Source organism: Vipera ursinii (assembly GCF_947247035.1).
Source record: "Vipera ursinii genome assembly, chromosome: 2".
Classification (NCBI taxonomy): Eukaryota; Metazoa; Chordata; class Lepidosauria; order Squamata; family Viperidae; genus Vipera; species Vipera ursinii.
In genome coordinates this window covers 231242293-231365452 of record NC_139513.1, presented here as the reverse complement: position 1 = coordinate 231365452, position 123160 = coordinate 231242293, and the positions used below count along the sequence as shown (strand labels likewise).

At 38.6% G+C, this 123160-nt stretch overlaps 1 protein-coding gene across 1 annotated transcript; it reads left to right on the top strand.

Moving 5' to 3' along the window:
- Positions 1-4048: 4048 nt before the first annotated feature.
- Positions 4049-96903, top strand: FRMD3 (FERM domain containing 3). Its single transcript, XM_083356525.1, has 14 exons — positions 4049-4255; positions 36493-36597; positions 46595-46637; positions 56623-56701; positions 67771-67868; positions 68711-68834; positions 72968-73055; positions 74250-74338; positions 75050-75113; positions 76793-76881; positions 78255-78329; positions 79425-79493; positions 80890-81011; positions 94416-96903. Exons 1-14 carry the CDS (start codon positions 4106-4108, stop codon positions 95009-95011), a joined length of 1791 nt encoding a protein of 596 aa, XP_083212651.1. The 5' UTR covers positions 4049-4105; the 3' UTR covers positions 95012-96903.
- The last annotated feature ends 26257 nt before the right edge of the window (positions 96904-123160 follow it).

Here is a 123160-nt window from a genome sequence, read left to right as displayed (position 1 = left end):
ATCAATCCCAAAATAGCAATACCATCAAAAGTGGTTCTTATTTATGAATTGTATAAATTTTGTTGGAATAAACATTGAACACACAATTGAATAGCCAAATATAGAGATACCCTCAAAGACATTTTTAAGCATGCAACACATTGATGTTTCTGGTATTTTAGCTGAAAAATCTTCATGGGCCCTCAAATTGCTCTTCCAGAGTCAATACAACAGAAAGTTTTCCATATGTTTGAAATAATATATTTTAAAACTAACACTACTGTAAATAGTTACACAGGGAGAAGATATTGGTTTTTATTTATTCCGCTATTCTCTTTCACTTTTATTCTGCATTTGTCAGGAATATTTAGATCTTGATTGACTTACAACTGTGTGAATACTAAATACTAAAGCTCGGCTTTCAACACCATTTTGCTGAGCATTCTCATTGAGAAGCTGACTGACTTGAAATTCTCCCCCGCCATCTGCGATTGGATTCAAGACTTTCTTAGGGACCGGTTACAAACAGTGGGAGTCAGGTCTGCTTTGTCCACCCCCATGAAGCTTTGCACCGGCTTGCCACAGGGCTGTGTGCTTAGCCCCTACCTGTACTCTTTATACACATATGACTGTGTATCATTTGACCCATCCACTGCGATAATTAAGTTCGCAGATGATACAACTGTGGTGGGTCTCATTACAGGTGGGGATGAGACAGCATACAGGGCGGAGGTACAAAAACTATCCACATGGTGTAGTAACAACAACTTGCACCTGAACATTGGCAAGACGAAAGAGATGGTGCTAGACTTCCGGAGGAAAAAGGAGGAACCTGCCCCACTTTACATCGGGGAGGACTGTGTGGAGAGTTTCCTCCTTTAAATTTCTGGGAGTCTACCTCTGCAAAGATTTGACCTGGAAAGTTAATACAACCCAGGTGGCTAGAAAGACCCAACAGAGGCTTCACTTTCTCAGGGTCTTGCGGAAGAACAGGGTAGAACAACGGCTAATGACCCTCTTTACCGGTCTACTATAGAGAGCGTCCTCTCGTATGGTATTGTGGTTTGGTATGCTGGTCTGACAGCCGCAGATAGGAAAGTATTACAGAGGGTGGTGAGTACAGCACAAGACATTGTGGGCTGTCCCCTGACACCACTGGATGACATCACCAGGGCTTGTTGCCTTGGAAGAGTGAGGAAAATTCTCAGGGATGACACACCCTGGACGGTATCTCTTTATTCTCCTACCATCCGGTAGGAGATATAGGAGTATAGCCAGCCGCACCAACAGGCTGAAAAACCAGCTTTTATCCGTGGGCTGTTAGGCTTTTGAATGAGAAATAACTTTTGTGAATTTTATGCAGAATTGACTTGGGAGGCCGGTGTGTGGTGTAGTTGGTTCACATGGTGTAGTAAGATGGAGGGTTTGTTGTCACTGTGTGTTGGGGGGTAGGAGCACAAAGGGAGGCTCAGCTAATCTCAATGTACACATAGTTGTACTTTGACAATAAAGTTTCATTTCATTTCATTTCATTTCATTTCAAATGTTTATGGAAGGGCTTAATAATTATTTAGCATATATTTTCCTTTTGTATAAGATGTGGGAAAGTGAACTAAACTAAGCATGATTCTTCATCCATACTTTATATTCTAACCCTTTGCCATTCACAATACAATGCTTTGAACCCATTTACCGAAGCCTGATTTGGGTGCCAAAAAGGCGCCAAGAAGCTAATATTATCAAGATTTACATCCTCCACTTGGCAGAACAAGACATTTTTAGGAACTGGGAAAAGCTTGACCCTGACAGTTGCCAAGCGTATTGTACGTGATATCTGTTAAGCTGCTTCTTGGATACATAGACAGGGAGAAAAAAACAGAAGAAAATGAAGAACAAAGAAGGCAAGGACAATAAAAAACCAGTAAGAAAGTTAATGTTATATTTCTTCCAATAAATTGCAATAGCCATTTTCTTTTAACAGGCAATTAAAATCAATAAAAGGGTTAAAAACTATCTAGCCACAGGGAAATAATATCAAAAATTAAAGACCTGCAGAAAAAAACACACATAAAGGATAAGGGAGGAAAGCTAAGAGAAACAATATCCAAATTATGGATGCTAGCTGAAGAAGGGGCTTAAAGTATTTCACAAACACCATCTACATTTCCCAGTTTTCACAATGCTGTTTCTAAAGTGACATAGTTGAAGAAATTTCACAATATAGCAAAGGGGCTCTTTTCCCCCCCTCCAAGGTCCAATCCTCATTCCCTGGTAACAAATTTATTTTCAGCTTTGTTCCCAGGATGTTGCCTTCATTTCATTCCATGTGGTAGCCAGGCTTAAAAAGGTAGGAGTATTTTCTCATTTATTCAAACACCATACAAAGGCAGCCTCAAGGCATACCTTTCAAGGAGGTTGGAAGATTTCAATAATCTAAAAGAGGCAATAAAGGCAGGATAAAGATCAGTCATGGCCCACCAAAGCCAGGTGGCATATTCCAATGTTCAGTGCTTTTTTTGTAAAAGAAAAAGGTGCTGGAACTCACACGTCATACAACCCACCTTGCCTACTCTACAAGGTTCCATCCAAAAAAGGTGCCGGAACTCCGTTCTATGAGAAAAAAAGCCCTGTCAATGTTAATTCATGAATGGTTGGATCAGTAGATTGACAGCTCTTCAATTCACCAGTGCAGAATTCTCCAACTGATAATCAGAATAACAACTTCCCCATTCCCCCCCCCCCTTTAGAAACTCCGGGTCCTGTCCCCTCTTATAATGTACTCTGCTCCATTTGGCATTATTGTCCCACCTACTTTCGTTCTTAGGGGGGGAAAATGACAAAAGGCAAGAAGGAAAATAATAATTAGAGTCATGATCTTCATCATCTCATAAAATTATGAAGAAAGAATGTGAGGGAAAAGGAGGAAGAAGAGGCAACCGTGAAAGGAAAGATCCTTCTATGGATAGATGGCACCTTGCACTATCAACCAAAGTCCCTCCTGCAGGTGGGCAGCTATGCCATATTTCCTTTTCAATCCACGTTTGTATTAAGAAAAAAAAAGGATAGACGGTATAAGAAAGCAGGCAAAGATTAAAACTTAGTAAAATTAAATTAATGAGTTACTGCAACTGCTCTTCTTTGGAAGCACCCAAGTGACAAGCAAATGGAGCGAAAGAAGAAGCGGAAAGAAGAAAGAAAGGGAAAATAAGGGATATTTCTGTGATAGAAAAGGTGAAGAAAAGCACTCGGAGGCCAGGGAGAGACGCTAGAAGAAAGATGATCAGAGATTTTTTTTTATTTTTATTTTAGGTAAGCTACTACGATAACGGCGTACTTGTATTCCATCTCACACCGCCGGATTTTTTTTTAACCACGCAAAGATAAAAAGGCAAGAAGCGTGGGTATATATACTGGTTACAAATGGAAGGCAAGGGCTGTCTGGACCCTCCAACCTTTCGTGAATGAAGCTTCGTCGGAAAGCACCCGGACAACTGGGGAGGGAATCGAAAGAAGGCAGCTAAGGGGCACATGGAAACGGGGGAAAGAGAGGAAAGCGGGCAGGCAGGCAGGCAAGCAGGGGAAAAGCGCGGGAGGTTGACGAGAAGGCGGGAGAGAATGCGACTGCGGGAGGGGCAGCGGCGAGCCGAGGATGCTGCTGAGGCGGGAGAGGAGAGCAGCGCAGAGCCTGACGCAGCCGCGCAGTCGGCAGGAGCCTCGACAGCCCGTCGCCTCTCGCGCCCCCAAGCGTCTCCCCCAACACCCCCCCCCCACACACACAATCCAGAGCTTGCGCGTGCCGCGGCCACGCGCCTTCCCCAGCGGCAGCTTTACGCGGCGGCGGCGGCCCTCTGTGGAGCGAGAGGTGGACTGGCCGCCTTCGGGCGAGGCAAGCGAAGCGAAGCGGAGCGGAGCCTCCTCCTCCCCCCCTCCCTTTCCAGCATGTTCGCCCAGCAACAGCAGCAGCAGCAGCAGCTGGAGCCGGCGCCGCCTCCTCGGGGCTGAGTTGTCCGCCGGCCCACGAGGCAGGCGTCGTTGTCGCTCCCTTTTTCGGGGTTTCCCTCCCGGCGAGGAGGGGCCGAAGGAGCGGCAGGGCTGGTCTCCGGCCCCCGGTTCGGGAGTGCGGTGCATGTTCGCTCCCTGCGAGTGCGTGAGGCGAGGGGGCAGAAGGACCATGAAAATGATCCGGTTCCGCAGCTCGAGCATCAGGTCGCTGAGCCAGGATATGAAATGCACGATCCGTCTGCTGGACGACTCGGAGATCTCCTGCCACATCCAGGTGACTCGACCCTTCGGGAAGCGGGGGGGGGGGCCTCACCCTCACGCATCCCCCCTCCCGCCTTCCTTCCTTCCTTCCTTCGCGAAAGGAAAGCTGGCTGGCGTTGCCCGCCGCCCGCTCCGCTTCAGTAGCATCCGTGCTGTGTCACCTGCCCAGCCGCCCAGCTCTCTCGCGCTGCCCCGTCCCCGGAGCGTCCGCGCCCGGCTCTAGTGCCAAGTTGTTTACGAGCGAAGCGCCAAGCGAGGCAGGGCTGGTTCCCCGCAAGGTCGTGGCGGGACGGTGGAAGAAGGCGAGAGAGCTCGTGTGGAACCGATGGGAGTGTGTAAAGGTCGTCCTCAACTTAACGACCGCAGCTGAGCCCAACGGTTTATGTTGTTCAGTGAGAAATTTGCTGCCGAGTGAGTTTTGCCCCATTGTACGACTTCCCTTGCCACGTTTGTTAAGTGAATCCCTGCAGTTGAATTAGTCCCGTGGGTTGTTAAGGTGAATCTGACTTTTCCCCATTGACTTTGCGTGACAGAAGGTCTCAAAAGGAGATCATCATAAGTGTGAGTCAGTTATTATTATTATTATTATTATTATTATTATTATTATTATTATTATTATTATCATCATTATTAATTTTATTTGTATACCGCCCTTCTCCCGAAGGACTCAGGGCGGTGAGCAAGCGTCCGAGTGTAAATCGTCTGACCATGGGGGAAATGCTACAATGGTCGAAAGTGTGAAGAAGGGTGCCGTTGTAACTTTGAATGGTCGCTAAATGAACTGCTGTAAGTCGAGGATTACCTGTATTGAAGACCCCAGAGTGTTTTACCACACAGTTGCACAGCTGTGAGCATAAGTTATGTGTGAAATCCAGTTGGCACTTTCTTCAGGGGAGGTCAGGCTCCCCAAGGGCGGGTTTGTTTGGGTTTCAATGAGAAAGTATCCTGACTTGCCTTCCTAACATATTTATGTGCACAAACTAATCAGAGGAAAATAGGGGAGTTACAAGTGGAGGAAGCTGGTGTTGCTTTGCCTTAGAATCCCAGTATTTTCCCAGAGTTTAAACAATGAAGTTGATGCTTTCCTTCTCCAGATGGACGACTTTTGTGATTTGGAGTGCTATCTGGAATTTGGCTGAACACTGTGTACAAAAGACATATTACTGCACTGTTTATTTAATGTAAAAAGGACAACTGTCACATACAGTAAGGAAGTAATCTCCTGGTCCCTGTTAACTGATGCTGGTTACTGTAGCTCAGGGCCTGAGAGTTCAAGACCTCTCAGTTTATATATGAATATATATTTCCACTGTAAACTGAAAAACATAAGCACTCAGTTTTTTCCAAAGAAGGGAGTGGCAGTAAACAACATATGGAAAGAATCAGGAGTTGCACTAATAAAATTATATGATTAACAGTTATATTTTGGATTATGTTTAGACAAACTGCTGTGTTTTTTTTTATTCATTCTTCAGAACAATCTTTGAAGTGATTAGGGAGATGAAATCCAGAGGTGCTTGAAGTGTCTTTCTGGAGGGGCAGCCAGAGGTGCTTGAAGTGTCTTTCTGGAGGGGCAGAGAGATCACCAATATTTGTGTTTTTGTGTGTGTGTGTGTGTGTGTGTGTGTAAGGGGATGGGAGCTGCTGCATTTGAAGGTATTTAATTGCAACCAATCTCATTTTGATGGAAGGAAGAGTGAGATGGCTCATCACTACACAAGAGGTTTCCAGTAAATAGGGCTTTTTTATCTCTGTATGATTTCATCTGGTATCTTTAGCACAGTCAGCATTCTTGTCCTGTAGAAAATTAGTGTATTTTAATTTTGCACTGCTACATCCCGAAGGTTGACACTTAATTGAGTGCTGACCATATTTGTGTGGTATTTCTGTTATCTTAGACCAATATATTATCCAACATTTGAACTGTAAGTTAAAAACATCTAAGCTGCTAAATAATATGAGGGGAGAAAGGGGGGAGAAAGAGATATATTTCTTTATTTATTATAGATGCTTTATCCTACTTCCATCATCAACACTTTAAATGACCTGTCCTATATCATATATTTTAAGCAAAAGAAATAATCATGACTATCTGAGTTAAAATCTGTAATCAAGGACAAGTTTCATAACAAAGTTAAGTACTGTATATTGCAATGTTTTTGTGCATATTTTTTCAAAGCTTAAATATGTTTATTTTTGAAAAAATAGCACATTATTCACAGGGATAAATGAATGTCCATTTTTAATAGTTTTTTTCTTTCATTAACTTCACCAGAACAATATGAAAATAATAATCACATTTTAAAAGCCCTTATATTATTAATGAATAAAACCTCTAACTGATTTCTCTTCCAATTAAAAAGATTAGAATTTTTAACTTTATAAAGTTTCTATTTAAAAGTTATTTATGGGCACTAAAAATTAGAATATATTAAGTTGTTTCTTTCTTTAATTGTCAGGACTTTTGCTCCAAAAATATTGTGTACTCTTAACGTGGTTGCAACAAAAGGAAATACAGTTTAGACAGTATCTATGGAGTATTTTTATCAAATCCCAGGAATGGTTTCTCTTTATTTTGTGTTAGTTAGACCTTATTGTGGATATGGTGTACAGTTTTCAAGAAGGATTGAGATAAAGTAAAAAAAAATCAGAAAAAATCATGATCAAGGTTATAGAAATAATTGAAGAATGTAGCATTAAAAGAGAAAAATAAGAATAGATATGACAGCAATCTTCAGATATTTTTTTAAAAAGTCACACATAAGAAGATCAAGACCTGTTTTTTGTCACCTCAGCATACAAAAAGATCCACTTAAGTTATGGGAAGGTTGGTTCTAGTTCATTATTAAGAAATGTACGGTAATGTAAGACCGATTTGATACTGACATATAGAGATAGTGGAGTGCAGAGATTTGCCAGTCATCTTTTCGGAAAAGCATTATGAGCTTTACTGTCTCATTTAGTGATTTTTGCAGTTATGACCAGTAATGAAAAAGTAACTTTAACCAATCTTCACAGTTACAGTCTTAGCAACCACTTTGCTGAACAGCTGAGTTGCCAGTCCCAATTATGGCTGTTAAATGAGGACTACCTGTAATTTGAATATATGTTTTGAACAGATGCTGGGTTTAATTGTTAGCTGCCACCTTCAAATCTGTGATTCTGCGATCAGTGACTTTTATTGTGAAGATTTTTGTAGCACGTTTCATCCAATCAGGGATAAATAATTTTTTTTGGCTAGCTGAAAAAGTTATGGATTTCTCTCAGAAATTAAGCTATGTTGTATGCAAATAAAAACATGCTGTCCGCAGTGATTTAATAGATGTTCAAATGAAACATCTGAAATCATTAAAAAATTGTTAATGTATTACCCATTCTTAAGAGTAGAATAGGTAATATAGGATATTTAAGATTGCTTAGGCCCAGCAGATGGTAGAGTCTATGCTGATAAAACCTAGCACCTTTATAAAAGGATATTTTAATAGAAGCAGCTGTTCTCATGGTCTCAGATGTTATTAAATATATTAAGTGGTGTATTGTAATTAACTAACTTTGGTTATATAGAAAATCAAGTTATATATAATTGTTCTTAAGACAGAATTTAAAGAATAGGCAATTCTGAATAGTACCGGTAGCTGGAATTTCCTACAACACATTATATCAGAGTTTGGCAATCTTCTCAGTTCCAGGAGCCAACTGCTATATCAGAGGCTGCACATTTTCTACAATTATGCTGATAAACACAGTAAAAAGCTTACTTTATCCCATTCATCCCATTTGAGATGAATCCAGTTCAGTCAATCAGTTCAGCATCCAATTAGGATCCGCTTGTGTACTTCATTTTGGTGCTCAATTGAAGGAGCCGTATGTGTGTTCCCATAGGATGCAAGGTAGATGCACTGAGCAGTTACATTGATAGTGTTGCAAAGCCTGTGCTCCATCTAACGTACAAGATAAGTTCATCTATCAGTCTCATTGTTTCAGTTAATGTTTTTAATTTCTTTAGACAGAACATAAAATTGAAGAACACTATTTTTAAGTGGTTTCCATGCTTTCCTATAACATATTACAGGTAGTCCTCAAATTACAACCACAATTGAGCCAAAAATGTCTCTTGTTAGGCAAGATAGTTGTTAAATGAATTTTGCCCCATTTTACAACCTGCCTTGGCATAGTTGTTAAGTGAATCCAACTTTCCCCATTGACTTGTCAGAAGGTTGCAGAAGAAGATAACTAGATCCTGGGACACTGCAACAGTCATAAATACATGCCAGTTGCCAAGCTTCCAAATTCTGATCATATAACTACAGGGATGCTGCAACAGTTATAAATGTGAAAAATGATCAAAAGTCACTTTTTTCAGTGCCATTGTAACTTTGAATGGTCACTAAATGACTGGTTGTAAATCGAAGGCTATCTGTACATCAGAGTGTGAGACGTTTTATATCCAAATATATTTCATTTTTTATACTGTTTACATCTTCCCCCTAAAACAGTGATGGCGAACCTTTTAGAGACCAAGTGCCCAAACTGCAACCCAAAACCCACTTATGTATCGTTGGGTGCCGGGTGGGTGTGGTCCATTGGGTGGGTGTGGCCCATTGGCTGGGCGTGGCTGCAATGGTAACGGCAGACTGGGTGGGACTAAAAAGTCCGATCAATCAATTCCAACTTGGAGAGACCTTTTCTTCCCCCGCAAGAAATTGAAATTGATTGATTGATTGATTGAACCTTTTTTTTTTGCACACAGCGGCGGAGGCCTAAAGCGAAAAGGTTTTATAAAACCCAGCTGAAGGCCTAGGACTGGGGCGATGGTGCACGTGCCCACAGAGAGGGCTCTGCGTGCCACAGGTTTGCCACCACGGCCCTAAAACATTAACAGAATCCACATTGGTCTGAGAATCAGAGTCTCCACTAGGTTACTGACAGTCAAGCTGAAACTAAGATAATCAACTAAAATTAGCAAACTTCCTCAAATAGGTTAACCAGACCTAATCCACGTTAATTAAAGGATAATGTCTGCAAACACAGAGTTAATTAAATTAGATCTCCCAGATGAACTGCATATTCTCAAGAATAAATATACCTACACACACACACACACACACACACACACACACACACACACACACACTCCTCCAGTGTCATTCTAGAGTCAGCACATGCCAGACAAGCTCCCCCTATAAAAATCTGCTGTACCCCATTTCTCTGCAGCTTGCCTCTGTTTTGCTTTAAGGAAGAAATATTCTTTCCTCACAGCTGTTGGGATCTCACTTTTATTTATTCTTGTGCAACCGCAGCTTAGCCTCAAAGCTCAAATTATTCTTCTGGCAAGATCTTAGCAATCATATACTGTTCTGTATGATACAATAATCTATGCAGATATTCACCATTTTCACATTGAATGTGGTTAAAATAACATAATTTTTCTTAAACATATTCTGAGGTTCATGTGGATACACATGTCTGTATGTGTACCACAGACTTGTGTTATTTACACTTCAGGATAACCTCAGGATATTTTTACATGTAATAACTCAGGTCTAGATAAATGCAACTGAATGTTACTTAATCTGCTGCTGTTGATGAAATGAAACATTTTTGCTTCTAAAACTATATTGTCCTTTTAAATATATAGTCCTCAACATACGACCACAATTGAGCCCAAAATTTCTGTTAAGTGTGACAGTTGTTAAGTGAATTTTGCCCCATTTTTTGACGTTTCTTACAGTTGTTAAGGGAACTACTGCAGTTGTTAAGTTAGTAACACAGTTATTAAGTGAATCTGGCTTCCTCATTGACTTTGTCAGAAGGCTGCAGAAGGGTGATCATCTGACACTGCAGTCGTCATAAATATGAACCAGTTGACAAACATCTGGTGATCATGGGGATGCTACAATCATCATAAATGTGAAAAACAGTCAAAGTTTTTTTTTAAAATGCTGTTGTAAGTTGGATGGATGTTTTAATTTGTTTTACTGGTTTACTGTGGTTGATTTAATCTGATAAGATATACCAGAGCTATTAACTGTCAGAATTCGAGTGGATTACAATAAAATGAAAGTTTAATAAATATGTGTAATTTTTTAAAACTATGTTTATCATAATTATTCCACAACTGATCAGTAGTGATTTTATGGCTTAAATGAACATGTGATCATAAATATCCTTTATAATGTTATTAATGAAATATGCCTGGAAAATCATAGACCCTAAATATGAGATTCAAAACAAGGGGGTTCATCAGATGAGCAAGTATGGTAAAGCATATTAAATTGTGGGCAGATTCATGCTGATTGACATGAGCACAGATTTGGGGATTCAATTTACAAAAGCTGCAAATGAATGGATTTGTAAGAGTACAAATTTATTTGTTTCTACTTGGTAAAATGTTGACTGCCAGCTGTTGAATATAAACAGAATATTTACAGTCCCATAAAATATGATTAAAATATGATACTGTATTTCATTGTGTTAGTGGGCTTGCTGAGGATGTTTCAGTATGTCATTAAAATGATCAGCAGTAGCTTCAGGTCAGTTAGCAACAGTGTCAGAAAACACTTTTCTTTTACACCAGGGGTGTCAAACTCAATTTCATTGAGGGCCACATCAGCATTGCGGTTGCCCTCAAGGGGCCGGGTGGGTATGGCCTGGGTGGGCGTGGCCTACTGGGTGGGCGTGGCTAGAGTGTGTATGGCCTACTGGGTGGGCGTGGCCAGCTGGGGCCTGGGCAGGAGTGGGACAGATCTGAGGGTCTCTGGTAGAAGGAGGGTCTCTGGGCCAGGGCTAAGGCAGTGGGGGCCGTTCCCTCACTGTTTCCAGGATGGCTTTGTGGGCCGCATGAAACCACTTCGCGGGCCGGATCTGGCCCCCGGGCCTTGTGTTTGACATGTCTGTTTTACACCTTTATTAGCCAGTTCCAGAAGCATCACAAAGAATTATTTCTTAGGGCAGGGGTCAGCAACCTGAAACAGTGAAAGAGCCACCCAGAACCGGTTCCCTCACAAAAGAAAAAACTGGGAGCCGCAAAGAAGAATGCGCATGCGCGCGCATGTGCAAAACAAGAGGCTTGACAGAACAGTGGAGCCTAAGGGGAGACATACAGGCGCCCTGCCCCCTCCGCTCTCATTCACTCACCTTTACTTGGAAAAGTTTCTCTCTTGGTCTCATTTACTCATGTTTTGTTTGCAAAAGCTTCTTTCTCGCTCTCTCATTCCCTCACTCTTGCTCCAAAAAGCCTCTTTCATGCTCTCATTCACTCACACTGCTCAAAAAACGTTTCTCTCTCGCTCTCACCAACTCAAAAGGCCAGCCGCGGCGCCTCCATTGACTTCCATGGGGACGCTTGGCAATTAAAACCACTCCCGCTACTGCTGCTAACTTTTTCACTTGCTGCTTGGTTCCGATTTAACCCGCAGAAACAAATCCCCGAGCCGGCCCCCATGGCAGCAGCGAGCCCCAAGGAGCGGGGCGGCCCAGTGTGCTCACCGAGACGCTGGAGTGAGATTGCCCCCAACAATCTGAACACGACATCGGCATTTCTCAGCCCGCGCTGATCTCGCGCTCCTTACAATCTCCATCTCTTTGTTTCAGTTTGCTTTCTGCATTTGGGATGAAGACTCGAGATTCGGTGTTTCTCCGCGCCCGCTGATCAGCGCGTGCGGAGAAATGCCCATTCCCTCTGCTGAACCATCCTAGTTACTTCCCTGGAGCACCTCCATATCTTGCAAGGGCGCACAGGGAATCCGTGTTTCTCCGCGCCCGCTGATCAGCGCATGGGGAAAAATGCCAATTCCCTCTGCTGAGCCATCCCAGTTGCTTGCATTGCAGAAGGCAAGTATTTGGGATGAAGACTCAAGATTCGGCGTTTCTCAGCCCGTGCTGATCTCGCCCTCCTTACAGTCTCCTTCTCTTTGTTTCAGCTTGCTTTCTGCATTTGGGACAAAGACTGGAGACTCGAGAGAGGGAGATTGTAAGGAGCACGAGATCAGCACTTTCTGCATTTGGGACAAAGACTCGAGATTCGGCGTTTCTCAGTTCGCGCTCATCTCGCGCTCCTTACAGTCTCCCTCTCTCGAGTCTTCATCCCAAATGCAGAAAGCAAGCTGAAACAAAGAGAGGGAGACTGTAAGGAGGGCGAGATCAGCGCGGGCGGAAAAATGCCGAATCTCGTGTCTTCGTTCCAAATGATTGCCTTCCGCAGTGCAAGCAACTGGGATGGCTCAGCAGAGGGAATGGGCATTTCTCCGCACGCAGGAGAGGTTTGTTAGGGAGGCGGTGGTCCGGCGTTGTTTACCTCCTTCCTGTGTGTGTGTGTGTCAGACCTGTGGGGAACAGCTGGTAGAGGTGGCCGTCCGGCGTTCCCCCCCTCCTGTGTGTGTGTGTGTCGGGCCCACAGAGAGATGCAAACACCAGACTGCCACCACCTCTACCAGCCGTTCCCCGCAGGTCCGAGACACACACACATTGCTATTTAGCAATTTACCTCCATTAACTGCTAAACATTTATTTGTAAGACAGCTACTTTAGGAGGAAATTCTGTGGAATAATGCATGCTTTATTTTTATTCTTTTAAAAATATGTAGTAGTGGCTTCTTGTCATTCATGTTGCCAATTTTATAGTGTTCCTGTGGAACTAAAATTGGCTATTAAATTTAGTATGAATTCAAATATTCTCAGATACCTAGAAAGAAAATAGTGTACAATTGTGGTTGCTGTATAGAATTGTTCAGTAGGCTGAGTTAGATGAGTCATGTAATGGGGAATTCTACGACATTAGGCTAGGCATTCATCCAACGTTCAAACTGCTTTTTCATCCAAAGGACTTGTTGATGAAACTTCAAGTGAACGTGGCCATTGGAGCTGAAAAGAATCAAGACTATAAGCAAAAGATTTACATATTTTTAAATGTACATACACACACACACACACACACACACACACACACACACACACACACACACACTGTAGTGATCACCTTTTGCAATCTTCTGCCAAGCAAAATCAATGGGGAGGTCAGATTCACTTAATAATTGTGTAACTAATTTAACAACTGCACCGATTCATTTAACAACTGTGGCAAGAAAGAGAAGATGAGAAGGATAATAATAATACTACAGCCATACAACATGGATAAATATACTTAGACATAAGACAATACTGTGAGTATTAGGTGTTAGCAGAATGATGGCATGAGGGAAAAAGCTGTACCTGTGTCTACCGTGTTTCCCCGAAAATAAGACCCGGTCTTACTTTCTTTTGGGCTCTGAAATAAGCACTAGGATTTACTTTCAGGTAGGGCTTACTTTTTGCTTGTACCAGTAGGCCGTGAGTGCGTGGGGGTGGGGCAGGGCATGTGCATGGCACGGAGAAGCAACTCAGCGATGAGAGCATGGTGGCGGACCAGGTATGGTACCGGGGCAGGCTGGGCGTGTGCCTTTCCTGTGCCAGGCCAGCCCCTGCAGCCCCGAGGTGGCCATACTGGGCGGTGGCAGGAAGGGCACCGAGGTGGGGGTGGCCAGGCTGACCAAAACAGCAGGTGGAGCGCCAGAGGCTTTGGGAGGGAGGGTGGTGAAACAGTTGGGCGTCCTGCCGTTAGCACCCATGCCAGCTGCCCCTTCCCCATGGAGCTGGAGAGCTTGCCACACCACCACCCAGATGCTCTTGCTTCCCCCAGGAATTGCATTTCTTTCCTTACCTGACTTCCAGCCCTGTGCCATTGCTCCTTCGCAATCTGCTGCTGCCGCGTGGAGATAAACAAAAGAAGTTTGTGGGGGGGAAAAAGGTCAGTTAATTTCAACTTCTTGTAAAAAAAAGAAAAAGATCTCGCGAAGTTGCTTCTGGCGGCACTGGCAGCAGGTAAGGCGGGGGGAGGTACATGATCTGGCCTGCCAAAAAAAACTACGGTGGGATGGAGTGGGCGGGGTTAAGTAAGACTTACTTTTTGAGGTAGGGCTTATATTAGCCCGAACCCCTCAAAATAAGCTAGGTTTTATTTTATGGCTAGGTCGTATTTTCGGGGAAACACGGTAGTTGTTTTGACCATTCCCATTTTCACTGTTGTAGCACTTTTTATGCGGTAAATTGCTTGGTGTTTGCTGTTTTATTTTAATTTACCAGTTTTCATTTTATTTTATGAATAAGAAATTCAAAGGAGAAAAGAGTTTTGGAGAAATTCAAATTTTGGATTGTTATGGTTTTGCATTAGTTTAGAAACAAGGTGGTCAAGGATTGTATGTGAATATCATATCTTTTATTGTATTATAATTTTTGCAGTGCACTGCAGCTTCCCTAACAAGCTTTCCCACGTTTCAGTTAAATCCCAAGAGAAGGCATTTGTGTTGCTACTGACTCTAGGAAGGACAAGTGTTGCCCTGAAGAAATGGAAGAAACTTTCTTCCTGTGGAAACTTTTATTCCTGAGGGAAGACTAATTAGAAAAGCATACATAATAAACTCTGATAAGTTATTTTATATTAGTGTTTATCATTGGTTTCCATTGTCATTTTGGTAGATTTATACTTTTCGTACAATAATTTGGAGATAAAGATTTTATTTTATTTCATCTAGTGGCATAAAATGTTGCATTTTTTTTTACTTGTGTTCTCATGTTTCTAAAGGGAAAATATTTATGGTATTCTCTGTGCCCCTGATTTCAAGGGTAAGGTTCATGGCAGGATATTGTTCACATTTACTCTACTCTCGGTTGTACTTTTTCTATTTTAATTTTCTATCCTGGTATTGAATAATTGATTGATTTTCTAGCTCTTTGAAAATTTGCCCTAGAACATTAGAGGTTGGGAAGTATTTCAAAAATACATTTAGGAGAAATGTGCAATGCCAGGCAGATCTTTTTAAAAGATAAGATTATTTTTTAAAAAAACTTTTTCATAAAAGTTTTTCCTTTAAATGAAGCTGTATGAATGTTTGACAAAAGGAGACAAGAGCTTTTTAAAAATAAATTGTATGGAAAAGGTTTGTATTAAAAGCAAGAATAAAACTTAAATGAAGTAAATAATGTTTCTCAGCTACTAGTGGATAAGGAAAAAGGGTGAATGTGTGTGTGTGTGTATGTGTATGTGTGTGTAGTAAAAATTCAGAAATTCAGAACTCATAATGAATCATCTAATTGATTTGGAGTATCAAATTGAATGTGATACTTCTCAGGCAATTCAACAGACGTTTGTGTGGGTAGAGTTCTTCCTTTTTTCTGAATCAAATTACCAATGCAAAGTACATCAATAATTCAACTAAAAGCAGGCCTTTACTGTATTTGCATCAGTCTAAATAGACGTGTGGCTCAGTGGGTTAGGACGCTGAGCTTGTCGATCAGAAGGTCGGCAGTTTGGCGGGTCGAATCCCGAGTGCCACGTAACAGAGTGAGTGCCTGTTACTCGTCCCAGCTTCTGCCAACCTAGCAGTTCGAAAGCATGTAAAATTGCAAGTAGAAAAATAGGGACCACTACGGTGGGAAGGTAACAGTGTTCCGTGCACCTTTGGCATCTAGTCATGTCGGCCACATGACCACGGAGACGTCCTTGGACAAGCACTGGCTCTTCGGCTTTGAAACGGAGATGAGCACTGGCCCCTAGAATTAGAAACGACTAGCACCCATGTGCGGGGGAACCTTTACCTTTACCTTTGCCTAAATAGCAATGCTCTTTCCACCTTTTCCCAGTTTGCCATTAAGGTTGGTTGTTGTTGTTGTTGTTGCTATAAAACTTTTATTCATAAAACATGAAACTCAGTCAACTGAACACTCAAATTGACTGGCACTAATGGTTGACACGGGCTGCTGCCAGCATCCTAGGTATCCACCAGGTATCTCCTTAAAATGTAAGATATTCCGAGTAGTGCAGTTTTTTGTAGCTTTGCTGGAGTTATTGCAGGAAGTTGCAATTTCTTGATGTGTTTTATAAAGTTTTTGGACATAGTTCCCAGTGCCCCGATGACAATGGGTATCACTGTTACGCGTTTCATCCATAATCACACAGTTTCGATGGCCAGGTTGCGGTATTTCGTAATTTTTTCCAGTTCTTTTTCTTCGACTCTAGCATCTCCTGGTACAGCGATATCAATCAGCTGTATGCTTCGGTTCTCTACAACTGTGATATCTGGCGTGTTGTGTTCCAAATGGCGATCTGTCTATATTCGGAAGTCCCACAAGATCTTCACCCTCTCATTCTCAACAACTTTTTCCACCCTATGTTCCCACGACTTTTCAGACACAGGCAAGTCGTATTTTTTACACAATGCCCAGTGGATTAGTTTAGCAACTTGGTCATGTCTAGCTTTGTAATCAGTTTGCACGATTTTGCTGCACTCGCATATTAAATGTGAAACAGTTTCAGCTTTGTTGTTGCAAAGTCGGCAATTTGGATTGTCAGTAGATTTTTGTATCTTTGCTTTCATGGCATTAGTTTGTAGTGCTTGTTCTTGAGCAGCCAGTATTAAGCCTTCCGTTTCTTTCTTGATGATTCCCATCTTAAGCCATGCCCATGTCAAGTTGTTATCACATTTTCCTTCAATGTTTTTCAAATGTTGTCCATGCAAAGCTTTGGTTTTCCATCTATTTAATCTATCATCTAGCTGTTTTTCTTTATATTCTGCCTTCATTTCTGTTATTTTGATAATGCTCTCTGTTTTCACAGCCTGCAGCAATTTTTCTGTACTTTGATTCACATAGTCATTTAAACTTCATTTTTCTTCTTCTACAGTTTGGGGGATTTGCAGTAGCCCTCTGCCCCCTATTCTTCTTGGCAGGTACAATCTGTGGATGTTACTTCATGGATTTAGAGCATGGTGAATGTTAAAAAGTTTATGCGTTTTCCGGTCTAGGTGTTCCAATTCAGCCAATGTCCAGTTGATAATTCCAGCTGGGTAGCATATCACTGGGGCTGCCCATGTATTAATGGCTTTAATTATATTTCCACCAGCTTTGATTTTAGTATTTTGCAGACTCTTCTGATGTATTCCTTTTGTGTTGACTCTTTGACTTTTCCATTCAAGATGTTATCTGCTTCCAATATGCCTAGGTATTTGTAACCGTCATCCTTTTCTAGTGCTTTCATAATACTTTCGTTTCCCAGTTCTATTCCTTCTATTTTTCCCACTTTTCCTCGTAGCATGGATAATATAGCACATTTTCCAAGTCCAAAGTCCATTGTGATGTCGCTGCTAAACAGTTGAACTGTATTGAGTATTGATTCAAGTTCAGTGTGGCTTTTCGCATACAGTTTTAAGTCATCCATGAATAGTAGATGGTTTATCTTGCCATGCTGCTTGAGATGTGGTATCCCAGTTTTGTGTTTCGTAATATTATTGTCAATGGAATTAATGCGATGTTGAACAGTAGTGGTAAAAGTGAGCCCCCTTGGAAGATTCCTCGTCTGATGTTGATTTCACCAATGTTCTCCCCATTTGTTGTTAGAACTGTTTTCCATTTTTGCATATTTGCTTTCAAAAATGTACAGATGTTTTTGCTGATTTCAAAGTTTTCCAGACACGCATTAATCCAACTGTGGGGTAATGAGTCAAATGCTTTCTTGTAATCAATCCACGCCATATTTAAATTTGTTTTTCGTCATTTTGCATTTTTAAGTACCATTTTGTCAATGAGCAGCTGATCTTTTGTTCCTCTTGATTTTTTATAATTTCCTTTTTGTTCTGCTGGATACAAATTGTTTTCCATCAGATGATTGAATACTGAATTTGCCAGTATTCTTGTAAAAAGTTTGAACGTTGTTGGAAGACAAGTAATTGGGCGGTTGTTGCTTGATTCTGTGCTCTTTTCGGGGTCTTTCATTATCAAGTATGTTCAACCAGCTGTTAACCATTCTTCACTTGTGGCAATTTGAAGCATTTCATTAAACTGAGTGGCCATGTGGTGATAGAGACTGGTGAGATGTTTCAACCAGTATCCATGCAGCTCGTCCAGGCCAGGTGCGCTCCAGTTCTTGACCTTCTTTACTTGTTTTGCAACCATATCAGTGGTTATTACAATATTCTCCATTTTGTTTTGTGTTGCTTGTTTTTGGATATCTTTGATCCAGGAGGCAGTTTTATTATGTTCCACTGGGTTTTCCCACAGTTCTTTCCAAAAGTTTAAGGTTTTTTTCTTTACATGGTAGAACAGTAGTTTGGACTTTATTTTCATCAAGTGACTGATAGAAGAGGTGCTGGTTTCTTCTGAACTGGACGTTTTCACGATATCGTTTTATTCGTCCTTCATATCTTTCAATTTTCTTTGCCGTTGCTATTACACGCTGTTTTAGGTTTTCCATGATTTCTGTTATTGTTTTTTTCCCTCCAGGTTATATTTTTTGTATAAACTATTTTTCAGCTTTTCGTTTTTTAGTTTTTCTTCTTTCAAGTATTTCAATTTGCTGACATCTCGTAGTTTTTTTGTTTTATTTTCAAGTTGAATTTTCCACTTTGGTGTTCCAGTGGGTTTCTTTTTTGGCATTTTATAACCCAATTCTGCAGTTATAACGGCGGCTGTACTGTACATTAGTTGGTTTGTTTCATACAGTGTACTGGATGGGTTGGAAGTTAAAATGTTGTTCACAGCATTTAGTAGTTCTTTCACTCGTTTGCTATGTACTTCAAGGATGGCAGGCAGTCTTTTTCTTTCTGTTTTCTTTGATGTGGTTTTCAGTCTTTTCTTTCAGCATTTTTGCTAGATTACTTAGCTCTACACTTTCGAGTTGTTGCACAGGGGAATCTTCATCCTGTGTGGTGGCTTCTTCCGCTGGTTAGTCAGTTTGTTGGTCAGTTTGTTCAGGTATTGGAACAATTTCTTCACCCTCTTCTTCATCATTGCTTGTTGTTTTCTTTTTAGCCAATGTTCCTAGATGTTGAATTTCCACATCTGTAAAAACTTTATTACGGATGATGAAACGTCTTTGATCCATTAATTGTTGTTCGGTTACATCACTTTCCGGATGCTTTTCCTTCCACAGTTGCATAATTCTTTTTTGAAATCCCCTGGCTGTTGGTTCTGCCTGGTAGTAGCATTGGATGATTTCTCGATTTTCTTCGGTTGTCCAGGTTTTGCGCTTTTGTTCCAGTCGCTTTACAGTTGTACGCTTTGGTTCCCCAGCAGTAGCAACTGAGCCCTGTGGCCCATTTTTAGACAGATGTCCAGGAGCCATGGCATCTGACACGGTCCTTGTTGACCCGGGCGAAGACCGATTCAGTATGGATTTTTTAAAATTTCTTCTCATCATTGGTGATGGGAGGTGCCTGGGTTGGTTCACGGTGGTTAAGCCACTACCAATCAGAAGACCGGTAATCCCATAACATAGGGACCGTACCTGACAGCTGTCCAGGCCCAGCCACGGGTATTATTATTGTTGTTGTTGTTGGTAATATTCTGATGATTGTAGAATGATTTCAATAAAATGTAGAGCACCAGTCTCTTCCTTTTGGGAAAGAAAATTATATATCATATAATGGGGTATTATCTTCCGATAGCCTGAGAAACCAGAGCATTTTGTCTAAATCTCAGACAACCCATGTGTCGCAACACTATTACATAATTTTTAAAAGAAACTTGTAAGCATGTTGTACATTCTGGAGGTATTTGAGCAATTAAAATAAATTGTCTCTTTCCAGTTTTGATGTAGTAAAAATGTAAAACAAATCCCAGACCAGAACAGTCACATTCCTAATATAAAACAGAGCAGGAAATGGAGAGCTGCATGCAGCAGTAATCTGTAGGCTCAAATATTCCAAACCGAAAAGAAGCTGGACCAAGATGGAGAATATAGTAGTTGATTTATATAAACTGATTCAGCTCCTACTCCAGATCTTAAATAGAGCACTTAGAAAGTACAGATGGAGACAGATTCTTTTCAGGGCCTGTAAAGAAGACACTTGACCTCCAACCCAACATGAAAGTGCCGGAAATACTCAGTGCCTTTGCTCTGTGGTCCAATCCCCAGATTGTAAATTCTTCGGAAATGTTTTACAATGATATTTTGGTCTGTTCTTGGATAACATTAAAATTCTTCCTTTGAAAATCAGCAGGGTTATCAGTTTTGTCTGGTCATGCAGTCTGAGAGGCCAACAAAAACGTACTATTAAATTTTATGCCGCCAGTATTTTGGATGGTATACATATTTGTATAATTTCCCATTTTATAAGATAGAAATACCTGCCAGGAGATTACTTCTCTTTTTCCGAGACCTTGACATTTGCACACCTTGAGTCCCTTTTTGCACTTGCATCTAAGTGCAGCACAAACATACCCTTCAGCATCTGTTTTCTACTGTGTCCTTTTGGACATTGGTTTCATCAGGATCCCATCTTTTGCCTAAGGCAGCTTTACCGTGTATTTGTGTGTGTGATGAGATGGGATCCTCTAACAAGCATCACATGTGCTAAAATGTCAATATACTGACAATATTCAGGCATAACATGCTTAATGTGAAAGTGAAGAGGAAGAAATTAACACTCTTTCAAGAAATTTAAAGAAATAATAAAACTACCCTACAATAGTTTAGAAAGCAGCCCAATTTGGTTACTAAAAATCTCCCATGTCTTGATTTGCTTCAAAAGGAGGAACGTGAAATTTTAAAATGCCATCTGATGGATGGGAACATTACAGACTGTTGCAATTCTAATGCAAAGTGTTGCAATATGTCTTTTGGATGAGCAATCCTCTCGCACAAATTAAGAAAAATGGTTGCCAGTAATTTTACAGAATGTGATTGCTGGATACTTGTAGTTCTCAGTCTTCAATGTTGTAGTTATCTTTTTTTTAAAAAAAAATATTTTATCACATAGTCTTTTTCATTGATATGAGACAAAGAGCTATTTGTCAGAACATTGAGATCTGCTAAACCTATGACTGTTTTCTAGCTTGTTTCTGTATTCATCTGCAGCTTTTGGAATAATTAGAAGTGTGTTTTTAGAGCATATCTGGGGCATGTTTATAGTTGCTCAATAAAAATTCAGATACTACTTTGCATTTGCAAAGAAATGAAATTGCCACTTCATGTAGGGTTGCAACACCATAACATTCTGCAAGAATAAACATATATTCTTATGGCTTACATTTGTTAGTCAAATCCTCATTTCACCTCCTACCTAGTGGATAATATTCTGATATTTAACATTCTAAAATGGTCAGATATAAATCTTTAAGATGGTTAAAATATGTCCTAGTTATAATGATCAGAAGAGAAGGCATGTAGATTCTTATTTGGCTTTAAAACTATACACTGTTACGATTCGCCCCACTGTAAACCAGATGTTCAGATTGCATTCACATTTTTATCTACCTGTTGAGTCCTTGCTGAGGACCTGGGAGAGTTTAGTGGTATTAAAGGTATTGTTGCAGGTTGTAAGCTGTTCCGAATAAAGTTGCCTTTTGCAATTGACTGATGGTGATTTTGTCAATGCCAGTGGTATTCAAGTGGTGTTCCAGTTGTTTTGGGATTGCACCCAAGATGCCTGTTACTATTGGTACCACCTTTGCTTTCTTTTGCCACAGTTGTTCTATTTGTATTTGCAGGTCTTTGTATTATATCATCTTCTCCAGTTCTTTATCTATTTTGCTGTCTCTACCTATCACAGTGTCCACTATCCAGACATTTTTGTCTTTCTTATTGACAATTGTTAAGTCTAGAATCTTATGTGGCAGGTGCCTGTCTGTTTGAATTCTAAAGTCCTAGAGCACTTTAGCTTCTTCTTCATATTCTATTACTTTTTCTATTTTATGGTCCCACACGTTCTTGCTTGCAGGCAAATGATATTTCTTGCAGATCTTCCAACGCACAGTTGTTGCTACTTTGTCATACCATTGTAGTCAAGTCTGTGTGATCTTCTTGTAGCATCTAACCAGGTGGTCCATGTTTCTTCAGCTTCTTAGCAGAAGCAGAACTTGCTGTCTTCTCAGTTCTGGCTTTGCATGCATTTGTTCTTAAGTCTTGGTCTTGTGCAGCCACAATTAATCCCTCTGTTTTTTTCTTCATCTTTTCTGCTGTCTGCTATTATTAGAATAAGGTCATGCATTTATGATTAGCATGTTTTATATTATTTTATACTTTGAAATACATAATTTAATGTGTGTCCTTATTCAGGGATCATAGAAACAAAATGTTTACTGTTGTTTTAAATATTTAAAATATTATTTTTATATTTAAAATCTTGAAGGTCATAGAATTCTATAAGCTGTTTTCAGTTCACTGTCATGTTAAATCACTGCTAAAATTAATTATTTAGTTTTCAGATACTTTTTTTTACAAATGGGAGTTAAATTCTACAACTCAAAAGTTATGTAAGTACACAAATTCACATAATGCAGGTTTTCAAGTTTTCAAAAAACCTTATTAAAAGCTTCTGATATATTTTTACGAACTTTTAATTAGAATAATCAAGGTAGATCCCAACTATGGAAATTGGAAATTTTCTTAGAGCCAACATCTTTTTCTTTTGTAAGAATAGTTTTTCACCTCCTCCTGGACCTAAATGAATAAAAATTAACAGGTATCATTAATAATTAAAGTAACTCTTTCTTTTACTTCAGGGGTGTCAAACTGCTGACCCACGGGTTGGATGCGTCTCCACGAAACTGCGCCCACCCCATTGCCGGCAATGGGAAAAAAGCTCCGATACATCACGTGATGTCATGTGATGTCACGGGTTTGACATGTCTCTACTTGATTTTATGCCAGTCTTTTCTCATATTAATCCAAGTAATTCATAATGCTGTTCAGGATGAGTTGCATCTTGTTTCTGAATCCAAATGCAAATGGAAGATAATCATACCTTTCTCTTGACTGTGGATGAAAGATCACATGTAAATAAAATAATAAGTATTGTTAGCCTTTGTAGCCTCAGATCCATAAATTTCAAAAAGATTCCAGTGTGTTTCTGAAATCAGAATATTCATAGAGAATATTTGGCCTAGATAGCATTAAAATACTTTTAATTGATGTAAAAGATAATGGCTGCATTACGATCATCCATGAAAAATATGTCTGTCTCTGTGTGTGTATGTGTATGTAGGTCTTCTGGAATCAGTCTGAGGAAATGATTGATGGTTGGTTTTTAGATCTCTGGTTTTCTTTGACACATTGGTTTTATATATTGTTGTTAAATATCCATTCGTATGGTTATACTGTAGACATATGGTTATCACCATTGATCATGGCACTAGAGTTGTAATTCAGCAACCTCTGGATGAACATACATTTCCATATTCTAAAATAAGGAAGATGAGGAGTAACATAAATTTATGATAATTTCACCGTGAATTGTATTCGTAGGATATACAGCAAATATTGTTAATTTCTATATAAAGCGATATTTTGTTTCTGGCAATATCCCTAGTATGTAAGACAAAATAATTCATTATTTCCATCAGATAATGGAACTAGATTCTTTCCTGGCATAGGTTTCATTTTCCATTTAGTGACATTGCCATAGCATTAAGGGTTTGAATTCCTTGGAGGAACAATGAAACACAATCTTTTGTAGAGTGTCTCATTATTGATGGATATCTTTCCGTGATTGCTTTTAAGTACTTCTTATCATAAATTATTTATTATAATAAATAATAATGACCACATATTCACATTTAGAGAAAGGAACTTACTACAATATCTGACAAATGCCCTAATGTTAAAGATGTTCTTCTGCTTTATATAAATGCAAAAAATGTGCTCTTCAGAGATATTGAATTGCAAAGTTCTTTGGAAGATAATATTACTAAAATAGGACAAAATTTCACATTGTTCAGAATTTTTTATACAAAGATGTAAAGGATAGCTACCTTGAAAATGGTTGCATTTGTTTTTTAAATATTTCATACTCAACTAAAACATATTCTGTATGCCAGAATAAATTTTGCCTCCTATCTATTGCTACATTCTTAATACAAGATTTTAGCTGTACTGATATGTAGGATCACATTTTTATATTATGTTTCAGATAAAAAATGTTGCCTAGGCAGGTCCCAAAAGACAAGGGCAATTATAAATCATGTATGAATCTAGTAGAATAAAACACAACAATGGGATGAAAAACAGATTATATTAGGAATACTTCCAGGAAAATGTTGATGGAGATCCTCAGGTCATGGTTGTCCCAAAGGTGCTTTTTTCAGGAAGCAACTGGACTTGTTTTTTTCTTTGAAAACGTTTTGCTTCTCATCCAAGAAGTTCTTCAGCTCTGACTGGATGGTGGGGAATGGAAGGATTTATATTCCTTGCAGACAGCTGGTCATTTACATTCATTTAGAGAGTCATTGAGGCCATTTAGAGCTTTACCTGTGTCCTCAGGGTCACCTGAGCAGTGCAAATGTGTGTGGAGCCTTGATGTTTTCCGCCCTGTGTCCCTTTACTGTTGAAGACAGGTGCAGGCTGTTGGGGATGAGTGTGTTGTCTGCATCTCAAACTGAAGCGCAAATGGTTCCTGTAGTCTGCAATGTTTTCTGGAAGTCAGTTCATACTCCCACACCATTCAAAGGGTGTTCATCCCAAAGTGCATGGCTAAATGGCTAAAGAATGCAAAAGACCAGCTGTCTGCAAGGAATATAAATCCTTCTATTCCCTTCCATCCAGTCAGAGCTGAAGAAGCTTCTTGGATGAGAAGTGAAATGTCTTCAAAGAAAAAACAAAGTCCAGTGGCCTTCTGAAAAAAAAGCACCTTTGGGACTTCCAAGAAAACCATGCTAAAACAAAAGCTATAGTAAAATATATAAATCTGGCATTCAAAGGATGTTTTGTTTTTAATTTGGTGTCTTCCAAATTGCTGAGAGTTGCAGTCCAAATACTTCAATGGGCCCTAAAGTTAAAAGAAGGCTGCACAGTTGCTCTCTGTAAAGTATGCTACTCTACAATTGTAGCGAAGTATTTAATAGGCTGTTTGCAGAGGAATGTAGATTTTGACCTGGATATGGCTCACAGAATTTACACTCTCTAGGCATTCCTGGAGGTAAGCTATTTATAGTTTCATTCATATAATGGATAAATTGGAACGGCTGCAAGAATTTTGGCAGAATACTTAAGAGATGAGCCTGAACTTCGATTTCTTTTTAATCTTAGATTTTAATTTAAATAAATGCTTAGACTCATGAAAGGAGACCTGGCTACGGCAGTCCTAAGGTAAGAAATTCCCCGAAAATAAGACCTAGTGCCTCTTTTAAAGGCAAATGTAGAAGACAATCTTAGAAGATAATCTGTAATACATTGTTGGGTGGTGTGGAAGGTTAGAAACTTGAGAATCAGTGTTCCCTGCAGTCTGTTATCAAATTCTGCCAGTGCTATATTAGTTATGTGGAAACCACTCTTAGAATTTGAGAACCATTTTCCACATTTCATTCTAAACGCTCAGCTTTTAAAAAAATCATTTTAAAAAGAGATATTTGTTGACATTGTTTTTAACTTGGCTGTGTATGTGGAGTTTTGTAAATACATTGCAAAATGCAAGCGATAGAGATACTTGAAAGACCATTTAAAATGGAAAGAGTTGAAATGATGCTGAACAGACGAATAAACAAGGTCACATCCTTCTGTTGTTGTTTTTTTTCTTTCCTTTGTACTTTCCTGTTCCTACTTTTTATATTTTGTGTTCCCATTGTGAGTCTGTCTTTGCAGCTTTGGGTTTACTTTTCCTGTATGGCAACACCAGCAACTAGATGTCTGAAAAGTTTTAATCTAGCCATGTCATAAACACCATTACAAGGAGTTCTCGACTTAAAACTAGTTGCTTAATGACTACTCAAAGTTATAGTACTGTTGAAAGGTATAGTACTCAAAAGGTTCCAAGGTACCAGATATGCCCCCCCATATACTGCCACTAGGGATGCGGTGGCTCAGTGGGTTAGGACGCTGAGCTTGTTGATCAGAATGTCGGCAGTTTGGTGGGTCAAATCCCGAGTGCCGCGTAACAGAGTGAGTGCCTGTTACTCATCCCAGCTTCTGCCAACCTAGTAGTTCGAAAGCACGTAAAAATGCAAGTAGAAAAATAGGGACCACTACGGTGGGAAGGTAACAGCGTTCCGTGCGCCTTTGGCGTCTAGTCATGCCGGCCACATGACCACGGAGACGTCCTCGGACAAGCGCTGGCTCTTCAGATTTGAAACGGAGATGAGCACCGGCCCCTAGAGTCGGAAACGACTAGCACGCATGTGCGGGGGAACCTTTACCTTTTCCTTTTATACTGCAGGATGCATAGCTGTAACGTGCTTGTCGCTATTGCATTCTGTGCAGTTGACAGAGGCTTTACAATCTTTAGCAAAATGGTCATATGAAGCAGCACCTGTAGCATATTCCAAGTTTTTGGAGAACCTCTTTCTGCTCTTGAACAGTTTGCTCTAAGCTCACCACATTTCGTAAGAGGGTGAGGTTTTTTGTGAATAGGGCACTGGCGATTAGGATTTTCATCTCCACCACCTGAACCACTCCATTGAGGAGGAGATGGTACAGGAGGTGAGATGTCCGTTTTTTTGTAAACACAGCTCTACGTAAGTCTCTGTGTTGAGCTGCTGTGTTAACATACCTTGGTGATGATGATGGAGCAGGCACACTGGATTCACCGAAGTTGAAGCTGGGATCATTTCTTATCCAGGCTTGGTGGCTGATGAACCTGCAAAAATATGAGAATGGGGGGGAAAGAAACACCATAGCGTCCTTTGTAGTCTGAGCCTTGCTGTGTCCATTTCTCCTCCAGGCCGTATGGCAGTTTTGACACCACTGGATTGACACCATGGGAAGTGTCCAAGTAGCTTAGACCAGGTAGACGTGGGTCTGTTTTTGCCAATTCTATCTCCATGAGGAGATCACTTAGTTCCTGGAGCTTGTGATTGTCTTTGTTGCCTATCTTCGGAAAGTTTTGTAGTCTTTTGAATAGAGCATTCTCTAATGCTTCTGGGCTTCCGAAGGCTTGTTCAAGTCTTTCCCACGCAGCAGCGAGACCTGCGTCTGGAGAGTCAACATATGTACTGATCTCAGTCTTTTAACACGATCTGCAGATTCTGGCCCCAGCCACTTTATGAGTAGATCAAGTTCCTCCTTGGCGGTAAGGTTGAGATCAGCAATTTATTTTTTATTTTTTTTATTTTTATTCCATTTATATCCTGCCCTTCTCCGAAGACTCAGGGCGGCTTATAAACTTAGCAGTAGCCTTCATTCTATGTATATGCCTGCTTATTAGGGCTTTCACATACCCCCCCAAGCGACATTATTACAAAGTCAGCTTAATTGCCCCCAACAATCAAAGCAATAACAGCTTTGAAGGTTGATCTCCAGGATCTGTAGTTCTCTGGACAGTCATCAAACCTTGAGAGGCTAGTGGTGATGAGCTCTCAACGAGTCATGTGTCTGGCACAGGTCTGGTGTCTCACTCCTTGATGCCAAAGAAACTTATGGGACCCCTTGGGCCTGAAAGTTCTCTGGTGAATAAGGGTGAGGTATGCCAGGATAGGATGATGTTGCAAGAGCATTCAGCTGTGGTGATCTCTCACTCCTTGATGCCAAGGAAACCTGTGGGACCCCTTGGGTGTGAAAGTTCTCTGGTGAATAAGGGTGAGGTATACCAGGATAGAATGCTGTTGCAAGAGCGTCTAGCTGTGGTCTAGCCCCTAAGGCTTGTGCTGGCTGTCGATTCAACCGTTGTTTATCGCTGGAAGTTACGCTGTCATTGGCGAGAGGTGATGCAGTTTGAAGTGTTGGCGTACCTGTGTTGTAGTGTTGAAGGGTTGCAGGCCTTTGCAGTTCTGGGGTCTCTGTGTGGTGAGTCAGGACAGCGTTGTTCATAGGAAGTACAGAAGATGGCGCGCTTGTGTTGTGTTGAAGAGGTGCAGGCCTTTGCAGTTCTGGGGTCTCTGCGTGGTGAGTCAGGATGGCATTGTTCGTAGAAAGTACAGAAGATAGCGCTGCATTGTTGCAAACATTATGCTTTAGCACATATTGACTGGTGCGTTCCATCGGATCTTCCACTTCTGTTGGGATGGAACAATCTGGATTGGTGCTTTCCTTCATTGCCTGTTCATAGACCTTCAGCTTTGCTCGGGCAGCTGCCTCCTCCCTTTCCATTCGCAGAATCTTTATATTTTGGATTCTGACTGCTTGACGGGCTTCCGACTGCTTGGCGGGCTTTGCTCTGAGCTTCTATTTCAGCTTCCTTTCTGGCAAAGGAAACATGCACTTTCTTTGCCTCTACAAGTGCTCGGGCCTCTACTAGCTTGTCACTCAATGTTGAAGCTCTGGAACAAGAGGATCTAGCAGAGCGTACTGTGACTTTAGTTGATGTGGATCTATGAGATCTGGTCTCGTGCAGTTCAGCAATACGGATTTCTGCCTTATTCTTTGCATCTTGCACTAGGGAATCTCTTTGCTGGTTTAGTTCATCAATCGTGATTAGCTCTGCTGAGGAATCATCTACATTAGAGTCATTCAAAAAACCTTTGTATTTTGCAGACAGCAGCTGGTAACGTTCATAAGCTGCAGATAGGCGATTTATAGAGCCTCTTAATTCAGCAGGATTATCATTAAGGCTCTGCAAAATTGACATGCAGTGTGCAGTTTTGTCCCATAAGTCTGACAGATTACTGGAAAATTCATTTCTAGTTACCTCATAGTTTTCTTTGAGTTTCTGGGTTGGTCTTATTGTGCGCTTAGATTTTACAGCAGGATCTGCACCATCAGCTCCCTGTATATCTGTGTAGCCAGAAGCCTGAGGCATCTGCCTTGATTCAATGCTAAAAGAGCGCTCTGAGTCTTCTCTAGACATTTTTCAAGTTTTGTAAAAAATAAATAAATAGGTACTGTCTCTTTAAGCAGACGAACTGTAGCTTAGATAGGGTTTATGACAAAGTTCAATGTACAAACAGTTTTCAGCTTTGCACAGGAAATGCCACTGAGCTTGTGCAACCATGTGCTTTCACAAAATGGTGGATTGCACTGAGCTTGCTTGCAGATTACACGCACACGCATGAATTGCAGGCAGTAGGAATTCATGTGCGGGGGAACCTTTACCTTTACCTTTTGTACTGCCACTGTAACTGAATCCACCCATCTTACTACTGGTTGTCTTCTTTCCTTCTACCTTTTCCAACATTACAACCTTCTCCAAAGAGTTGGATCTTCACATAATGTATTCAAAGTAGGATAAAATGAGTCTGATTATTTGTGCCTTGAGTGAGAACTCTGGGTTGATTTGTTTAAGCATATCCTGAGACAAATTAATTTCCAAAAATGTGTGGACGTGTGGGAAAAAACACATTAAGAATGTAACTAATGTTACAGTATATGAGCAGTAGCCACTAAAATACACTTGCTGTAGGGTTAGTTTTTATTTTCCTGTTTACAGCATCTATGGGGATTTGTCTCATGTTGTGATGCTATAACGTTCAGATGTCTTAGCTATTTCCAGCCAGTGATGAAAACTAAGTGGTAGGAAAATGCTGAATGTTGAGATCTCAGATCACAATGTATATTTGAGTAGATTAAAAAGAAAAAAGAATGAGATGATAATTTTTGGCAGCAATTATTTATTTATAATTGTATCTACTGTAGTTTGACTCTGTAGTGTATGATGATCACCTACAGTATAAATTCAGTCTTTTGCTTGTTCTCCGTTTTCCTGTTTTGAATTTGGATGACTGAACAGAAGTTTTGCATTGTTTTTATGCTCACTGGAAATATCTGTGACTCTGATGTCAGTAAGTTGGAACCAAATGGCATTTTGTTTTAAGATAGAATGGCATTTACATTAAGTAATTTTGTGACTGGGACTAAATGCTTAGTATATTTCAAAGAATGCACCCAATTACATGCAAACATTTTTTTGTGTGCATGTGATGGAAGGAGTGGTATAAAAAGAAAGGCAACATTTATCCACTGAATATGCTATGAAAAAATTGTGGAGGCCCTTCTTTTAACATGAGGAATTGTCTAGAATTCTAACATAAAGCAACCTAGATTTGTAACATACAGTATAAAGAAGCATTGGAAAATCTTAGTTCTACAAATGAACAAAAAGCCCCTTAGTTTTCAGCATGAATGGATATTTTTATTTTATTTTTCTTTAATACGGTAATTGCATAATGGACATATGACCCAATTAAGAACTTATCCTAGTTCACTTGTGTATATAAAATATGGAGCGCATCTTCTAGCGCATGGGTGTCAAAATTGTATCCCGTGACATATTGTGACATATCACGATGTTTTTTGCCTTTGTGCAGCCGGGGCGGGCATGGCCTGGGTGTGATGCATCCAATCTGCAGGTCACCAGTTTGACACCCCTGTTCTAGTGTGTTATGAGTCTCTGCTTTATAGCTTTGCTTTTATTTCTTCCTCTTTACAAGCTTGTTTGATATGATTGATGACATTGAGTTTCTTCATTTTACAACCGTTTATTCCTCTTTTTGGTCCTCAGATTACTTCTTTGATTGCTATTTCATAAGGAATGTGTGCATGTCTAGTGCAGCATATTTTGCTAAGACCTAATGTGGTTCGTCTGGTTATGGATATTGTATGTGTTTAGCTATTTTGAAGTGTATTCAAGAAGAAAGGAAGATAAAATAGAATTATTTGCAATTATAATAATAATCATGCTGCTGTGCAAACGGTAGAATATAGTTTAGCATATGTATAACTCTAGTCAATTGTTTATTCAGTAATCTCTGATTAATAAAACAAAGTCTTGCATATTCTATTTAGGAAGCATTGGAGGGTTCCATCTAATGTTATGTGAATAAATCATCTCCCTTTTCTCTTTGTCCCTGCAGTCTTGTGCCTCCAGTTTCATTCAGAAAATTTTGTAACTCTACAAAGCAAATGTCATATTCAGTGAGTGGAGGGGGAGAATTTGTTCCACTAGCCTTGTCTTGAGTGTTAGTGACACTATTATTTCGTATATTTAGAATATTTTATATCTGAAACAAAACCAGCTCTGCTTTCTGAAAATATTACATTGGCTGAATTGTTCATCATGAACATTCTTACATTAGATTACTTTTTTGTCTCATTCACTAGGTATAATATATGTGCTATATATGTTGAAATTTGCAACTATACAAGTGATTTACCTTGTGTCCTTAATTTAGCATACTGTATTGTAGGTTGGGAAAAATGCCTTACTTTTATTATTTGACCTTCTAGGCCTAACACTGGAAAATCAAACTTGAACTATATCTCTCTACATCAAAAAACTATTATGTGACTGTAGGTTATCTGTTAACTTAGAACAAAAATGCAGTTAATACATAATTTTGTTTTATGGATAAAAGATATATCAGTATCAATTGATCCAAGTAGCTATTGTTTTTGTGTGAGTCACTCTATCTCACAGGTCTGCAACCCGTGGCTCCAGAGCCGCATGCGGCTCTTTCAGCCGTCTCCTGCGGCTCCCAGTCTTCTGCTACGTGTAGTCCCCCCCCAAAAAAAGTGGGACTAAAAAAGTTCAACCAATCAATTCAAATATGCAGGGTTGGTGCATATCTCGCCTTGGCTCCACTCTTCAAACCCTGTTCTGCACATGTGCACATGTACACGCATGCGCACACATTTTTTGCGGCTCCCAGTTTTTCCTTTTGTGAGGGAACCGGTTCCGAGTGGCTCTTTCACTGTTTCAGGTTGCTGACCCCTGCTCTATCTGGTAAATCATATTCAGGTTTTTAAAAATGAGAACTTTGATTGATAGCCAGCTGCATTTCTTTCTGAAAGATACTGATCTTAATATTATGATGCATACTCTGGAAACCTCTAGGCTTAACTGTAGTAATGTAGACTCTAGATAGGGGTTACACTTACATTCAGTGTGAATACTTAGGTTGGTTCAAAACTCAGCGGTGAAGTTGGCCTTGGGAAGAATGTGGTGAGACCACATATAATTTGGGTAGGTGTGTTTGTTTCTGGGTGAAATGCAAAGTGCGCTGTGTGTGTGTGTGTGTGTGTGTGTGTGTGTGTGTGTGTGCATACACTCATACATGTGTGCATTTTTTACTATGGGTGACTGCGTGGATTACTTGTAGCTCCTGTAGGTTTTCTTGGTATGGCTTTTTTTAAAAAAATGGTTTGCCATTCCTTCCTTTCTAGGACTGAGGGAGAGTGGTTGGCTCAAGGTCAGTCAGCTGGTTTCATATTTAAGGTGCTATAAGAACTACAATCTCCTGGATTCTAGTCTGATGCCTTGTTCACTATATCAAACTGGCTCTGTTTTTGTTTCTGGGCAAAGAATATATTAAAATATTTTAAAACCCCACGTGGCGCATATCCAGGGTTCTTTAGATAATGTTCTTTCTATAAAAACTTCAATGCTTATTGAGCGTTGTTGTCTGTTGCCAGGAGTCCTTGGAACATACTCCCTGTAGAATTAAGGAATTCTAACATCGTATTTTTTTTCCTAAAAGATCTTTAAAATGTGTCATTTTGTATAGACTTCTAGATGTTGATTTTGTTAATTTTAATTATTTGTTTACTTTTTTGCTTGCTGTCTTAACAATTTTTAATGTCATGGTTTTAAATGTGTTTTTATTGCAAACTGCTAAGAGCAGTGGACAAGAGATAAATTAAGCAAGTAAATAAAACCAAAATTGTATGTTTTCCTGGCAGCTGTAATGGTGAAAAGAAGGAGATACAGTGTAAACAAAAAAGATGATGAATTTTTTGGGGGAGGAAAGAAGAAGCCAGATGGGAACAAAGCTACTGAGAAATTGCAGCAGGATTGTAAAGGAAGCAAAGCAGAAGAATCTTTGCTCTTGTTTCAAATTCCTTCAGCCTCCAAACTGAGCCTACAGTACATATCATGTAAGGCAGGGGTCTTCAAACTTGGCCCTTTTATGACTTGTGGACTTCAACTCCCAGAATTCCTCAGCCAGGCACACTGGCTGAGGAATTCTGGGAGTTGAAGTCCACAAGTCATAAAAAGGCCAGGTTTGAAGATCCCTGATGTAAGGCTTCAGTCCATGTTCCAAAATGGCACAAAGCTATTGTTTCGTTTGGAGATTAATTCTATAAAAATTATCTGGGAGTATCTCGCATTAGTCTCAAAACGCTTGCGTTTGACTGTAAAGGATTCTTTACAGTCATAGAATTACACTATGGCTAGGCTAGCTTATTAGATTCTCATTCTATTTTTTTTTTTTGTCTTGTATTTCAAGAATCTTGATCTCTGTATTCATGTAGTATATTGGCACTGGACTGAATTTTAACTAAATTATCCATTTTATTTTGGAAAAAAACCCCAGCAAAACCCAAAAGCTTCTGGGCTGTCAGAAAAGAGATGTCCAAATGGCTGTAAGGAAAAGAGGCGAAATCTGTTATGACAGCACAGTGTTTTAGGTTTGATTCCAAAAGGGTAAGTTTAGAATACATGGACTCAACCGTCTGCAACTCCTCAAAGCAGCCTCACCTTTTCTGGGATTATGTAGTTTTCTTGGGATAATTCTGTTTGGTTTTAGAGCATAGTTAAGAATATCAAGGTGGATATTCCTACAAAAAGGAAATGTTCTTGGTCAAGCTTGATTTTTGTTTACTTCGGGGACTCATCCATGTAGATTTTTTGGCACCAATACAAAAGTGGTTTTCTGCTACTTTCTATAATGTTTCAATATTTCAGTCTAGTTTGCCATCCAAATCCTTCCTAATCTCCTATCCCAATTCTAACTGGATATAGTTCTCTTTAGCTTTATGAGATCAGCCAAGGTTAGTTAGTTATTGCTACTTAGCTAGCCTTTATAGTGCTTCAGTGAAAAGGCATATTCTCCAGCATGATAGATGGAGAATGCACGAATGGGTTAACTCTGTCTTCCTGCCCAATTAGTCTAAGTCAGTCAAACTTGCCACGCCTGTCCTGGGCCAGGACACCTCCCAGTCATGACTTAGTCTGTGCCCAGAATAGACTTGTGGTAATTTTGGCTCCCAGAATCTAGCTGAGTCATCTGTTATGAGTAATTAAGCAGGTCGTATATATATTTTTCCTCTTCCTGGATTCTTCAATTAGATAGCATTTGCTGTAGTTCCTTTCAGGGTCTTATCTTTCTCTCACAAGCCCCACGCTAGTTGCAGCCGCCATTTTGAATTCCAGCTTACCAGCAGCTGGCTGAGAGGAGGCTCTTCGTCAGAAAGCCTTTTTTAAGTTGCCTTTTTAAGCATGCTGATAGCATCAGAGGCACACAAAGACTCTCAGAACTGCCTGCCTTCTCTCCTAAATTAAGAGGGAAGGACAGGTTGCTTCTCTTTTTGGACTATCAGCAGTAGCGGCTGCCATTTTGGGTGCCACGATCGCATTGCTTTTCCTCTGAAAAGACTTTTGCTAGCTTCTGAGAAGGGTGGGGAGATTTCAGCCCCCCCCAAAAAACCCCCACAGACTTCAAAGGTGCTTACCTTGCCTTCCAGCTCATGGAAGTTGGTCCCTGAGCCTCTGGTCAGTTTGCAGGGGTCCTTTTTCAGGCTTCTCCTCTCACAATCATTGCAGAGGGTTTCGAGTTCAGATCCCTTCTGACTGTAGTACAGTCATTGTTTGCCTTGCCCGAAACCTTTCAAAGTGGATAGTCAAGTACAGGAGGCTTCAGCTGTAGCTCTAGGCCTCAACCTAGCTGTCTCATTGTCCATTCCAACAGAAGATGTGTGCTGGCTGTGCCATTCTTGGCCTCGCTGCCACCAACTAGGACTAGTGAGCTGGCTGTTATCACTGAGGTGATCTGTCGCCACTAGGTTTCTACGTAAGCTGGCTATTATCACCGAGGTGATCCGTTGCCACAATAGACTTGGCCTGTGCTCCAAAGGTGCTTCAACTAGTCTTAAGGCCATCAGGAACTTTGCAGGTGTGCCAGTTGTCCATTAAGTTGGGCCTGCAGCCACCATTGCCATAGAGTACTTATTGATCCCTGGCAGTGGCACACAGCCTCAGATCAGTACTCTGCTCCTCTGTTTGAGATCCCTCTCACTGAGATATCTCCCAATTGTGATGGCAGACAACACCGCACCTCAGGCTTCACACAGTGCCCCCAACAGTCCTGCGCAATCATAGCATAAGTCCTCCAAACCGGAGGCTACTGGAAAGCTCAAGACCAAAGCCAAGGCCATCTCTAGCAAAAGGTCTTCCAAGGCGGCAGAGAAAGAGGCCAGCAGGAGGCACACACCTGGAATACTGCATCCAGTTTTGGTCACCACGATGTAAAAAAGATGTCGAGACTCTAGAAAGAGTACAGAGAAGAGCAACAAAGATGATTGGGGGACTGGAGGCTAAAACATATAGGGAACGGTTGCTGGAATTGGGTATATGTCGTTTAACTAAGAGAAGGGTGAGGGGTGACATAGCAGTGTTCTAATATCTCAGGGGCTGCCACAAAGAAGAGGGAGTCAAGCTATTCTCCAAAGCACCTGAAAGCAGGACAAGAAGCAACGGATGGAAACTAGTCAAGGAGAGAAGCAACCTAGAACTAAGGAGAAACTTCCTGACAGTTAGAACAAATAACCAGTGGAACAACCTGCCTCCAGAAGTGGTGAATGCTCAAACACTGGAAGTTTTTAAGAAGAGTCTGGACAGCCATTTGTCTGAAATGGTATAGGGTTTCCTGCCTGAGCAGGGGGTTGGACTAGATGACCTCCAAGGTCCCTTCCAACTTCTTCTTCTTCTTCTTCTTCTTCTTCTTCTTCTTCTTCTTCTTCTTCTTCTTCTTCTTCTTCTTCTTCTTCTTCTTCTTCTTCTTATTATTATTATTATTATTATTATTATTATTATTATTAATAGAAAAATATTTCTAAGTGGGCTCTCCCTTTCTAAATGTGTTTATTTTAGAGTGGGTTCCTCAGCTTAAGGAACAAGTTTAAGAAAACAGTACCATCCAGAGTGCAGTAAGGTATTTTATTAATCTGCTAATCTGAGATACATGCAGAATTTTTGATAACTTAGATAAGTTTTTGTATTTGATTGAAAGGGAAGATAGAATTGAAACATAAGTTAATCTTAGGTGGATTCACTGAAATCAGTCAAACGTGGTTATGCTTAATCAGTGTTCTTATTCAACGTACAATTCAACGTTCTTATTCAGTGTACAATGTACAATTAAAATAAGATACAACCTATTTTTCTGACTGAAGAAATATGAATAGGAATTTTCCATGAAGAAAGATAATAAATATATAAAGGGTGTATTTAAATTTAATAAAGTTAGCTGTGTGTGTGTGTGTGTGTGTGTGTGTGTGTGTGTGTGTGTGTGTGTATGTAAAATACAGTTATATATGCATATACCTATAGGCTCTATCTATTCGTATTGCCTTTTCTTTTTCAGAGAGAGACCAAAGGCCAGCTTCTCATAGATCATGTTTGCAACCACTACTGTTTGCTAGAAAAAGACTATTTTGGCATTCGCTATGTGGATTCTGAAAAGCAGCGGGTATGTATACAAATTCTCTCATAATTTCTTTAAAGTGATGTTATTTCAGTGAAACTGCTAGCTAGTATACTTTCATTCTCCTGGCACAAATGCTTTAAATAGTGATGTCCGAAGAAATGATAAGTGTTCATTTTGAGCCAAAATATATGTTATTGGTGGAGAATCGGCAGCTAATTAAGGATATAATGTGAAGGTAACTGTGTGTTTACTGTTGTGACACTTCCTCAACAATGACTATTTCAGTGCATTTGGAATGGGATTTCTAAGGAAACTAGTTTTAAGTTATAAGGATTACCATAGAGCACGGGTGTCAAGCTTGCCACATCACTTGACGTGTCGTGACGTATTGCGACTCTTTTTGCATTGCTGGCAATGGGGTGGGTGCGGCTTCGGTATGATGAAACCGGCCCATGGGCTGGCAGTTTGACACCCCTGCCATAGAGCCAGTCTCAGGTAAAGCCTTTTTAGCTTAATTAGAGCTTCAAGTGATACACAATTTTAAGAAGACATCCTTCATCTTAGAATGTACTGGGTTCTGATTACTAGTACTTTTCATGGCAATACCAGAGGCATATCTTGACTGAGTGATAATCTATATTTTGATCTACCTTCACAGGCATTACTTTGACCTGCTTAACTGAGATAATGTAATTAAAAATTGACTTTCTTTCTCTTAATGTACTGTAAGCAGAATGTTTCAACCTGGCTAATATGATTGGATTTAATTTACTTGAATCCAACTCTGGCCAGCATTTTTCATATAGGCAAACAATAAAATATGCGAACAGTGAGTTAGGCAATGCAGTGCAACATTTTTTATTGAAAATAAAATCAGAATCCAAGAACATACTTCTGAAATCAGTTGTTGAAAATTTTCAACTTGCAACCAATCTTCAAATGGCTTCTCAGACTTTTAAAATTATAGCTACCAAATCTGTCTGTTGACATTCTCAGCCATCCAGGTCATGATTATCCCAAACGTGTTTTTTCAAAAGGCAGCTGTACTTTGCTTTTTCCTTGATGACATTTTGCTTCCCATCCAAGAAGTTCTTTAGTTCTGATTGAATGGTGGAGAATGGAAAGATTTATATTCTTTGGAGTCATCTGAAGGAATATAAATGCTTTGATTCGTCACCATTCAGTCAGAACTGAAGAAGCTTCTTGGATGAGAAGCAAAACATCTTCAAGGAAAAAAGTAAGTCCACTTGCCTTTCAAAAAAGGAGCTTTGCGTTGCAGAAATTCACATAATCAAAAGATGACTGCAGAGAGTTAGCATTGCTGTATTTCTTTGTTTCCATCTAATGGCTTTTTGGATTTTTTCAACCTAGATTTTGTAGCCTTATTTAAATATCCTCCTAATCAAGAAACAAAGCTTTCAGTAAAGTAGTATATCTGGCAGATGCACCAATAAATCTGATTTATCTATTAAAAGTATTTGCAGGAGGTGCCTTCCAAAATATACATTTTATGAATACAGCATCCCTTCTCAAAAATTTATGGTTTGACTGTCTATAATTTTGTGTGTGTGTGTGTGTGTGTAAATTTTTTGGCTTGCTAACTAAGGTTGAAATGATCATATCTGTCTCCCTTTATTCTTTGTTAGCAAGCCAAAAAATTTACACAAATATGAGCTGTCACTGCTGTGGCTACTGCCTGTAGATGGCCTTGGGTTAGGCTGAAACAGGAAATAAGATTTGTCCCGTGCTTGGGACCTAAGCAAGTGCATTCTAAATACTTAACAAACATTAACATATATATATGTTATATATATATATATATATATATATATATATATATATATATATATATATATATATATATATATATATATATATATATATATATCCCATCCGTCATCATCAGGCTTTAGCTTCCTTCTTCTGGGAGAAGCATGTGGCTGTTTGTTCCTCTTTTTTAAACTGCCAGAGGGGGTGTGTTCTGTGGAGGTGTGCTCTGATTGGGTAGGGGACCAAGTGTGTTCTGATTGGGTGGGAGTGTGTTTTGAATGGTGGGTGTGTTCTGATTGGGTGGGGGGGTGTTCTGAGTGGATGGGCTGGTCTCAGCTGCCAGCTCCAGACCTGAGCTGGTGAGTTGTGCTGCTTTTGTTCGGCTTCGTGTTTGTGGTGGTGCCATGTTTTTATAGTGGGTGTCAGTTTGCTTATTGTGTGGTTTGGAGGGGTTTAAAGTGGCTGATGTTGCAGCTGTAGTTAGGTTTCTGTTTTGTGGTTGTGTGTCTTTATCGTTGTGGGTTCGGATTTGCTTTTTGAATGGTTGTGTGGTGGTGATGTCATGTGATGTTATCATGAGTTTGGGTCTGGTATCATTCTTGGTGGTTGGGACTCGTCTGTCAATCAAGGCAGGTTTCCAAATGGCTGGTAGACGAGAGGTATCATCTCGTTTATTCATGCTGTGGGGGCGTTTTTCTATCTCAATGGCTTCTCTGATTATTCTGTTGTTAAAATGTTCAATTTTGGCGATAGTTTTGGTTTTTTTAAAATCAATTTCATGTCCCGTGGCTTCAAAGTGTTGGACCAGGGATGAAGTTTGTTCTCCCTTTCTGAGTGAGTTTTTGTGCTCTTCAATGCGTGCACTTATTCTTCTGTTGGTCTGTCCGATGTATGTGGTGGGGCAGGTGGTGCATGGGATTTCGTATACTCCTTGGTTTTCTAACCCAATTATGTCCTTGGGGTTTCTTAGGATGGTGGATATTTTTCTGTCTGTGTAGAATGCTGTTTTGATGTTGTGTTTTTGGAGGACCTTGCTGATTCTGTCTGTGGTCCCTTTTAAGTATGGGAGGAGGGCTTTGCCATTTTCTTGTTCTCTGTCTTGGGTTTTTGTGGGTGTCTCTCTTCGGATTAAGTTGGTAATCGTGTTTCTTTGGAATCCATTGGCTGTTAGTACATTAGTGAGAGTGTGTAGTTCGGTTTTTAGGTGTTGTTCGTCAGCTAGGTGTTTTGTTCTGGAGATGAGTGTCTTGGCTACGGAGTTGATCTGTGCTGGGTGGTGGTGTGAGAGTGCGTTCAGATAGCGGTTTGTGTGTGTTTTTTTATGGTAGATAGTGTGTCCTAGGGAGCCGTTGGATTTCTTGTAGACTAAGACATCAAGGAAGGGAAGTTGATTGTTAGCTTCTGTTTCCATGGTGAATTGTATTTTGGGGTGTAGGCTATTGAGGTGTATGAGGAAGTCATCCAGTTTTTCTTTGCCGTGTGGCCAGATTACGAAGGTGTCATCTACGTATCTGAGCCAGAGTTTGGGTTTGTGGTTGGATTTTTCTAGAGCGAGGGTTTCAAAGTGTTCCATGTAGAGGTTTGCGATGACAGGTGAGAGGGGTGATCCCATGGGTGCTCCTTCCATTTGTTTGTATCTTTGTCCATTGTAGATGAAGTATGTGTTAGATAGGCAGTGGTTGGTCAGATCTAGGATGTGTTTTGGGGGGTTGTATTTATTTAGGATAGCTGTAAAGGCTTCTTTGATTGGCACTTGGGTGAAGAGGGATACAACATCGAAGCTCACAAGTAGGTCACAGGGCTGTAAGTTTAGTTTACTTATGATCTCTATGAATTGGAATGAGTTTTGTACGTGTGAGGTGATGGAATTTGCATAAGGCTGTAGTTGTTTGGCAAGAAATTTGGCTAGATTTTGTAGAGGTGAGCCTATGGAACTGACTATGGGTCTGAGTGGGGTTCCTTCTTTGTGTATCTTGGGCAGACCATAGAGCTTAGGACATCTGGATGATTTTTCTCTGGGAATGATTGTTTTCTGGATCTCTTCACTGATGGGGGTGGCTTTTATTTTTGATTTTGTGGTTTTTTCCAGGTAGGTGGTGGGATCTGTCTTGAGGAGTTTGTATGTGGAGTCTCGGAGTAGGTTGGATAATTTGGTATGGTAGTCAGATGAGTTCATTACCACCGTGGCGTTGCCTTTGTCTGCTGGTAGAATGATTATGCTGGTGTCATTTTTTAGGTTAAGTAGTGCTGTCTGTTCCTCTTTGGGTAAGTTGCTTTTGGGTGGTTTGCTGAGCACACCTCCACAGAACACACCCCCTCTGGCAGTTTCAAAAAGAGGAACAAACAGCCACATGCTTCTCCCAGAAGAAGGAAGCTAAAGCCTGATGATGACGGATGGGATTCCGTCGAAACGTTGCGCCTACATCTTTAGTTCTACGTGGGGAAAAACCCGAAAAACCAAGGATCCACATACAGGCACCCGCGAAAACCTCAGAAAACACACACACACACACACACACACACACACACACACACACACACACACACACACACACATACATACATACATATATATATATATATATATATATATATATATATATATATATATATATAAATGTGGCTCTGTGAGTTAGGACGCTGAGCTTGTTGATCAGAAGGTCGGCAGTTTGGCGGGTTGAATCCCGAGTGCCGTGTAACAGAGTGAGCGCCTGTTACTTGTCCCAGCTTCTGTCAACCTAGCAGTTCGAAAGCACGTAAAAATACAAGTAAAAAAATAGGGACCACTACGGTGGGAAGGTAACAGTGTTCCATGCACCTTTTGGCGTCTAGTCAGAGACGTCCTTGGACAAGCGCTGGCTCTTCGGCTTTGAAATGGAGATGAGCACTGGCCCCTAGAGTCAGAAACGACTAGCACGCAGTTAACGAAGAATGTGAGTGCTTTGCTTCTTTGTGCTAACACTTTTCAAATGCTTTGCCCTTCTATATGTTTACACATAATACAAACATTTAATACAAACATTTAGTCTTGGGCTTCATATAGCAAAATATCTAAAACTTTTGCTTTTATGTAATTAGTACAAAAAGAATGTGATGCTTTTCAGGTGGGTAGGAAATGAAATCAATTTTTACATTTTGATGCAAAAACAAAACATGAAAGTAATAAAAATGGTTAGATCAGAATATTGTTTAGCTTATACCATCCCAGTATTTCTGAATTGTGCTGCTTGACTTTCAAATATGACAGTTTGCTTAATTACAGAATGTGCATTTTTAGAACCCTATAGCTCAGCTAAGATTTATTGCTTATATTGAAGGATTCATTCAGATTTATGAGTGTGTTAATCCATTGCTGAACTGCACAAAATGATAGGACTTTGATGGAAGAAATAATGCACACAGCCAGCTGGATAGCAATAGTTCAGAGTTTTTATAACAGTAGCAATATTTATCCTTTGAAATTGTTCTTTGTTAGAATTTGATCTCTCTCAGCATCTCTTTCAGATACTCCATTATAAAATGCATTTTAATCTATGGCTTAAAATAAAATTGTGAGATATTCTGGAGAAGTGTTGTTGTTGTCCCTAAGACTAATCTCATACTTTGCTGATATCTGTATAGTAGTTCATAAAATAAAAATAGCTTCTTGCTGATGCAGAGGGATTCATTTCCACTTTTGCTGTTATTTGGAAGTGGTCATATCCATTACAGAATAGGATCAATATTTAAAAATGTAGCTCATGCAGCAGCTTTTATTTAGCTAATTAAATAATTCTGCAGTAGAGAAAGATAGGAAAGTAAAGCCCAATTCTTATGATTTTAAAGCTAGCAGAATATTTTGACAAGTCTTAATATTGGCTTAAGTTGCACTAATTAAGAGCTAGTCTTGCTTGTAAGGGCAAGTTGAATATAGACTCTAGGCTTTTTTCCCAGCTTCTTTCACACAGCATTGTATTCCAGCTGTTGTGACACATGCCTTTGGGGGTAAGATTGAAGATGGAACTATAAACACTATGACTTTGTTACTGCATTTTTAAAGGCTGCTCTAATTTTTGCCTCCTGTCAGTATAGTGTATATGTCATTTGTGTATGAACGACATAGTCCACACAAAGGAGACAGAGATGAGCAGATCATTAGTTTCCTTTTTTTTCTAGCCACAGATTCAGTTTCCATTTATGTATGTATGTATGTATGTATGTATGTATGTATTTATGTATTTATGTATGTATGTATGTATTTATTTAGTTATAAATTTATAGGCCGCCTATCTCACCTCAAGTTATGAACTTATGAACCCAAAAATCCATTAAGTGAACAAACTTCCTTCATGGATGTGCTATTATTGCCTAAGATAACTGGCAGCTCATACTGATATCTTATTATTCAGTTTTCTAGTAGAAATAGATACAGAATAGATACATGGGAACTCCTTGAAATTTGATGCCAGTGGCTGAAATCTAGAGGTAGATTTCAGAATAGTTAGACCAGACATGTCAAACACAAGGCCTGAGGGCCGGATATGGCCCGCGAAGTGCTTTCATGCGGCCTGCGAAGCCATCCTGGAAACAGTGAGGGAACGGCCCCCACTGCCTTGGCCCTGGCCCAGAGACCCTCCTCCTGCCAGAGACCCTCAGATCTGTCCCACTCCTGCCCAGGCCCCCATAGGCACCCTTGATACGAACGATGTAGAGCTGGCCACGCCCACCCAGTAGGCCATACACACTAGCCACACCCACCCAGTAGGCCACGCCCACCCTGGCCACACCCACCCGGCCCCCTGAGGGCAACCGCAATGCTGATGCGGCCCTCAATGAAATTGAGTTTGACACCCCTGAGTTAGACAAATGGACCACAATAGTAGCCTACAGACAAAAAACTACATGGAATTAAAATCTAGTTTACTTTGAAACTATAGTCAAGAGTGCCAAATAAGCTGAAATGTAATTAAAATCGGTTTATTTTTATGTGAGGTCAGAATCCCCCAATAGAAAATTGTTCAAAGTTAATGGGATTTAGTATTTATACTTTGGGACTTCTTTTTCTATTAAAATTTTCATAATAGCAATACTCCTTACAGTTGAGTCCTAAAATAAGTGCCATAATTTTTGTCATCATTGACTCTGTTTCTATTTTGTATTAATTGAGAAAGTAAGTTAAAGCTAATAGTTCTTTCCAAACAACCATTGATTTCCCAATCAGTCATGTATTTTCTTTCACAATTTTCCTCCTTTAATCTTCCTTTGTTTTCTATCTTCTCCTATTAAATCAATAACATTCCATAGCCACTAATCATGCTCATTCATCAATGTTGTTCTTTTCTTTAGAGGCAAGTGCAAGAGGCTAGGGCAGGGGCCAGCAACCTGAAACAGTGAAAGAGCCACTCGGAACCGGTTCCCTCACAAAAGGAAAAACTGGGAGCCGCAAAAAATGTGTGCGCATGCGCAGAACAGGGTTTGACTGAAGAGTGGAGCCAAGGCGAGATATGCACCTACCCTGCATATTTGAATTGATTGGTTGAACTTTTTTAGTCCCACTTTTTTTTTTGAACTGCACATGGCAGAGGACTGGGAGCCGCATGCGGCTCCGGAGCTGCGGATTGCAGACCTGTGGGCTAGGGCAATATAAATGATGAAAGCAGTACTGCACTATTACAGTCCAAAGTTCTGTCCATTTTGTAAGTGTGTTGTGAAGTTTTACACACAGTCTAAAAAATGGCAGAGTTTTAATGCGGGCTTTAGACCTAATATTCGTTTAGGTTTAGTTCCCTAATATTTATGTTTATTTATTTTATTTATTTATATATCATACTTAACTACCCGTAAAGGGGCTTCGGGCAGTGTTATTTTCTGACAAATCTACTGGCACTTCTTTACACAGTTGAGACTATGATATTATTTCAAATATAAAGTAATTAATAAGTCTATGCCTGCATAGGAATAATAACAATAGACGTATAACTCTATGCAACCTGCATAACACTCAAAAGTGAATAGTGTTTCTTAACTTTGGCTATTTTAAGATGTATGGATTTCAACTTCCAGAATTTTACTGCCAGCATACTTGCTGGGGAATTTCTGGAAGTTGAAATGCATACTTCTTAAATTTGCTAAAGTTGAGAAATACTTCTCTAGAGAAAAATATAATTAATGAGGTTGTTGAATTTGCAGATAAGACACTTTTTTCCAAATAATTCCAAATTCTCAGACAGGCTGAAAAACTGCAGTTTTTTTTTCAAAACCTGCTGACTAGATAGCAAAAGGGTAGATTGGAGTCAACATTAATTTCCCTGTCCCACCCATCAGGGACACACCTTTCATTTGTTGATAGATCTTAAACTTAGCTCTAGAAGTGCTTTGTACATGCACATGTCTTACAGTAGAAATAAAACATAATGCCACTTGGGGGGTGTATGAACGCCCTAATAAGCAGGCATATACATAGAATGAAGGCTACTGCTAAGCTTGTAAGCCACCCTGAGTCTTCGGAGAAGGGCGGGATATAAATGGAATTAAAATAAAATAAATAAATAAAAATAATGGCACTGTCTCCTTATCAGAAACTAATATTGGACTACTTTAAATCAGAACACTTAGCATCTCTATGAATGTCTCATGATATAAGAAAATATAATCAAAATAATATTTTATTTCTTCCACTCATGATTAATGCTTCCATAGATCTAGGAATAGTAGGCACATATAGGAAAATTGGCATTTAATATTCTTAAATCTTTTTTTAAAGACCCTTGTAAGTTCCAGTAAAATAACCTTTCCCATGTTGAGGCTTTGTACTGTGGAGGCATACATAACAAGTAAGTCTGCTCAGCAGTGTGAATAATTGCAAGGACACCTGCCATGGTAAATAGCTAGTAGATACTGTTGGATATTAAAATGCTGATTAGAGATGAAGTTTAGAAAGTGTAGAGCAATATACTTTCCAAAAAAAGCAAGCAATAAGAAAAAAATCCTGCAGGTGCAACTTTGTCCTAGTAAAGGTTGTATACTAATAACCCATTGCCTTCAGAATAAAAAAAGTTCTCTAAAAGTCTTCAGTTTCTCATTTTAAGAAATATAACTAATATAAATATTAACCAATTCAGTTAATTCCAGGATGATGTACAGTACTGGTTTACATACATGAACTATACAGAAATGTGCATTTATGAAATGGTCAGGTGAATGTCTATACAATATGAACCAATGTAAATATACATTTATTGACTTTGATGGTTTGTAGCAATTTAATTTGCTTATGTATGCACTTTATTTTTTTTTACTTGTACTAGGAGAAAACAAATTTATGTGGTTGCTAAGCATATAATTAAATGTCTGTTTCTCCACAAGTACCCACTTAAAAGTAATCCGGGAGAAATACTTAGATATTGTGACCTCTAGAGCTCTCTGTTCCTCATTGGACTAGATGACCTCCAAGGTCCCTTCCAACTACTACTACTTCTTCTTCTTCTTCTTCTTCTTCTTCTTCTTCTTCTTCTTCTTCTTCTTCTTCTTCTTCTTCTTCTTCTTCTTCTTCTTCTTCTTCTTCTTATTATTATTATTATTATTATTATTATTATTATTATTATTATTATTATTATTATTGCATTTGTATATAACATTTTGTTTAAATTTCCATACAAGCTTGAGTTCATTAAAACAGTAACATCTTTTTAAAGGAAGCTTAAAAGAAGATGAGGCTGGCTTAATAAATAGCAAAGAGATGCTATGTTCATACAATTTCCAAACAGGTTTTTGAATAGTTTTTGAAGAGTGCACTGCTTTAATATGTAAATATTTTGTTTAATTTTATCTCGCAGTGTTGTTTTGTGGATAAATTTTGTACAAAAGACTAGGATCTTATAAGATTTCCAGACTGCCTTAGAGGGGAAAAAAACTAAATAAAAATGTAGCAAGATAAAGTAAGGATCTTTTTATTAAATTAGGAAACCGCTAGTATATTTGTACCTCTTCTTAGAAACTGCATAATACTGAATCTAAAATCTGCCATTCTTTATCCCCCTCTTCAAGTTTGAACAAACTTAAATATATCTCTTGTGTATTTGTGATCTCATTAGCTGTGCTGTTCACTTACAGATGTTACTTTCTGTCTTTCCTCAAACATGTATGTGCCTCATTTTGAAGCTGTTAACAGAAACACAATAGAAATCACAGCTAAGACAACACTGTTATCAGTTTACTACAACCTTATGCTTGTAAGAAAATGATATTTTTTGCAATACTTTTGACTGGTGGCTTCTATCTTTTTTTACAGCATTGGCTTGAGCCCAACAAATCTATCTTCAGGCAAATGAAATGTAAGTGTTAGAAGTCCATTTCTTATATTGAACTGTTATTTTAAAATGCCAGTGTTTTGCAATAGTTTTCTGTATTATGCTTTATTTAAAAAATAACTTCAATAAATAACTCATATATGCTGTTTAACAGGCATTGAGCTCTCTATATTTTTTTAAAAAAAATTAGAACAGCCATCCTCAATCAAATGTGCTTTCATACACTATCAGCTAACAGGATTAATGGATGATGGGATTTAAAGCCTAACACACAAAGAAAAAGCTGATTGAGAAAGGCTAACAACTTGAGGAAGGAACTTGGGAAGCAGCTAAAGAGGGGTGGGGTCTAAAAAATATATTCTTCATTTCATTTTAAAGTTAGTATTCTATGGATTTGTCCCCTTAGGCTTTATTGGAGGATTTTGCCTAGCTTTTTAGCAGTGTTATCTAATCTGTGATGTAGCTCCAAACACATTCCTCTACAAAGCTCTCTAGCTGGAAACTTCATACTTCTAAGCTCCACATTGCATTAGGAACAATGAATTATTCTCCTTTCCTGCCCACATCATTTGCTTATTTTTTAAAAATAAAAACAGCTTGGCTTTTCCAGAGATTTACTTTCAATAACTGAATCAAAAACAAATATTCCATTAAGTTACAGTTTGAAGTATCTAAATCTACATTATATATATGTAACTTGCAGTACCGTTTGAAATCCAGTATGCAAGAACAGTAACTGACATAAGGCCATTCATAGGCTTTTTGGATGACTGGGATGGTTAATGGGCTCTTGGTTTCAAGTATGTCATTCCTAAGCCAACCCTAGTCTAGGCAGAACTCATAGGCTTTCCATTTTCTTCTTTTATGGATTCTGCTCAGGGAACAAATGGGGATTTGAACTATCAGTCCCTTGAGGAGAAACGGATTTGCGTTAGAAAGACTGGGAAATAGGAATCCTACATTTTTGCCTGCCCAGCTCTCAGAGACTCAGTTAAAGTGTGCTCTGTTCTAAGGGATAAAGTTTAATTTCATTTAAGCTGTCATTCTGTGGTTACTTCTTTTAATTGTGGAATGGCTGTATTATCTTTTGGCACAATTACTATGATCTTCTAGAGCAGGCATGTCAAACTCACAACGTCACATGACATCGTGCGACATAATGCGACTTTTTCCCCATTGCTGACAATGGGGTGGGCACGGTTTCGTTGTGATGCATCCGGCCCGTGGGCCAGCAGTTTGACATGCCTGTTCTAGAGATTGCATAATAAGTGTTAAGAAAGCTCAGTTTGCAGTCTGTAAACACTTGACGGTGAGTCCTATTGCTTGATCTATTGACATATACTTTAGCTGCTCTGTGACAAAAAGAGTTTTATCCACATGTACTCAGTAGGATTGCCATTTCTAATAAAGGCATTACTGTCATTTCTAACATCTAGCATTGTGTTACAGAAGAAGAATCAATATATATATATATAGATAGATATAATTAGGGCTCAGATTGTATACTTGCATATTCCACTAATGGCTATTGAATCAATGGAACATCTTCTGTTTAAATATGTATAGGACTGTGTTGCAGCCTTAGCTGTTGCAAGCATTTTTTTTATTTTTAGAACAACTAATATCATTTAAAGTAAGTTTTCTAAGGGAGATGAAATGCATTAACAAATCAATTATATATTACAAGAAGTATTGAATATACTTGGGAATTCCTTACCCCTAATCTACATTATCTTTACCTAATGTTCTTCCATTGGAATATGAGACTTCTTGTTTTAGGAAGACCTTCAGTTTGTAGTGACTTACAGGTTTTACTGTTTTGTTGTTGCTTTTACAATTTTTATATTTTTCTACTTTTTCTATAATCTTTCAAATATTTTCATAATATTTTAATTTCTTTCCCTTTTAAAGTGAAGGTGTGTGATACTTATTTTGGGATTGTTTAAGTTTAAATAATCCATAATGTCTTTATTAAGAACCAACCATTTTCATCTTTTTTTTCCCATAGGGAAAATATGATGTGTTGCTTCAAATGGTAGTATAATAAGATTAGATAAAAACACTCAAACTGACCAATATTTACAAATTTCAAGCAGATGCAGGCTCTTTTGCATTCAACTTCAATTCCCAGTGTGTGGTGTACGGATACTGAAATTATTTTCCCCCCTTTGTTTCATACCATTGCATCTCTCCTCAGGATCTAGATAAGACTCCCCTCCCCCCTGTTTCTAAATGTATTTGAATAGAACTTTCTAAAATAAGAGCTGAATACATAAATATGTTTTATTTTAACAAAGAAAATGCTAGAATCAGATTAATTATACAATCAAATATCAAAATTCATGATATTTAGCAGAAATAAAGGTAGGGAAGCAATTATATATTGTGTAATTGTGTATGCATATATATAATTAGAAGGGACGCGGTGGCTCAGTGGGTTAGGACGCTGAACTTGTCGATCGGAAGGTCGGCAGTTTGGCGGGTCGAATCCCGAGTGCCGCGTAGCAGAGTGAGCGCCTGTTACTCGTCCCAGCTTCTGCCAACCTAGCAGTTCAAAAGCACGTAAAAATGCAAGTAGAAAAATAGGGACCACTCCGGTGGGAAGGTAACAGCATTCCGTGCGCCTTTGGCGTCTAGTCATGCCGGCCACATGACCACGGAGACGTCCTCGGACAAGCGCTGGCTCTTCGGCTTTGAAACGGAGATGAGCACCGCCCCCTAGAGTCGGAACCTAGAGTCGGAATCGACTAGCACGCATGTGCGTGCGTGGGAACCTTTACCTTTACCTTTATATATAATTAATATGTACATAATTACATACATACAATTATGTGCATATATAATTATGTATATAGGAAAGCCCTATTGCAGCCAAGTTGTTTGACAGACTACCTCTCTCCAATTGTATCTATCCACCCACCAGAGCAGGAAGGGAGGGCATGTTGCAGGTCCTAACTATCAAGGAAGTACACCTGGTGGGGCCTAGGAAAAGGGCCTTCCCTGTGATGACTTCCTTCCTATGGAATATCATTCCCCCAGAGATAAGATTACTCCCATCTTGTTGCCTTTTAACAAGGCCTTTGAAGACATGGTTTTGTCAGGCTGCTTGGGAACAGATCAAATGGCTTGTCTGATTGGGTTGGGATGAGGTTTAAATTGTGGGGTTTTAATTGAATTTTTAATGTTGCATACCACCTGTATGGAGTCAACGTGTGTGAGTTGGGCAGCTATATAAATTTGACATTGGTTCAATGGAAGAAGCTGAAAAATTGCCTTTTTATTGTCTGCTTTCTCTTGCAACCTGCTCCTCTTCACTTCTTCTACAATATATAGAATGAGAGTTTGTTGGCATTGTCTAATAATGTATCACAGAATCATACACTTGGAAGGAGCCATAAGATTCAACTTCCTGCTCAGCACAAAAGCCCAGATAAAAGTATTCCTGTCAAATGTTTGTCCAGCCTATTTGAATACATGCAATGAAAGAGAGCACACCATTTTCTTAGGAAAGTGGTTTCACTATCATGCTGTCTTAATTGTAGAGGTTTTCTTAGCACTTAAGTGAACTGCTATTTAAGATTGTTATTCCATGCCTTATACTCCGGGACAATAGAAAACAATTTGCATCCTTGTGTTCACCTTCACATTCTTGGAGAATGGCATAATATCCTTGCTCCATTGTTTTTTTTCAAGACTAAACATACCCAGTTGCCTAACCTCTTCTTGTAGGATTTGATTTTGAATCCTTTGTTCGGTCTTTTGAAAAGTATGACCAACCCTATGCTGTTTGGTGAGTTTAGCTATTCCCATTTTCTCTGCTTTATAAATGGTTAAAATTAGACAAACATTATTGCTTATTTCTTTAGTTCAGAAGTCAAAAATTTAAATTTTAGGCTGTATTTAATCTAGGAGGATAGACTTAATTATGTTGAATTGTGACCTATTCCCAGGACATAACAGTATCCACAGATGCCAATTCCAGCATTTCTGATTGGAAATGTTCCATTTTCTAGATCCTTTCAGGCAAGGATTGACAGAATAAAACCACCCTATCTTTCAAGGTCTTTTTATATATCATTTGTATCCAGCAGTTTGGAATGAAGTGTCACCAATATATGGATGATACACAGATGTACATTGCTACTCTAGGCTAGGCCAAGGATATACTGTGGAAAGCTTGAATAAATATGTGGAGTCTGTCTGGCGGATGCAAGATAGACCAAATTCTTCCAAGGCCAAATTGCTTTTTAGGAATTTTAGCTTAATTAGGAAGAGGTGGTAATCTCTCTGAAGGAGTTGGTTCATGATCTGGAGCCCTTAATTCACAGCTGCTGCTTATGCCGTTGGTAGAGTAGCCAAGGTTGTCCAATTTTGAACTACTGAAGTAGGAGAACTGCATAGAGGTATCTGATGCTTTCATCACTACTTGGTTGGATTACACTACTGTATGTAAGTTGAGCTTTGGCCCAAAATCTAGAAGCTGGATTGTTTGATGGAACAATCCTGTCATAGTAGAATAATGCTGCTACTGAGGTAGTTGCAAGGGGATATCAGTAGATGTTGAGGTCCAGTTCAAAATGCTGGCGAGGACATGCAAGGCCGTTTGCAGTGTGGCACTGGATTACATCAGGCACTGCCTTGCCAAGGCTGAGTCTGACTACCAATAAAAATACCACAAAAAGGCCTCCTCAGAATCCCCAATTAGTATGAGGCAAAGGGAACACAGACTAATGCAGATTTTCAATATTGTGGGTCTGTAGTTTAGGTCTCCTTCCTTCTAAGCAACTCCTTCTCTCCTGACACTTTATAAAACTATTAAAACAACACTATTCCCTCCTGCTCTTTGGGTGGCCATCTAGTGGATTTCTGTTAATTGTATCCATTTCATTTTTGTTTTTATTCAGTATTTTTTAGGCTGTTGTATCTATCCCTATTGCTGAATTGGGACAGGGTACAAAAATGAGAAATTAATAAGCACATTCTAGAAAGTCTTTTTCCCGCAAGTCTTTCTTTCTTGTTTAGAGTTGGTTTGAATTGCAAGTGATATTTAAAATATGTATAAGTTAGCTGAAATTAGTTCTGATTATATCTCAAGGTTCTCTTCATATTCAGTAATATCTTTATTGAAACTGGTTTCTGGTCCATGTTGTCACTGCATGTGGTATACATTCACATTTGTATAAGGAAGATTTTTTTCCTTCCCTTTCCTTTGTACTCAAATATTGTTTTGTAAATTAATAAGTTATTAGCATAGCTTTAGCTGTATTGAATAGAGTACTATAACCATTAAGATCTTGAATCTATTTTGGCAAAAACTGGCTCAAATGACAGGAGAGATTGGCAGAGCATTGGGGCTTTCAATATGACATTGCCGCTGGCTTTCTTTGACAGATGAAAGACCATTCTGCTACTATAAGTTTGATTATTATGCACCTTCTTTGCATAGGAATAATTTTGCTTTTTGACTGTTTACATTTATACTTGTAGTTTATTGACAGACTGCTACTCAATGGGTTTGTTGCATGATATATACATATTTAACTGACCCAGTATGTTTTATCCCCCCATGAATTGCTAATGTTTCTCTTTTTATGATCTTTTAGCACTTACTTAAAAAAGTATAATATGTGGTGGCTTATACCACTAAGATATAATTTATTGTATTTCTTTGGTACCGTAAGTTTCTATCCCATTTTTTTGGAACACTGGGAAGAATAAGCTGAGTTTATTTTTTATAATTTGACTCTTCTCTCATCTGTGAAGTTATGAGCTCTCTTTTTGTACAGTAGTTGGAATTCTTTTTACAGTTAGATCCTGCCTTGAATCTTTCTAAAGGGGGAAAGGTGAAAGGAATTATTAATTAGCAGGCTGATAATTTCTGTGAATAAGGTTAACAATTAAGGTTAGTCTTTAATTTCCTTATCCACATACTATAAAGGATGTGAAAAAGGATATATTTATCTTACTTATGTTTTATAATGTATACTTTTGATTAGGTTAAAATACTACAACTATACCAGAAGCCTGACTGAATTACTGTTTAGTAGGTTTTAGGTTTTCAGTGATTGTAACTTTAAAGAAACCAGATATGGTTGCTTTAAATTGAGAGTTCTGAATGTAGAGAAGTAAGCTGATGACAGCTAGGAAGTCAGATCTTTCCAGTCAGAAAACCCTGCTGGGAAAAGAGACAAAGATCAGAACTGATGGTTCAGGAAAGGAGGAAGCCATGCTCTGACAACATTTGACAATTCAGACAAACAACACAGCCTATTACCATTTAGGCTTCAAGCAGCAGTCCTCTCACAAATAATTTCAGCAGATAGACCTTGAAACACATTCATCCAAGAATTCAGAGACCTTGGGAAGAGGTCCCAAGTCTTAAAGTTGCCAAGGTTGAGGACCCCCTGGTTTAAAGCAAGTACAAATCCATATAGATTAGGAATATCACATTATGTTAGTAGTTGTAAAAAGTAAAGGTAAAGGTTCCCCCGCACATGCGTGCTAGTCATTTCCAACTCTAGGGGCCGGTGCTCATCTCCATTTCAAAGCCGAAGAGCCAGCACTTGTCCGAGGACATCTCCGTGGTCATGTGGCCGGCATGACTAGATGCCAAAGGCGCACGGAACGCTGTTACCTTCCCACCGTAGTGGTCCCTATTTTTCTACTTGCATTTTTACGTGCTTTCGAACTGCTAGGTTGGCAGAAGCTAGGGGTATTTAACCTAGAGAAGTATATATTGAAGACTGCATGATACAGTAGTCCTAAGTCCTTTTCTTTTATAATCCTGGCTTGTGCTGCTGCTAACATTTGAATGCAAAGTATCAACATACTTGAGCTGGCCTTCCCCTGCTATTCCATAGGAAATACAGAGAAAAAAATGGTGTAATTTTTTAAAACTATAATCCTCCTAAAACAGTGCCTACAAACTGGGAACATGTACTATTATGACATCAAAATATCATTGTTTCGTCTATACTATAAAGCTGGATGTGAAAAAAAAAATTAAAAAGTGCAGCTTGTGGCAGCTTAAAAAAATTGTTCAAACTATTACCTTTGATTCAGTCTGTCTCTTTTTTCCATTTGGAAAAGAACCTTACAAAAATAATATCTATAATAATTGTCTTATTTTTTGTCATCCTGCACACTAGCGTTTCATGGCGGTCACAGTCCCTTGTCACTGTTACATAGCATTGATAATGTTTAAAAATTATGATGTAAAATTATACACATCAGTACAATACCTCCTTGATCTGTGACTGAACTATATTTCATTTTATAATCTGAAATACAATTGTACATGCATAGTCAATGTACGTGGGCTTATCCGGGATGTTAAGTCTTCTGCCAGGCTGCTCACTCATGTGCATGATGTTTCTGGTAGACTTAAAATAGCCACCTGAATAGAAACTGGAGTTTGGAATAACCAGATTCATTCATTTTTCCTGTCTGTCTGTTCTTCAGAAAAATGCTCAAGATTATTGCTAACTTGGGGCCATTGCAATTGCATTAGTGATCCTTGACTTTACTCTTGGGTTTTCATTTCTTATTCTTTTTATTTTAGAAAAAAAATTCCAATGGTTCTATTCCTGGTGTATAGTACCACAGCATGATTAGAATGCTGCCTAAATCCCTGAAGAGCGATTAACATAAATAATACAAGGCAGGTTTCTATGTACCCTGAAACTGTGTTCTCGTACTGACTTTGGTTTTCAACTATCCAGCATTCAAGTGGATCTTAAATAGTAAAAAAATCTAAGGAAGCATCAAAAGAAGCAAGGTTTTTAATAATGCTTATTAGACCAAAAATATGAATACATACAATGGAATCTCAGTCAGAATTCTCAGAAGGGAGGGAGGGAGGAAAGAAAGGGAAGGAAGGAAGGAAGGAAAGAAAGAAGTCAGGAAGGAAAGAAGAAAGGAAGGAAAAGTAATATATGGAGAATAGGAAGCAATAGATGATACATGATGAAAATGAAAGCATCTACTTGGAAGAGTTTTCTCTGATGCATAACCTTTAGTAACTGCGTAAGACATTTTACACATAGGATTCTTATTTGATTTGCTTAAGTTAATAAGTTGTAGGAAGATTGCAATCTTTCTCTTTGTTTAGTTGTTATCTGAAAGTATAAGAAAAAAAACTTATCATAAAAGAAAAACAAGGAAGAACTGTAAATTTGGATTTGTATGAAATGTAAGGTCATAGTGTATGGTACAAGCTGTGATATGTCCTGTGTGTCATCACATCACTACCCAAATTATATACAGGTAGTTCTCGACTTACGATCACAATTGAGCACAACATTTCTGTTGCTAAATGGGACATTTGTTAAGTGAATTTTGCCCCATTTTAAGACCTTACTTGACACAATTGTTAGGTGAATCCCTCAGTTGTTAAGTGAGTAACACAATTGTTAAGTGAATCTGGTTTCCCCATTGATTTTGCTTGTCAGAAGGTTGTAAAAGGGGGGTCACATGACATTGCAACCGTCATAAATAAGAGTCAGTTTCTAAAAGTCTGAATTTTGATCATATGACCACAAGGATGCTTCAACAGTCATAAATGTGAAAAACAGTCATAAGTCCCTTTTTCCAGTGCTGTTATAACTTCGAAGAAACTGTTGTAAGTCGAGGCCTACCTGTAACGTGGTGACAGAATGATACACACAACATCACTTGTCCCTTTTTTTCTCCCTGTTGAGAGCCATGCATAAGACATCTTTCTTCCCATACAAAGAAGACCCCGCCTTGCCATGTAAACATGGGTATTATGTCTCATTATGATAAAAAGAGTAACATGATAATATAATCACAAAGCTGATTAAATATTTCTCAACTAGCCACAAAGGTTAGTACAGGTTGTCCTCATTTACTGACTGCTGTGTTTATCAACTGTTTGCAGTTGCAGCAGTGATGAAAAGGTAACTTTATGACCAATCCACATATTTATGATCTTCACAGGTCTATAAAGGAAAGCAAAGCTGAAGTAAGATCATAAGCACAGTCGTGGTTTTACTTAGTGACCGCTTATTTTAATAAGTTGCCAGTCTCAAATGTGATTGCTAAATGAGGACTACGTCTAGTGTAGAACTCTCATACAAAAATGAATGTGGTGAAGATCTTAGCAACACTTATAAAGGGTGAAATTTATGGAAGATTGAGATTATTTTTCAGTAAACATGCATAGCGCTGCATTATCAATAAGTTGCAAAATGCTGGTTGTATTATCACTGGTACAGTGTCCTTTGTTTTCCCATTGAATAAACAATCTGTAAATTGTTACAAAATAGCAGTAACCATGTTAATAAATAATATAAATAATATTTCATAAGATACACTTTTCTACTTTCAAAATGTACTAATCAACAGATGCGGCAAATCATTTGCTATTCTGTACTTGATAAAGTATGTGAAATGAATACTCTTCTTAGCAGCTACAACAAACATTAGAAAGTTACCTGAATTCTCCTTACTGGTAAAATCAGTGTCTTGTTGCAGAAATCTTTCCCTGTTGCATTCCTGTTTTAAGTTTAGGATTACAGGGTTCTGGATTAATAATTACATTGTCCAATTCTGTTTTTTTTGTATTCAATCCAGACAGACAGAATAATTAGCAGGATTTGTGCATAAACCAAGCAAATAAAAATTACAGTGTGACATACATATATATATATATATATATATATATATATATATATATATATATATATATATATATATATATATATATATATCAAAAAAATAAAGGGAACACTTAAACAACACAATGTACTGTATTTAATAGTAGGATGTCTTACTTTCTGTTCCCTTTATTTTTTTGAGCAGTATATATATATACATTAACAAGCTGTAGCTTCCTTATGCTTTGAACTTTGTGCCATTACTTTGAGCTTTGTTATTTATCATTTGCTTTTTTCTTGTTAATTTAATGCACTGCATCTCACAAGTTGCATCTCATGAGAAGTCATGTTTTATATAGCTGTGCTCATGCTTTTTTTATATAATGTTTCAGCTCATCCACCATATACCATGTGCTTTAGAGTGAAATTCTACCCGCATGAACCCCTGAAGATTAAGGAAGAGCTCACCAGGTATTTTTGTCCTGTCCATGCATTTAGTGCTTTTGCTGGCTTTTAATTTTATACATATTTTTTAGGATTTAAAGAACAGCTTATGAGATTTTTCAATTAATAGTATATGTGTCGCACATAGGCATGTTAGATATTAGAGCTACCTTAAAATATTAAGATAATAATTTAATTATCAATGCCTATATTAGGCACATTCTAATTTAAAGTACAGTGCGTAAACTTTTGAGTGATTCAGTTTACTCTGTCAGGTAAGATATAAACAAAGCTGTTACTGCCTTTATTTTTAAGTGGAATGTGTGTGTTACTTGATAATTGGTAAAAAAGAAACTAAATGGAAGGAAATTTGATTGCTGCTGTATTAACAAAGAGTAATAGAGCTGCAAAAGTGCTGACATTGAGCATTACGTATGTAGAATTGTGCAAAGTATTAGAAAGAAGGGCTTTGCAAAGCTTATGGGTGTGAAAGAAGTACTCTTCCTTAAAGTATTAAAGCAGCTACACCCTTTGGAAGGCTTGTGCAGCTCGTTCAAAGGCTGTTCCTAGCTTTCTGTTCAAATGTATGCATGCACAACCATTTCATCTTGCTAGTAGTCTTGGAAGAAGACTTATCTGTTTATACACCTGCACGAGTAGACAACTGGGAACAGATTTAGCACTTTGAGAACGGGTGTTTTGCCCAGGCTGACAATTCCACAGAAAAGGCTGTGTTTTGGGGAGCCAAAACTCATGGCAGGAAATCTGGTCTCAAAGTGCCTTGAATTAATGCTTAAAATTCTAGTAGAGGATCTAGCATCTCATCCCGTACACCTGCATAATGAGATAGTTTGCTATTTTAGATGAATGATCTCATGAACTATTCACACATAAGAAATCCTGAACTTGCGTAATTTTGTACAATAACAATATTAGAACTACACGAACAAATAATTAAGCCAGTAAAGTGTCTGCTCTGAACAGAATTAGATGGGGAAAACAGCATTTAGATAAGGAGAGATTAACAATAGGTTCTAAAGAAATGCATTGTTCTAAGAAATACTGATCTGCATTAAAGAAATGAAATGTAAACTGTTTTTTTATTTTGGGGAAATAAAAAATAAAAATAATAGGTCATGAAAAAATGAAATCATAACTACTATCTCATCCCCATGGAACCTGTATTACATAGGTTTCATATATTCTATGATAAATTATTTCAGAGCGGTTTGGAAGTACCGGCAGGACAATATAGGATCCCAAAGGAGATACATATAATCTTCATCATCAATCATTCTATATTCTAAGAAAAAAGATTTTTTTTTCTGACATTTGAACAGCAGACATACAATTTTTTTTTTGCTACAGGAAACATGTTTTAAATCGTAATCAAATTAAATTTACAGGTTTTAGACGGTGTCCTACAGACATCATATCTGCCAAATTTCAGGGAGATGGACAGAATATTTGTATTTAAAAGGCAATTTCTCTGTTTAGGAGGGCACAATTTCATCAGCTTTTCACAAGACTTACAAACTTTTTAAAAGACTGATCTTTTTAAATAGTGCTTTTTAGATCATTTTAAACCAGAAATCCTAGATCAGTCTTGCAGGGGGTTAAATTAGTATGGCAGCTTTGATCTGTACTTTAATTCCAAATAGATATAAACTGTGGAATTTTGACATGACCCTTTCAGAGATTCTAGAAATTAGAGATTCTAGAAATTACTCTGAAAAGTTTTTAAATTAATGTAGAGTGGATACCAAAAATGATGATAAATTTGCTATAAATAAAAGCTCTGATGAGATCAATAAATACTGCTTTATCACCATTGTCTTGACTCTTCTCTCTGGGTACCTGTAGTAACAGCAAATATTACATTTTGTGAAAAGTTCTCTTCATCTATAAATTTTGCTTTTCAAACAGGATGGAAGTGGGGGTTTTTGAGTTGGTTATTGTGTCAGAATAATAAGTGGGTATTAGATATGAATGAAAAAGAAATTTCTTCTTACCATTTTCATCTCTTCTCTCCATGAACCTTTGAAACTTGATTTTCAAATTTTTCAGTTGGCAAGAATGCAGCATAATATATTGCAATGCCAATCAGTAATTCAACCCAAAAAGTCATGAAGAGAAATAAATACACATGCTTTTGAAATGATATTTAAATGAAAATGTAAAAAGTTCTTCAAATAAGCTATTTCTTATTTGAAATAGCAAACAAGCATCGTTATATCTTCAAAGGAGATGTTCCTGTTTCCATTCTCTTTTGTTTGAAAAAAAAAATACTTTGACATCCCCAAAGACAATCTCTGTCAAAAGCATGTTATTTTATTTTGATAGCATATTGTGAATAAATAATTTCTGCTGTTCGCTGACAATGGTAAGGAAGTATATTTCTATGGTTTTGTAAAGAATTTTCACAGATATAATTTAATACATTTGGGGAAAATAAATCATCGCCACAAAATATAAAAGCAAATGTATTCTCACTTTAAATTCCATTTGCATTTAGAATTGATAGGGAAAAAGTAAGGCCCTTCTGGTTTAAGTTCTTATTTGGGGCAGATTTAATATTTGTAGCAATAATTCTTTATTGACCTTCTTATTTTATTTTGTTCCTAAAATATGTTAGGTGGAGATGTAAGTTGGCGAAACCAATCTGAAACTATTAATTCCACAACTGCTGACAAGCCACACAAATTTACTAGTACATATATATATATTTTCCACACAAAAATACGGTCTTCATACACTGTATTTGCATTAAGCATATATATGAGCAGTTATTTCCTTCTACCATAGTAATCTTAATGGATTTGCTCAAAAACTAATTTTAGAGTGAAGAGACTCAAAAATGTCCTCCGAAGTCATCCAGTTTTGTGCTACCTTATGCACAATATGCCATAGTTAGGTTTGTTATTTCTTATAATAGTATTTTGATATTAGTATTTCTGCCTTGAATTGTTTTAGATCCTATTATACTGATTGTTATTGTTCATCAGATAGATAGATAGATAGATAGATAGATAGATAGATAGATAGATAGACAGACAGACAGACAGACAGACAGACAGACAGACACACACACACACACACACACACACACACACACACACACACACACACACACACTACTTCTATTATTAGATATTTTGATTGAATCAGGACTTAGGCTGTAAGCCGCCCTGAGTCTTCTGAGAAGGGCGGGATATAAATGGAATTAAAATAAAAATAAAAAAAATTATTGATTGAGACTGAAGAGAAAAATATGTAATTATTAAAGTAATTTTTAATCCAACTCTACCCTTTTTTCTGTTATGAAAATTAAAAGTTGGTCTGTAATTTTCAAATTAGTATTTTTAAAGGCTTTTAGAATATGTACAAAACTGGGGGAATCCTGAAAAACAGCACATAAACTCATCAAAGTGTTAAGCTTGGTGAATCCAAGTATGACTAATTATATAGTAAATTTATCTATTCCTATACCATTTACAGATTGTCCTTGACGTACAGCCACAATTGGGACTGGGATTGCAATCGTAACTCAGGGCTGTCTTAAAGCAAGGAACTGTACTGATTTACAACAGCAATCCCAGTGTTCCCCATTGCAGTTGTCACCTGAGAATCATGGGTCATTAAATAAGTACCCATCCTGATTCAAGCCATTCCAGATTTGGTCCCTCCCCAAGCCTCATTAAAGTAATTCCCCCCCCCCACACACATCCCTCTCTCTCCCCATCTATACCCTTTTAGCCACCCACCCTGCACCTTGCCTTGTGTGGCTCTGGGGCTACTTGCCACTGTCTGGGAAACCTCACCCACCTCAGCCTACCCCAACAAGCCCAACAATCATTCACCCTACTGTCTTCCCCAGAACCATGTGGCTCCCCATGCTTAGCAGATGTCAACAAGATTTAATTTGCTCCCAGTCCAATCAAATTCACCAGCAAGTACGACCAAGTATCTGTTTGCCCAGCTACCTTCTCTCCTAATTCCTTGCACAGACTTTTCACCTTTTGCTGTTTCCTTTCCTGACCCAGCTTCTCTGGAGAATGTTTCTGACAACACTCCCTGAGCCTCTGGAAAGCTGTGCTGTCTTGCTAACACTCTACTAACTTTCCAAAGGTGTTCCAGACAGCACATTCAATAAAGGGAAATTCACCGTGTCTTTAATTCACTGGTTCCACACTTGAACTGCTCTTGTTATTAGGAAGTGGGCATATGTTGATGAGTTAAACGCTAGCAACAGCTCCAACTTATCTCAAAGCAACCATAGAAATATGTGCCCTTGGACAGACAACCCTAATGGGCAGAATACAGATAGAGCTAGTTGCTTAACAACCTTTTGAATTCACAACAGACTTGGGAAGGATGATTTATGGCTTGTAAAGCATTTCTGACCATTGCAAAACTCACACACTCCCGCGGACATATGATTGCAGTTCTGAGGGGTTGGCAACCTGTTCACACTTACAGGCAGTTACCAAATGCCTGGCAATCATGAGATTGCCATTTGTAATTTTTCCTAGAAAGTCAGCAAAGAAAATTGCAAGCTGTTGTCACCTGTTGTGAGGACTCCCTCATAGGGAGAGAAGATATGGGGAGATAGGGAGACAAGGATTTGCTCATTTTATACCATCTTTATTATTTTTACAAATAAGGTAGCAAATACATCCAATATGTCTTCTTCATGGTATTTTCCCCACAATAACAATCCTGGGAGGTGAATTGGGCTAAGATCACTCAGCTGGCTTTCATGGCTAAGATGGGACCAAAACTTACAGTCTTCTGCTTTCTAGCCTAGTGCCTTAACCACTGGACCAAACTTAAAATACTAAAATACTTGTTCCCTGCCACTCTGTGCCTTATCTCCTTGCCTCTCCGTGTCTGAGGCTCTGCAGGCACAGAGAGGCTGGAAGAGAAGGATTTTAGCTTTTCCGTTTGCTTAAACATCTGTAAGATTGCTTAACGACTGCAGCTGGGAATGCTGGGATCATGGTCATTGACTGAAGCAGTCACCTGATATCTAGCTTAACTACTGCTTTGTTCAATGACTGTTACATTTTCCAGTTATGGTTCTTAAGCAAGCTATGCTTAATCCTTTCCCTTGCCACTACATCAGTAAATAATCTGGTCTCCTACTGCTTTTTCTAACTGCCAGAGGCAAAATGCAGCTACCCATATCCTTTCTCTTCTGATTCCAAATAGTAGCCTAAGGGAGAAAGAATAAGTACTCCTTTTCTCACTATCCCTCTATTCAAAATATCAGCCTTCTATAACTGCTTGTCCTTTAAGGACATATTGAGCAACCATAATATTATTTCTTCTTGCAAATTGAACTGCATAATACACGTCTATTTAAAAAACTATTTAAAATAGAAAACAATTTGAGTGCATAGACAGAAATAGAAGGTATACATTCCTTAGTGTTTTCCCATAGTGACAATACCATACTGTATAGGATTTTTGTTTTTAAAAAAGAATAAATTGCAATACATGTTATAAGCCAGACATTGTAACTCAATGTAATGCTTCTAAATACTATTTTTCTTTATTGGAAATATAGTATGGTAAGTAGAGAAGTGATTCATTCTCTCCCTCTCTCTCTCCCTCTCCCTCTCCCTCTCCCTCTCCCTCTGTTATGTACTGGGCTTTTGGATTATCACCACGTGCGTTGTTGGAGAACTAACAGTTCTCCAGCAACCCAGACAGGACGTCTCCGGTCCTGCAATTGGTCAACTTTGGGCGGTAAACATGGGTTCAATCCGATTGGTTGCTACCAGAGGGTCTGGCTATATATTGAGGCAGGGTGACTCCAAATCCTCAGTACAGTTTCAGCTTAAATAAAGAATGAGTTTCTCTGTACTCAACTGCATGTCTTCATTCCTGCTCATCAGAGCCCATGACATAATAGTGGCGATGAAGGTGGGATCCTGTTTCACCGCCTAAGGGCTGAAGTCACAAGGGGATGGCATTACTCACTGGAGGGAAGAGGCATCTCCCCCCCCCAGCTGGCTAGTAAAGCTACACTAGCGGCCGTGTGCTCAGAGGACGCGTTCCCTGAGCCTAAGAAGCAGGATCCAACAACTCAGGAATCGAGGAAAGTTGCCGAAGGTCGGCAAACTCAAAGAGTTCGACATTAAACATCCAGAAGATTGGCCGTCTTACCTCTCACAAGTGGAGAACTATCTACGAGCAAACCAGATTGCAGAGGAAGGCCTCAAAGCTGCAAAGTTGCTGTGCGTGTGTGGACCAGCGACTTTCGATCTAGCGGAAAATCTCTTCGCGCCAACGCCCATTGAAGCACTATCGTTTGCTGACCTTAAGAAGAAGATGACCAGGCATTTTCAGCCAAAAATGTCAGAGATGACATGGCGTTTTAAATTCGACCAATGAGTGTAGCTTCCCAGTGAGACAGCATCAGAGTTGAAAGCCGGCCGCACACCTCTGCAAGTTTTCGAATTTAGAGGAGCGTCTGAGACACCGACTTGTCTGTGGCCTGAGAGACAGAACCCTGCAGCAGAGATTGTTTGCCAGACCAAATCTCACATTCGCCGAAGCACAAGACGAGGTCATGGCTGACGAAGTAGCCGGAGGTGCAGTACAAACAGTGCAGCCCACCAAATCTCCAAAGATAGAATTTTCCGTCCACCACGAGGTCGCCAAATGCGGCGGAGAATCATCAGAAGACGAAGAACCCGAAATAAACAAGCTCCAGAGACAGCCAAGCACGCAAAACCGCGGCAACCAGCAAAGAGAGAACGATTACAAGGCAGTCCTCTTACCTAGATGTAAGGGGTGTGGAGGCAACCACTCCCGCGCCAATTGTAGATTCCATTCGGCCATGTGTAGAGCTTGTGGAAGGACTGGCCACATCGTGGTGGTGTGCAGAGCTCGCCAGAGAGACAGGCCACCCAAGCACCAGTCGGAGGAACCGACTAGGAAAGGTACTGGGGCCCTGGGTCCAGTTAGTGTGGGGTTCTTCAGGAGCCAGAGAAGCGTTTGTCGCACCGGGGCTTGTCGTCCCCTTAAGCCTAAACGTAAGCTCTCGGTAGAGCTACAAGGAATTCCATGCAAAATGGAATTGGACTTTGGCTCGGCGGTCTCAATCATCTTGCATGACACATTCAACTTTGTGTGCAGACGCAGCAACCAGTGGGCTAAACTAAGACGCTCAGATATTATTTTAACAGATTTTCAAAATGCTCAGGTTAAAGTTAAGGGTGAAGCCACCTTATTGGTGAAATTAAAGGGTTTTTGGGGCACCTGGATGTCATAGTAGTAGAGGGCCAAAGAACAAGTCTTATAGGACTTGATTGGTTTGAGGCTTTGGGCATTCAAATAACAGGCATTAACCGGACACAGACAGCAGACCTCATGGCTGTTTGTGAGGAATTTGCGGATGTTTTCGAGTCAAAACTGGGAATTTATACTGGGTCACCAATTTCCTTTAAATTAGATCCTAACGTTGTACCGATTAGGGTCAAGCCTCGCAGAGTTCCTTTCACCTTAAAATACAAAATCGATTCTGAAATCGATAAGTTAGTAGAGCAGGGTGTATTACAGCCTGTTGATGGGGGGAGTGGGAAACTCCTATTGTCACCCCACTAAAGCCCAACGGGGAGGTTCGCATTTGCGCAGACTACAAATGCACATTAAATAAAGCCTTAAATCAACATGCATACCCGGTCCCGATAGTCAGCCATATTCTTGCCTCTTTCCAAGGGGGAACCATTTTTGCTAAACTTGATTTAGCTCAGGCGTATCAGCAACTGCCGGTAGACGAGGCCACAGCCACGGCTCAAACAATAGTAACTCATAGAGGGGCATTCAAAGTCAAACGCTTGCAGTTTGGAGTCAGTGTTGCACCGGGTATTTTCCAAGGGATTATGGAATGCACACTTAAAGGTATACAGGGTGTCTGTCCTTATTTTGATGATGTTCTCATTGCCCGGGAATCCCCAGAAGTATTGGCCAACAGGCTCAGGGCTGTGTTACAAAGGCTCCGCGATGCGGGCCTCAAATTAAAGAAAAACAAATGTAGTATTGGGGTTTCATCAACGGAATTCTTGGGATTCCGTATCGATGCTAGTGGGATTCACCCTGCTGAGTCAAAAGTTAAGGCCATCAAAATGGTTCCTAGGCCAAAATCAAAAGCAGAGCTGCAAGCATTTTTGGGTCTCCTGAATTTTTATCACACATTTCTACCTCATAAGGCTGCAATAGCTGAGCCCCTCCACAGGCTACTTGATAAAAAAGCCCCTTGGAAATGGACTGACTTACATGAAAAAAGTTTCCAGGATCTTAAGGCCCTTCTTTCAGAAAAGTCCACTGTAACTCATTACATTGAGTCTAAACCTGTATGTTGTGCATGTGATGCATCTCCCTACGGGGTGGGGGCAGTCTTAAGCCACATAGAGAAGAATGGGAAACAAGTTCCTATTGCATTCTATTCTAAAACCTTATCTGCTGCTGAGCGTAATTATGCACAAATTGATAAAGAAGCCTTAGCCATAGTGGCTGGAGTCAAAAAATTTCATGATTATTTATATGGCAGGGATTTTACTGTCTACACTGACCACAAACCCCTTTTGGGCCTATTCACAACAGATAAACAAACTCCCCACATACTATCTCCAAGAATGCTGAGATGGTCTATATTTTTGTCTGCATACAAATTTAAGTTAATTCACAAACCTGGGAAGGAAATGGGCCATGCAGATGGGCTCAGCAGACTACCACTGCCACTAATGGATCCTGATCCAGCTCCTGCTGCTAAAATATTGTCCATTCAGGACTTGCCTGAGTTTCCCCTCCATGTTGGGGATATTGCTGCTGAGACTGCCACAGATAAAATTCTGAGCAGAGTACTGTCATGGGCATATACGGACTGGTTGGAAAAAAGTCCAGGCCCTGATTTCCAAAGTTATTTTGTCAGAAGACATGAATTGTCTGCATATTATGGGGCAACAGAGTCATTATCCCCACATCATTGAGGGACAGTCTTACAATCCTTACATGAAGGCCATCCAGGCATTGTACAGATGAAAGCCTTAGCTAGAAGCTACCTTTGGTGGCCTGGCCTAGATAAGGCTGTGGAGGATCAAGTCCATGGTTGCTATACCTGCCAGAGGTCTAGGCCTGAAATGCCTCAGGCCTCAGTTCATAGGTGGGAGGAAACACATACCCCCTGGTCCAGAGTTCATATAGATTACGCTTGGCCTTTTCAAGGACAACTTTTTATGGTAGTAGTGAATAGCCACTCAAAATGGCTGGAAGTAGTTCCAATCCCTAATACGACTACTGCTAGGACCATCCAGGTGCTGAGAAAACTCTTTGCAACACACGGGTTGCCTGATGTTTTGGTTTCTGATAATGGGGCTCAATTCACTGCTGCTGAGTTTCAGGCTTTTCTCAGAGCTAACCTCATCAGACATGCTACGTCTGCACCATTTCACCCCTCTTCGAATGGACAAGCCGAACGCATGGTGAGGACAACAAAGGAGGCGCTCACGCACATCATCACAGGTGACTGGCATCATAGACTTGCAGATTTCTTGCTCTGTCAACACTCTACACCCTGCACAACTACAGGTAAAAGTCCTGCTGAGCTTTGTTGGGGAAGGCGCTTAATTACTAAACTGGACAGGTTGCATCCAGACGGAGTGGCATCCAAAGCATCTAAACCAAAACCCCTGAGGGGCTGCAAATAGGTGATTGGGTTTGGGCCAGGAATTATGGGCCTGGAAACTTGTGGGTTCCTGGTCAGGTGGTCAAAGAATCTGGACCCCTATCTTATAAAGTGGGGTTGGAGGGAGGGCGACTGGTCAGAAGACACATTGACAAACTTAGGAAAAGGTTTCCAGAACGGTCACTATGTGAGGACTATGACAAGTCCCTCCCGAAGTCCTCAAGCTGGCGCCTAAGCCAGCTCACACCAGAACCACCAGGATTTTCCTTTCTCAGTGGAACTTTATTCCAAGGAGGAACATGGCAGCTCAGAAGTGCAACATGGGACCCCTGACCAGGCGAACCAGCCAAATCTCAGTGATCGCTGTGCCTACTCTGCTAAACAGTCTGAGTCTGGGGTGGGCCAACCTGGAGAGGCCAGCCAGAGCAATTCAACTCCTCTGGACACCGGAGCACAAGGGGACATGGGTCTACCCAGCCCACCGGGTAAGCTGGTAGACCACAAAGTGACTGGAACTCCAAGGCGTTCCTCCAGACCACACAAACCCCCAGCATATCTTACAGACTATGTTGTAAAATAAAGTGATGTGTAATGTGTGACATTGTACCACTACCTACAGAGATTGGGGGTAAATTGTAACTGCTCTCAAGCATGTTCACTCAGACGTTGTTTTATCTCTTTGTAGTTATACTGCGTTGACAAGCTATTTTATCCATTGTTTAATTTCATTTAGTCCATTCTACAAGGCACATCTGTAAAGGTCGCATAATGTCATTCTAACTACCTTGGCTTAACAAAGCATTATATTTATTGTTTTATTATTATTTTAGTATTTTGATTGTTGGGAGTGATTAATAAGCCTTGACTATTGTCAAGGGTATTTAGCCTAGGAGGGAGGGGTATTATGTACTGGGCTTTTGGATTATCACCACATGCGTTGTTGGAGAACTAACGGTTCTCCAGCAACCCAGACAGGACGTCTCCGGTCCTGCAATTGGTCAACTTTGGGCGGTAAACATGGGTTTAATCCGATTGGTTGCTAACAGAGGGTCTGGCTATATATTGAGGCAGGGTGACTCCAAATCCTCAGTACAGTTTCAGCTTAAATAAAGAATGAGTTTCTCTGTATTCAACTGCATGTCTTCATTCCTGCTCATCAGAGCCCACAACATAATACCCTCGCTCCCTCCCTCCCCCCTCTTTCTCTCTCTCACACACTAAATTTCCTTTTCTGTGTTGCTTTACAGATTGCAGTTCAGACTTTTCTAATCAACTGCCTTCTAGATATGTTGCTGTTCTCATTGTGGCATTTTCAGCCAATATCTGATAATGAGTAAACTAGAATTATTGAGAGAGGAGGAGAGAAAATAAAAATAGAAATCTTTTCCCTTACAAAATGCAGGTACCTTTTATACCTCCAAATCAAAAGAGATATTTTCCATGGCCGTTTGCTGTGTGGGTTCTCTGATGCTGCTTACCTGGGAGCATGCATTATTCAAGGTAAGTGAAATGATTATACTCTGGTACTTTTACTTCAGCGCACTATAATAGCACGGTTTTAAAATTAATAGTGTTATATCCAAGATAGATGAATTATACTTTAGGCTGGATTTTGTCCACTTATAATTAGGTATATAAGTTAGACAATAGGCTGTGGCTTTCCACTGCTTCTAGTCTACTGCTTCTACTGTTGCATATTCCTGCCTTCTATTCACATTCCCACAGTATTTTGAAATAAAGGATGAAAACATATTTTTTCTTCACCTTATAGGAGAATGATATTGTTGACACAGGTAATGCTGCTGACCTTTCATGCTGTCTCAGTAAAAAGCTACATATTTGTAGGGCTATACAGATCATTGGATTGAGGTGCTCATGAAAGCAGCTCCTCTCTTTGAATTGTCTCTTGTAAGGCCTGTGTGGTAGTTTCAAAAACTAGATATTTGGCAGGTATATACACTTTGAGAAGAAAGTGAAGCAAAGTGGCTATGCACATACATGCGTGGGGAAACAATTAAGAAAAACCTTTGAGGAAGCTACTACTTTCACTATTCATCTAAGCCAGGGGTCTTCAAACTTGGCCTTTTTATAACTTGTGGACTTCAACTCCCAGAATTCCTCAGCCAACCTTTTCCAACCTTTCAGTTGGAAAAAATGATATTTCAGAAATCAACATCTCAGAGATAAATATAAAAACTTTAAAGATAAGTATCAGAGCTTTGGGATTGTGCAGTGAAACCCATTTATATGTGAACTGTAAATAGTGCATTTCCAGTGTTGAACTTCTCATTTAGTAAGAATGTATTTGGTGTTTCCTCTCTGTTTTTCTTTTTCCTGTACAGCTGAACTAGGTGATTATGATTCTGATGAACATGTGGATAATTACGTCAGCGAATTTAAGATCTTCCCTAAACAATCTCAAAAGCTGGAAAGAAAAATTGGCGAAATACATAAAAATGAATTCAGGTAATTGAGATTGCCATTTAAGGAAGTTACTCAGTTATTTTTAGTGAATCTGCAGGAAAATTTATTTTCCCTTGGATTTGCTGCTTACATATAGGTGCAGTAAAATTAATATAGTCAAGATGTTAATGGGTTAAGATGTTAAGTGTAGTATGATATTTTAAAAACTACTACTACATTGTAGACATGATACAATACAAAAATAAGGTTACCCAAACTCATTTGTTTCGGTGGAGTTGGGATTCTGTGGCTTTCCAGATGTTTTTGAATTATAACTTAAGGTTCTTTTAATTGGTGATGATGGATGGGATTGCTGGGAATTGTAATTCAGGCACTGCTAATTCTATATCCTTTTCTATGTGCTCTGGATGGCTGTTGTGATACTGTTAATGCTTTTACATATCTAAAGATGTTTTTTTTTCCTTTTTGAATTTTATCTGCAATGTTAATCATAAGAATAAAACATTTCTCCTCCTACTATGTATCAAGCAGTGGGGCAGTCTCAGTTGCTGTCATTAGGCAAATTCCACATGGTTGCAGTGTCCCAATGTCACATGATCACCATTTATAATGTCAGATTACCATTGACTTTGTTGGAAGCTGGCAATGAAGGTCCCAGTGACAATTAGGTGACTATTGCAATGTCGAAATAGTGAGCTGTTTGCCAAGAACCTGAATTGTTTATAAAACTAAATATTAAAGGCATGCATTGATAATTATTTGAATCCAATTTTCAAAATCAGAATGTATTGTTTGATTATTAATAAATTATCTTTCCATGTTTGAAAGTATATGAAGGTATTAGTATTTTTTTAAGATGACAGTGGAAAATCTGAAAAGTATCTTTGCTTTTACGTTGGCGAGATTTTTATTCTATGCTATTCATTCGATGATTAATTCTGACTCTGAAAAATAGGAACATTTTCTGTAGTGCTTTTATTTCTACAAGAGGAACTTTCCAGTTTGTCACTAACACAAAGGTGAGAAAATTGTCCTTCAGTCTGATAAAATACTGCTAATTTACAATTTTATAATTAGACCTTTTTATATATAACTGCTTCAAGATGCCATAATTTTGGTTGTTGAAACACTATTTGCTGCTATTGAAAAAAAGATTTCAGTAAAAGTTTATTGGGTCACAAAGAGATATGTAATATAAACAGTGCCGTTTAGAAGATCTGCTGTTTAAACAGGCTAATTTTTCCTCTTTTGATTCAATTTTTGCTTCCCATTCTTTGATCTTTGTTTCTTCTACATTTGTTTTAATTATATGTGTAGGACTAGTATTTTATTTGTTGCGATCACAGTATATATAAATTGTCAAACATCTTACTGCATGTACATTGATTTTATTTCATCTATATTTTAATGATGTTTTCTAACATGTTGCTTGATTCTTCAGTCTGGTTAGTCTGTGATTGAACTGTAGCTACCAGACTGAACTGTAAAATCTGGACATCCACTAGAGAGCAAAAACAGAGAAAACTCTCTTTGCTGCCATCTAACAATTGTGGAGATTTTTTGCAGTCCAGATGTAGTGATGCCTAAATAAGCTTGGGATTAAAGCATTTTGAGTACAAAAAAGCTGCTAGCATTAGTTATTACAGTATTTACTTTACTGCACTTTATACTACAGTAAGTAAATTAGTTTCTTATCCCAAGTAAGCAGAACAAAAACTTCTTGCTCTGTCAAACATCTTCATAAAAATTAATTAAATACCAGCCATAATCTGTACAGATGTTACCATCTCTGGACTTTTAAATCTGTTCTTAGAGTTATCTTAAGGCAGTTCCATTTTTTCAATCAGAAGCCCACTGTGTACCTGAGCTACAGAGAGGGTACAGGAAATGCTTTGTTGGCACAAATTTCATGACCAAGAATTCAGCAGGATTTAGACTCTTGGGATGGAATAGGATTTAAACACGTGTGGCTGATTTCCTGAAGTAAAAGCTTCTTGGAAGATATGCCTGCGGAGGAAATATTTGGGAGGAAACTGCCCTCCCACTCTGAGGCAGATTCACCATGGAAGCAAGATGAAAAGTATCAGCCTGTATTGCAAAGACATAGTTGGATGTGTATGAAGGAAGATAGACCGACAATAAGTGCCTGTTTGAAGTAAGATCCTTGGACATCAGAATCTGAGATGATGCTATAGTCAATGGAATAAGTCTACAGTGAAATTACCAAAGACTAGTAAATGTTGCATGTAACTGAGGCTCTCAAAACATAATGAATCCTATCTTAATTGGATCCATCTGAATGGCTTTCAACAACATACAGTATAGTGTGTTTTGCACTCAAGAAATCAAAGGTGAGGCCACTGTGCTTTATTAATCTGTGTCTATTCCCAAGATTATTGAAAAATGTGGAGATGAAGTAAACATATAGGGACTCATGGTGACTGGCAATAGTGGAGATTGGTCCTGAGCAAAAGATACTAATTCTGATATCAGTACACTATTCACAATTTCCTTTGTATGTATCAGTACATGTTTGGACCATCTGAGTGTGTGATGTTGCTTGTGTTGCCAGAATGTACATAAGCTTGCAGTTATTGTTCAAAAGTTGTCTGTGTCTGCAGGGTAACAGGAATAATTAAATGCTGATAGTAGCTCTGCATATCTGGACTTAATTTCTGGTTGCCCCAACTTTTGAAACCTTAGGGCGGGGACTCCAATATTTGCCAGTAAGCCAGATCTTGGATGATTAATGTATCTGGTTGCAAAGTACCCCTTTTTCTCACTTAGACCACACTTGGTTGATCCTTTAGAAAGGAGGTGGCGGCGTTAGTAGGCAGTGGTCAGTGGCCAGGTTTTTCGTAATTTACTTTGTAAGCATTGACACAAGTTTTTTTTTGGTTTAATAGCAGAGTGATATTTGCTTCTGGTTGCACAGATTTAACATCTGAAATCTTGGATATGTGGGTAAATCAAGAGGACAATGTTGTATTTCTGTACCACCCATCCAGTGGTGGAATTCAGATATGTGAACAACCAGTTCTCTGTGTGGATGCCGCTTCCAGAACTCCATTCTGGGCCTGGAGAACAAAAAATTAGCTACCGGTTTGCTGAACTGGTGGAAACTGGTGCGAACTGGCTGAATCCCACCACCACCTCTGCCTTATATACACTACAAATATATAAATTTCAGTATATGGGCATAGAAAGTGAGGTAAAATTGTAGCTGCTCAGATCCCACCACCGCACCCATCTCATGCTTCAATTTTATTAATCTTTCATCAGTACTCAAGCCAACCTGGATTATAAAATTGACATAAACTATGGAATGCTCTGATGAATGGATTTGCCACATATTTTATCTGCTATTCCCTCTTCAAGGGCTGTTCAGTTGAATATCTTTTGTTCTAAGCTATATCCAGGGATAACACCAGAAAATGAGAAGCACAGTTCCTATACTGAAAATATACATTGGAATTGAGAGATTACATCTTTGAAGTTAGCCTCCTGGTGTGTCGCCAAATTAGTTTCTTTGTCCAGGTTGTTTATAGGATATGTGTTAGTATGAGTACATGCATGCATAGGTAGGTAGGCAGTCAGATATGAAAATGAGGTGGATCATTAGAAGGCTAACGTAGTCAAATATAAACTAAATGTTTTTTCATATTTTCCTATTTATTTCAAGAGCAGGAAAAGATTAACTTAATCTGAGCAATTCTTCTCAAGGAATTTAGGAAGTAAATGGATAGAAATCAAGATTGACACTTGTCCCTTATTATGTTCCAACTGCTTATACTGTGTATATTAAAAGATAGAAAATAGTTGAATGCAGTGCTTTTTTTGTAAAAGAAAAAGGTGCCGGAACTCACACATGTCATACAACCCGCCTTGCCTATCCTACAAGGTTCCATCCAAAAAAGGTGCCGGAACTCCGTTCTGAGCGTTCCATGAGAAAAAAGCCCTGGTTGAATGATACTTGATAGCCCCTGATTAACTGCACAGCTCACTGGAGCCCTGCAATATGTCAACAGGAGCTAGGCTTAATCCAAAGGAATTAATTTTTGTGGCAGAGTATCAATAGAATCACATGAAACTTTTTTATTTCCTATTTAGCCAATATTATTGGTTTAAATTGTTCATAGTTTATCACAAACTATTTCTCTTTTCATGATTTCTAGGGGCCAAAGTCCAGCTGTTGCTGAATTTAATTTATTATTAAGAGCACATTCATTAGAAACCTATGGTGTTGATCCTCATCCTTGCAAGGTAGAAAAGATCTAGACTTTTTAAAAAAATGATGTATTTTTTGTTTTCAAAATTGGGTAAATGTCTCTTCTACATGCTTCAGCTTATATAATTTATAGTTTATTCAATTTATTCAGGATAGATAGATACTGTTAAATAAGACCCAGTCTTCAGGAAAAGGCCTCAGGAGCCGAGAAGGGAGCCCTGGGCAAAGCGAGAGGCAGCCAGTGGCCACAGAAGAAGTGGCATGGCGGCAGCTATAAAGGCTCCTAGTAGGCGGGGCTATCAGTGCCGCCACTGCGAGGGGAGTCAGGTGTCGGACTGTAGGAGGCCTGGCTGAGGGAATCCTGAGGTAAACAGGTGTGGGGTATGTGAGGCAGCTCCACCCCCTCTCACCTTCTTTGTTTCACCTCATGGGTGTGGCACCCCAAACAACCAGACGGAATGGGTGGGTGGTCAGCTGTGCTCTAAAATAGGGGTTATTTTGGGGGTAGGGTTTATATTAGGCCCACCCCAAAAAACCAGGCAAGGGTTTTTTGGGGGGTGGGTTTTATTTTCAGGGAAACATGGGGTTTATTGTGCAATTTTTATAACTACAAGAAGCTGGATATATACATTTAATAAAATGAGAGAATACATTATGTAGGAAAATTGATATCGCTTTCATTTATAAGTTTACATTTTTCAAGTATTTTATATTGTTTTTAAAGGCAAACTCAAGCAGTTTTGCTGCAAAGTAGATACTTGGTTTTGTACAAAAGCAATTGTCATACATAAAATTCTATATCAGAAATTTGCATATCTTATTTCAGTGTTAAGTTGATCTCATTCCAATAATATACAGTAGCACCAGACATTGTTATATCAGTGTTTCTATATAGATATCAAGTTGTTTAATGGTGTTCGAGACAGCACTTTAAAAACTATATAATTTTATAGTAATCGTGCTTTGGAAGATGGTTAGAAATTTGTAGGGGGAAATAGTAATCGTGCTTTGGAAGATGGTTAGAAATTTGTAGGGGGAAAGATACATATAACTGCTTTCATGCCAATGAATCCCCTACAAATATTTCCTTTATCATTTAAAAATCTTCCATCATGTTTGGCTTTGTAAGTGGAAATGGGAAGGAGATATTGTATTGTAAAAGTATACATTTCTGGAATGTTTGCACTTTCCTATAATTCTAATTAATATTCTTTTTTTTCCCTTAAAAGGATTCAACTGGGACCACAACATTTTTAGGATTCACAGCCACAGGTTTTGTGGTTTTCCAGGGAAATAAAAGGATACATTTGCTAAAATGGTAAGAACCTGAATGTTTTTTTATAGAATACAGAGAAAACTTTATTTGAGACACTGTTTGCAAGTACACCCGACAAAGGGATGGGATATCTTGACAGCATTTGGGGCAAATTCACTGCATCTATATAATGTACTGTTTAACTAATCCTTTGATTTATTCCTAAAAGCCCCAGGTTTGTCTGAGATTAAATCCTCCTGGTCAATTATTTAAATTTGACTATAGCATGCCAGATTCAGTCATCTTGTGACCTGGCCTGCCAGGAAATGAAAGTGAGTCCCTTGATTAGGAAGAGGGAATGAGGAGTCATTTGAGTTGTCTGAATATAGCCAAAAAACCTACAAAAAACTAAAGTTATCTTATTGCTGGGTCATAAACTTTAGCAGCATTAATTTTAAATATTAAAACCTCTTCTTCTGTAATTCAAATGTTTTAGAAACTAGTCAGGAATAAGAGTAAATTTGACATTGGTGGAGGTTTTTTTGTTTTTTTTTAGAAATTTTGCTCCAGATACAAACGTTATTTATGGGAACAGTTGAATGATTTTGGCACAAAGTAAATTAGAAGTACAGCAATCCAAACTGAAGTTTGTAAAAACATGGTTAAGAAGTGAATAAGTCATTTCTAGCAGTTTCTTTTTGTCTTCCATATAGTTACATAGAAGTGTCAGCTGCAGTTTGTTTTCCTAATTTAAAAAAGCTTTTTTTGTTATAGGTCTGATGTCTGTAAACTGAAGTTTGAAGGGAAGACATTTTATGTGATTGCAATTCAGAAGGAGGTTAGAAATTTTGTTTCTTACATTCTGAAATAGTTTAGTTTTAAAATTAAGTATTTCTCATAAAAATGAAATATGTTTATTCTTGCTCTTACAGAGTAACTTTCTGTCTTAACTATTTGAATAGACTAGTTATGCTACTATATGAGTGAGTAGTGGCAAAAAGTTTTAACCAAAAATGCATGTGATAGAGATAAATTATATAGACAGGTACACAGATAGATGGATGTCTGTGTATAATAAGAAAGGATTGTGTGTGTATGTAATTATATATAATTAACATAATCTAACATGTTAATATATTTTATTTGGTTTATACTCTAAATTAAAAATAATAAGAAGCAAATTTCCAGAACAGAAGTCATAATACAAATAGTAATTTTGTGAATTTGTTTTGGTTTGTTTTTTTAAACCAGGATTCCCCAACTATTAATATATCATCTAATGCAGAGGTCCTCAACCTTTTGGGCACCAGGGACTGGTTACGTGGAGAGAGGTTTTTCCACAGACCGGAGGAGGCATGGGTTTTGTGTGCTGCCTGCATCCTGCGAATGGGGTTTTGCTTGTTTGTGCGGCCTGGTTGCTGGCATGCCACGGCCTGGTACCAGTCCACGGCCTGGGGGTTGGGGACCCCTGATCTAATGAGTTTACATGCTGCCACTATTTCAAGCTACCTAGAATAGTTAATAGTTTTGACATATCTAAAATAAACTTTATACAATGTATGACTAACTTATTAGGCTAAGGATGGTCTTTTCAAGAATACTTAACTTGTACTTTTCTTCTTCATACCTTCATGGCAAATAATCCCGTGGAATCAAGGGAAATTTTAGGAAATGACCAGGCTGAGCTTGAGGAAAGAGTTCAAATGTATCATCAGTCCTTTCACACACACAAGGGATATAGGTCCAGCCCACCTTGAATTCTTTCTACCCTTACCCACCACCAATTTCTTTTAATAGTCCAGATTCTTGTAGAGAGCTTACGCTTTCAATAAATGTTTACACCTGTTTGAACTACCCGGATCTCCTGATTTCCCTGGCCCTTGACAGAAACTCAGTGAGGGTTATTCAGGTCTTTTCAATAGTTAGTTGATGGTCCATTCAATAGGACTTCGGAAAAGTTCTGATCAGCTGTTTTTTGTCCTTTCCCAGGGCAAATCCACACTTAACATTTAAGCTGAATCTTGTCTTTCTACCTCATGTTACTCGGAAAAAAAACAGTAAAATGATGTAAAACTAAACAAGTTTTTTTTTAAAGAAAAGAGAAAAGTAAGAATTTGAGGACAAGAAAAAAGTATCCTAGTCATTATGCTATATAGACCTCATGACAAAAGTTAGCTTTGTTAGGTATTTGAGAGTATGATGAGCATTGGCTTGATTGAAAAAGTGTTCCTTTCTTTTCTATTTAAAAGGATAGGAGCCTCAAGGTAGCATAATATGGAAAAGTGTACTTCAGATATAAAACAAACTTGAAGTTGCTTTGTCAGCTATTGGGGACTCAACCAAAAATGATTGCCAGCCTCATGTGACGATGGGGCAAGCAAGTAATGCAGATAAGCCCACTGTTTAATATGAAGTAATTATGATATTAATATAAGTGAAAATCATGGCTTTAGACTAACATTGTTAAATAAGTCAAATTTTATTTTCTTTTGTTTAATTTTTTTCTCACATGCTTAGAAAAAGGCTATGTTATCATTTCATACTTCTACACCAGCAGCTTGCAAGCATCTCTGGAAATGTGGTGTGGAGAATCAGGCTTTTTACAAGTAAGCAGAACTATTCCTATCATCGAATAGTATAAATTCACTTCAATAATATAATACAAATGTGTAGATGAGCCAAGAATATCAAGTAATCTGAGATTCTTTTCATGTTAAATCAGCATGCTATAAAGAGAAAATGGCCTTGATTTATCTACAGATTACTTTATTGAAAGTTTTAACAAATATGAAATTAATGAATTGGATAATTATGAGGAATACTTGAAAATAATCCAAAATATAAGATTAATTATATTTTATTAAGATTTTTGGGACATCAAACACAAATTTCTTTTTAAATTGTGATATTTTGAGTCTAGTAGCAGAATAATCTCAAACTTGAAGTATTAGTCTTGGGAGTATGAAGATTCTATACACTATATTCAAGGTTAATTGATTTCTGGTTCTTCAAACAATTACAGATACAGATAGTCTTTGACTTACAACCATTCGTTTAGTAACCGAAGTTACAATAGCACTGAAAAAAACCAATTTATGATCAGTTTTCACACTTACAACCATTGTAGCATCCTCATAGTCGTGATCAGAATTTGAACACTTGGCAACTGGGAAGTATTTATGATATTTGCAGTGTCCTGGGATCATGTGATCATCATCTGTAATCTTTCCAACGGGTCTCTAACAAGCAAAGTAAATGGGAGAAGTCAGATTCACTTAATGACCACACAATTCACTTAACAACTGCAGTGATTCTTTTTAACAACTGTGGCAAAAAGGTTGTAAAATAAAGCAAAACTCACTTAACAACTGCCTTGGCTAGCAATGGAAATTTAGGATTCAGTTGTGATTGTAATACGATTGTAATTTAGATTGCAACAGTGATACTATCCTAAGTCTTGACATGTTTTAAAATAAAAATGGACATAAAACCTTTCCCAGTATAGGGAGTATAGCCTGGCAGATCAATCAGCACTCTTAATTTCACTAGAATACAATCCTACCTGCTAGTGTAAGTAATCTGTTATCATTTGCATCTCAGTAAATAAATACCTGCAAACATAAATATCTAACTGTCTGTGTGAGCACCACACAATGCAGGTATGAGTTATAAGTTATTGGGTACCATGCTGTAGGTTTCGTACATTATCTTCTTTAAATACTTCCTTGATAGGGAAAGACTAACTATAATATTTGTAATAAAACAACTAGAAATATATTAATTGAATACTGGATTGCTTGTTAAAAGAAAATCTGCTTTTTAAAGGTTATTTGAAACTTCTTTTTGCAACAAGAGTTATAAACAATATAGACAGATACACACAGAGAGATAGCCTAAATAAATATGTATGTCTGTTGGTAGACCAAGACTTTATTTTCTTCCTTGAAAAGTTAACTATTTCATTTTGTTTCCTCTGAAGGTATGCAAAATCAAGCCAAATCAAAACCATGTCCAGCAGCAAAATATTTTTTAAAGGCAGCAGATTTAGATACAGGTAAATATTATTTTTATCCCAACAGGAAGAAATTGGACAGGACAGGACAAGATGGATGGATGGATTCAATAAAAAAAAATCAAGTTCCTTAAGACTGCAAGCTTACTTACATACAGTTATCTGAGTGTAAACCTTAATGAAAGCAGTAGGTAGTGCACAAATATAAGACTGTATCATTTTAGCCTATGAAATGGTCCAGACTGTTTTTTAAAAAATACTTGCTTTTGACTGTATTAATATTTTTGTAAACTGCTCTGGAAATATAAAAATAAATGTGGAGAATATATAGGTAATCCTATTCACATGGACTTGAAAATAAGCACCAATGATTATAATGGCAATTTATGTCTGATTACATATGCCTAGAATTATGCATGTAAAATATTTATGAAGAGATAAAAACAAATGGTTTTTGGTAGACAGTATATTAGACAGCTTATTGCTACCAATTTGAGCAGAATTGTTCTTGTAAATTGGGACTGAACGAACCATAAGTCCAGTGTAAGCCCCAACTTCATTTGTATAGGTATTCAGATTCTCAAAACCACAATGTTAAAATCAGATAGCAAACCACCAATTTCTTTCAGTATGATTTTTAAAAATATATTTTGAAAAAGATAAAAAATGGATATTAACTCTATCTTGGGCTTAATGATTTTTTCTGCCTTTAAAACTGATCAGACCCATGCACACATATAGAGGAAAAATTTCAGCACTAGCTTCGATATCACCAAAGATTAGTTTAAACTAGTTTGAACCGCCCTGAGTCCTTTGGGAATAGGGCGGTATATAAATTCAACTAATAAAATAAAAATAAATAAATAAATAAATAAATAAGCAAATAAGTTAAGTAAATAACTTCAGCCCTTATTAGAAGAGTATTGCCATAATTAAAATGCCAGCTTTCTAAGGATATAGTTGCAAACATCCCACAATGATAGTTTTTGAATATTCAACTCTGTTTGTAAAGACAAAGCTTTTCCATTACTTGGTATCCTTCTTAATATATGAGTTGCTTTAAACACTTGGTTACTGCACAACAAATAATTTTTTATCATACAAAAAATAGTTTTTAACATGTATGTTTTGTCACAGTGGAAAAGTTGCAAAAGAAGTTGTTGAAGCAAGTTCAAAGATCCAGAGGGAGCCTCCAGAAGTACACAGGTATTTTCTGATCTAAAACGCTTAAAGAATCTACTAACATTGACCTATGTATTACAAATTGAAAAATTATATGACATATATTTAATTACTGTTCTCCCAGGAATAGAACATTGCTATTGGCTTTTAATATGTAATAGGAGCTGAAGGATTTATATTCATTTACATCAGACATGTCAAACACAAGGCCCGGGGGCCTCATTCGGCCCGTGAAGTGGTTTCATGCGGCTCGCAAAGCCATCCTGGAAACAGTGAGGGAACAGCCCCCACTGCCTTGGCCCTGGCCCTGGCCCAGAGACCCTCCTGCCAGAGAACCTCAGATCTGTCCCACTCCTGCCCAGGCCCCCATAGGCACCCATGCCCACCCAGTAGGCCATAAGCACTCTAGCCACGCCCACCCAGTAGGCCACGCCCACCCAGGCCACACCCACCCGGCCCCCTGAGGGCAACCACAATGTTGATGCGGCCCTCAATGAAATTGAGTTTGACACCCCTGATTTACATTATAGGAAATTTTTTTAGTGTTTTCTGACTCATTCCCTTCAATAAGGAGCAATATTTTAACTCAAATCCCAATTTATCAGATTAGGGAAATCTAAATGTTTTCAAATCAGTTTGGTAGAGAGGTAGTCCTCGACCTATGACCAGAATTGTGACCAAAATTTCTGTTGTTAAGTGAGACATTTGTTAAGTGAGCCCTGGTCCATTTTAAGACCTTTCTTGCAAAGTTGTTAAGTGAATCATTCCAGTTGTTAAATTAGTAACATGATTGTTGACTTTGCTTGTCAGAAGTTGCAAAAGGCAATCACATAGAAATAGCACTTAGACTTTTATACCGCTTCATAGTGCTTTACAGCAGTCTCTGAGGGATTTACGAATGTCAGTATACTGTCCCCAACAATCTGGGCTCTCATTTTCATCTCAAAAGGATGGAAGGCTGAGTCAACCTTGATCTGGTCAGGATCGAACTGCTGGCTGTGGGCAGAGTTAGTCCTGTAATACTGCATTTTAACCACTGCACCACCTGGGCTCTCTCCCTGGGGCACAGTCATAAGTGTGAAAAACGGTCAGTGCCATTTTTTTCAGGGCCGTTGTAACTTCAAATTGTCACTAAATGAATGGTTGCAAGTCGAGGACTACCAATAATAATTGCATAATTCTATTTCACTGTTTCGGGTTTCACTAGGCATTGGCTACAAGAAATAAAAAATAACTTCAAACTGTTCTGCAACATGTTTTGTACAAATAAATATTTTGAAGAGGATAGCAAGAAGATCCTGTTTCTTTTTTTATATGCCACATAAGTATCTTTCTTCATGTATGTGTCTACATACATACCTACATCCTAATTTATTATATAGTCAGTAGGATACCGTAATTTATCCTTTTTTTTTCACAGGACCAACATTACTCAAAGCCGTAGCTCTTACTCTTTAAGCAAACAACTCATAATTAACATGGAACCTCTGCAACCTCTCCATCCATCACCAGATGACCAGGAAGAGGTTCTTTCTGATGAAGGCAAGTCTAAGCTAAGAGACCCCCTTCTGTGTTTTATTTTTATAAAGCATATCAATAAAGTCAACAGCAATCAATTTTTCAAAATGCACAGATTGCATTTGTATGTTTCACAAGTTATTTTCATTCATATAACTAGCAAAATGGCTGGACAATTGCTGATATGTTGCTGATGAAAATGGATTGGCGGCAGTTTTAAATTACCTAGATTACAATATTATTTAGATTATAGAATACTAGATGTTTAATAAAAAAGAGTGGGAACTGATTCACCTTGATCATAAATTAGATTTTCCATTTAATAGATGGGGGTTCATTCTGAGACAGAAATTCTTCACTACTTCTCATTGCCTGGTAGTTGTTGATCTAAACTCAGTACCGTTAGTCCTCAAGTTACGACCACAATTGAGCCCAAAATTTATGTTGCGAAGTGAAACATTTATTAAGTGACTTTCCCCCCATTTTACGACCTTTCTTGCCACAGTTGGTAAGTGATTCATTACAGTTGTTAAATTAGTAACGCGGTGGTTAAGTGAATCTGGTTTCCCCATTGATTTTGCTTGTCAGAGGGTTGCAAAAGATCACTCCAGGGCACTGCAACCGTCATAAATATGAACCAGGTGCCAAGCCTCTGAATTTTGATCATGTGACCATGGGGATGCTGCAACTGTCATGTGTGAAACATGGTCATAAGTCACTTTTTTCAATGATGATGTCACTTTGAACAATCACTAAATGAACTGTCGCAAGTCAAGGGTTACCTGTATCATAACTAGGTCAGAAGTCTGCAACCTTGACAACCTTAAGACTTGTAGACTTCAGTTCCCAGAATTCCTCAGCCAGCTATGCTGGCTGAGGAATTGTGGGAGCTGAAATCCACAAGTTGTCAAGGTTGCAAACCCCTGATCTAGGTAATCTTAGGATAGATTATTGTTCTTCAATCTTTTCCTTAAAATATTTAAGGAAATACTGCCATGGGATGGGGCTAAGTCACAACCTATTGTAACATTTCTAAATAGAAAGCTTACAAATACCCCGCCATTAATATCAACTAGTCAAGGAACACTTTTAGACCAAGTGCACGTAACTGAGTTCTGCCCACTTTATATTGCACCTGGGGAGGCTTCCTTAGCTCCATTTTCTCGATTCTTCATTACATTATATTGGGTTTCTTTGGCAGTGTGACTGGGAAGCTCTTAATGCAGCATCTTTTCTCTTAACTGCTGCTTCTATTTTTATACCCTGTCAGGGGAAGATCCTGCTATCAGTCCCCACCTGGTACAGCAAGATCCCATCCCTGTACTCCTTCCTGGAAGCCTTACAACTTGGAAATCTGGATCTTTCTCCATTCCACGTGATACTCCTTCCCGTATCCGTGCCCCCAGATATCTTGGTGAGTGTTGATATGGGAGGGGGTGTCTGTACGTGTGGTAAGGTACAGCTGTCAAGCTTTCTTATTCAGGAACTCAGTGGCTACTAACTTCTCAAAGAATAATGCAGCTAACTTTTATTACAAGCAGAATAGCTTCCAGTTGGACAGCTCTCATTGTACATATATAGAATTATATACATACGTATTCAAATCATTCCACCTGTTCCCTGCATTTTCCTTTTGTCAATTCAAGACCAGCTTTTCCTTTCTTACTCTCCCATCTTCATATTGTCAGCATTCTTTTCCTGAAAAGTAGATAGAGCATTGTCCCCGACATGAGAAACAACCCCTTCCGTGACAATAGCTAATCACAGCATCCAGGCATGTATGTACATGCACTGTTTGGGTATTTTAGTGGAAAAAGGAAGAAGGTTGACAAAAGATGAAGACTGTGTGAATAGTGGGGGAACCTTTTCTCCTAATCCTGAGTTTTATGGAGGGCCTCTTGCTTTCAAAACTTTGAACCAAGAGAATTCCTATGAATATTACAGTCATGTGTCTCTTGGAATTGCCTTGGATCTGTCTGATCTCTCATGTTTCTTATAATAAAAGATTTTGCTATGGAGAGGACTTGACAAACACACTCCTTTGGATTTATATAGCAGTATGTTCTAGAGCAGTTTTCTGCTCAGATCCCTTCTGATTTTGTAGGTACACTGGAATTATCTTGTTGTAACAGAAATACAAGTATTTTTTATTTTTTTATTTTTATTCCATTTATATCCCGCCCTTCTCCGAAGACTCAGGGCGGCTTACAAGCTTAGCAGTAGCCTTCATTCTATGTATATGCCTGCTTATTAGGGCTTTCACACCCCTCCCAAGCGGCATTATTACAAAGTCAGCTTAATTGCCCCCAACAATCTGGGTCCTCATTTTACCTACCTCGGAAGGATGGAAGGCTGAGTCAACCTTGAGCCTGGTGGGATGCGAACCTGCACTAATTGCAGGCAGCTGGTGTTACTTAAGGAGGCATTAGCCCACTGCTCCACCAAGGCTCTGTCAAGTAGTCCTTGTCTTAAAAACCACAATTGGGACCAGAACCTCCGTCCATAAATGATACAGTTAAGTGGGTCATGCCTGATTTTACAATCATTTTTTTGCCACAGTTGTTAAGTGAATATGGATTCCCCCATTGACTTTGCTTGTCAGAAGATGGTTGGGAATGCCACAAACGTTGATCACATGATCCTGGGATGCTGCAACTGTTGTAAAAGCAAGCTGGTTGCCAAGTGCTTGGATTGTGATCATATTGCTGTGGGAACACTACAACACTCATAAGTGCGACAACTAGTCATAAATCACTTTTTCAGTCAGTCAACGCTGGGGAAAATGCCAGCAGATTAAGTGTTGGTCCAAATAATTACTGTCTACTGTAGACTTAGAATAGTGCAGTTCAACATCAATTACCACTAGCAAAAACCACTACTACTGTTTCTGTTTTGTGACTTCTAGCTGGGTGCAAGGTTTTCCTACAATAGCAGATATAGAAGCAGCAACATCAGGGCCAGGCTTCGTGTCCAGGCTTGCCAGTAAATCTTAGATTTGCAGTTATTTAGTTCTGAATTAAAGTCTTTTTTTACATTTGTGAGAAGATTCCTAGCCACAATTTGACTACATTAGATTATTATTTACCCCAGTGCAAAGAAGTCAGAGGCTTCCTATATCTGTGCTCTAGGGTTTAAACTCTAGGTTTCTTCTTCCCACTTTTGTGAATGAAAACTCAATGGGATTGTGTGATAGTCTTGGGACTAAGACAGATGTACAAAATGCCTCAGGTCTGGAAACCACTGGGACCCATCCTGCCAACCTCAATATTTATACCTTCAACTTTTAACAATCATTAGACTGAATTAAACAGGATTGCCTCTGCAGATAATTAAAAGTGTAGGTTCAAATTTAAAAAATAAAATAAATGCCCATATAAAAGTCATAATGGCAAACTTTTATGTCTATTGCTTCAGTAGTCTGCATTATAATGCAGTAAACAGTTCAAGTGCTTAGACTAGTATATATAGTGTATAGTGCAGCTGTTAATTAACAACTGTTAAGGGAATGGCTGGCATTTGCTGTTAATTACTTAGTGTATTATGAGCCAGTTGGAAGGGTTTAAAAATAGGCACTCACTCCGTGCTCTAGTAGGCTATTTCTATTGGCTGAATTTGAAGCTGTTATTTGATTCATTCAGCTGGACTCTTCCAAGCTGGACACAGTGGAAACTTGGTAAAGGTCACAGCTGGTATGGGCGGCTAGTTCATTAAAGCTGAAATAGAAAAGACAGCTTTTAGTCAATATGGTGAAATGCCTGGTAAAAATCCAAACCCGAAGGAGTATTCATTTGCGAATGGTTAACCACTGTAGTAAAGATGTGTGCATTCGTCTGTTGAGACATGGGTCGAAGATCACAGCTAAAAGTGCTGGTAAGGTGGGGCTTTTTTGCCTAGTTACTTAAATATTTTTAAGGACAGTGCCCCTTTTTCCTTTTTGTATATTGATAAGGGTCAATACTCAGGGAATAGTAAATTATAGCACTGGGATTTGAATAGTTTTCTCTTTGTCCAAAAGAGCAAACAAAGAACAGCTGGGCTAGGATAAGTAGGAAAAACAAATTCTTCAGTGAGGAATGTCCTTCTAATAGATGGAGTTCACTTGTATATTAAGTTATTTTAACCAAGTACCTAATATACAGAGAAATATTTTTTAAATGTCTTTGTAGTAAATGCATGAATCTATGAATTATAGATAGTACAATTCCATGGCATTTAAAACTTATAGATATCGTTAGGGAATCATTATGCCCAAGTACCTTCACCAAAAACCATATTAAATTGAAAAAAAAAATGTGATACTTCAACGGAGGAAGACCAAAGGAATTATTCTCAGAAATGTTATAGCCTATTTTATTAGTGAAGCTTTCTGAAATAAATTCCAGGACATCTTTCTTGCAGGAAAGTGATAATAAATCTCACTGACACTGATTCTCAAACTACAAGTCAGGATCCTCATGAGTCACAAACAGTTTTCAAACAAGAGTATTTAAAATCTTAAATACTTTTAAAACCTCACCAGAGTTGTGCGAAGTGGGAGTGTCATCAAAACCTTGGTGGAACTTTGCTTCTCATTTTGCTCTTCTGGAAGCACAAAGTGGGGGGCTGTGCTACCTCACAGATTCAGATTACTGTAAAATTTAAGTATTAAAAGTAAATGGTATATTTATTTCTTGCTCAACTCTAATCACATTAAAAGCATTTATCAACTGGCACAGAATTCATGGGTAGTTTTGTGTGTTTCTAGAACATCACATGTCACACCTCTGCTCTGCAAGATATATTGGTTGCCAGTTTGCTTCTAAATCCAATTCAGGGTACTGGTTTTAACATTAAAAGCCCTTCAGTGCATGAGACAAGGTTATCTGTGGAAATGTCTCTTTCAGATTAGCCCATCCCATTAGATGTGGCAAGAAGGCATATTATGGTTACCATCTACAAGGGACTTAGATTTGCTGGGTCCCAGGAGGCAGGTCCCACTTCTCTACTGTGGCACTGCCTTCTAGAACATTCTTTCCCTCCCTCCAAGGTTAAGTTGGCTCCATTCTTTTTGATGTTCCGTAAATCATTCAAGACCTGGTTTTGTCATCAGGCCTGGGGATACCAGGAAACTGAGGACATGTTCAAATGGCTCCACTAGTGAGGTGGATATACTCACTCTCTCCATGCTTGGGATTTGTATGTTTAATTTTGATTTTAATTTTGAGCATGTATTTTTACATATTTACTGTATATGATAGTTTTTATATACAGTATGTGATGTTTTATTGGAATATTGTATGCTGCCCAGAGTCACCTTTGGTGAGGTGGGTTACCATCTAAATCTGATTAATAAAATAAAACAAACAAATAAATAAATATATTTTATTCATGGCAAGAAGTGCTATTGCACACAAATTAATGTATCATTTTAAGGCACTGTGGTTCTTCAAAATTTGAGAACCCAGAACCCCTGGGTCTTCTGTTGCAAATAGAATTCCTTAACCTAAGAAAGAAGGTATTTCTGCAAAAATATTTTCACTTCAATAAAATTAAATTACATTAACAACTATCATTTTAATACTGTCTGAAGTATCAACAGTGTAAATATTTTAAGTATGTCTTTTAATCAGAAATCAGACCACTTTACTATAAATTAATTTTATAGTAATAAAGTTAATAAAAATAAATCACCAGCACTGTAATAATATAACATAGATACAGTACATATTGTAACAACCAACTATAAAGGCAGACAACAAACATTGCAGAAAAGCAGTTTTTAGTTCTTTCCAAATGTCTGTATGCATTCGCTGCTGGTTCTGTTGGAATGGTATTTCATTGATCACTTGTCAACATTGAAGAGATACTCTTCTTTTTACAGAATTTCTGTACTTCAGCCATCACAAACATTTGAAATGGATTCTCAGATACCAAGCTAAGTGTTGGGGATGAATACATGGGAAGATATTTTGACATGTATCCAGGACTCAATATTCCTATGTTGAGATTATGAAGGCACTGATAGGGGCTAAATATAACCTGCAGGGAATAGTAGCAAAAAAATTATCTAATACACATGGGTCATTTGAAGGACTACATTATTTGAATTTCGTTTAGAAACTCCCTCTTTTTAGAAACTTGATTGTCAAGTTTTATGGCAAACTCCTAGTAGGTCGAGAGCTACTTCTCTGTGATAACATCCCATTCATTTCACTACAATATCTACAATACAGAAATAATGTGGATGAGACTTATCACATCAAGATCTGGCACACAGTACATTACTTTCATAGAATTACCTTATTAATATGCGTAATAGAGTGATGTAAGATTTCCGCTTCAACATTATTAGCAATATTTATGCATGGGTGCTGAATGACCTTGTTTACAGAGATACTAAAAACTTCCTAGGTACACTCAGCCATGTACACAAAGTTTGGGAAGTGCAGTGAGACTTTGTGCCTAGAATAAGATATGAAGATTGATTTATGCAATTTAACAAAACACTAAAAATATACTAATTGTGAGAAAGCGTATAGAATTTTGTTCATTTAGAAATATCTATGATAAAGTCAACAGCTTGAATTATGAGATATCTAGCAGAAATGTTGAACTGAAGATTTGATGTTTGTGATAAGAACAGTACATGGTGGAAGTAAAACGAGAATAAATGAAACAGGATTGAATGGTTCAACACGGAATAATAAAAAGTGCAAAATGTGTAATAACCTTTTGATTGTTTATGAAAAATGTATCATAAATGCTTGTAATATTAGAGATATATTGAATGGAAACATGAATGTTGCATTTGAAGGCAGCTGCTGCCATGTTGTAAATGTTAGCTAAATTAAGTGCTGCAATAAGGTAATGAAACTGGAACTTAATATATCAAAGGCCAAGGTAGTTGAATTTGACAAAATTAAATCAACAATTACAATTGAAGTTGTGCATAGGAAAAAAAATCAGGGGTCTTCAAACGTGGCCCTTTTATGACTTGTGGACTTCAACTCCCAGAATTCCTCAGCCAGGCATGCTGGCTGAGGAATTCTGGGAGTTGAAGTCCACAAGTCATAAAAGGGCCACGTTTGAAGATCCCTGAGACACATGGATGAATGTGTACCCTGGCAGACTGGTTACTAAAAACGGGGAAAGAATTAAGACATTAAAAAAGTAAGAATAACTAGTAAAATTTGTTGTGCAGAACAAATGTCAAAATAAGTTAAAACAGATAAAGTACAATTTTGTTCTATGTAAATAAAATGTTAAGAGAAATATAAAAGTAAGTTATATGTAGTAGAAACAAGTAACTTAAGTGTTGTATGTATTATAAAAACAAAAATAGGTTTAAAAAAATAAATATATGCTGAATGGTGAATCACCAATATGAAGGAAATATTTTGAGATGTTTTGGTCCTGGAGATAGAATGAATGAAGATTGAATTCCTAAAGAAATATATAAAAGATGAATGTATTGAGAGGAAAACCCTGAATAGATGGAGTTGATAAGATCTTTAAAAAGGCAGAGGTGAGATGTTACAATATAAGAAATAAATGTAGTGTATGATGTAATGCATGGACATTGTGGATGTAAGGATGGTTTGCTGGAATAAGAAAAATATGAAGAAGTATAATGAATGATATTGGTATAAATCAGATTTCTTTTTTTCTCCTATCCTTTTTGTAATTTACTTTGCTTACTATTTCTTATTCTTTTTCTGCATTTTTCAAAATGTTGCTTAACCCAAAAGAGAATAGCGTGATGGGTATGTATCTATGCAAATTTTTCTGTGAGCATGTGCATGCAGAGAAATTAAATCAAGGCCAGCAGCCATTTTTGAGGCCATTTTTACTAAACTCTTTATTAAATTAAAGAGGCCATTGAAAGCATTTTGAGCTTTTGTCCTCCATATTTGTGTATGAGGAAAATGCAATTTAAATGAATTTACATCATGTTTTAAAATCATGTCCATACTGAAAAAGTGATCTTATTGCATTTTAATTTTGTACTGTGTTGTGTTAATGTGCTCTGTCTTTATCATCATCATCATCATCATCACCATTATTGTGATGACATAGCTAAAGTCAGAAAAGTGTTTATTTTGAATGGTGGCAATGAATGTAAAATGAAATGAAAGAATGTTTTGATATAATCTTTAAAAATGTAGCTTTCTCCAGTAGGCATTAAGCTGTCCAGTTTTCTGTTTTATCAAATTCTATATAATACGTACTCACACATGAGGAGAACCTTTTCAAGTATGAAGTAAAAAAGAATAAAACTGAGCAACTATGAAAACTAAATACTAGATCAGACACAATCATAATTCATGTTTTTATAAGGGTTGTTTTTCCAATTTTAATGTTAAGAGTGCAGAAATAGTAACTACTAAAGACTAGGAGTACTGCCTAATCTGAATTTATTTAAACACACACACACACACACACACACACACACACACACACACAGACACACACACACACGGTTGAATTACTTGAGATTAATTTTTTAAAATGATTAATTCTCCATTCTTATTAAATTAAAATGACTTTTTGAGGAAATTGAAACAACATTATACAGTTTCTTATTTCTTAATTACTGTAATATAGAAACATGCAGTGACTGTAAATTATGTTAGATTTTTTTCCTATTAGAATATTACAGGTTTCCATTTGTTCTACAGTTATATAACCTGTTCTAAAAAATTCTACTGACTATTTAACTGGAACTTTTCCCTATTTTCTTTGTGTTATCTGTTAGCATCAGATTCAGTTGAAGTTATCAGGAGAATATTTGAAGTAGATTTTCATTTTCTAGGGCAGAGATGGGAGGTCTGAACTAATTATTTTCCTATCCTGATGACAGTTATGCCTCCAACATGAGTGTTGATTCAATAAATAGCTGATACCTTTAAATAAGAGTAATCTAGGTTATAAACTAGTTAATTTATTTCATACAGTAATCAGATCAAAGTGTGTGATAGCCAGTATTGTTCATCTTGCAAATCTTATTTATTGGGGGGTGGAAGTGGATGAAGTATGTAGTTTTACTATTTGTTCTATTTGAATGTTACCAGTTACTCATTCTGTGTTGTAGCACTTGTTTTATTTTATATGAAACACATTTTTGTTAACTATTCTCTATCACTGTCAAATAGTAGATATGTCCTATATCATATGGGCTTCATTTTTTCCCCCAGGCTGTTGTTTTTCTCTCTTGTCTTTGATTGTATTTATTATAGTACCCAGGATAGCTTAGAAAAATGCAATTAAAATAACAAATAGAATTAACACAAATCTTAACAATTTATTGAAACCCTGTAACAATTGTTTTAAAAAAATAAATCAGAATTTGTAATAATTTAAAGGTCTAAGTAAATAAATATTATTAAGCCTTCTTTCAAGGTCTTAACTCCAGTGACACTTTGTTTTATGAATTTTAACATGAAAAAATGAGAATGTCAAATTATGTATGCTAAAATCCGCCAATAGTTTCTGCTAATGATTAAAGAGTCAGAGGAGGACTGTGTGAGAATAGGTAGGCATGGGTTGTATATGACTTTATACACCATTAAGAAAAACTTGTATACCATTAAGCTTGTAAACAATAGGAATTGCTTATTGACAATAAGTGGGCCCAAACAAATCCCTGCCACAGTCTGCTAATCTCAAAATAAATATTATTAAGCCTTCTTTCAAGGTCTTAACTCCAGTGACACTTTGTTTTATGAATTTTAACATGAAAAAATGAGAATGTCAAATTATGTATGGCAAAATCCGCCAATAGTTCCTGCTAATGATTAAAGAGTCAGAGGAGGACTGTGTGAGAATAGGTAGGCATGGGTTGTATATGACTTTATACACCATTAAGAAAAACTTGTATACCATTAAGCTTGTAAACAATAGGAATTGCTTATTGACAATAAGTGGGCCCAAACAAATCCCTGCCACAGTCTGCTAATCTCAAAATAAAGACCAGGTTGGACCCTTGTACTACTATGAGATTATCTTTTTTTAACCATTACCTTTTTTAAAAAAGACCTGCCTGGTATTCAACATAAAGATACATTATTTATTTGTTTATTCAATGTTGATGCCACTTTAGTCCAACCAGCTTATGAAGATGATGGTGCCATTATTTTGTCTCCTTATATTTGCCCCCATTCCTGCATCATAGTAACTCAAGATTCCTGTCTTCACACTTCAGAAAGTGACATCATATCCTGTGGTAACACAATTTGACTTGCAAAGTACACAGAGGAGACATCGATAAGAACCATTCTAATTGAATGGGTTTTACCTCCCTTCATAGATCTGCCTCTTTCCTTTCTGCTCCATAATATGGACTAGGGAGGAAAATAAAATTCACATGTCCAAGCTTCAGTTGCCTTCCGTTAAGCCATAGAAATGTCATGTGAACAGGGAAACAATCATTCAAAGCTGCCGATTAACAAGAAACCAATATTAAAAGAGAAATGTCCTTTATCCTGGATCTCATTTACAACTCTAAAAGCCCATAGCGAGCTACAGTACATTTCTCTATCCAACCCAGCCTTCTTATTCAAAGCCTATATTTAAACACGCAGGTTGCACCTGTGTGGCTGTGGCCAGGTTGTCCCCTGTCTTCCATCTATCTATCACACCAGCTCCGATTGAAATAAAGAGTAACCTTACCAACTATCATACTGTTTCATCCAGGGATGCCTCTAATATCTCCATTAATATCCAGATCCAAATAAACATCCATTGTCCACCTTGCTACTTGAAGGAGCAATCCAAAGGTGGACATTCTTTTTGTGCTTCTGCCTTCAAGATTAACCCTAAATCCTAACGCTTCTTTGATACTATGAATGAAAAGATATATAAATTGTGGAGGATAACAGAATGATCTAGGATTTAAAGTGGATTTTGGAGCCATAAATAAAATCAAGATTGTCTAACTCAGTTGAATTAGATGCAGTTTTAGTTTATTTTGAATAGATGTACAAAAACCAGACTAAATCTAATCCAATTGATATTCAAGGGAAAATACTAAATTAAAAACAGATTGTCAAAAAAGTGTTGATATTGTTGAATAAATAAATACATCTGATCATTGGACTCATTGGGTCTGTTGCTGTTTCTTAGCCCCAATTACTTTACAAGACTGTTGCTATAGAGATACAATTAGGGAAGATTCCTGTGCACAGTATCTTTAGTTCTAAGAGTTAAGGCTTATATTCATTCCTATATGTTTTTTGCATTGAAAAATAAACCTCATTTCAGTTCACCCACACAAAAAAGTAATTAAATAAAACTGGACTCTAAATGGAGTTGTATAATTTTAGAAGACTGTACAAAAAATTAGTCTTTGTTGCAAATTTACATAGAGAACTCTTTTAATTTAGATATTGGTATCATTACACAAAGTTGATGCAAATGATGCAGTTTGTAGTTTAACCATATTAGGAGTAATGAAAACCTTTTCCGCCAGTTAGTTCATTCAATCAAACTGTCTTATGTACTATAATGCATTTTGTCACTTATAACATCCTTGTAGTATTGATTAATATTGTATTTTGAGAAATAGAATTATGTGATAACCAATCTGTAATTTCTCATTTACTGCTATCAATAGTCTATTAATAGATTATGCTTGAAGGCAGCTACCATTGTCCCAGTCCCCAAGAAAACTGCAGTTGAGTGCCTGAATGACTACAGACCTATTGCATTAACGTCTGTAGTCATGAAATGCTTCGAAAGATTGGTTCTCCAACATCTTAGGACATGCCTCCCACTGGACTTTGATAAACATCAATTTGCCTACAGGGGAAATAGGTCGACAGACGATGCCATAGCTACTGCTTTACACTCTGTAGCAAGTCATCTCGAGAAACCTGGAAGCTACGTCAGGATGCTTTTTGTTGACTATAGCTCGGCTTTTAACACCATTTTGCCGAGCATTCTCATCGAGAAGCTGACTGACTTGAAATTCTGCCCCGCTATCTGCGATTGGATTCAAGACTTTCTTAGGGATCGGGTACAAACAGTGAGGGTCGGGTCTGCTTTGTCCACCCCCCTGAAGCTTTGCACCGGCACGCCACAGGGCTGTGTGCTTAGCCCCTACCTGTACTCTTTATACACTTATGATTGTGTATCATCTGACCCATCCACTGCGATAATCAAGTTCGCAGATGATACAACTGTGGTGGGTCTTATTACAGGTGGGGATGAGACAGCATATAGGGCGGAGGTACAAAAACTATCCATATGGTGTAGTAACAACAACTTGCACCTAAACATCAGCAAGACGAAAGAGATGGTGTTAGACTTCCGGAGAAAAAAAGAGGAACCTGCCCCACTTTACATCGGGGAGGACTGTGTAGAGAGAGTTCCCTCCTTTAAATTTCTGGGAGTCTACCTCTGTGAAGATCTGACCTGGAAAGTTAACACAACCCAGGTGGCTAGAAAGGCCCAACAGAGGCTTCACTTTGTTAGGATCTTGCGGAAGAACAGGGTAGAACAACAGCTAATGACCCTCTTTTACCGGTCTACCATAGAGAGCGTCCTCTCGTATGGTATTGTGGTTTGGTATGCCGGTCTGACAGCCGCGGATAGGAAAGTATTACAGAGGGTAGTGAGCACAGCACAAGACATTGTGGGCTGTTCCCTGACACCACTGGATGACATCGCCAGGGCTCGTTGCCTTGGAAGAGTGAGGAAGATTCTCAGGGATGACTCACACCCTGGACGGTATCTTTTTACTCTCCTACCATCCGGTAGGAGATATAAGAATATAGCCAGCCGTACCAACAGGCTGAAGAACAGCTTTTATCCGTGGGCTGTTAGGCTTTTGAATGGGATGTAATCTTATGCAGAGTTGACTTGGGAGGCCGGTGTGTGGTGTAGTTGGTTCACATAGTGTGGTGGGATGGAGGGTTTGTTGTCACTGTGTGTTGGGGGGAGAGAGCACAGGGGGAGGCTCAGCTAATCTCAATGTACACATGTTGTACTTTGACAATAAAGGTTTATTATTATTATTTTATTTTATTTTAATTCCATTTATATCCCGCCCTTCTCCGAAGACTCAGGGCGGCTTACAAGCTTAGCAGTTTATGATTATGATACATCCTTCAGCAAACACACATTATACACGTGTCTGATAATACAAGTACAGTATTTATCATGGTCTCAGAATCATGGAATCTAGTTCTGTGCAATGAAATAACCAAAGAGTTTCATTTCAGGTTCACAAAATGCAGATTTTTATTTTTTAAAAACTTGGATTTTGTAGTAAAACGAGTAATGGTAATGAGTTATATTTAGCTTGCTGAACTAGGAAGAAGTCCCGTTCACTTAATATAAACCAGTTAACGGTTAAATTGTAAGCAGTTTTTTCTTCGGTTGTTTATGTTTTGTGTATAGTTTTATCTCCTTCAAATGTAAGTTTGAGAATCTAAAAGTGCCATTTTACAGGAATCCAGCTGCCGAAAGAAGATATTTCTCTCCCTGTGATATCAAGCTCTCCTACTAAAGAAACAGATGATGGTTCAGATCTTTCAGTTGAGGACGGTGAGAAAATCAAAGAGGAGCCTTTAACAATTTCAGAATTGATCTACAATCCAAGCACCAGCTTGCTCCCCACTCCTGTTAATGATGAGGAGATAGACCTTCTCTTTCAAACTTCTCCAAGGGCAGAAAATGGGAAAGAAGATACAGATTCATTTGAGGAACTGGAGGTGGATGAAAATGCATTTTTGGTTGCAGAGGAGGAAGAGTTGAAGGAAGCCCGAAAAGCACTCAGGTGGAGCTATGACTTTCTGATGGGTAACTTGAAGGTAAACGCTGCTGTGAAGAGTTTTTCCAGACTTCTTTTTGTTGGGCTTGGAGTATTGCTTGTGGTTTTCCCTCTACTACTTGTCCTTCTGGAATCAGACCTTGACATCTCCTTCCTCCATGAAATCCGCCAGACACCAGAGTTTCAACAGTTTCACATTGAATATTACTGTCCTCTCAGACAGTGGATAGCCTGCAAAGTAGACTTCATTAGCCATTTGTTTGGCAGCTCTTAAACATAAAAAAACATGTGCAAAACTAAGGGCTATATTCAAAACTAGTGAATTTAGTCAGTAGTTAGGTGCTCATAAACATCCTGCAGGTTATCTTCAATTAGTTCTTTATTTTGATAGATAATAACTTCAAAATTCTTACATTTACCGTACTTTTCATAATTGAATAATTGATGTAGTAGTGGCCTTTAAGTAACCAAAAAGCAGTCTTTGTTTTTATTTGCTTTCCTGTTTTTATCAGTAATTTAAGCTGAAGAGAAAGCTATCATTTCTATTATATCAAGCCATGATATCCTAATTTTAAGCATTTACTACAAATAATGCTTTTGAATATATTCCTTAGTAAAACAATATCTACTAACCAATGCCTATATAAGTACCCACCGATTGCTCGGGTTTTATTATTTTTTTGTTTGATTGATTTTTTTCATTTAAAAATATTTTTATGTCTACAAATTTTGGTAACTTTTTAGCAAATGCAATTTCTGAAAATATTTAAGTGTACAGATGAATAAATGCACAAAGACATAACATGAATTTTTAAAGCATTTTAGCATTTTTTTAAAAAAAAGACTAATATTCAAGATGCACAGGGTGAATAATTCAGATGAAAAACAGGCATGTCTGATCTATATGGAAAGACTGATTTTTCAATTAACAAGTTTCGGAAGAACTACACATTAAGATAAATCAGTGTAACCATGATTTACAGGTGAAAATTGCATGGGAGGAGAAGATACTCCTTTCTTTGTACATTGTTTTTTCCCCCCTCTATGCACAATCAGCTCGGAAGGTTATTTGCAGAAAAAAATCAGTGGATGCAGAAATGGTTAAGCATTCTCTCCTGTCTGTTGAACCTGTTCTGCATATTCCTCATGTCTCTGAGGAATATTAATATTAAACAGCAGATACACGACCAGTATAATGTATAGTACCACATTGCAGAAGTTGTTCTGAAACTGAAGAATGGGATATAATTTTCTCAAGATGGAAATTTGGATTTTACTTTGATGCACTCATGAAAACTTTTTACCAAGTAGTGCTAATACAGTTTTGAAGGAGATTTAGAAATTTTGAATTGAGTGTACATGATTGTAAGTTACAGAGAAATGGTGATTTTTTAAAAAATAAATAAAAATAAAGCTAAACTTACTAAAATACATAACAATTAAAAAATTAACCTGTTTCCAAAGATAGAAGTTTCAGTGAAAAACCTCTGTGAATTTCAGACACCTGAAAAAAGTTAATTTCTGATTATACTCATTAATTTTCATTAGGATAAATCCCAGAGTCACAATTTTATGCCATTATTTTTAAGCATGCTTTCTTACCTGGTGTAATTAACAATGGATGCACATGATTTATTTATAAAAAGTCCTTTTGACAGTGATGTATTGTTATCTTTGTTGTCTTGATGGAGATTTTGTGCCTGTGTAAAACTCCAAGCTCTTTTAAGAGGATGTGACTAAAATCTCATGTGTTTAGAGAAGATCAGCATTTCCACATGCCCAATTTTCAAATGTATGCAGGTAGAAGCAGAAGAACTAAACTGAATAGCATATTTGCCAATCTGGATTTCATGAGACAAAACTCACTCTTCCCCTTTCCTAACTACACCAGCAATATTTACACACAGTCCTACACTTGTTTCCTTAGAAATATGTTCAGTTTAGATTCTTGTTTGAGATTAATAAGATTATAGCCTTTTGTTTCAAGGAAGCTCCCAAAGCATTCTTCTACTAAAGTTTCAGAATTATTATTACAAAATAATAAATTATTATTTTTAAAATAATTGAGTAAATGTATGAAGTACTTAAAGTACCTTTTAAACTTAGTTAAAAACTTTTAAAATATTTTTATTTACATTTCTTATTAAAACTATTGCAACAAGCCTAATCCCTATTTCATCTACCTTCTAATATATAAACTTTTCTAACTAACTATCATGTAATTCCCATGTGCTTAATTAAAAATCAGATTGTGTTTGTAATTTGTATAAAGAAGATGTATGCACTCTAGAAGAAATTATGAGCCGATATGGAATAGTCCATTTTCTGGAGTTCTCACAGTTGCTAAGAGCAACTGGATCAGGACACAAGCTTTAAACTAGATTTCTTTCTTTATATAATTGGCTAGTAGTTGAAAAGCTTGGGTAATTTCCCTTGCATGTATTACATCATCTAAAAAGTAAATACTTGTAGGTTTTTTTAGGGCAATCTTTTCAATCATAAGTAAATAAATGAAATGTTGTTATGACTGAAACCATTTTATCTTCAATATGTTTTTGAGCTTTTCCTTAATTATTTCATTGCTAAGAAAAATTCTATTTATTATTTGCATATTTAATCCTGTTTGAAACTTTGAGCTGAATCAAAACCCAGTCAGGAAGCATCTATTGTTGTTTTCCAAACCAAAATAACAGTAATCCTAGAGATAGTTATAAAACTAGACTATATAGATATTGCAAGTATTATAATAGCAATAAATCCAAACTCTTGTCTTGGTCCTCTGGGTATTCATACCAAGCTGTTTATAGATCCTGGATTCTAAAATGTAGTCTTGTCCATGTACTATTGCCCCCAAATCATTAGAAACCTTTGTTAGTAGTAGTAAATTTGATCTGGGAAAGAATTGCCTGAGGAACCAGTTACCTCAGAGAATAAACTGTGCAATAAGGATATGTATACAGTGAATGGCACGTGCATGTACATGAAGGGATAGAGATATATCAATCGGTGAGGACTTTTCTAGACATAAGAAAAGACTGAAGAATGTGTACATAAATCAGAGAAGTCTTGTCTCCAGAACTGGAATTACCAGATGGCATATGAAGAGTTCGTAGGTGCAGTATTGTGTATTTCTGTTTGTGCTTAGACTATATTGTAGAACATTCTGTACTTTTGATGTATATTTTGTGGTTTGTTTAATATTTATAAACACAAACTCTGGGAAGAATTAAATAGGGATTATTTCTCTGAAATGCAAATGGGCAAGAATTCCTGGCATGGGTAGGGCGGGAAATGTAAACCTGTAAACTTGAGCCTTATCTTTGTAAAGTGAATTTAACATTTCTATGTCCACATCTTGACTGTTTTATATGTTAATGTAATGATAAGACTCCCTAATAAAAATACATTGAAAAGAGCCACCATGGGCTAATAGACTCATGTTTAAATATGGCAGTGGTGAAAAAGGAGACTTAATGACCGGTCCTTTGACTAGTGCTGTATGTTGCCAATAAAGTCAGACAATAATGACAGAAAGTAATGAAAACAAAAGTTTCAGGCACATAAAGTCATCAGAAGAAATGAAAAACATGAAATGCACTCATGAAGGACAGAATGAGCAATACATAGTTGGCAGGTCCCAATTCTTTTTTGATTAAATCTGTGCAACACAAGGATAGTGCTTTCTTGAGAGAGTACTAATTTTCTAAACACAGGACTAATACTGAAATCACTTGAGACCAGGCATTTGAGGTAGGACAGGTCAGGAAACAGATACTGCAAAAATACTAGAACTGTTACTGAAAGAGGCTACAATAAGCTTGAAGGCCTAACAGCATTTTTCCTTCTCCCTCTTAACATCAGAGAGAATCAAGACAGGATAATCTTGAGTTTCTCACATTTTTGGCTTCCCAGAATATAATTGTGCGTTCCTTCTCCAAGATCTTATACATCACTGCATTCAGTCAAGATTTAAAAAATCAAATCTAATACTTTCTCCAAACAGCACTAAAGTCATGCATTGATAGATAGACCTTTTTCATGTTTTACTGTGTGCACAATGGCAGACATTAAAAATGAAATTTAGTTGCTTGCTCTCAAAGTGTACATGCAGGCGCTGCTGTGCCCGCTTCACCAGTGTCTCGCTGTTGAGCGACCAAGCCAGCCTACTTGTTAACTGCCTGCCCAGAAATTTGATGCTGGTAACCATCTCCACAGGGATTTATTTTTATTTTTATTTTATTTAGATTTATATACCGCCCTTTCCCGAAGGACTCAGGGCGGTTTACAGGGCATTTAAAAAACAGTCAATACAAACGTTAAAACAAATTAAAAGAGATTAAGTAGAACCCTGAGAAAATTAAAACCCAATTAAAATTAAAATTAAAAATATTCTCAGCCTGGGCCAGAGAGCTCGAAGAGCCAGGTCTTCAGGTCCCGGCGGAATGAACGGAGGTTGGGGGCAGTCCTAAGCTCCGCAGGCAGCTGGTTCCACAGGGCAGGCGCACCCACTGAGAAGATCTTGTGGGATCTTTCAAACAGAAAGCACCAGTCAGCATTCTGAAGACAGATGCCTCAGCAGAAGGCAGGTACCCAGTGAATCTTGCAGCTGACATCCAAATGCCTAGAGCAAGGGTGTCAAACTTGATTTCACTGAGGGCTGCATCAGGGTTGCAGTTGACCTTGGGGGGTGAGGGGGCTTGGCGGGGGTGGGGGGGCATAAATATGAGTCAGTTGTCAAGCATTTGAATGTACACCACATGACCATGCAGATGCTGCAACAGTCCCAAGTATGAAAAATGGTCAAACTCACTTTTTTCAGTGTATTGTAATTTCGACTAGTTGCTAAATGAATGGTTGTGAGTTGAAGACTACCTGTATTCTAATTTAAACCTGGAATAGCTAAGGACAACTTTAATTGGAAACAAAGGCAAAGACATGTTATGGGATAAATCTATTTACATCCGTTAAGAGGACATGAGAATGAAGTGTTTGTTTTACTTGCTTGTTTCTTCTGTGCAGAGACAACAGTAATGCCTTTAGGATAGGCCAGGGGTAGGCAACCTTGGCTCTTTTATGACTCGTGGACTTCAACTCCCAGAATTCCTGAGCCAGCATAGCTGGCTCAGGAATTCTGGGAGTTGAAGTCCACGAGTCATAAAAGAGCCGAGGTTGCCTACCCCTGGGATAGGCTAATCAAGCAACAATCAAGAGTCACCATTCCTCAACCTCCATCTTCCATTTTGGCCTAATTTTAGTAAATAAAAAAGGAAACCCAGAGGGACCACTTTGCTGTCCTCATCTGGATAACCAGGCAGCCAAATAAATCAGGTGATGCATTTTTATATAGCCTTACACCTGGCATGCGGTTGATGCAGCCTACTTTTAGTCAATAAAATCTCCAATCATTTCCCCAGAATCTGCAAATGGCATCAATGTCACCATCATTCTGGGGCAGCAACAAAGTCAACGGGAGGAGGGGGAGGAGAATTAGAGAGAAAGAAGCAGCGGGTTAGGAAGAAGTCGGGGTGGTGGTGGTGGTCTCCAATCGCGCTATCTTCGTGGGGCTCCCAAACTCTAAAACTGCGAGGTGCAGGGAACCTTCCGTGCGCAAACTGCGCGTATTCCGCCATTCAGAGCCAAGCTTACGCAGGAAGCGCACGAGGGAGAACAGGGTGCAATTATTCCTTCAGAACTTTTCCGCGGACAGAAAAAAAATGGGTCTTTTTCTTTCTCTGCAATGCGACAGCGCCCCCCAGTGCAACTGCGCGCTCACCGCAAGGAAAGTTTGTCTTTTTTTTTTTAATTATTAAAGTTTTACAAAAACAAAATTTTACAATATATCCCCAAATCCCTCCCACCCCAAACCCACCCACTTCCCCCCCACTTCATATTCTAAATAAAAATTATGCATAATATACAATTAACCAAATTCATAATGTGCTTTAACTCCCCTTTAACATAACTACAAACAAAGTACCAATAACAATATCCCACTAAAATTTACTCATAAGCTAAATGTAACTTTTTAGTCCCATATTTATTTATTTATTTTTATTTTTTATTTTAATTCCATTTATATCCCGCCCTTCTCCGAAGACTCAGGGCGGCTTACAAGCTTAGCAGTAGCCTTCATTCTATGCATATGCCTGCTTATTAGGGCTTTCACACACACCCCCAAGTGGCATTATTACAAACTCAGCTTATTGCCCCCAACAATCTGGGTCCTCATTTTACCTACCTCGGAAGGATGGAAGGCTGAGTCAACCTTGAGCCTGGTGGGACGCAAACCTGCACTAATTGCAGGCAGCTGATGTTACTTAAGGAGGCATTAGCCCACTGCCCCACCAAGGCTCTTTGTTCTGAATATAATTTATCCATCTCCTCCAAACTGAAATATATCTTTCCTGTGAATGATCTTTCAAATAAGCAGAAATCTTAGACAGGAAAGTTTGTCTTGCCCCTGTAGCGTAGCAGCTGGAAGCCTATTTATTCCGAAGAAAGTTTCCAGGAAAAAAAAAGAATAAGGATAATAAGGAGATACAGGCGGCAGCCGGAAGGCATGCTGGCTGAGGAATTCTGGGAGTTGAAGTCCACAAGTCATCAAAGGGCCAAGTGTGAAGACCCGTGGCTTAAATGGAAAAGGAGACCCTGGTTCAGACGCGCTCGGTCACGGAGAAGGGAGCCGACATCTCCACCCTTTTCCCTCGGCAGCTGGCTCCACCCTTGGCGGTTGCCACGGGGATGGCGGAGTACACATTTCCTACGGCTGGTGTTAGAGAGAACTACCCAGCGGCTCCGTCAGTTTTGGCGCCGCTTCTTTACCGTTTTCTTCCAAAGGAGAGAGAGAGAGAGAAAAAAGGTCGGCCCAACCTGTAGTCTTCTTGAGGGCGCCGCGAAAACTGCAACCAATCCGCGCAAGCAAAGGGTTTCCCGCTGCCGCCCAAAGGAGGCTCGCAGTTTCCTTTGCTTTTGGAGCCTTTTGGTTAGGACAGGGGTCGGCAACCTCGGCTCTTTTATGACTCGTGGACTTCAACTCCCAGAATTCCTGAGCCAGCTATGCTGGCTCAGGAATTCTGGGAGTTGAAGTCCACGAGTCATAAAAGAGCCGAGGTTGCCGACCCCTGGGTTAGGAGGATGCTAGCGATGGAGGAGGTGGGTTTTACTACTCGTAGCCCAGGCTCATGGTTGGAGAGAGGGTTTGGTGAGGTTCTCACGCCGAAATCCTAACTAGGCTGCCAAATTTGCCAGAGAGACATTTTATTTATAACTCCCTTTTAAAAAAAACAACAAACACAACTCAAGGCTGCGTGAACATATCCAACACACCTTCCTATTTTCCTCACAACAGCAATCCTGTGAGATGGGTTGGACTGAGAAAGAGTGACTGGCCCAAACCCACCCGACTGGCTTTCGTGGCTAAGGTAGGACTTGAACTCATGGTCTCCTACTTTCTTGCTAGATGCCTTAACCACTTGGCCAAGCTGGCCCGAGATCAAACTGACCTCTCAAGCCTTACCCCTCCATATATTTTTTTTCTCCTGGTAACTTAGAAGGAGCTGGCACGGCATAAGAATGCTTTGTTATCACATTGTCTGTGACTCTGAGAAATAAGACTTGGGCGCTTCATAAGACTTTTCTCCCTTGTGTAAACTGGAGTCTTAAAATCAGCAAGGTTAAATAAATAAATAAATAAATAAATAAATAAATAAATAAATAAATAAATAAATAAATAAATAAATAAATAAATAAATAAATAAATAAATAAATAAAGGTTAGAATAAGTATGCTTTATGGTCTGTCCCGAATCAATAGTTATAAAATCTACAGATTGCTCAAGTCAGGATCCTGATCTCAGGAACGTTCATATGTGCATCCTGAATGTTTCAACCTCCAGCACTATCGGCCCATATAGGGGCTGACAGAGAAGAGGGCAGAAAACGTGCCTTTCCCACTGCTTATCCCTATCCTTCCTCTACACCTGCGGGTGGAAAAGGAGCAGAAAGGAGGACAAGGGTCCATGTAAGTTCAGTATTTGCATCATGATAACGCCACATGCTTGTCATTTTTGTATCATCAGGGCTTGTTCAGACGCCACCGGCTCTGGCTTGTTGAATGATGGTGAACAGGGTGTTCTATTGATTCAGTCAGATGTGCCACACACACAAAAAAACTTGAAGTTTTAATCACACAGGTGTGACTGCCATCTTTATTTGTTCTTCTCCTATAGATGCTTCTAGCTAGAATTTTGCTCTTTTAATCCTCAGTCAGCTTGGCTATTGCTTGATCATTTATAAGTCCTGTTTCTCTAAAAAAAACACAACAAACCTGAGCAATTTATATTTTGTTGTGCTTTGTTTCAGCAACTTTGTGATTAGAAATCTGTGTCCTGCGCTTGTTGACTAAATTATTTTGAATGATTTTTGAAGACTTGACCTCAGTTTGCTGTTAGGCATGTTTCTCCATCCCACTTTTTCAAAATACATAACTGGCCACATCCGCTTACATTATTTTGTAAGAGCTCTGAAAATACTTATTCCATAAGTGTCCATTGGTTCAGGAAGATGGACTTCATTGTTTTATGTAAATAAGATGAGGATTTATGGTATTTTGCAGAGATTATAATAGAGCATTTTTTGCTATCTTAACTTCTGAGAGGTGCAGCCTTATTAGTTTGAACCAAATATAATTATTTGAAATATTGGTATCTAATATCTGCTGTGAATGTGCAAGCCCTCAGTCCCATATTCTTGGATTTTACAGCCATAGGAATCTGCAGCATCTGGAGGTTTCTTCAACGTGATAAAATGTGTATCCAGACATTACAGCACAAGCTGTGATCCTTAGGTGTTTGTGTGCAATGTCACAACACAAGTACAAAATCAGTGAACTTTACATCACAGTGTGACATGTTCTGTCATTTATTTACCTCTCTCTCAGATACTGACTAGTGTAAATGACACTCTTGAGTTTCTGCCAACATTGAGGTGACATGTAGTTTGTCATATATGATACTGAGTCAAATCTTCAACTTCTTCACTCCTAGGGAGAGAGATCTGCTTGTCTTTGCATGAGATGGCAGGAAATATTTATACGGGAGAAAAACAGGTATGCTGTTTTGTGAGTGAAGGGAAGCAAAGGTTGAAATTTTTCTTCAGCTTCTGAATTTAGCTTGGACTTTTCAGAAAATCAAAAACTAAGCCCAAATAAAGCTGAATCGAAAAGGAACTGTGCAAGCTCAGCTGTTGTATGTTTGATGCCTCTTGAGATCTCTGACAAGCAGTTCAACTTGTGATTTATCACGAGATTACCTTCTCCTTTATATTTTTTTTAATAGCAGATTCCTTTAAGTACTATTTGTGGATTTAACAGCACTGATTTTTTTGTTTTAATTTCCTGAAACATTGTTTGTGACTATCTAAAATAAATAATAAATTTTTGCTTGTCCTTTTTTCCTTTTCTTAATAAAGTGTGATTTTAATTATAACTTATATCAATCTAACTTCCAACAGAGGGCCCTGTTTTCCCTAATCATTTAAAATTCAAATTGTCAGAGGAGTTAGAGAATTAAATTCATTATTTCCTTTCCCCCCTTATTTGCTGGTAAAGCATCTAGTCTGTGACGTTTTTCTCCCTGTCTTATACACCAGCAGTAGGGATAGGATGCCAGGCAAAAGCATTCTTTGGAAGAGAAGTAGTAGTAACAATAACTATGTAGCAGCTACTAAGGCAACAAGGTAAGCCAGGGTATGTAAATTCAAAGGATTTATGGGAGACAATATTTGAGAGCTCCAACGTTTAACTGTTTAGTCTTCATCTTCAGATAAAACAGCTTTAATATGCATTTTTTTTTATTTCTACAGATAGAATATCTGTCTCAGAACATACTATACCCATCTGTTGGTGATACTGTTCATGAAATCTCTGTATCGTTTACTCCTATAACTTGCTATGGAAAAATAGAGCCTTATTCAGCAGATAATAAAAATTCCATACAGTCTAGAAGTTGTTTGTTGAATTTTACAACTGATACTAAGATGGGCTTTGAAGAACCCAGTGAAACAGTATATAGAAAAAAACCTTCAACTATTGGGAAGCTCTCTGAAGTGACCTCTCTAAGAAAGGAAGAAACAGCAAGAGCTACAGCTGGTCTTGCAGAAAGAAAATGCTTAAAGAATAAATGTATTTCAGGATCAGATAATGAACTACACAGGGAATGTAGCATCCCTGAGATTCAAAAACTCAGACATGTAAATTGGACAGAATTGTTTCTTGATCAGTCTCCCATTGGGGATAGCATTCAGGAAAGTAATCAACCTGTCTGGGATCACTGCATATTAAAAAAGATGGTTCAAAGTAACAGGGGCAAAGATAGCATAAAAAAAAAGCCTGACACTTTTGATCCAAATCTAATATATGCAAATATTTTAAAAAGCTCTGTAGCCTTTGAAAATAATTCAGAGAATTTTGAACAAGAAACTCCTGGGACTTTGGTAACTAATAATATATCATGTCCTGCAAGTATTATTTCTAATTCCATCCATCCATCCAAGCATAATAATGAAAACTATTTTTGGGCTCCACTCAGTGACAGTTCAGATGAGGAGTGGACAAATATGACAGAAAATAATTTAAAGTCGACAATTATGGACAGCAAAAAGTATAAAAGCCTTGGTGACAGTGCTAACTTTGACAGTCCAACTATTACTAAATATTTCAGTTCGTCAATGCCGGAAGATGAATTTGCCTTCAAAATAATGCTTGACAGCTATGAAGCATGGAATTCAGGAATGGAAACCTTGGATATTCAAGAATATAAATGCAAGAGTTTTACCCAGACTCCAAAATATGAAGATTTTAGTGGAAGACAGAATTCCATAAAAAGCAACCATGAAAAGTCTACAAATGGAAATATCCATTTTCATTGCAAGCCTACAGTAGAAAAAGATATGCTGAGGGATCAGATGTCAGATACTCCACCTCTAGAGAGAGCCTCAGACCAGAGAAATGAATCTAAATTACAGCAAACGCTGGAAATGGACAAGATCTTTAAAGGGAGGAAAAATAAACAGGAAGTCGATTTTAACAAAAATAGTTATGATACATATGAAAAAGATGCGGAATTAACATCTCCATTGGAATATTCAGTTATGAAAATTAAGAGCAGTTCGGGGAGTTCATTACTGAAGCCTTCAGAAAATAATACTCATAAAGTAAATAATACTTATAAAGAGGGCTTAGACTCTTTGAATCACAAAAGCATGAATAAGAGCAATAGTGACTGCATTTTGCTAGTTGGGCCTCACCAGATCAGTGATGACCAGGTAGTCCATAAGCCTTGTATCATCTCCAAAAATGAACAAAGCTCTGTAAATGATAATATTTCTACAAATGGCCTCAAATCAGCATTTGGTGCTGAAGAATTCCTCACTGCAACTGTTAAAGGGGATGATCATGAGAAACCACTTTGCAGCAATACATTCCTATTAGATTCCAGCCATAGTGATGGCATTTTGGCTAAATATTATTTTTATTTGAACTATCTGAATAAGTCCAAAAGATTTCAGTGTGAAAATGCCCATCGGTTCTTTTTCTGTCAACGTGATGTTTTCAAAGAAGCCTACGATACTGGACCCCATTGCTGCAAGAATAATAGCATGTATGAGGAGCAGACAGATGACAATATGAACAATGATCTGGGAATTTCTGAAGGCAATAAAAAGACTGAGATCATCAAACAGCAAAATCATTTCAAAGATCAGGTGTTGAAGCCTCAGTTTGCAAATAGCCTCAAACAAATGGAGAGAACAGGCAGTTTTAAAGGTAAAATTGGACTGTTGTTTTCTAGTTAGTCATATGTACAATTATTTTAAAATGTCTTGCAAGAGCAGGAAACTTGGATGTTTTAAACCAGGGGTCTTCAAACTTGGCCACTTTATGACTTGAGGACTTCAACTCCCAGAATTCCTCAGCCAGCATTGTTAACAGGTGAAATCAAAACTGTTTGGAGGATATCTAATTACTGTCCTATGTTACTTTGTCATAAACACAAAATATAAGTGAAAGCTTCTATATTTAAAAGAAAGGTTATTTTATTCTTGTCCTACTTTATTCAAAATGTAAAATTATGAATCCATGGTATGGCAGTGGCTAAGGTTAAATGACATAATCTAGGAAAGGTATTAGCCATAAACTCCTTTGAAAACAACAGGATTTATAGGGTTTCATATTTAATACCATAATTTGAATTTTGAATTTGAATTTTATTGAATTTATATACCGCCCTTTCCCGTAGGACTCAGGGCGGTTTACAGGGTACTTAAAACAACAATACAAAAATTGAAAACAATTTAAAAAGTTTAAATTAATCCCTGAAGAAATATAAAAACCGCATTTAAAAACTCTCAGCCTGGGCCGGAAAGCTCAAAGAGCCAGGTCTTCAGGTCCCGGTGAAATGAACGAAGGTCGGGGACAGTCCTAAGCTCCACGGGCAGCTGGTTCCAGAGGGCAGGCGCACCCACAGAGAAGGCCCTCCCCCTGGGTGTTATCCGCTGGCAATCTCTTACCGGCGGCACCCTGAGAAGGCCCTCCCTGTGGGAGCGCACAGGACGAAGGGAACTTGATGCCGGCAGCAGGTGTTCCTTCAGATATCCTGGACCCAAGCCATTTAGGGCTTTATAGGTCATCACCAGCACCTTGAATCTCACCCAGAGGGCAACCGGAAGCCAATGCAGCTCGCGGAGTAGAGGTGTTACATGGGAGTATCAGGGAACCCCCATCACAACACACGCGGCCACATTCTGCACCAGCTGAAGCCTCCAAGTGGTAATTGTAGGGTTTATGTCAATTGCTCAGGAAGAAGTTAAATTTATCTTCCATGTATTAAAGGAGAGGGAAAAATAACTTGCAGGCTCTACAAATTCCTTGGAGTGCTGTGTGATGCGCTAATGATGGCGGGAACGTCTAGATTCCCACATGTCCTGTCCACCACCATAATGAAAGAGAGAGCATAAGAGTTTTGAACTAATATGTGCTATGGTGAGAGAGAGCTAAGAAATAAATCCTTTCTCCAGAAATCTTTGTATGTGATAGCAGTGGCTCTTTCATGAAAATCCTAGCTTTGGAAGAGGAAGGAAGTGTTAAAGTGCTACTGCTATTCAGTTTAAAAAAACTTGTCCATACATTTGTCACTGCACCTCAACTTCCTACTCTAGGGCCAGTTGTTTTCAGAGCCCCCTAATTTTTATCTTCATTTTTATTATTTACTAATAAATTTTGGTATTTTTAAGAATAGACTTAGAAATACATGAAATTATGAATAAACATACTTTCCATTTGAGACTTTTTATGTATTCAAGGTATTTTCTGTGTTCTGATCTCACAATATGTTCAGTTCTTGGTACAGCATTGATTTTTTTAAGGTTGGGTCATGAAGAAGCTGCTACCAGCATGCATGCTCTTAGTTTCATTGCTCCTCACAAATGAGATAAACCTCCAAAGTACATTTTACATAAACCATAAGGAGAGTGCTCCCAAGTAAGGTAGGATTGTTTGGTTCTAGTAACAAGGACAATCCACTTTGTAGTGATTTAGTAAATCAAAGGTTGGAACTGATCTTTGCACACTCATGAAGTGACATTGTTGGCATTGCTGTAATGGTGCAGGTATTACTGGGTCAGGACAAATGAAAAAAAGTAACATCTTGCAGTTGTGCTGCAAACTCCCTTCATGTATCTTTGTGATATCACATTCATGTATGAAAAGGGCAATGTTTTCAGCACAATGGTGCAATTCCACTATCATAATTTTGACAAAGGCATTAGTTTCTGTGGATGCCCCTGGGAATAAGCTTATTCTTCTCTTATATATTTGATTAATTACTGGCAATCTCTCTCCACTTCCTTCTCAGCTGAAAGCAGATGCGGAGAAGTTGTAATTTGAACCGGCACCTTTGTGGCCACTAAAACCAACATTTCCACAGCTGATACTCAGATTTCCCCTTCTATGTCCAAATGTAATGAAATTGGGAAATCCAATCAGATTCCATATATTTTTTCTGGTTTTGGACTCATTACATTCTCCTAATATGTCTTATGAATGCCAAGGATGTGTTTTAGATGTTTATGTCATTCCCTGGAGCTCCTTTAACTGCATATTGCAATTAACTAGGACTGTAACTATATTCTGTGGATTATCTTTTATAGACCAGGAAGTTTTTGAAAGCAGGAAATCAAGCCCCAAACAAACTAGTCCTAAGAAACATTGGGAAAGAGCCAGCATTTCATGCTCATCTTACACACAGAGAAAAGTGAAGCCAAGGTTTGCTTATTTAATATTTAGTACAACTGTGTGAACAAAGCAGTGCATTTACAAAAGGCATACCTCCTCTGTGGTTTGGTTTTCCATTTTTTAACTCTGAATTTATAATGGTTCCCTGCAGGTTGCTTTATACTTTATAAATATCTCATGATATCAACACTATTCTTTTACAATCACACTGGTATACACCAGTTCTGAACAATCTTACTATTTTAAAGAGAATACTGGTTTCCTATGTTAATGTTTTCCCCGAATAACTATTTCCATTTAATTATGAAATATTAATTTGAGATGGATTATATTGAGTTGTACACCTATGTGTAAATGTCTATAGTAATATCTTTAGTGTATTCATATATGAAAGCAAAGATAGGGTGCAGTAGTAGAAAGTACACAGAAGTATGGTAAATCTTGTTAGTATAAAGTTGATTTAGTTAGATTATATTTTATTGCCTCTAGTTTCTTCTTCTCAACAATTTTTAACTCTCTTCTGTGCTTTGCTTACCGTAAAGGGAATAACATTGAAATGCATGCATGAGTATAATCTAAATAAAAATAATAGTTTTTGGCATAAACTTTGTATCATCAAAGTGCATGAATTTCATGAGAGTAGTGAACTTTGTACTTTTTAAGACTAAAGTTAGAGAACCTATTTGGTATAATGGTTTAGTGTTGGACTAAAAATCTGGAGGTACCTAAGGCACAAAACCAGCTGGGCCATCTTGGTCTGGTCACACTGTGCCCTAGGAAGAAGGAAATAGCAAACCACTTGCAAAAACCTTGCCAAGAAAACTTCAAGGGCTAGTCCAGGCAGTTGTCAGAAGTCAAAACTGACTCAAAGGCACAAAAGCAAAACAGTGTTAATTGCTTATTTCTTAATTTTGATTTTTAAATTTCTTCATCTTTTTTCTATTTGAGAAAATCTGTCTTTTATTTATGGGTAATTCATGTTTGATCCTCCAACAAGTGTAACAATCTGTTTGTTTATCACAGCCGAGGATTAGCGCTGGTGGCTGCTTTTCCCCATAAAAAAAAGCAAAATAACAGAAGTTAAAGTAAGCTATGTAAGCAAGGTAAATTTGGTTCAATACTACTCCCCACTTTGCCCCTGCTGCCTGTATATTTTTTCTTGTTCAAATCATGAAGAGAAGTTTGGAATGGATAAGTAACAGCTGGCTCAGTGATCTTGAGGCTGAGAAAGATTTGAACTATATATGTAAATCAAATATTCTAACTATTGTTTCACAGGACATCTTATGGAATTTTTTCATTAATGTTGCACTATGTTTTTTGTTTGCAGTAGATCACATGTCCAAAGACCTGCAACAGGCAAGAAGTTAATAAGAAAGAGCAGTTATAACTCTGAGAGCCGTCCATCTTCAGGTTTGTACAATTTAAGGTGACATCCTTGTTGTCAAAAACTCTGTTCACTTTTCTTTCTATTCCTTGATCCAAGATAATCTGTCCCCAACCCATTCCTTCAGGACTTTCAACAGGTACTCACTGCCACTATAATTAAGTTCATGAGAAATATAACATATTGAAAATGTTGTTTTTCTAACAGATTTTTTTCGGTAGTAGTGTAGGAAAGGTGGATGTGTAGGAAAGCACATACAACACAGAACATCACAACTGGCAGTTTAAAAGGGACTGGGAAACTGACTGGGAGAATCAGAGTAAGTTTTATTGAAAAATTAGCCACTAGAAAGCTCTGAATTCAGATGGTGTTTTCACAATTTGAACTGTGCTATAGTTGTGCGGTGGCTCAGTGCGTTAGGACGCTGAGCTTGTCGATCAGAAGGTCGGCAGTTTGGCGGGTTGAATCCCGAGTGCTGCGTAACAGAGTGAGCGCCTGTTACTCGTCCCAGCTTCTGCCAACCTAGCAGTTCGAAAGCACGTAAAAAATGCAAGTAGAAAAATAGGGACCACTACGGTGGGAAGGTAACAGCGTTCCGTGCGCCTTTGGCGTCTAGTCATGCCGGCCACATGACCACGGAGACGTCCTCGGACAAGCGCTGGCTCTTCGGCTTTGAAACGGAGATGAGCACCGGCCCCTAGAGTCGGAAACGACTAGCACGCATGTGCGGGGGAACCTTTACCTTACCTTTATAGTTGTGCCACAGTACGTTTTGCTTGGTAGAATAAGAGATTGTTTCTGCATTGCCTACATTCAGCAGAACTACTAAGTTTGTCCTGGAAAAAAATGCAGATAGATATGAGCAAATACCGTATTTTCCGGCGTATAAGACGACCCGGCGTATAAGACGACCCTCTACTTTTAAGAAGATTTTCAAGGTTTTGTCTTATACGCCGGAAAATACTTACATGCCCTGCCCGTCGCAGAGGAGGCGAAGGCCCGACTGGCCCCGCTGGCCCTCCCGCTGCTCCCGCGCTTCTGCCGGCCCCCGAGGCGCAGCGTTTCCCAGGCAGCAGGCAGCGCCGGAGGGCAGCCGCCACCCCGCCACGGCCGGTGCCCCTCCTGCTTCCCCCCCAGGCCTTGAACTTCTCCCATTGGGCGCAGGGCGGGGCAGCTCCGCCCGCAGCCTCTTTTTTAGAACTCGTGCGCTTCCCTCTCACCGTCGGCTGAGGCGCGCTCGGCCCGGGCTCCCGGTCCCTCTTCCCGGCCGGCTTCCCGCCCTGCCCCTCATGGAGCTGGACTGGGCGTGTATTGGAGTTGCAGCGCATTGGAGTAAGCGCCGGCAGAAGCTTCTCTTTGGTCACCCGCCGGGAAACTTGCCAAACCAGGAGAGCGACTGCCGCACCCACTCCCCTCCTGGGACGCCACGCCTGCTTGCCTCTTAAAGTGCCCACCCTGCATCCCTCTGGCCAAGGCAAAGGCGGCTGATGAGGACACCGACCTCGCTCCACGGGCGGCGGAAAGAGCTGCCATGTCTGGGGACTCCTCCTCCTCCTTCCCCCCTCCCGCTGCCCTCTCGCCTCATGAAACGGCCTCTTAGTCCAGCGCACAGCTCCAATCCCGGCTGCCTGCTGGCTCGTCTCGGTTGCGCTGATGCGCCCGAGCGGCTGCTTCTCCCGTCCTCGGCGGCTTGCACTCCTAGTTGCAGCGCATTGGAGTAAGCGCCGGCAGAGGCTGCTCTTCGGTGACCCGCCGGGAAACTTGCCAAACCGGGAGAGCGACTGCCGCGCCCACGCCCTGCCTGGGACGCCGCGCCTGCCTGCCTCTTAAAGTACCCACCCTGCATCCCTCTGGCCAAGGCAAAGGCGGCTGATGAGGACACCGACCTCGCTCCACGGGCGGCGGGAAGAGCTGCCACATCTGGGGACTCCTCCTCCTCCTTCCCCCCTCCCGCCGCCCTCTCCCCTCACGAAACGGCCTCTTAGTCTGGCGCGCAGCTCCGATCCCGGCCACCAGGCTGGCTCGTCTCCGACAGCACCGCCCGGCGGAAGCACATCCCCGTGGGGGGGGAGAGCGGTGCTGGTGACAGGTGAGTCCGGTGGGCGCGAGGCCCTCCCCTCGGGCCAAGAGCCAACGGGCAGCACCGCCTTCGCGTGGGGAGAGCTGCCCGACGCTCCCGCCCAGCCGTGTCCCGGAGCCGCGCCGGAGTTAGCTCAGTTGCGCGGGGCGGCCCGGCTTTGCAAGAACGGGGACGCTCGACTGATTTGTTTTTTTTCCGGTGTATAAGACGACCCGGCGTATAAGACGACCCCCCAACTTTTGAGAAGATTTTCAGGGGTTAAAAAGTCGTCTTATACGCCGGAAAATACGGTATCACTTTGCTGCGATTTTGTGATTGGAGTTTTGCAATCCAGCTATGATTACTGTAGCATTCAGCATGTCAAAATATATAATTTTTCCATTCTCGCATATGCCAAGCAAATGACTTCAATACACTCTTGTAAAAAAAGATTATATATAGCCTCACTACTTTAATATTTTAGTGCAATAACTGTGCAACTTAAGTTACAATGAAAGGAAATTGGTATGAGCCAATGAAATTTCAAATTTCAAGATGAGTGTATCTTGAGCTACAGTGGAATTTCAATGAATATTGTCAACATATTAAAAGCTAATGATTCTGTAAAGCTTGCTGTGTTGTCCCAAATAACTGCATATTTGGGAAACTCACAAGTTCATATTTCTTTTCTAGGGACACAATGTAGGCTGCAGAATGAAAACACTCCTCAAGGTTATAACAAATTAAACATGGTAAGCATATGTTGTCTTCTAAGTTATATATTACAACAGTAGCGCCAGAAGAATTTGGAGAATGTATGTATACCATTATGTAGTTAAGGTTTAGAAATAGAGCTTTGATAATGTTATAAATCAAACCTGTTCAAATCTTCTGTGTGAGCTAAAAACTTTGTAGTTATTTTAAGGAACTGACTTATTACAGTTAATATAATTCTTAAAGCCACCACATTTCTTTTCAGGCTTGTGCAGAAGTGTGAAAAAAGATGGACTGCTTTAATAGAAGTGAGATACTATGCTCATGAGAAGTCTGAAATACTTCAGAATTATTTTTGAAACCTGCACAATCACAATTAGACAATATATAAAAAGCACTTTTTAAAATGACTGTGGCAGAGTTCCTTGTAGTTAAGAGATTTGATTCGTGAGTAGCAGCAAACATTGGACTCCAAAGATCTAGAAAACCCGCTGCAGTTTATTCTTCCCATATACCCTTAAGCATTCAGGGTTAGGAACTGAAAACGAAACAGTGTCAGCAGTCCAAGCATGCAAAAGAAAATTTCTCAAACATAAAATATACAAATCAAGGGACGCATCAAATGGGACAGGCAGCAATAGTTTGAGGATTGATATCCTCCAAGCCAGCAGATACAGAGGGTGCCCCAGCTACACAAACAGACAGTGACTTCTTGTGAAGGCTCTGGCCCTTAAATTTCTTTACATATAGAATTCCAATAGTGCCTGACAAATGATCTGGGTCCCAATCAGGCAGCATAGACAGATGGGAGAGTATGTTTATAGAGGCCACGATAAGAGAATTTCCAGCACTTTCTCTGCAGTCTTTTCTTCGTTTGTCATGCTCTGTTGACTTCTCCACCTTTTTTTCCAATTACCCCCCATCCCCACCCCATGCACAACCCCTGCCCTTTTGGCAAAGCAGCCTTTAAACTAAGCCAGCCTGAGTTTGCAGGTCATTACAGTCAGGAGTTATGGTTTGCTTACGAGGAAATTGGTGTTTTCCCTTCACCAGAGGGACTTTTCAAATTGGCTGATTTTTGAAATAGTTTTCTGGGTCTATGGGATAGAATTGATGATGGCTGTGTTATCAGTTTGCATAGTTCTTAAGGAAATCTAATTTGTTGTATGGAAATGCACTTGTTCAAAACAAGTTTCTATACAGTATTGTAGGCTTCCCATTTAATTGTAACAAGCCTTTCAATATAGGCGTGGTTGTTGTTCACTCACTTCCAACTTTTCATAAGCAGACAATAGAAACTGTCTCAAATGGTTGGTCAGTAATTGCTTCCTTGACTTTTTTGTAAGCTTATGCTGATGTTATCAGTATTGATACACTGAGACTCTATGTCCGGCTGCTATACTAATCTGCTAGCATTGAAGAGGAGCATCTGATTTAAATAGCCACAGGCAATTAGGGCCACAGTGGCCAAGGGAATAAAGTAAAGCTAGTGTTCGACTTATGACCGTTTGTTACTATTTGAAGTTCCAACAGACCCCTCCTCTCAATGGTATTTATAACCTGGTTCTGAAGTTCTGATGGTTCCCCCTCTCCACGATTATGTGACTGCATGATGGACACTAAGCAACTGGCCTGCATTCATGGCTATTTGCAGTATTCCATTGTCACGTGACCAGCATTTACTTCGGTTTTTCAAAAACATCCCATAGAAAACACTTTATGACTGTGGCATCTCTTTAAGGACCGCTGCAAAAAAGGTAGTAAAAAACGTTTCTGGTCACATGGTCACATGCTTTATGACTGCCATGACTTGCTGCAACCATAATGGGCAGGCTTCATTATAGTTGTAGATTGAGGACTATCTATATACATTCATTAGTAGCCATAGAATGCCAGTGTAGAAAATACAGCTGAGGCTGGAGTTCTGCTTTGCAGCATGTTATCTTCCCTTCAAATCTTTTAATTAAAATAATCTTTTAAAAGTACCCATCCTCATCATGGTTGCTCTTTATTGTATGGGTTTGTGTTCTATAACTGTATTGTATGTAAGAAAAAATGGAGATCATGACTATGACTCTCTTTCTACAACATGCTAGCCTATATTTAATTGAATCTTAGTTTACTAAATTAACTTGACTACTGGCAGTTGCACAACATAATAAATCGTGGACTACTCAGTCACAATTTGTCTAGTACTTATAAGCAATGATTATATTTTTTATTTTTATTTTTATTTTAATTCCATTTATATCCCGCCCTTCTCTAAAGACTCAGGGAGGCTTACAAGCTTAGCAATAGCCTTCATTCTATGTATATGCCTGCTTATTAGGGCTTTCACACACACCCCAAGCAGCATTATTACAAAGTCAGCTTATTGCCCCCAACAATCTGGGTCCTCATTTTACCTACCTCGGAAGGATGGAAGGCTGAGTCAACCTTGAGCCTGGTGGGATGCGAACCTGCACTAATTGCAGGCAGCTGGTGTTACTTAAGGAGGCATTAGCCCACTGCTCCACCAAGGCTCTTGCTTTTATTATTATTATTAGCTTTGCTTGTACACATTTTTCTACGTTATGCACAAATTTATGTGCAAAGGTTGTCTAACTTTCAGTTTCATGAACATGCACAGTAAGTTACATGTGTATATATAGGAAGTATGTTCCATTCTATAGCCTTTTGTTTGAAGTTATTTTTAAAAAAATACAGTGATAATTTAGTTTAAGCATTCAAAATTTTTGAAGCATTCAGCCTGTTAAAAGAAAAAAAAATAGTTACAGGTATCTTCCAGATGAGAGCGAAGTACACAAATTCAATTTGTGAATTGAATCATAAGCTTGATCTGCTACTGCCTTGATCACATCTGTCTCATTCATTCAGTATTGGGCTGACTTGCATACTTGTTACTGTTGTTGTTTTGGGATTCAAATGCTTTCTTGTTTTGTTTTGTTTTAGAAAGATGACTGCAGTCTCACACCATGGCTGCTGCTTCCTGATGAATTGTGGCTTTGTATCTTTTCCCTGCTGACTCATAAAGATATTTCTCGGATTTCCCAGGTCTGTCATCACTTTTATCAACTAGCTGGAGATAGGTCCTTTTGTAAGTACATTAAAATGAATAAACATTAAAAGGTTGGAGTAATATAAAACTCCTGTATGGTCATTTTAAAATCTCATAGGTTTAAACATGTACATTTATATCTAGCTGGGACAACAAGAGCAAAGCTTTCGTGCCCTGACATCAAATTAAAATAACTTACATATATGTTTGTTTGCATATTTATGCCATTATTGGAAATCTTTTACACTGTAATTCTGTTTTTGTATTTCTTGTTTACATTACTTGTGCATGCTGTAAACATACTTTGCTTCACTTTTGTCTGGTTATTATCTAGTAAAAGCATGGTTGTAATTTTTGAAGATTGTAGTACTGAATTACACCAAAAAGTTTTTGCATATTTTTAAAGGTAGAATGTTTTTCCTCAGTGCAAAATAGTAAATTTCAAGGAAATGCTCAGTCAGGATTAATAGGAGGACAGCTAATCCTGTGTATAAAGTTGTGTGGTTCACCCTTCTGGGCGACGACTTGTACAGATGAGTAACTGGGATGAGCCATGGAGACTTAATATCACAAATGTAATCATCAGGGTTTGAACTTGGCTTGAACATTATCTTTAGAATGCACCAACAGAACACTATTCCTGTGTTGCACATCTGTACTGATAGTAGTTGGGAGATTCATCATAAGTTATGCACTATTCCTTTCTATCTCATGGTAAACAGACTTTAAGTATTAATTCTAATGGCAGAACTGCATGTACGTCAAAACACATTCAGGAAAAAATTGATGAAAGTTAGCTGGTAGGAGCAAGGACTTAACTTCTCTCTCTTGTGCTGTCTCATGACATTTTGCTGCCTGAGGTAAATGCCTTCTTTTTCTTTTTCCTAAAAGTTTGGCAGACGAATCTTATATAAATAGACATTCTGATGACTATAGGCAAGCATAAAAGAAATTTCTGATCAACTATGCATTACCAATATTTATGTTAGCAGCATTTATGTGAGGAGCAATGTAGTAACAATAGTGACAGTAAATATAATCATGATTACCAAATTAGGCCTGCATTTCAGATAACCATTTGGCAGTAGCAAGCAGTCATACATTTCTGCACCTTTTTGCTGCCATTTAGTGGGTATCTGAATTTTGCAATCTAGATACTGTATGCCGGCGTAGACTCCCCTCCGCCCCGTGCATTCCCACAGAGAGGGCCTCCTCAGGGTGCCTCCAGTCAGAGAATGTCGGCTGGTGGCCCCCAGGGGGAGGGCCTTCTCTGTGGGCGCTCCGGCTTTGTGGAATCAGCTGCCGGTTGAGTTCCGGATGGCACCGGATTTCCGCTCCTTCCGGCGCGGGTTAAAGACCCATTTATTTGAACAAGCTGGCCTGGCCTGATGGGGAATTACTTAGGGTTTTAATATTTATATATATTTTTATTGTTTTTACTGTGGGCAATAATTTAATTCTTTTTTAACTTTTGTATTTTTGTAGTTTTATGATATGCCCTGTTCACCGCCCTGAGTCCTTCGGGAGAAGGGCGGTATAAAAATTTAATTAAATAAAATAAATAAATAAATAAATAAATATGGCAGCGTTAATCATATCAATATCTGCCAAGCCTGGCATGAGCTGGCTCCTGTCAATCTATTTGTTAAACTAGGATGTTGTCAATAGACTTTCTCGTGATATGACTCATACATAGCTATATAATACAAACAACCCAACCCTGCAAAAGGTAAATAGGGCTGATTCAGAGCATAGCTAGTGTGTGTGTGTGTGTGTGTGTGTGTGTGTGTGTGTGTGTGTGTGTGTGTGTGTGTGAGAGAGAGAGAGAGAGAGAGAGAGAGAGAGAGAGAGCATCTTTTCCCAGGATTCACTTCCTGAGTTGGCCATTTAAAAAAAAATTGACTTCCAATTAAAAAAAAAGGTTAGGAATATACTGGAGGACATGACAAACTAGGTATTTCCCCCCTTTTCCATTATTTATATTTATATTTAGTTATATTTATATACCGCCCTATTCCCTGAGGACTCAGGGCGGTTTACAGGGAATTAAAAATCCAAAATACAAAAATTAAGAACCAAATTAAAAAATATTAAATTAACCCTGTAGTCAGTTAAAAAGAACCCCAAATTAAAAATTCCTCCTCAGTCTGGGCCCGAGAGCTCGAAGAGCCAGGTCTTCAGGCCCCGGCGGAACGATCGAAGGTCGGGGGCAGTTCTCAGCTCCACTGGCAGCTGGTTCCAGAGGGCAGGCGCTCCCACCGAGAAGGCCCTATCCCTGGGTGTCACCCGCCGGCAGTCTCTTACCGGCGGGACCCTGAGCAGACCCTCCCTGTGGGAGCGCACTGGGCGAAGGGCGTTTGATGCCGGCAGCAGGTGTTCCCTCAGATATCCCGGACCCAGGCCATGTAGGGCTTTATAGGTGATAACCAGCACCTTGAATTTCACCCGGAGGGCAACCGGAAGCCAATGCAGCTCACGGAGTAGAGGTGTTACATGGGAGTATCGGGAAGCCCCCATTACAACTCGCGCGGCCGCATTCTGCACCAGTTGAAGCCTCCGAGTGGTCTTCAAGGGCAGCCCCATGTAGAGAGCGTTACAGTAGTCCAAACGGGAGGTCACAAGCGCATGAGTAACTGTGCTTACATTATGTTATAAATTTTAGTACATTATGTTGTTTCCATACTTTGATGTTTGTACAATACGTTTAAAATTATTAATTTTATTATTTAAATAGCTTAGAATATTGAGAATAGAAAAGAGAAAGAAAAAAATCCATCTAAATTACATTTTATTTAATAGCAACAGTGTATGCATAAAATTGTTTAGCTTTTTCATCCAAAATTGAGCCTAACATTGAAAAACATTACAACTCATATAAAAGTAATTGTTATATAGTAAGGTTTTAATCTTAATTATATTACTTACTAAAGTGTCCTTTGTACTGTTGCTTAGTGTGTGCTTATATATTACCTACTAACAAAACAAAAAGATAAAGCAAATTTAATGAGAATTAATTACTAAACAAAAGGAAGAAAAAGGAACATAACAAAAAGAATTGTTAAGGCCCCTCTTTTATAGACATCTGCTGATTTGCAATATTTGTAGATACTTAGGCCCCCTTAGAAGCCAGAATGTAAGTGATTATATTTGCCATGCATTATATGTATAGGAACAATTCTTGCTTACATTTAATTAAACTTCTGTTGTGTACATATACTGCTAGTTTTGCCATAATTGTGTATTCTCCAAGTTAAGTTCCCAGTCAGATGTAGTCAAAGTTTTGTCTTTCTTCCAATGCTGAACAAAATTTCTTTTTGTTGCTGTAAGCTATATCTCATTAAATTACAATTGTGTTTTTTTTTTGAAATTATGCCTTGTAGGAAAAGTTGTGGTTCATTTCAGATTTAAATTGCAGAATTTTCTGCATTGTGCCATGTATCTTTCCAATACTTTGGTTTTTTTTAAAAAAAAATGTTCACCACATGAGAAAATATTCCCGTTTCATGATATTTCCAAATATCTGTTGCTATATGATTTATCTAACTTAGATATTATTAGAGAAAACTGAGGCATGCAATACAGGATTTGGTGCTGCTGGTAAACTTCTAAGAAATGGAAAATGCTTTTGATAGTTGCTATAGAAGAAAACAAATTGAAGGTCATTTGCTTCATGTCAGTAGCTATAGGCTTGTGTTAGTTCCCACACTGAATTCCAAAGCAAATACTTGGTGCCTTGAGTAAAGAAAGGCAGCCAATTAGATGCAGCCAAGATCTTTTCTTTCAGTAATGTGTAAATGTTGCATAAGGTGTGTATATATTTTAGGCTTGCTTTTGTAAGGTGCGTGATCTTTGCATCATAACACTCCCCCATCTCTAAAAAAAGTGGCTGAAATACTTTGCTGAAAGACAATAATCAATAATATAATTGGCATAAGTAAAAAAAACTCTGATATTTGCATAAGCGAACATTCTCTTTTCCAGAAGTGTAATAATAAATAGTAAAAAATGTAAACTTCCAAAGCCGTCTGCAGATAACATCTCCCTCCAAGCATCTTTTTTTTAAAAAAAAGTTTATTTGTGTGTTGTGGAGTGGGGGGGGTGAATGGGTTGAGTAGGCATATTTGGAAAAAGTTAAATATTAAGTTAGTAACAGTTTTCTTGCATAGCATCATCAGGTGATTGTGTTCTGCAAGAACATTTGAGCTTTGAATACTTTATACCAAGCACAACTCTACCACCATATCTAACATCTTATATGCAAAGAGATATCAAGTTATAATTTTAGCCTTGGTGGAGCAGTGGGCTAATGCCTCCTTAAGTAACACCAGCTGCCTGCAATTAGTGCAGGTTCGAGTCCCACCAGGCTCAAGGTTGACTCAGCCTTCCATCCTTCTGAGGTAGGTAAAATGAGGACCCAGATTGTTGGGGGCAATTAAGCTGACTTTGTAATAATGCCACTTGGGGGGTGTATGAAAGCCCTAATAAGCAGGCATATACATAGAATGAAGGCTATGGCTAAGCACATTGATTTGTGCTTTTTAGATTGTAAGCCGCCCTGAGTCTTCGGAGAAGGGCGGGATATAAATGGGATAAAAAAATAATTTTACCCACAAAAATAGCTCTGATTCTTAAGAATTTACAGTATTAAAGCTCTATATTTTGGAGGTGGTTTTTTCTTTAAAAATTATTAGCCATAATGGTATTTTACCTTAAGTGGGTATATTTATTGTTCACTGTAGAAAAAAAAATCAGCTAGTTCTCTGTTATTTTGGGTAAAGCTAATTGTTCTCTTCTGTATTTAAATTAAGTAGTTTAGAGAAGTATGAATATATACAAGGTAGGTTGATGTGAGTAATAGAGTAAGAAAAGAGTTACTGAGACTTCTAGAGTTTATAGTGAAGTTCCACCCAGCTCTAGAACAAGGATAAAATAAAGTTAAGCTCTAAAGACATTAGATTCAAGAGTAATTTGTTTAGATGGAGATTAAGTATTGCAGTTAGTCCCCGTTGACTATTTTTTTTTTAATTTTTTATTTTATTTTAATCCCATTTATATCCCGCCCTTCTCCGAAGACTCAGGGTGGCTTACAATTTAAGCACAAACCAATGTGCTTAGAAATAGCCTTCATTCTATGTATATGCCTGCTTTTTAGGGCTTTCGCCCCCCCCAAGCGGCATTATTACAAAGTCAGCTTATTGCCCCCAACAATCTGGGTCCTCATTTTACCTACCTATAATGACTATGGGATGCTATGACCACATAGAATTTTCTTAACAATGGCAATTGGGACTGCTGCAACTGCCATCGTAGGTCAGCATGGTCATGTAACACTGTGCTTTACAACCACATTGACCGAGTTGTTGGTCCTATTACCATTGTTAAATGAGGATTACCTGAACTTCAGTTGCAAATAAAGTGTGGTAAACTGGCCTGGCTGCATTGTGGATGCCTTTCTTGGGTTTGGCTTGAGAAATCTGTCCTAGCAAGAAAGAGCAAAGTTCAAGGCTCCTGTTGGGACTTCTGAAAATCAAATATATGAAATGAACCTCTTATTCTTTTTTACTATGTCAAACTGGAGCAGTTGCAGCTTCCCAGGTCATGGCAAGCAGCCACAGAACTGCACAGTTTGGGGGCTGCTTGATAATAAATAAATAAATAAATAAATAAATAAATAAACCTTTATTGTCAAAGTACAACATGTGTACATTGAGATTAGCTGAGCCTCCCCCTGTGCTCTCTCCCCCCAACACACAGTGACAACAAACCCTCCATCCCACCACACTATGTGAACCAACTACACCACACACCGGCCTCCCAAGTCAATTCTGCATAAGATTGATGTTCCTTAAGGCAGGGTGCAGGGCAGCCAAAAAGGCAGAAAATGGGGGGAAGACAGACGGGTGGGTGGGGAGTCCTTACTGATGCTCGGAGCTGGGAGGGACCAGTACCAGAATGGCTTGGTTTGGGTCCTTGGCTAACAATTGGTAATCTTCACTTAATGACAGCAATGGGGATTGCCAAGATTGTGATCACTAAGCGATGTGATGCATGACATCTTCCTTTAAACTGCATTGCTTAGGAACAGAAATTCTAGTCCCAATTGGGGTTGTAAGTTGAGGACTACCCATACTGGATCCTCCAGAATAGCATTGCAAGACCACTTCCTGTTCGAGTTGAGCCTTGTTTGAATAACAAGGCCCCTCTGAGGTTTATGGTTTTTCCTCAAATCGTGGCCATTGCTATTATTATGTCGTGGGCTCTGATGAGCAGGAATGAAGACACACAGTTGAGTACAGAGAAACTCATTCTTTTATTAAGCTGGAACTGTACTGAGAACTTGGGTGCACCCCGCCACAATATATAGCCGGATCCTCTGGTAGCAACCAATCGGATTAAACCCATGCTTGCTGCCCAAAGTTGACCAATTGCAGGACCGGAGATGTCCTGTCTGGGTTGCTGGAGAACCGTTAGTTCTCCAGCAACGCACGTGGTGAGGTGCCACAAGCCCAGTACATAACACTCCTCCCTCCTAAGATCACACTATAATACCCTTATTAACTTGACAATAGTCAAGATTTATAACTCACTCCAACAACCAAAATACTAAATAATAATAATAATGCTTGTTAAGTCAAAACAGTTAGAATGACATTACGCGACCTTTACAGACGTGCCTTGTAGAATGGACTACAATGAGATTAAACAACAGATAAAATAGCTTGTCAATGCAGTATAACTACAAAGAGATAAAACAACGTCTGAGTGAACATGCTTAACAGCAGTTACAATTTTACCCCCAATTTCTGTAGGTACTGGTACAATGTCATAGCACTACACATCACTTTATTTTACAATATAGTCTGTAAGATATGCTGGGGGTTTGCGAGGTCTAGAGGAATGCCTTGGAGTTCCAGTCACT

Excerpts from the sequence above, each read along its gene's own strand:
- FRMD3 (XM_083356525.1), top strand. The coding sequence starts at position 4,106 with ATGTTCGCTCCCTGCGAGTGCGTGAGGCGAGGGGGCAGAAGGACCATG. Across the intron at positions 67,869-68,710 it reads GGGAGCATGCATTATTCAAG|CTGAACTAGGTGATTATGAT; the intron begins GTAAGTGAAATG and ends TTTCCTGTACAG. Across the intron at positions 76,882-78,254 it reads GAGAATCAGGCTTTTTACAA|GTATGCAAAATCAAGCCAAA; the intron begins GTAAGCAGAACT and ends TTTCCTCTGAAG.